The following is a 121,574-nucleotide window of genomic DNA, read 5'->3' on the forward strand; positions in this document are numbered from 1 at the left end:
AGTTTTCTCTCATTGAGGTACATCCCAGCCTCCTCCATCATCTTGAGGAGACATGCAAGGCAGCAGGCTAACTACAGGAATGACCTAAAGGTTAGCGGTATCATAGATTGGTTTCTGTTGTGATTTGAAGATGAAGTGCTGCCCCCAGGCTCGTGTGTTTGAACACTTGGTCCCCAGCTGGTAGTCCCGGCTTTGGAGGCTATGAGACCTTTGGAGAAGGAGGTATAATTGATAGAAGTGGATCACTAAGGGTGAGACTTTGCAGATTATGATCTGTGGTGGTTTGAAAAAAAATGCCCCCCAAAGGGAGTGGCACTATTAAGTGGTGTGACTTTATTGGGCTTGGAGGTCTCATATATGCTCAAGCCACACCTAATGTCTCAGTTCACTTCCTGTTTCCTGCAGACCAAAATGTAGGACTCTCTGCCCCTTCTCCAGCACCATGTCTGCCTGCACACATCCATATCCCACCATAATGATAGTGGACTGAACCTCTGAACTGTAAGCCACCCCCAATTAAATGTTTTCACTTATAAAAATTGCTGTGGTCATGGTCATGGTTTCTCTTCCCCAGTAACAGAAACCCTAAGACGTGATCCAACTTGTCCTCAGTTCAAATGCTCTGGTTCCTGGCCCATCAACAAGTGAGAGGCCTAAGTCACACATTCCCACTGTCACAGACTCTATCATGCCTTCCCCACCACAGTGGACTATCCCTCTTAAACCAGAAATCCAAATAAACCCTCCCTTCCTGCAGCCGCTCTGTCAGGCATTCGCTATCAGTTCTGAGAAAAGTGACTCTGCTCCCAAGAGCCCGGAAAGGAAGAAACTCTTGTTCCAATAAACCAACAAGGGACGCGAAGAGCTGAAGACCTGGATGAAGGGAGGAAAATGACAAGCACACAATGTTCATTATACTGATGGCAATCTGGCCATCTCCCAGCCCTATCCCCTTTCAGATGGAGGAAGTCTTGCAAACTCCAGAGGTCCAGGTATCCTAAAGGACATTCCTTGGCTATCACACCTTGATGTGCCAAGTCTGAGCCTTCCACGTCCACTCAGATCACACATCATTCTCATTTTCCTTGTGGCTACTCAGCGCCCTGGAGTACCTTAGCTAGTCCAGGTCCTCCGTAAAATTGCATAGGTGAGTACCATCACTGTCAATCATTGTCAAAACCCCAAAAGTAAGCGGGGCATCCTGGTGCACTTGGGAGGCAGAGTCAGGTAGTTTTAAGCGATTACTCTACCAACCAAGCTACATCCCAGCCCCCATATTGTCTCAGTGGTGGCTATTAGCCTCATAGGGAGACTTACAGTAAAGAATATGAGGGTCTGGAGAGATGGTGCTGCAGATGAATACTTTCTGTAAATTATGAGAACCAGAGTTTGATCCCAGCATCTGTGTAGCAAGCTTACATGCCTGGAACCTCAGCGACCAGAGGATCACCAGGGCTTGCTGGCTAGCTGAAAAAACCCAAATCCTAGTTCAGAGAGAGACCCTGCCTCAAAATGACAGGTGGAGAACTGCAGAGGAGGACACCCAACACAAGCTTCTACGTGTGGCATAGATTCACACAGACACACATGTGTTGTCTTAGTGACTGTTCTGTTGCTGTGAGGGGACAGCATGTCCAAGGAGACTCTTAGGAAAGAAAGCATTTAACTGGGGGCTTGCTTACAGCTTCAGAGAGTTAGTCTGTAGTTTGGTGGGGTTTGTTTGTTTACTCTTTGGGGGCTTACTATCCAGCTCCCAAATAAACACATGGAGACTTATTTTTGCTTATGAATGCCTAGGCTTAGCTTAGCTCATTTCTAGTCAGCTTTTCTTAGATTATCCCATCTACCTTTTGTCTCTGGGATTTTACCTTTCTCTATTTCCATTTACCTTTGCTTTCCTTCTTATTCCATGTTTGGCTGCATGGCTGGGTGGCTGGCCCCTGACATCCTCCTCTCCCTCCTGTCTTTCTCCTTCTGTTTATTCTCTCTACCTGGAAGCCCTGCCTATTCTTCTCCTGCCTATTATTGACCAGTCAGTTCTTTATTAGACTAATCAGGTCTTTTACCTAGGCAAAGTAACACAGCTTCACAGAGTTAAACAAATGCAACATAAAATAATACAACACATCTTTGCATCAATAAACAAATGTTCCACAGCATAAATGAATGTAACACATTTTAAAATAATATTCTACAACATTAGTCCATTAATATCATGGCAGGAAGTGTGGCAGTAGGCAAGAAGTCCTGATGCTGAAGAAGTAGCTGGGAGCTACATCCTGATCTAGAGGCAGTAGGCAGAGAGAGAGAGAGAGAGAGAGAGAGAGAGAGAGAGAGAGAGAGAGAGAGAAAGACTGGGACTGGCATGGGCTTTTGAAACCTCAAGGCCCACCCCTAGTGACACACTTCCTCCAACAAGTCCACACCCCCAAATCTAATCCTTCTCAAACAGTTCCATTCCCTGGTCACTAATCATTCAAATATATGAGCCTATGGGGGGCACTCTCATTCAAAGCACCACATGTATCATACATTCATACATACATCTTCTTTAAAAATGGGAACATGAAGCTGGGCAGTGGTGGCGCACGCCTTTAATCCCAGCACTCAGGAGGCAGAGACAGGCGGATCTCTGTGAGTTCGAGGCCAGCCTGGTCTACAAAGGGAGTTCCAGAACAGGAACCAAAAGCTACGGAGAAACCCTGTCTCGAAAAATCCAAAAAAAAAAAAAAATAAATAGATAAATAAATAAATAAATGGGAACATGAGGAGCTGGGGTGAGAGTGATGCTGCACAGTCATGAGAACATGAATTTGGATCTCCAACATCCATGCAGAAAGCTGAGCTTGGCTACCTGTGCCCTGGGCAAAGAGAAAAGGCAGCTACTGGAGGTCGCTGGGGCTAGTTGGCTGCCAGCTAGCTGAAAAATAGCTCCAAGTTTGGTGAGAGATCCTGTCTCAAGGGAGTGAATGGAGAGCCATAGAGGGAGACACATGATGTCTTCTGGTCTCGGCATACATGTGCAGCATGTGCCCCCCTCACATGCACGCACGCACGCATGCACACACACATGCACGCACGCATGCACACACACATGCACGCACACATGCACACACACATGCACGCACACATGCACACACACATGCGCACACACGCGCACACATGCACACACGCACACACATGCGCACACATGCACACATGTGCACACACACATGCGCACACACATGCACACACACGCACACACACGCACACACATGCACACACACACACACATGCACACATGCACACACGCACACACACGCACACACATGCACATACATGCACGCACATGCACACACGTGCACACACACGCACACATACACAGAAATATGAAAGTGGGAAGTAGTGGCACACGCCTCTCATCCCAGTACTCAGGCTAAGGCAGGAGGATCATGAATTCACAGCCAGCCTGAGTTGCAGAGTGAGACCCTGTGTCGTAAAATTCCCTGCTTACTGATTCTTCCATCCACACACACTCACCCACACACAAAAACACCTCTCCCCACAAACACACACATACACACAAATACTCCACACACAAACACCCACCAACACACACACACACACAAACACCCCATACACACACACAAACACCTCCAACACACACAAACACCACCCCTAAACACGCCCAACACACACACACAAACACCTACACACACACAAACACCCCCCATACACACACACACACCCCACAAACAGCCTCCCCAAAAAGCACCCCCCAACACACACACACAAGTAGACAATAAAAGGGGGTGGATTTAGCAGAGGACTCAGAACTCTGAAAAGTTAATACATCTCAATGTTCTTCCTTATTTATTTATTTATTTATTTATTTATTTATTTATTTACACAAGGTTTCACTATGTAGCCCTGGCTGGCCTAGAACTCATCATATAGACTAGGCTATCCTTGAAGACATCATTCTGTCTCTGAGATTAAAGATATTCCCCCATAACACTAAGCCTGTCCTCCTCATCATAAAGTGACACTCAAGGGGGAATGGGAGGGTCCTGGTGAAGAAGCTAGGGACGGGCACTGAGGTGGCGCAGAGGGGAGATGGAGGGTCCTGGGGAAGAAGCTAGGGACAGGCACTGAGGTGGCGCAGAGGGGAGATGGAGGGTCCTGGGGAAGAAGCTAGGGACAGGCACTGAGGTGGCACAGAGGCCAAAGTGTGCACATAGGCAGTGACTGAGTGTGAGACCCAGGCCCACAGTGGAAGAGAATGGACTCCAGCAGCGGTCCCTTGTGCACTCAAGGTGTCCAGATGGACACTTGGTTCTGCTGTCTTGCTCTCTTCTCACAATAATAATAGCAGCAATGTTATGCCCAAATCCATAAAGTCCCCGCAAAAGTCAACAAGGAGCCCTAGTCCCGTATGTAAAAGCCAAGAGCCTTTATTTTATACAAGTTTGCAAACTCGGTCTCTCCTCATGTCCAACGTATTGGAATAAGTGGAAAGTCCCGAGATCAGTTAGAACTGGGTTTTTATAGGAGTAAAGGTGGGGGTGAGGGGCTTCTGAGATTTAGGACCCCTGATTGGCTGACATTTGTCTAGGAGCGTCCTGGTGAGTGTGTGCTGGCAGGTGATCCTATCTACAGCAGTTGAAATGCTAGGCATTTCCTTTGGATGATCTGTTTTTGGGTGGTGCTCAGGTAATCTCAATTGTGGTTCTTCTTGCAGCCAGGTATTGCTTTAGGGTAAACTACTGAGACTCAGACCTCCATTTAAATTTATCGATGGCTGAGTCCTACTCTGGCAGGTGATAATGGTTGGAAATAAAGAACTTCCTTTGGGTGACCAGCCCATACTTAGCTTATCATGGCTGGCCTCCACATATCCCCCTTCACAAGCACCGATGACAGAACCCAGTCTTGGGTCCTGCTTGCCCCTGGTTTTTAGGAGGCATGGAACTACTTAAATTGATAAATCTATTAATTGACAACTCTGGACCTAATATATTAACAGGCATTATAGGTCCCCCATGCCAGAGAGTTCCCCCTTGTCTCAGCCTTTCAACTTATTTTGGGCAGGGGGCATGGGACAACACGGTCCTTTCCACAACTACTTCAAGCTGACATTGGGGCATTGTTATCAGGGCGCAAGCAGGTTGAAAGGCTAGCCAAAGTGGCAATGGGGCACTCATCAGACTTTGTTGAAGAGACAGGGGTGTCACGTTCATATTGGTGGGACTGGTCCAATCAGCTTTCAGGAAGTCCAGGGCTCGCCACCATTCAGAGCAGGTTGTAGTCAGCGACTAATGCTTAGATGCGTCTGCCAGCCAAGTGGAAGCCTACTGAGATAAGTTTAAACTGGGAACAGAAATTAAAATTTAGAGCAGATAACAGATGTCTGTAAACATTTGAGTCCTAGCTAACAAGTTGGCTATAACTTTGTGGAAGAATCTAGATACCTTTTGCTATTAAACTGACATTATAACTGCCCTAGCCGTTAATACTATCAGAGATCTCAGAATGAAAATTTGAGTGTTTAAAACATTTATCCTTCTTAGTCTTTCCTCAGAAAATGAAAAATCCTTTTTGTTTTATTATGTTCTTTTGAGACAGGGTTTCTCTGTGTAACAGCCCTAGCTGTCCTGGAAATAGTTCTTGCAGACCAGGCCGGCCTCGAACTCACAGAGATTCACCTGCCTCTGCCTCCTGAGTGCTGGGATCAAAGGCATGCATCACTAGGCTCAGCTTGCAATTAAAAAAAAAACAAACAAACAAAAAACAAAAAAAACATGTTATTACAAAAAAACCCTTGCAAACAAATGAAAATATAACAAACCAAAATTAACCAACTCCAACTTCTGTACAACTTAGTGAATTTGCACATAGCTAGTACTGGCATTTGAAACGGAAGCTGTGAAGCTTTAAATTAAATTTAATGATGTCAGTATTGGCAATATTTTATGCATTTATCCACCACCCAAACCAAAAAAGCCCATGACAGAATTAGGACTAGAAAAGCAATTAGCTTTATATAATTATTTGTTACTCTCAAGCACACTCAACATCAATAGTGAAGTGAAATACGCAGAGACGAATTAGGGGCACAGAGGATGAGGTCTGTGTCTGAGCGCAGTGGCTACAGGCACTAGGACTCAGAGGGGCAGGACCTTTACCCGAGGAGGGACATGCCACCCAAGGTTTCCAGCATCGTGGAGACCACCAGACTCGCCCTTTGAGAAGCTCACTCTGGCTGTCAGGTAAAAGAAAGCACTTTGAGCACTAGGAAGCTAGCTTGGTGGTTAAGAGCACTGACTCCAGGTTCAATTCCCAGCACCCATGTGACCAGCTTGCAACTGTCTGTAACTCCAGTGCCGGGGGATCTGACACCCTCGCACAGACATACATGTGGGCAAACACCAATGCACATAAAATAAATCATCAGAGAAGGAGAAGAAGCAGGAGGAGAAGCAGCCAGTGCAGAGGCTGCTGCAGAGTCCAGAGAGGGGGAACTGACCGTGGAAATGCAGACGGATGGGGAGCTGTGTGGGAAGAGGCCAAAGGGGGAGACCAGATAGGCCAAGGCTGATGTCCTTGCTCTTCAGGGATCCTGAGGGTGACACCAGTTCCTCATATAGACCAGAAATCTCCAGGGTGCTTTCCCCACCTTCCCCATCATCACGTAGGTGCCTGTTACTGTCAGAAAGCTGAGGGCTGAGGGCTGGGTTGATAAAGCACTTGTCCAGCACACATGAAGTCCTGGGTTTGATCTGTCACTAAATAGACAAAGCACTGTGGCACACATGTGTAATCCCAGGACTCGGGAGGTGAAGGCGGAAGAATCAGAAGTTCAAGGTCATTCCTTGGCTACCTAGGGTGCTTGAGTCTACAGGAGACTCTATCTTAAAACCAAAAGAGAAAGAAAGCTCTGTGAGCGCTTCCAGCCGTAATTGGAGCTGTAATTGTTGCACACTGCCTTGTCCGCTCAGTGCTGAGGAAACCATGGGGTGAGAGATGGGCTGGGGCCAAAGGCCTGAATGGCAGGCATGCCTCTTGCATGACCACTATCAAGGGAGCCAACCCCTGGTGCCCAACAGACTCAGACCCAGACAGCCTGTGCCAGGGTGCGTGGGCTGGAGAAGTCAGCGCGGAAGCTTCCTGCCCCAGGCACTTCAGGTCTGTACCGGCCCTTCATCCCACTTCTGGAGACTGCTCCTACATCAGAAGCCTCCCTCAGGTCCCCACCGTAGACTCCATAGGCTCTTCCTCTGATTCTTTCAGAGGTGGGAGGCAGAGAGCAGAAGCTCTGATCCTCATGCCAGACACAAACCCTGGGAAATTACTCGCCCCAGGGTGAAGTTTCAGAAATCCTGGCAAGGGACCCAAGCCCCAAGGACAGTAAGAATGGCTAGTCAGCGGGGCTGTGGTGCTGGGGGAGGGTAGGTTAGCGGGGGGGGGGGGGGAGCTGTGGTGCTGGGGGGGGTATGTTAGCGGGGGCTGTGGTGCTGGGGGTGGGGGTAGGCTAGCGGGGTCTGTGGTGCTGGGGGTGGCTGTAGGTCAGCGGGGACTGCAGTCCTGGGGGCGGGGGTGAGCAGGGCAGGGACTATGGTTCTGGGGGTGGAGGTAGATCATTGGGGGCCAATGTGCTGGAGGTGAGGATAGATCATGGGGGGGCTATGGTGTTGGGGTGGGAGTAGATAATTGGGGGCCATGGCGTTGGGGTGGGGGTAGTTCAGCGTGTTTAGGGGGTAGATCATTGGGGGATATGGTACTGGGGGTGCGAAGAACCCCCAGAGACTGAGACCTTGACTCTGTCTCCCTCTGGCCCCCTTGCCAAAGCCGTGCAGATTCCCACCCCTTTCAGGACCTCAGTTGCCACCTCTGTAGAAACGGTGTCGTGATTCCAAAAGTACTAAAGAAGTCAGTTTTATTCCCAAATATTTCTGCCCGCTACCTATCACTCATTCCAAAGCGCCACTTCTTTTGCAAGCTCAGCACCTCCCAGCTGTCACTCAGAAGGCAGCTAAGGATCTGGAGCTGGGGAGATGGCTCAGCAGGAAAGAGCACTGGCTGCTCTTGTAGAGGACCTAGGTTTAGTTCCCAGCGCCCACATGGCAACTCACAGCTATCTGCAACTGTGACACCTTCTGACTTCACAGGCCCGCATGTGGTGTGTCCACATACATGTAGGCAAAACGTGTATAAATGCAAATAAAGTAAATAAATGCAAAAATAAGGCAAGCAAATCTAAAAAAATTTACATATTCTAGTAGCCGTAAGTGGTACTTATTATCAACATTTTTTTTTTTTTGGTTTTTCGAGACAGGGTTTCTCTGTGGCTTTGGAGCCTGTCCTGGAACTAGCTCTGTACACCAGGCTGGTCTCGAACTCACAGAGATCCGCCTGCCTCTGCCTCCCGAGTGCTGAGATTAAAGGCGTGCGCCACCACCGCCCGGCCCTATCAACATATTTTAAGTAAATAAATAAGACAGCTGAGCACCCAGCCCACTGCCTATCTCTCAAGGAGGATTCTACAGATATTTCTATAGGAGGTTTTATAAGCAAAGACCTCCAGGCAGCTTCTTTACTGTGTTGTTCCCCGTGCTATTTCCAGATGGTTCTATTTCACTGGACCCCAAAGACATCAACACAAATGTTCCTTTGCTAACAGGAGGCTGAGCTGTCACTGGTCCAAGCAAGGACACTGCCACTCAGCCGCCATCCTGTGTTTCGTGTGACACCTGCTTTCTCTTCCTGCACACCAGAACTGTTGATTGGCTTGGTGGAAGGGGGAAAGCGGGAAGTGGGGGGTGGGCTAGCCAGGTCAAAGGCCACTAAGGATGTCCCTGGCTAGTGGCATTTCTACAGAAATGGTCTTGAGGTTCAACTCCAGCAAACCTCTCAAGGAGGGAACCCCCTCCAGGTCCAAGGAAGGCCCGGAAGATTCAGACAGGTCTCTAGGCCTTAAAGTGAGATGGAGACAGGCTGACCACAGGCTGAAGGCCTCTCACATATAAGGGAAACCAGGCCGTTGGATTTCCTATCAGACTCAGAAGCCAGGAGCTGGTAATAAATCAAGAACAGAAAAGCGATGTTAGTGCTTCCAACGAAATTTCCAAGCCCAGGAAACAATTGAGCATTAAAATCCATCGGAGGGGAAAAAAAATCTATTAAAACTTCAAGAGAAATGCTTTGCTATAAATTAGGTTTCTCTGCCAACTGGGATAATTCAATAATTTCCTCTTGACATTCTCAAGATTGCTCTTCGGGGGGAATTATGATTCGCTGAAGTCGAGAGCGATTTGTTCCCAAAGAAAGACAAAGGTGGTGTGTGCCTGTAATCCCAGTGCTAGGAGGCTAACAGAAGCTGGGGCTGCGGCTCAGCTGGTACACTCTTCCTCAGCCTGCGCAGAACCTTGGGTTCGATCCCCAGCATACGCCAGGCACATGCCTGAAATTGTAGCACTGAGGAGCTGGGAGCTAGAGGGTCAGAAGAACCCAGCCATTCTCAGCTATTAGTGGTTTGAGGCCAGGCTGAGGTACATGAAACTCTGCGCAAGATAATAACAACAACAATGATAGATGGACCGACAGACAGACAGAAAGACTCAAGTAGGAGTGGAGGTGACAGGTGACAACTCTTCTAACTTAGACTCCCGTGGGTAGATCTGTCCATTGAACTGTGAGGCTCCACAATGGAGAGACGTGTGTTGCCTCAGTGAGACGCTCGCTAAGGCCACATTTTGACAGCAGAGCAAGCGAGGGGCTTGGAGAAGTCCTTGAGGGTCCTCCAGAATCTTTGAACACTTAGCGCAGTCTCTTTCCCAACTCCAAAACCTTTTGGAATCAGATCTAGGCCCAGGTCACAGTATGCCTGGAATTTCTTCTTAACTTTAGTGGGGGTGGGGGCTGTGGACCCTCCCAATTTGCTTTTGCTGTGCAAAGCCCTTCCCACAATGCATTTTCCTATCATTAGGGGCCTCCATGCCATTACTTAGAGACTCTGGTCTCTCTGTACAAGGCCCAACAGAGTTGTGATGTCAGCCTGTTGGCTAGAGTCACCCTGGACAGGTAAGCTGAAGGAGGAGGGAAGGAAAGTATCCAGGAAAGGCGGAGCCCTTTGAGAACTGGACACAAAGAGTATGGCCATCTGGCACTAGCCTCCAAGAGGGGAGGGGAGGGATATAGAGCCTGGAGACTGAACTGGGATCTTCATTGTCAGGGCTCCAGAGACACCCAATGTGTATGGGAAGTCCCAGGACCATGCCCTGCACCCAGAGGGGGATTTTTTAGTGTTCTGAGCCTTTCCCCATACCGGAAACCCATCCCATACACTCCCTGCTCAGCTCCCCTCGGCTCTTCGGTCCTCTTCCTGGTCTTGGGAACTGGTTTCCTCCCGAAATGACTGGGAAGGATACGGTTTGCCCACAAAGCTAGGCCAAGTGAAAGGCACCAGCTCTCATCATGTTGGGTCACAAGAGTCACCCAGTGCTGCTACAAATGCCTTTCCAGGAAGGATATTTGGCATTTGAATTCTTTGGTTTTGCAGAGGCCCTGGAAGGTTAAGTGATTTTTGCACAAGGTCATGCTTTTCTGAGAAGTCCTTTGAACCCAGACTGCGGACCAGGTCAGACAAACTCAATCATAGTGTTGGGTCCCATCTCGAGATTTCCTCTTCCCTCCCCTCCTCAGATTTTCCCATGAGTCAGAGCCTCTGAGCTCTGCAAAGGCAGGTCACAGACCAAGGGACGCACTGAGGCAGGGCTGTGCAGCAGACACATGCAGTGTGCGCTCTTTCCGGTTATCCTGTGGGTCTCCAGAAGTTAAGATCACAGGCTCAGCAGAAAGAGGTCAAAGGGGAAGGAAGTGGGAGAGCCTGGGAAAGTTTCCATCCAGGCAGCTGTCACAGCCAGGCTTCACACACTGCTTGGCTAACACCACAGAGGGCGGGGGGGGAGGGGGCTGAGGGGCCATCTCATCCCTGTCCACTCCCTCACAACTCCCATTGGTGGCTTTGTTTAGTTTGTTGATTATCCAGACAGGGTATCTTAGGGTTTTTGGTTTTTTGTTTGGTTTTGGTTTTGGTTTTTCGAGGCAGGATTTCTCTGTGTAACAGCCCTGGCTGTCCTTGATTGGCTTTGTAGACCAGGTTGGCCTCCAACTCACAGAGATCCTCCTGCCTCTGCCTGCAGAATGCTGGGATTAAAGGTGTGCGCCACCACCTCTTTCTATACCATTGTTTTTTGCTTCTTGACATTTTGGATTTCAGCCTCTCTCTCTCTCTCTCTCTCTCTCTCTCTCTCTCTCTCTCTCTCTCTCTTCTCCTCTCAACTCACTATGTAGACCAGGCTAGCCTCAAACTCACAGCTATCCACCTACTTCTGCCTACTAAGTGCTGGGATGAAAGGCCTGGACTAGTTGTGGCACTGCCCTGGTCTTGACCCCACACCTGTAAGAGACAGCAAATGGTCACAGAGTGGCATGGGCCTATTGCTAATCAAGATCTGAGTTCTCAAAACCCAATCAATGGGCAATACAGAACTGGGCTCCAGGGTGGTTATTTCCCCACAGGAGACCCAACTTAGCACCCAGGAGTCTCCTTTAGAGAGAGGCGGTTACAAGGAAACTCAAGGCTAGGACACTTCTGACACCAAGCCAGACTGTCTGCAAATGCTTAACAATGCCACTGGACTTGGGAACTCTGTGTGTGTGTGTATGTGTGTGTGTGTGTGTGTGTGTGTGTGTGTGTGTGTGTGTGTAGTTTTGGGTTTGTTTCTGTTTTTCAAGACAGGGCTTCTCTGTGTAGCACTGGCTGTTCTGGAACTCACTCTGTAGACCAGGCTGGGCTCGAACTCAGAGATCAGCTTGCCTCTGCCTCCCAAGTGCTGGGATCAAAGTCATGGGCCACTACATTGGTGAAAAAGGATATATTTTTGTATAGAGTTCCTCTCCAGGCCCGAGGATCTCTAGATTCCTGGTTTTGCCTTAGGAAGATAACATTGGGAACACCCACTATCATATAGCTGAGTGTGACTTGGGACAGACAAAGTTGAAGAGGGGTTGCTTGCTTGGAAGCTGCAGACCAGCCACTCAGTAACTTGGCCTCTTTGTGCCTCAGTTTACTGCTCTAGGCAAATGCCAGCCTTACTCAGTAACTTGACACAGAGAAGGGAAAACCCTTGGGACTTGCAGGCTCCTCTGAGAAGCTGGGCGTGGTGGGCCGGTCTTCCCGGAGCGGCGGTAGGAAGGGGGGGGGACGGGGATTGGGTGTCTAACCCCCCTCCGCCCCGCCCCCTCCCTCCCCACGCAGAACTTCCTTACTGCTGGCGGCAGCTGAGTCACCGTGCGGGCTCGCCTGGTATCCTCATCTCTGGACTTCGTAGTCCTGGAAATCCGGAGTCTATCCTCCAGGCTACATCCAACTTGCGCCAGGTGCCTCCAGGAATTCTGGAAATGCTCCTGGGGGGCCACGGGTTAGGGATGTGGAGGAAGCCGAAAACCTCATTCTCGGCTGTCTGGCGAATTCCAGGAAGCCCTTGGGAATCTCCCTGGCACCGCTGGGCACCGAGCCTATCTCTGCGCCTCTTATCTCAGCTTCCCTCGGGGGCAAGAGCTCTCTCTACAGAACCCCCTTGAAATACACCTGCCCCGGGGTGGCCGTGCCACTCCAGGTTAGAGAAAGACGCCAGAAGAAAGGATGCTGGAGGCAGACGACTAACCGAACCTGGAAGGCGAGGCGGGCGGCTAGAACTCCCACTGGCCCCGCCTGTCCCCTCCCAGCCCCCAGGACTCCAGGGGAAGTGGTGGGTGGGGGAGGGGAACCAGGCTGACAGATTCTGTAAACAGAGCCGGTTTGGGCCTCAGCCAAGGACTGGGTGTCCTGGCCCAGCCTGGGTGTGAGGTCCATCCGCGGCTCTCCAGGACACCCCGCCCTGCCCAGCTGCCCTGGGGTGCCCGACCCACAGCCAGCTCCAGCCAGAATGTGTCTGAGTTTTGGGAAACAGCCAGCTCCCTTCTGGGGGGATGGGGTTGTGGGATGGGGTTGTGCAGAGCAGAGACTGAGCACGGCGGGAGGTGAGGTGGGAGAGGGCGTCGCTCTACGAACCGTCAGTCACCTTTCATTTACATAGTATGGAGTTCAGAATCCTAGGCAGACCCGGTTCTCCCCTCTCCCAAGACGCGGGTGCTGCTGCGTTGTCGCCCCACCCCTGTCCCCACCTCAGTCCCTCGGTCAGAGGGAGAGTCCTAGGTAGAGAAGCTGACCAATGGGTTTCGGGTTCTGAGAGCTCCCTTCAAGAAACAGTCCCGCCCCCATAGGTTCTTGCCAAATGTGGTCTGTGGTGCCCATGACCTCAGAGAGCAACTCAGAAGGCAGAGAAAGCCCTGGAGAGGGAGGCTGAGGGAAAGGCAAGCTTTTGGGGTGATTCAAGCTACCGTGTGAGGAGAAGCAGGGGAGGAGGTCCCCCGTGGTTATTTATAAAGATCTCTGTACCCCGCAGGTGGAGACTTGCAGAGCCTCCTTGTCAAACGAGGAGAGGAGTGTGTGTGTCCACCACCCACTCCACCCGGGTGGGAGGAGAGGAAAGGGTGGCCAGGGGCTCCAGTACTAGGTGCAGGACTTTACTGTGGGGAGAGCTGCCAGGGGATACTGCATTAAAGTGTGCTGGGCAAACAGTTCTACAGACCTATACCTGAGGATGCCCCTCATTTGGTAGGATGCTTACCTCAGGAGAACCCGGGTTCGATCCCAGCACTGCATGAGGGGGCCATGTGACCCAAACCAGCAGTCTCAGCATCGGGGAGGTAGAGTCTGAGGGTCAGAAGTTCAAAGTCATCCCTAAGCTACAGATCTGGCTATGTGAGGAGTTTGAGGCCAGCACCAGAGATTGAATCTGTCTCAGAAAACAAAACTGATCAGAGACTGGTGTGGGAGGCAGAGGCAGATGGACCTCTGTGAGTTCAAGGACAGCCTTGACTACTTAGAGGGCTCCAGACAAGCCAGGGATACAAGATGAGAGTGTCTTAAAAACAAACAAACAAACAAAAGTGACCCACCCCAGCAGACCTTTCCCTATGGGCTTTCTCAGAGCCTTCATTTTTGTCATTAAATAACATCTTTGCTCTCCAGGAGAGAACTGAGTGTAGAAGGCCCTGTGCTGGTTAGTTTCTGTCACCTGAACGCAACCTAGGCTACGTGGGCAAAGGGCATCTCAGTTGAGGAATTGCCTCCATCAAAGTGACTTGTGGACATGTCTGTGGGGCATGTTAGTGATTGCTAATGAATGTGGAAGGTCCGAGCCCACCGTAGGTGATGCCATCCCTAGGCAGGTGATCTAGGAGGTCCCAGCCCACCGTAGGTGATGCCATCCCTAGGCAGGTGATGTAGGAGGTCCCAGCCCACCGTAGGTGATGCCATCCCTAGGCAGGTGATGTAGGAGGTCCCAGCCCACCGTAGGTGATGCCATCCCTAGGCAGGTGATGTAGGAGGCCCCAGCCCACCGTAGGTGATGCCATCCCTAGGCAGGTGATGTAGGAGGTCCCAGCCCACCGTAGGTGATGCCATCCCTAGTCAGATGATGTAGGAGGTCCCAGCCCACTGTAGGTGATGCCATCCCTAGGCAGGTGATGTAGGAGGTCCCAGCCCACTGTGGGTGGTACCATCCCTAGGCAGGTGATGTAGGAGGTCCCAGCCCACTGTGGGTGGTACCATCCCTAGGCAGGTGATGTAGGAGGTCCCAGCCCACTGTGGGTGGTGCCATCCCTAGGCAGGTGATGTAGGAGGTCCCAGCCCACTGTGGGTGGTGCCATCCCTAGGCAGGTGATGTAGGAGGTCCCAGCCCACTGTGGGTGGTGCCATCCCTAGGCAGGTGATCTAGGAGGTCCCAGCCCACTGTGGTCATGGCAGGTGATGTAGGAGGTCCCAGGCCACTGCAGGTGGTGCCATCCTTAGGCAGTTGGGTCTGTGCTGTATAAGGAATGTAGCTGAACAAGCCATGTGGGAAGCAAGTTAGTAAGCAGTAGCCTCCGTGGTCTCTGCTTCTGTTCCCGCCTTCAGGTTCCTGCCTTGGTTTCCTTGGATAATGGGCTGTAAAGTGTAAAACGAAATAAACCCTTTCCTCTGCAAGTTTCTTTTGGTCACTGTTTTATCACAGAAACAGAGAAGCAAACTAGAATAGTCTCCCTCCACCCCAATCCTTAGAACTTGTTCAAGCCCCAGTTTGTAAGCATGTCTTACTTGCTGGCTCTGGCCCAGATGGAGTGAGTGGGTATATATGTAGGCACCTAGAAAGCCAGATTCAGTGGGTACCTCCTCCAAGGTGGGTGAGCCTGTGCAAAGCCGAGGGCTCTGACAGAATGCTGAGAGTGGGTTGGTAGATGGGTTGGGGATATGTGGCTATGATTCCAGCACATGAGAAGTACGGCGGGGGTGGGGGAGACCAGGAGTTGAAGGCCAGCTTTGGCGACTCAGAGAATTTGAGGCCAACTTGTGCTACATGAATCCCTGTCCTAAAAAAAAAAGGTTTGATAGACTCAGAAGAGTTCTAGGTGCTAGACCCCAGTCAGTTTCCTTCCCAGATCCAGTCCCAATGCAGCAGCTGAGCCCCTGAGTGTCCTGGTTGTTGGGGAACTGGTGGCCTGCACAGAGTACATACTAATCAGAGGTTGTAGATTGTGACAGGGGCCGTGGCTTGAAGCTGAATTCCGAGTTCGTCCTACCAAGATGTAGCCTAAGCTAGGCCCTACAAGGCTACACATCTAAATCCACAAGAAGCATGGGCTAAAGCTGACCTCTAGGAATGGGTTCTCTTCACTGCTTCAGTCAGGCAGCCTAGGCTGCACTGCCCAGGGGCCCCTTTGCCTAGATGGAGCAGCACTTCGGGGACCTGCATCCCTGCTGGGGGCAGAAGGTGGCAGGAGGAACTTCAGGTAAAAGAGAGTGAAGACGTTGAGTCTCCTCCAGCATCTCTGGGGCTCCCAGGAACCAGAGCACTAGGAAGGGCACCGCAGAATGGACACGTTGGCAGGTGGTGAGTAAGTGTGTCCATGGGGGCGGGGCAGTGGTCAGTCTTCACTGTCAACTTGACTGGATTTGGAATCGCCTAAGAGATATACCTCTGGGTGTATCTAGAAGTTTCCAGGAAGGTTTAACTGATGAGAAAAGCCCTACCGAGGTGGTTTGGATGAGAATGACACCCTCCCCTCCATAGGCGCATATATTTGAATGCTTGTCTCTCCCCCATCAACTGCAGTTGGTAAAACTGGGAAGGACCAGGAGGCGTGGCCTTTTTAGGGGAGGTGTGGCCTTGTTGGAGGAGGTGTGTCACTGGGAGTGGACTTTGAGGTTTCAAGAGTCCACACCATTCCTAAATAGACCTCTTGCTCTGTCTGATGCTTGTGAAAAAAGAAGCTTTGAGCTACTGCTCCAGCACCATGCCCGCCTGTCCGCTACCGGTCCTCACCACCATGGTCATGGGCTCTAACCCTCTGGAACTGTGAGCCGCCAAATTAAACATATTTATTTTGTTTTACATGCATTAGTGTTTTCCTGCATGCATGTCTGTGTGAGGGTGTTGGACCCACTGGAACTGGAGTTACAGACAGTTGTGAGCTGCCGTGTGGGTGCTGGGAACCGAACCCAGGTCCTCTGAAAGAGCAGCCAGTGCTTTTAACCCACTGACCCATCTCTCCAGCCCTAAATGCTTTCTTCTATAAGTTGCCTGGATTGTGTGGTTTTTGTCCTGGCGCTAGAAAAATAACTAGGCAGCCACCCACCTTGAATGCGGGCAGCCCTCTATCCTGGGTTGAATGAAGTGAAGATGTAGAAAACGAAGGAGGTACTGGGCATGCGTCTCTTTCTACCTCCTGACTGTGGATGCCATGTGACCAACTGCCTTGCACTATCGTCTGCCATCATGGACCACATCCCCGCAAACTGAGCCGCTGGAATAAACCCCTCCTTCCTTGGGTTGCTTTGACTCGGGATTCTGTCATAGCGACTAGAGGGAAGTAGTAAGGGACATGAGGCAAATGGGCTGTGCTCCTGCTGGGTCCCCTTCCCCTCACTGGCTTCAGAAGCAGTGAGAACTTCCCTTCACCCCCACCAAACTTGCAAGTTGCTCTTGGAATGCATAAACTTCCATCTGGCCGGGCTACCTTGCATTGAGGAGAAAGTGGTCAGTGAGAGTGGACATGGAAGGGAAGGTGTCCAAAGGCGGGCTGGGTGTGGTTTTTCCAGGTGGCTGCATTTCAGAAGCAGGGGACTGGCCTGGCCTGTCTGGTTAGTGTCAGGAAAAAGGGCTGGTGAGACAGGCTGTGGAATTCTCTGCTGTCTCTTTTGGCACAATAAACACCCCTGCTTCTACCCATCATCCCCATCTGCCTTTGTGGCTAGCACAGCCACCAGAGCTGTATCTGTGTCCCCTTGCTTGCCTGCCTGCCGCTTCCCACCAGCCCAGTGTAGCTTTGACTGAGGTCATGAGAGACCGACCTGACGCAATTGCCTTGTTGTGGTTTCTGGTTTCGTGAGTCAGGATATCACTATGTTACCTTGGCTGGCCTTGAACTCACTTTGTAGACTAGGCTGGCTTGAAACTTGCAAGGATCCTCTTGATCGGCCTCAAGTGCAAGGACTAAAGGCATGCGCCACCTCACCTGGCATAGCTGCTTTTCAAAAGAACAGCTTAGAGCGCTAGCTAGATGGATCAGTGGTGAGGAGCACACAGGAGCACACAACCATCGGTGGCCAGATGACCAGGATTGTGGATTCCCCGGAACTGGAGTTACAGGTGATTGTGAGCCACCATGTGGGTGCTGAGAACCAAGCGCAAGTCCTCTGGAAAAGCAGCAAGTACTCTCCACTGCTAAGCCATCTCTCCAGCCTCAAAATAAATGCATTTAAAATAAAAATGTGGGGTGGGCGGTGGTGGTGCAACACCTTTAATCCTAGCACTTGAGAGGCAGAGGTAAGTGATCTCTGTGAGTTCAAGGCCAGCCAAGGTAACATAGTCTACAAAGGGAATTCCAAGACAGTCAAGGATACACAAAGCAAACTCTACTACAAAATAAAAAAGTGAAGTAGAATTTTCAAGATTTATATTTATGAGTATGTTTGTCAGAATACCAACCTGGACTAGATAGTCAGATACTACCTCAGGAAACGGTTTTCAAAAGGAAAAGAAAACTATTCATCCCTTTTCATAGCCAAACGATATTTATATTCCGTTATGTAGATATACCACATTTCCTTTTCCCATTCGTCTGCTCATGGATGTTTGGAATGTTTCATACATTTTGGACGTTCTCGGTGCTGCTGCTATGAACACTCAAGGGTAAACTGTTGGGTGGACAGGATTTCACTGCCCTTTTGCCTGTGCCTGAGGAGAACGGCAGGACCATACAGGAACTCGTGATCACTATTTGTGGTTAACCTCTGTTAATTGCTTTCCAGTACAGCCGGGCCACTTTCCATTCCTGCAGCCGTAAACGAAGGTTCTAATTTCTCCACATCCTTGCCAGCACTTGTTACTGTTTGTCCTTTAGCGTATAGCACCGTAGTGTATGGAGTCATATCCCAGTATGGTTTGTGTTTTCCTGATAATTAATGATATTTGTGAGTTTACTCCCAACGTGTGCTGGGAGTTGAATTCAGACCTCCCATATTGCTAAGAACACTACCTCAAGGTGGAACAGGCTCACATCTGTGGGTCCCCACAACTCACCTAAGCTGTATCCCAAAGCCTCGTTAGCTAAATTAATATCTTCTTTGGAGAAATGTCAACATCTCTCTTTAGCCCAGGCTGGCCTCAAACTTGAGGCCACCCTCTTGCCTTAGCCTCTCAAGTTCTGGGAATATGAACACGAGCAACCACTACAACCTTAGATGTGACTCTTACCACACAGGCACTTTGTAAGCATTTTCTGGTTGTCTTATATTTTCATTTTTAATTTTTTGAATTGTTGTGTTAAGTGTATGAGTGTTTTGCTTGCATGTATGTGTGTTCCTGGTGTCCTCAGAGGCCAGAAAAAGGTGTCAGATCCTCTGGAACTGGAGTTATGGATGTCTGTGAGCTCTCGCATGGGTGCTGGGAATTGAACCTAGGTCTTTTCTGGAAGTGCAGACAGTGCTCTTAACCGCTGAACCTTCTCTCCAGCTCGGATTTCCTTTCTTTTTGTTGTTTGGTTTTTGGTTCTGTGTGTGTGAGAGAGAGGGGGAGTGGTCTTAGTTAGAGTTTCTATTGCTGTGAAGAGACACCATGACCACAGCAACTCTTACAAAGGAAAACATTTATTTGGGACTTGCTTACAGTTCAGTGGTTTAATCCATTATTGTCATGGTGAGAAGCATGGTGGCATGCAGGCAGATGTGGTACTGGAGAAGGTGTTGAGAGTTCTACATCTTGATCTGCAGACAACAGGAAAGAAAACACTGTAAGCCAGTAGGCCTGGTTTGAGCTCTGAGACCCTAAAGACACACACTCCCTCCAACAAAGTCTCCACCTACTCTAACAAGGTCACAGCTCCTGACTGTACCACTCCCTGTGAGCCTGGTGTTTTCTTTCTAACCACTACAGGGTAGCATGTGTATTTTCCTGGAGATGGGCACACAAGTGCGTGCAAGCGCACACGGAACACAAATTCCAATGCTAGAAGTTCAAAGTCTCTTAACTGTGTGCTATTATAAAATAAAACAACAGAGTTTATACTTCTTATTCCACAAAGCAAGAGTCAGAGCAGAGGAGTAATCAGATCCAACCCAGTATGGTTCATCTTGACTGTCAGTTTGACTGGCCCTGGAATCAAGTAAGAGACACCTCTAGGTGGGTTTGTGAGGGTAGTTCCTGGAAATATTAACCCTTTGGGGACGACCCTCCTAAGAGCAGGCAGCTTCGGCTGGCAGCACCCCAAATAAACAGAGGTCTGAGGGAAAATCAGAGTGGCTGTTGCCTGCCCACATCTGCTCTTTGCTGGGAGCGCATCTACACTCTTGGTGCCATGGCTGTCCCTCACTACCATCAGAACCCATCTTCTTCAGCCTTCCAAGATGGACTGAAGGCCAATTGCCCTCCAGGAATCCCACAGGCCTTCAGCACCAACTTTAGACAGCTGAGGCCTCCAGCCTCATATCCTATGCAGCTGACATGCAGGCGGCCATGGTTGTACTACGCAGTCAGGGCTGTGTAAGCCAACGGTGTGCATGACTGTCCTTGAACCGTGTAGCCTTCATCTTGTGAGTTCCATCCACCTTGTAAAAGGACTACCTACCTTAACTTTCCTAGTGGGCTGTTTATACTTCCTCAGGGAGGGCTGGAGAGCATCACAAGACTCTCACCTGAGTAGCTAACACTCCTTGCCAAGTGTTGTATGGATTTTGCTTTAACCATGTAGCCTCAGTGAGAGGCTAGAGTATATAGTCAGGAAAGACTAGGGAAGTGGACTCCATCTCTGTGGCAATGGGAAGCCCTCATGCCCACTGAGTAAAGGCTTACCAGGTGCAGACCGTTCCCATCTCTGAAAGTAACCCCTCACCTATACTGGGTAAGGAAGCACAAGAAACTCTTTGGTTCCCCAGAGTGAACTTTGATGGAATCACATCTCAGTTTGTCACTGGGCCCTGTCTCGGTTACTCTTTATTGCTGTGATAAGCTATCATGACCAGAGTAACTTACGGAAGAGTTTTTTTTTTTTGGAAGAGTTTTTCAGGGACGTAGAGCTCAGAGGGCGAGTCTGTGACCATCATGTGGGGTGCATTGCAGCATGCAGGCAGGCATGATGCTGGAGCAGTAGCCGAGAGCTCACATCTGATCCAAAGGTTGCAGATGGAGAGAGACAGGCAGGTAGACAACTGGGACAAACTTGGACTTTGAAACCTCAAAGCCTGTCCCATCCCCCACCCCATAACACACCTCTCCTCTAACAAGGCCACACTTCCTAATCTTCCCCAAACAGTTTCACCAACTGAGGATCAAGTATTCAAATGTCTGAACCTGTGGGGGCCGTTGTCATGCAAACCACCATCGGTCCTCCTGGAAGGTTCAAAGCCCATCCCCTTCTCTGATGCTCATCCCATCATCCTGTTCCTCCAGAGAACTTGAGTCCAACATTGTCAAGAACCTGGCAAGGGGTCCTTTCTTGTGTCTCTTTCATTGTTCTGTATGTCTAAGCCCTGTGCCAGGAGCTCACAGGCCTGAGTGTTGTAGCTTTGAGACAGTTTTGAAAATGAGAGGCATGAGTCCTAGATTTTTTTTCCACGTTATTTTGACAATCCTGCATGCACCATCATGCTGGGCATATTTCATGAGATTTTAAAGTAACAATATGTTCCTATTTCCTTGTGTGGTGAATTAAAATAATAGCTGATGTTTATATGCGCAATTCGGGATCACGTGGTGATTTCCCGATGGTTGTGGGGTATTTAATTAAATATAATGTCTTGTTTTACTGTATATCTAACTCACCTAAATTTTTTATTATTACATATTATGCTTTAATGACTATCCTTCCCATTGTTTCTTAGAAGTGACTCATTATTTCCCGAGAATCATTTCCTTAAGATTGATTCCTTGGAGTGAGTGGTTAGGTCAAAGGGGAGACATCAACACTGACAAGATTCTTCAGAGGCTGGTGAAGTGGCTCAGAGATAAAAGCTCACAACATGAGCACGAGGAGGCCCTGGGCTTGGCTCCCAGCACCCATGGAAGAGTCATATGTGGTCCTCTGCATGGCCCTGTGCGCCTGTAGCCACAGAGCTGGGCTTGGGGTGTCAGGGTAGAATCACTGACAATGGCACTGCTGGGGGTTTTCTGGCTGCCAGCCTAACTGAAAAAGAGAGTACCAGATTCAATGAGAGACTCTCTCCCAGGGGAGAAGGGTGAAGAGTGACAGAGGACACCCAGTCCTGCTCCGGCCTGTGCACGCATGCATCTCCACACTCTTAGACCCCCCCCACAAGCACATTCAAAAACAACACACACACACACATAAACATACATACATACATACACACACATGCACACACATGCATCTCCACACTCTTAGACCCCCCCACAAGCACATTCAAAAACAACACACACACACACATAAACATACATACATACATACACACACATGCACACACACATACACAAACATACATACATACATACACACACACACATGCATCTCCACACTCTTAGACCCCACACACAAACACATTCAAAAACAACACACACACACACATAAACATAAATACATACATACACACACATGCACACACACATACACAAACATACATACATACATACACATGCATCTTCACACTCTTAGACCCCACACACAAACACATTCAAAAACAACACACACACACATACACAAACATACATACACACACACATGCACACACACATGCACACACACACATACACAAACATACATACATACATACACACACATGCATCTCCACACTCTTAGACCCCCCACACAAGCACATTCAAAAACAACACACACATACACAAACATACATACATACACACACATGCACACACACACATACACAAACATACATACATACATACACACACATGCATCTCCACACTCTTAGACCCCCCACACAAGCACATTCAAAAACAACACACACACACACAAACATACATACATACACACACACATGCACACACACATACACAAACATACATACATACATACACACACATGCATCTCCACACTCTTAGACCCCCCCACAAGCACATTCAAAAACAACACATACACACAAACATACATACATACATACATACATACACACATGCACACACACACATACACAAACATACATACATACATACACACACACATGCATCTCCACACTCTTAGACCCCACACACAAGCACATTCAAAAACAACACACACACACATACACAAACATACATACATATATACACACATGCACACACAGCTTCATCAAGTACACTTCCAATTCCTCCCACAGTTTCAGCAACACTTGAATAATTATGTTGAAAAACAATTCTTATTCACATAGGCACACCAAAAAAAGTAAAGTTTTTAAGTTGGGTGGTGGTGGTGTACGCCTTTAATCCCAGCACTTGGGAGGCAGAGGCAAACAGATCTCTGAGTTCTAGGCTAGCCTGGTCTACAGAGCAAGTCCCATGATAGTCAGGGCTATGCAGAGAAATCCTGTCTCCAAAAAAAAAAAAGCAATAACAAAGATTTTGGAAAATACTATAGGAGACCTGGTTGTGTGAGTAGGTGGAAAAGCTTGCCTAGTGCACATGAGCATGAGGCCCTGGGCTGGTCCCGAGCACCTGAAACAAAACAGAAGAGAGGGACATTAAACTAAACACATGTCTCTCGTCTCTCTCTCTCTCTCTCTCTCTCTCTCTCTCTCTCTCTCTCTCTCTCTCTCTCACACACACACACACACACACACACACACACTCAAATGTATATATGTAAGTATGTAGGCTAGGCTAAGATTGCCGGCCCACTGTGTCAGGGACCCTCATTTGGAACCTTTGGACTAAAAAGAAAAAACTAATACACAAATTACGCTACAGTGAAATTAAGGACTTCAGTGTCAGCTTGGCGGTAGAGCACTGGCCCTGAATGGTCCTTAACGCTGAAGAATAAACTAACAGTGTCGTTAAAACATGGACATAAAGCCAAGTGAAGTGCCAGGCAGTGTTGGCGCACACCTTTAATCCCAGCACTCAGGAGGCAGAGGCAGGCAGATCTCTGTGAGTTCGAGGCCAGCCTGGTCTACAAGAGCTAGTTCCAGAACAGCTATGTCTATTACACAGAGAAACCACGTCTTGAACAAAAAACAAAACAAAAACAATAACAAACAAACAAAGTGAAGTGGTGTGCACCTGTAGACACAGAGGAGGCAGGAAGATTAGGTGCTTGAGGTCATCCTCAGACACAGTGAGTTTTAGGCTAGCCTGGGCTACATGAGACCCTCTCTCGGGTTTTTGTTTTGTTTTTTTTTTTTAAAAAGAAGGACATCAAAAGGAAATAGCTACAAAACAAAAAAATAATTAGTGAAGAACTCGTATTGCTTTATCAGATGACTAAATAATAGTAAAAATCCTACAAATTAAAGTGTATGCCTGGTATGGTGTCATACACATACAATACTAGCACTCTAGATGCTGAGACTGGAGGATTGCGGCAAGTTTAAGACTAGCTTGGGCTTCATAGAGAACATCAAGTCAGCCAGGATTATACAGTGAGATTCTATCTCAACATCCCCTATAGATAGAAGATAGATGGATAGATAGACAGACAGATAGACAGACAGACAGGCCAGGCGGTGGTGGCGCACGCCTTTAATCCCAGCACTCGGGAGGCAGAGGCAGGCAGATCTCTGAAAGTTCGAGGCCAGCCTGGTCTACAAGAGCTAGTTCCAGGACAGGAACCAAAAGCTAGGGAGAAACCCTGTCTCGAAAAATAAAAATAAAATAAAATAAAAAAAAAACAAAACAAAAAGACAGACAGACAGACAGATAGACAGACAGATAGATACACAGACAGATAAATGGATGAATGAATGCATAGATGCCTGTGGATTGAGCTAAGGTAAAATTGAAAGAAAGATCTACAGCATTACATGTGTAGTTAACATTGCTGAAAACTTACAAACCGAAGAGAATTTTACTCCAATAAACTAGAATAATAAAATAATATAAATGTGAGATGAATGGGTTCTGTTGTTGCTGTTGTTTTGAGTCTCGTGTAGCTCACCTAGTACAGGATGGCCTTGAACCTGCTAGATAGTCAAGAATGACTTTGAACTTCTGATCCTCCAAACTCCACAGGGAGAGTTCTGGGACTACAGGTGTTTATGCAGCACTAGGGATCGAACCCCAGGCTTTGTGCACTGGAGACAAGCCCTCTAATAACCGAGCTCCAGCGTTTTTCTTTTGGAGACAGGGTCTGTTGTAGCCTAGGCTACTCTCAAACTCGCTGCATGGCCCAGCATGCCTCTGCACTCCTCATCTTCCTGCTTCTGCCTCCCAAGTGCTGTGAATATGGGCATGAACCACCACGGCTGGCTGTAGAAGAGAAAAAAATATTAAATAAAAGCCAAGCGTACAATAGAGAGAATTTTTTTATTACTATACTTTGTTCTTCAATTTAAAAATAAATCACTGCTGAGAACTGAACCTACAACGCTGGGCGTACCGAATGCAGGATGCTCTTAGACTGAATGTGATAGCTCATGACTGTCCTCACAGCATGGTGGACCAAGGGAGAACTGTCATGAGTTTGGGAACAACCTGGGCTACAGCATGAGACTTCATTTCAAGAAAACAAAATAAAAAAATTGCTGGACCACAGAATTAACACACAGCAATACTTTAGACTGATAAAATTCTGATGAGAATATTAATTAAAAACAAATGACTATGAGGAATGAAGAAGGGGTTATCCCAAGAGCGCTCACATCAGACTAAAGATGCTGAGGTGGGGTGGGGAAAGGCAACTCTATGGGTAAAGTGCCCGCTGAGTGAACACTGAGCTCAGAGCTCCAGCACCCACAAGATGCTGAACCAGCAGGCACTGGGTTTAATGAGAGACTCTGTCACATATGATAAGGTAGGATGAAACAAAGACACCTAGTGTCCACCTCTCGCCTCCACATGCATGTGCACTCTCATAAATGTATGCATACACACATGCATGCCACACAGACTGTGTAAGTAAAAATAAAGCCAAGATACCAAGAGGATATTATGAGTAGCTTAATGTCAACACCTATGAGAGGCTCAGATGAAACAAAAAGTTCCTAGAAATAATGACCTTTCAAATGACTCACTGAAGACATGGAAAACCACAATATCCTATAAATCCTGTAGGTTCAAACAGCAATTATGACTCTGAAGCCGGGCATGGTGGCACACACATAATCCCAGCATGTAAGAACATGGGAGATGAACTCCAGGGGATAAAAGACTCAAGGTCAGAGCCTGCAAGGTGTCTCGATGGGCAAGGTTCTTGCCTGCAAGCCTAGATTTGATCCCTGAGACCGGCATGGTGGGAAGAGAGCCTAGGCTCTCGCGCGGGTTGTCTGTCTTCTACATGAGTGCTCTAGCATGTGCACTGAAGTGATGTGGGATGTCCTTCTGTATATGTGTTGCTTTATTGGTTGATGAATAAAGCTGCTTCAGCCAATGACTTAGCAGAGTAAAGACAGGCGAGAAATTTGAACAGAGATATAGAGAGAGGATAGGCGGAGTCAAAGAGATGCCATGTAGTTGCTGAAGAAGAAAGATGCCCGAATAGAACTAACCCTAACCTGGTAAATCATAGCCTTGTGGCGATACACAGTTAATAGAAATGGGTTAATTTAAGATGTAAGAGTTAGTTAATAAGAAGCCTGAGCTAATAGGCCAAACAGTATTGTAATTAATAGAGTTTCTGTGTGATTATTCGGGTCTGGGCAGACAGGAACGAATGAGCGGTCTCCTCTTACACTGTGGTATACATGTGTGCATACACACCAAATTATTACTTTTTTATATTCAAGGCTAGTGATAGCTACATAGGAAGTTTGAGACCAGCCCGGACTACATGAGAGTTTATCTCAGAAATAAAAGAAAGAAAGAGCCGGGCGATGGTGGCGCACGCCTTTAATCCCAGCACTCGGGAGGCAGAGGCAGGCGGATCTCTGTGAGTTCGAGACCGGCCTGGTCTACAAGAGCGAGTTCCAGGACAGGCTCCAAAGCCACAGAGAAACCCTGTCTCGAAAAACCAAAAATAAATAAATAAATAAATAAAAGAAAGAGAGAAAGAAAGAAGGGAGGGAGGGAGGGAGGGAGGGAGGGAGGGAGGAGGAAAGTGCTGGAGATAGATCTAAGTTGTTAGAATGCTTACCTAGCATATAAGGGGCCCTGAATTTGATGCCCAGCATAAAACAGGCGTGGTGGCACATGGCTGTGACCCTAGCCTCTGGAGCTGGAGGCTAGAGGACCAGAAGTTCATGGTTGTCATTGGCTATACGAAACCTTTTAAGTCAACTTGGTTACCTGAAACCTATTTTTAAAATAAAAAGTCTTCCCAGGAAGAAAACTATAAATTCAGATGCTTCACCTTTGGATTATATCGAACATTTGAGGGAAAGACATTCCATGATTGCACTTTTTCTGTAAATTTAGGCGATCTACCCAAGGGATGGGAATTATCCCTAACTCACCTTATGGAGTCAACATTGACCCTGACCTCCAAATCTGAAGATCAATAAGGGAGAATTAAAGGTCAGTCTGGTTTATGAGCACAGCTATGAGATCCCTAAGCAAGTTCAATGAACAGAATTTTCCATACATAAAAGGGATAAGATGAGGGACCACCAAGTTATATTCAAGTCTAGGAATGTGAAGTTTGGTTAAGGATCATAATACAGTCTATGTAATTGATCAGGACAGACTTCACAAGTCTCGGCTGGTTATCTTAATGGAGGCAGAAAAAGGGCCCCTACATACAGTCCAGCACTGATTGGATTAAGGGGGCAAGTAATTTTAAAAAGTTTCTTGCCAAACTAGAAATGGAAAGAACTTTCTTAATCTTATAAAGACTGTTTTTGGGGGCTGAAGAGATGGCTAAGCAGGAGAGAGAGAGAGAGAGAGAGAGAGAGAGAGAGAGAGAGAGAGAGAGAGAGAGAGATCATTAATTCTAGATTGCCATAACAGTTTTTGAAGCTTAAAAAAATGTGTTTATCCATTATTGATCTTGTTTTGTTTTGTTTCTTTGTTTGATTTTGAGACTGACTCTCCATATAGCCCTGACTGTCCTGGAACTCACTATGTAGATCAGGCTGGCTCCAGATTCACAGAGCTCTGCCTACCTATGCCCACTGAGGGCAGGAATCAAAGGTGTGCCCTGCCCTTCCTATCCATGCTTTCTGTGTATGTTTGTACCTGAGTGCACCATGTGCATGCCTGGTACCCAGGGAGGTCAGAAGAGGGCATCTGATCCTCTGGATAATTCTTAAAATGTTTACATTTCTTTACTCTCTGAGCAGGGTGAGGTGGTTACGTGTGCCACACCCCGAATGTGAAGGCCAGAGGACAATATGGAGGGCGTGGTTGCCTGGAATCAAACCCAGGTCACCAGGTCTGATGCAAAGTGTTTTGACCCTCTGTGCTATTGCACCAACCCAGTTTTTAATTTTTTTGTTTATTTTTTTCAAGACAGGGCTTCTCTGTCTGTGTAATAGTCCTGGCTGTCCGAGAACTCTGTAGACCAGGCTGGCCTCAAACTTACAGAAATCCACCTGCCGCCTGCCTCTGCCTCCCAAGTGCTGGGATTAAAGGCGTGCGCCACTACCTCTGGCTCCAGATTTTAATTTTGATGAAATTCAATCTATCGATTTTCATAGTTTGTGTTCTTAGAATACTATTTAGGAAATTGATAGTTTCAGTTTACAGATGCTCATGTGACGGAAGAGTGTGGGTCCATTCCCCTCCCAGAGCTGAGAAACTCCCCAGCATCGTTTGTTGGCAAGGCTAATCCATGGTTTAGCAGTTTTTCCTAAAGGCCAATGGGCTTCTTATTAATGGCTCTTTACAACAGTGGATTTTTGTTTATATGTATGTATGGGTGTTTTGCCAGCATGTATATACACCATGTGCATGCCTGGTGCTCACCGAACCAGAAGAGGGCAGAGGGCACAGATCCTCTGTGTGTGCTGCCCGTCTGAAACCCCGTCCCCGGAACTCATGTTCCAGTGCAGTGCTGCCCGTCTGAAACCCCGTCCCCGGAACCCATGTTCCAGTGCAGTGCTGCCCGTCTGAAACCCCGTCCCCGGAACTCATGTTTCAATGCCCCTTTAAAACCCCATCCCCGGAACCCAGATTCCAATGTCCTTCTGAAACCCCGTCCCCAGAACCAATGCAGCGCTGCCGGTCTGAAACCCCAGCCCTCGATTGGTGAGATGGGAGGCTGGAAGAGTCTCGAGAACTGTCAGAAGCTGAGAGGTCAGCCAGCCTGCTGTATCCAGTGCAGTGTCCAACACAAGGTGGAAGGTGAGAACCATATTCAGAAAGCTGTCCTCTTACCTCCGTGCCTATGCAGCGGCACGGGAGCACCTGAGCGCATGCACGTACACAATTCATTTTAAAAAGTAATGTCCAGGACCAGGGCTTTAAAACAGCTCATTGGTAAAGTGGTTAAATTGGTAAAGAGCTTGACTTGTATGCAAAAAAACAAAACAAAACAAAAAACCTGAGTTTGGTCCTCAGCAAAGTGAGAAAGGTCAATGGTTAAATGGCAATTGAACAATGGGTCTCTTGTAGCCCAGGCTAGACTCAAATTTACTTTGTAGCAGAGGCTAGCCTTAACACCCTGATCCTCCTGCTCCCCACTCCAGCCCCCAGAGCTGGGATTACAGATGTGTGAGACTGCCCTGCGGTAGAGTTTGTTGTTGTTTGCTTGTTGTTTTTGAAACCGGATCTTAATGTTAGTCCTGGCTGGCCCAGAACTCACTGTATAGATCGCACTTGTTTGTAACTCACAGAGATCTGCCTGTCTCTGCCTTCTGGGTGCTGGGATTAAAGGTATATGCCACCACACCTGGTTAGAGTAACTTTTGATTCCAGCATTTAAGTACATAAACAGTTCTCTCTCTTTCTCTCTTTCTCCGTCTCCTCCTCTCCTTTCCTCTCCCCACCCCCCATCTCTGCCCTTGTCTCCTCTTCAGTCTTCTATAATAGCTCAGCCTCCCCTCCTCCAGCCAGGCTTCTACCTCTCAGCTTCATGAATCCCACTGTCCCGTGGACACTGCCCTTCTCTGCAGCCTACCCTCTTCGCCCCCACCCTTGGAACCCCAACCCAACACCTCATCTGAAACCCACTGATCTGAGCAAATATCTGGGACCCTCACCAGCCTAGGGTCCCACTTTCCTCCTGCCCCCACCTGGAAGCTATGTCCTAATGTCTTCTACTGATCTTACAGTACGGTCCTCTGGCAAAGACACCCAGCCCTAGTAAACTCAGCTCTTTATCCCCACCTGGTCCCACAGGCAACCAGACCTGAAGGTAAACCTCTAACTCACCCACTCATACCAGAGCTGGAGGCCTCGTGTGCCGCCTCCCGCCCCCCTAAGCTGCAGGCTCAGCCCCCAGCCCCACTCCCAGGGCCACAACTGCTCAGCCACCACACTCTGTCCCTCAAGTCTATTCACACCCATTCTCCTAGACGACTGCTTCACACCTCCTCCTCCACCTCACTCTCAGCTGACAACCTCTTCCGATTTTGCTAAGAAAATAGAAGCCCTTGGCACAGGAGTTGTGCTGGCTCCACGGCTCCCCGCCCACCTGCATCTGTGCCCATCCGCTCTGCCTTTCCTCCCACTGAGGCAGCACCCGCCCTTGTCCCATGGCGGGGCAGCCCCGTTTCTTGTTTCCTTTTTTTTTCCTTTATTTTTTTTCCCTTTTTGCTGTTTTTAGACAGGGTCTTATGTAGCCCAGGCTAGCCTTGAGGTTGCTATGAAGCCAAGGTTAGCCATGAACTCCTGATTCTTTTCCTGCCTTCACCTTCTGAGTTCTGGGATTACAGGCATGTGCCACTCCACCCGGCTGTGCACCAGATGCCAACCCCACCTGCCTCTCCAGGGCTCCATGCCAACGTTCACCCTCTCCTCACCCATACTTCCCTGTCTCTGTGGTTATTTCCACCAACACACAAAAAGCCTCTGAATTTTCTTTCTGAGAGGAAAAAAAAATCCCTCATGACCTTGTGCTCTCAAATATCTTCCTTCTCTCTTGCCGCCCCTCCCTGCCTCGTGATGTGACTCCTAGAAAGAATGGGCCCATTGGACCCCCTTCAAGCCCTCCCCCTCCTTCCTTCCTGTACCGAACTCCTCACATCCATCCGACCTCCACCCCTATCCGACCTCCACCCCTCACCAGCCTAAAGGTGTCATCAAAGTGTTCTCTCTCCACAGCCTTAAGTTCAGTGGTCAATCATTGAACCTCACCTTCCTCTGTCTCTGTAGCATACAAGAGTTCATCTTGGAGCTGGAAGGTGGTGGTGCAGGCCTTTAATCCCAGCACTCTGGAGGCCGAGGCAGGCAGATCTCTGTGAGTTCAAGATCAGGCTCGTCTACAGAAAGAGTTTCAGGCCAGCCAAGGCAACACTGAGAGACCCTGTCTCAGGATTTAAAAAAAGTTCATCTGGGGCCATCAAGGTGGCTCACTGAGTAAAAGGTGCTTGCAGCCAAGCTTGATGATCCGAGTTCAATCCCTGGAGCCCATGTAGTGGCTGGAGAGAAGCAACTCTATAAGCTGTCCTCTGACCTCCACATGCACCCACCCCCACACACACAAACAAATGCTTTTTAAAAAGAAAGGAGTTCATCTTCCATCTGGGCGCTGCGGGAGGTAGACCCACGAGGATCTTGAGTTCAAGGGCATTCTGACCCTAACGTGAGTTCCAAGCCTGCCTGTACCACAGAGTGAGACTCTGTCTCAAGATAAATAAAAGAGGAAGCAGGGAGAGCATAAACTAGGGACCGCCCTTCTCCGTCCCCTTGACCCATCTCTGCTCACCTCCAAGGCAAACGGAGACCTTGCCTCCACCTGCTGTCCCCACCCTGAGAGCCTCCTCCAGTATCCTGGCTTTAAACATCATTTAGCGGCTGGTAACTTCCAAATATATATCCCAGCCTGCACCTTTTTCTGAATTCCATTGCTATTGTCTCCTAAGGCTGACTCACAGCCACCCCTAACAATCAGGCTCCGCTTGCCAACTCTCCCAGTCCAGAGCTGGCCCATTTTCCTGTAGACATTCTGGTTTGGACTCTCAAACTCTCTGTCCTGCATCCGGAGCGCAGTGGCGGCTCACCCAACATGGCCGCCAGTGGGCCCTCTCCTCCCGGAGCTGGCCCAGCAGGCTCAGTGTGCGCGCGTGCGCGTGGCACTCGGGGACTAGGGGGCCACAGTGTCTGCACCTCTCATCCCACGAGTCTCACAGATGCAGGCCTCTGCTTCTTGACACTTGCATGCCCACCTTGCCTCTCCAGATGTGGGGGTGTAATGGCACATTCCAGGAGGGTCTGGCTGAAGGCTCAAGTCCCGGAGACAACTGCGATCCATCGTGCTAATATGAACCCTCCTCTGGGCTTGATTGTTCTTAGGACCCATGAAAGTCCTGGTGGGGACCTCTGTAAAAAGCATCCCGGCTCCTGACCTACATGGCTCTTATTTGTTTTTCTGATTGGCTTGTTTTATTTAAAAAATTTTTAATATATTTATTTATTTAATGTATTCATTTTTGAGAGAGGGCCTCACTATATAGCTCTGGATAGCCTGGAACTCTATATAGACCAGGCTGACCTGAAACTCTCTCTATAGACCAGGCTGGCCCGGAACTCACAGAAATCCTCCTGCCTCTGTCACTGGAGTGCTGGAATTAAAGACATATGCCACCACACCCAACATTTTTTTTTTAAGACAAGGACTCATGCATCCCAGGCTAGCCCCAGATTTCATATATAGCCAAGGATAACCTGGAACTCCTGGTCTTCCTGCCTCTACGTCCCAAGTGCTAACTATAGGCATATGCACCCCCATTTTATGACGTGTTGGAGATCAAACCCAGAGCTCTGTGCACACTAGACAAACATTCCAAGTGAACCACACCCCCCAATCCACAACCTGGCTTTCAAGGTGGGTTGGATCCCCCTGACCCAAGAATCAATCAGGAATGGGGAGTGGACTTCTCAGCAGCACGTGGCAACACCAGGCTGACCCCTCCCAACACTGCTCATAGTTACAATTTACAAACCAAGAATTAAAGCCTGGAATCCTCAACGCCGACCGCTGTGTGGTCTCCCAGAGTGGGAGGGAGGATCCTGCAGCGGGCTCAGCTGCCCTGGCAAGCCAGGCACACTGGCAGCGGCTCCCCGGGTGAAGAAGCATTCTCTGGGTCATGCTAATCTGCTGTTTCCTCTTCTTCAGAGTGTCTGGCTGAGGCTAAATTGAATTATTTATCTAGTCCTGTGTGCCCATGTCACTTATCCAGACAACCGGTTTATTCATGGCTCTACCCTATCAATTTCAGCATGCAATTTGCAATGAAATTTGACTGATCAGCAATACCGTAATTAGTTGCAAATGTCTGCGCTTGTGTTTGTTGGGTGTAGGGGCTATCTCATTAAAGTGACGGAAGCCAATGTACGCTGTGTCTTTGCCCTGGGACACAGGATGAGCAACACTTGTGTCGCAGGGCAGGGCCGGGCCAGGCCCAGGCAGGCTGTAAGGGGAAATCAAAAGGATTCGAAGCTGGCCCCAGAGCTGGGTTTTTGCCTCCTGGGTTTTCATAGTTGTTGTATTTGTATAGACATTTATTTGTCTACGTTTGGTTACACTCATTTATTTACTTATTGTGTGTATAAGTGTGCACATGTGTGGGCCATTGCACATGTGTGGAGATCAGAGGTCAGCCTGAAGAAGCAGGTTTGCTGCCTACCATGTGGGTGCCATGGATTGAGCTCTGGTCACCATGCTTCGCCTCAGACACCTTTGCCCACTGAGCTGTTTTTGTTACAAGGCTCCTGTAGCCCAGGCTGGCCCCAGACTTGCCTTGTAGTTGAGGTTGCCTTGGACCTCTGACCTGCCTACTGAAGCCCACCAAGTGCTGGAATTACAGGTGTGCACCTCATACCATACCCAGAGTGCCTGGGGCTGAACAGGTAATGCCACGTGTAACCCACAAGGGGGAATTGGAGCCACCCTGAAGGCCTCGCCTGCTCTCAAATGTGCTTGCACACCTCCAGAGAACCTCCAGTGACAGAGGCTTTGAGTCTGAAGTGGCTCTGCTTTCCAGAACATTGTTTTCCTCATCGAGAGGAACCTCTCCCAGTTGGGGGTTCTCCCCACCTTGCTCCCCTCTCAATCCAGAAAATATGATATTGCGTAGGCGTGGAGCCAGCTGCTAGGCCTCATCTAGGGACAAAACAGGGACCACTCAGCTATCCGTCCTGGAGATTGTTATAGTCAGCACTCCTAGCTCCGTGTAACCTGACCCAGGGCCTTGAGAAGGCCAGGCAGGTGCTCTGCCACTGACCTCTGCGTCCTGAAAAATGACTGTTGATTAAGTAGACTGACATTAGGTCAAGCGCTAATATAATAAACAGTCAAGTAACGCGGAGACTCTCTGGGAAAAGCTGATCACGGCCCCAGGTCACACTGCAGATCAGGCTCTGTCAGGCGCTTGATGTCACTATTGTCTCTGATGCCACTATCTACCAGACACTGTGGCTGTGCCCTAGCCCTGAGGTGCAAATATCTCATTGTCCTGACCGTGTCATGGCTACTCACGGTGCCTTCCACGGAGAACTTTATGTAGTCCTGGCTTTTCTGGACTGCCAGCCCATGGGTTTGATTGGCAGAGCCTACGTCTTGTGCCCTTTTCAGTGACGAGAGGACAGGACACAGGACTTCTGGTCTCCTGGTGGGGGGAACTTCCCATCACAGGAAGAAGGCTTCGATTCTGAACAGCCCAAAGGAAAACTTAAGAATCAAACCAAGCATCAATAGTTAAGTGGTCTGAGAGGTAGCAATCTCTACACACGCGCCAACACGGATTCACATCCACTCAGCAAGAGTTTCTGTAGTTCTGCGTGGGAGGAAGTTGTGGACCCTGCCCTCACAGACAGTACATTCAGAGGCCAATAACCTTAGCCCAGACAGTTGACTCTAAGTGAATCAGGGGGCCCAGATTACACGGTAATAATAAGATAACAGGTCCTAGAGGGGTGAGCTGAGGGCAGGGGCTGCCAAGGAAACCCCATACTTCCTTGGAGTTGGACAACATCCTAAAAGTTCATTGCTCCCAAGATGTGTATCAGCACACGGATATCTTAAGCCAGACTTAGATCAGAGGAATCAGTTCACACTCACCTGCCCCCTGCTGAGAACATAGTTTCCCTGCTTAGTCTCCATTCCCCCGCGTCTGGTAAGAGCAATCCAAGTTTTAAAAAGAGATTTACTTTTATTACTTTTTAATTGTGTGTGTGAATACATGCACGCGCGCACACACACACACACACACACACACATTCTCTCTCTCTCTCTCCCACACACACACACTCAGCATCATGGTAATACTCAAATACTCAAACTAAGGGCCCTGGCCCAAGTCTATCCAAGGTCTGGCTGCATGCAGTGGATACAGGCAGCAGGCAGTAACAAACCCAGCAGCTCCACAGGCTAGGACTGAAGGCTCACTTGAGTCCAGGACATAGAAGCCAGAGGCTCAGCGCAGCACGTCTGCAAACAGACCAGCAAACAGCAAAAATGAACAAAGAAGGTAAAAAGACAGTCTCCTTAGGGCTGGAGAGATGACTCATCGGTTAAGAGCACTGGCTGTTCTTTCTGAGGACCGGGGTTTAATTCCAAACACCCACATGGAGGCTCACGACAACTATCTGTGACTCCAGTCCCAGGGGACCTGTGTCCTCTTCTGGCCTCCACTGCCACCAAGCATGCCCGTGGTGCACTGACATACATACATAGACAAAACACTCACACACATAAAATTAATATACTAATTAACTGAAAAACTCAGGTAGTTTCTAGAGAGCCCAGCCCCTCTCACCAACGATGCAGAACCCGAAGAGGCCAAGGTAACTATCTGGCCTTTGTCCCCACAACAGTAAGCTAACCATGGTGCCAGCCTTCAAACCCAGCCCCACACACAGAGGGACAGACAACTCTCCTTAGATCTTTAGAGAATCCTTTCCCAAGAAAGATTCCTGAGACCCTTGCTGGGTGTAGCAGTGCACGACTTTAATCCCAGGCAGAGGCGTGCAGAGCTCTGTGAGTTCAAGGTCAGCCTGGTCTACAAAGTAAGATCCAGGACAGCCAGAGCTACATAGTAAGACTCTTGTCTCAAAAAAACAGAAATAAACCAACCGAACAGAAGAGATTCTCGAGGTCCACTCTCCCGCTCTTTCCAGGAAGATGAACAGGACAGACCCCAGTGTTGAGAAGCCCTGCTTGTAGTGTTGACAATGGCCAAGAAATTGGAGTTCCCTGAGTTGGAGGTGAAGCAGGCACAGAAGTACCTGCTTATAGGCCAAGCCCTGGCTTAAGCCCACAGGGCAATGATGAAAGCCTGGCGTCTGCAGCATTCTGTCTGGTTAGAGTCACGTGAGAAGTAGTACTGAACCTTGCTTTGAGTCATCCTGAATTCCAGAAAGATAGCGCACAACGCTGAGTACACTCGGAGTCCCCACCCCACCCCCAGATGAGGACAGCCATCCAGGACGGGAAGTAAGGATGCTCTCTCTGCAGCTGGTGAGTTAACAGCTGTACTTGGGGCCACCTTGCAAGGCAGACTTGAGCTGAGACGCTGATGGCCAGTGATGGGCGGGGCTACACTTGACCAGCGCTGCTTACTTAGACACACTTCTTGCTCCCTATGCAAACCGAAAGGGATGGATTGATTTGGAGTCCCTGGACCCCTTAATCTTCTCTTCCCACTGTAACCACATTGAACAACTCCCTTCCTCAGCCTTTCATCTCTACTTATCTCTCCAAGTGGCACACTAGGGACAGGGGACCCAGCCTGGCTTGCTGAGACTGCCAGGACCCTAGACTTTGATCCTAAAAAGTGCTAACTAAAGCCAGCTCAGAAAGGGACCAGATGAAGAGAAGACCTTCCCCTCCTGGCTCAGGGAACAGCCTACCAATCCCAGTCCTAGCCCCTACCTATATCAGTCCCTCAGAACAACAGCCTTGAAATAAGTAGGGGAACTTGTAGGAGCACATGGGACCCCTCTTTTCCTAACAGCATTATGTGACAACATTGGGGTGCCCGACACTGCATGTTCTTATCCACAGTCAGAAAACTATGCTCTCTGGGAGGGTCTAACCTCAATGTTCTAACCTGAGTGGGGCCTCCACGTCACCTGAGTGGGCTCAGTGGCTTCCAGCGATAAGGGCCTCCCAGTGCGTGCTTCCTGTAGGTTGCTGGCACCCAGCTGGCCTGGGTTCTACAGCTTATTTAGCCCACTCCCATTCCATAGGGCATCATCTCAGAACCCTTTTTGGGAGCTGGCACATACAGATGCTCCGTGAGGCACACCGTGACCGCCCCTTTACCATCACAGAGCACAGATATCATTGGCCCTGGAGTCAAGGCAAGAGAAAAAAAATACAGGTAACTGCTATTTCTGGTCTCCAGAAGGAGAGGAGATACCTCCCACCACTCTCTTCTGCCCCTCAGCTGCTCTTGATCGTGGGGAGAACATAAGAAGTAGAAAGTTAACAGAGGCAGATGTAGCTTTGAAGTCGTTACTCATGCTTGGATGGGACATTTTTTGCGACTGTTTTTGAATCAGCCATGCTCCTGTAACTCCTCACCAAGGTTCCTATATATAAACCAAGTGGGGCTTGAGTGGACTGACTGATTTATTCGGTTTGTTTGCGATGCCCCTATCTAGGATGAAAAGACAATAGTCCACATCTTCAGAATAAAATAAAAAAACTCACATTCACCTTGGAAGGTATTTTCCAGAAATGAAAGGTTGAAAAGGGTCTGTGGAGAACTGGTCCCAGTGGCGCACACCTTTAATCCCAGTCCTTAGAAGACAGAGGCAGAAGGATCTCCATGAGTTCGAGGCCAGTCTGGTCTGTTAGTGAGTTCCAGCATAGCCATAGCTACACAGCATAACCCTGTCCCAATAAAAAAATAAATAAGGGTCTGTGAATGTGGGTGCCCGGTGTGCACACAGCCCTGGGTTTGATCCTCAACACACACACACACACACACACACACACACACAAAAACCAAACCAGGTATCGTGGCAATAAAAAGATCAGGAGTTCAAGGTCATCATCAGCTATATAGAGAATTCAGAACCAACAAGCCTTGTCTTTAAAGGAGGGAGGACAGAAGAAAGAATTAGCATGGGAAGTTGCCTCTCTAATAATATAACTAGATCTAATGATATCCCCTGAAGTTTCAGTCTATCGTAAAAGCAATGAGCTCCCCATGTAAAACCAGTCAAAAATGTTCAGCAGTCACCTCCACTGTTAAACACGGCACCCCTTTTCCCCCAACAATTCATTCCTAACTACGTGTGTCCGGTAAAGAGGTACACAGCCACAACCCAGAAAACCACACGCAATATGTAATGGCCCAACGGAGATACAATCATAAAACACAATATAGCAGGAGACTGGCCAAGTGTTTTATCCTCCACAGCACGAGTGAGTAGAAGCCAGACATAAAAATAGCCCACACTATAAGATCCCATTGACAAAGTTCAAAAATAGATGAAACTCATGTGTGGTGGCAGAGGTCTAAACAGCGATTGCCCTTGGGATGTGACTGGGAAGGAGCACAGGGAGCCTGGGCCGCAGGTGTCGCTTCTGTCCCACAGGGGAGATGGCGGACTGGAGCACTGCACTCTCTCTATGTGTTTGTACTTCAATAAAAAGAGCATTCAGGGGGCCTGGAGAGATGGCTCCGAGGTTAAGAGCACTTGTGCTTTGCAGAGAACCTGAGTTCAATTCCCAGCACTTACGTGGCACTCACAACCATCCATTACTCCAGTTCCCGGGGCTCCCACACCCTCTTCTGACCTCTGAGGGCACCAGGCACCTACATGGTTCTATTATGAGGCAAGGTTTCACTAGATAGCTCTGGCTGTCCTGGGACTCACTATGTAGGCCAGGCTGGCCTCAAACTCATAAAGATCTGCCTGTCTCTGCCTCCCCAGTGTTGGGACTATAGGTGTATGCTATGTAATATTTGCTATCTCAACAAATTATTTTATTTTATTGCATTTATTTATTTTGGTTTTCAAGACAGGTGTATGTGTGTGCACACGTGCGTGCTTGCGCGTGTAACTTTGGCTGTCCTAGAATTAGCTCAGTAGACCAAGCTGGTCTCAGACTCACAGCGATCTGACTACTTCTCCCTCCCAAGTGCTGAGATTAAAGGCATGTGCCACTGCTGCCTGGCTCTTTTTTTAAGTTTATTTAAGCTGGGTATGAGGGCACACACATGTAGTATCAACATGAGACCCTGTTTTAAAACATATACACACCATATTTATTTATATGTTAGGAGTACTGATTTCTCTTCCTGATGACATGGGTCCAATTTACAGAATCTACATGGTAGCTTACAACCATCTGTAACTCCAATCTCAAGGGATTGAATGCCCTCTTCTGACCTCCTCTGGCATACATGCATGTAGGTACTACAGACATACATGCCAGCAAAACACCCTCCCTGCCCCGCCCCCAGAGCCCCTGTGGCCCAAGCCACTTCCTGCAGGAATGCCAGTGGCAGCCCAGAAACAGTGCAGGGCAGCTCATCCTCTGTCAACCTCTGCTGATCCTTGGTTTTCCTAAGCACTCAAACCTGAGGTCAGCAAGCAGTTCTGGGGACACGGGAAGAGAGAGGTGACTGACTGGGGTTGACATCCCTAGGACAGTAATGGAGGTATCAGTGGCTCCGTGGGCAGCCTAATGGGGCTTGTCCTGGCCTTGTCTAGTAAACTATGTGGGTCACTGTGGAGACTCCGCAGAGGTTGGTTTCACACAAGCCTTTCAAGATAGAATTCTTCCTTGGCTCTCTGGAAAAGCGTTTCAGAGGCCAAAGGAGCATATGTTCAAAGTTGTACCGGGCTATTTAGTGAGTTCCAGGGCCGCTTGGGCTGCGTAGTAAGACTGTCTAAAAAAAAAAAGAAAAGGAGGAAGAGGCGGGAGAGAGACGGGGGTGGGGTAAAGAGCGAGTGCACCTGTGGTAGAACGAAGGCAGGATGGGCGGATGGGCGGATGGGCGGATGGGCGGAGGGGTTGGCCTTGGCCCAGAGCCCAGTCGCTCTCTTGGCTGTTTGAACTCTCAAAGCTTGTCTATCTACTTCCTGCTGGCTCAGCTCAGCTTGGGGCAAGCAGTCTGGGCACCTGACAGGTTTCCAGTGATAGGGGAGGAGGTGCTGGACTATGGCCCATCCTGCACCTGCTTTCAGGGTGAATAGCTCCCATCCCCCTGGCTGGATGCAACAGAAAGAGGGACCTTGGAACCTTCCAACGGCAAGAGGTGCTAGGGTATCAAGCGTGCCATGGGCTCCGCGGGCGGGACCCCTGTGGGAAGTCTGAAGAGGATGAAGAAGCTTCTGTTCTCAAGCGGTGTAGGCACCCACCCAATAGGCTGAGGAGCTCTCGGTTTGGATCCTGCATGCAGCAGTCTCTGTAGGTGTGTGGCTCATTGGAGAGGAGAGATGTATTTGCCTGCAAGTCTAGACCATGAGACCAGGCTTCCTACTGGTCTCCCTTCACCCCGTTGTACAGACAGGCAAACTAAGTCACAGAGGGAGCTGTTGCCTTGTCCCGGCCTTGTAGCTCATCTGCTGCTGACCTTGGTTTTGCTTGGGGCCAGCGCACCTCCACTCTAGCGGCGCGCCTGCACCACCTTGGAGTTTCTTTGCTGTTACTGCTGCCGCTGCCCTCTCTCACGCACACCCTCCTGTCCTGTTCTAGAATCAGGCAGGCCATCTGCTTCCAGGAAGGGTCATCTGGGGAGTCTCACTGGGTCTGGGGTCCCTCAGTTCCACCCATGTGGGTGTAGGCAGCAGAGACCATATGCAAATGACTAGCATGGCTAGGTCCTTTATTCATGTCTGCTGAAATCTGAAATTTTAATTTCATGTAGCTAAAAGAAATTATATTGCATGAGTGTTTTGCTTGCATACATGTCTGTGTACCACACACATGCCTGGTGCCTGAGGAAGCCAGAAGGTGGCACTGAGTCCCATGGAATTGTAGTTACAGATGGTTGTAAACCACCGTGGGTGCCGGGAACCAAACCTGGGTCCTCTACAAGAGCAGCCAGTACTCTTTTGGGTTTTGTTTTGAGATAGAGTCTTACTGTGTAGCCCTAGCTGACCTGGAATTTGCTTGGTAGCCTACGTTAGCCTCAGACTCACAACGAAGGTCTGCCTGCTTCAGCCTCTCAGTGCTGGAATTAAAAGTGAGTGCCACCACACCCAGGGGCAGTAAGCATTCTTATTCTTATTTGATTTATTTAGATTTTTTTTTGAGACAGGGTTTCTCTGTGTAGCTATGGCTATCCTGGAACTAGCTGTCTAAACCAGGCTGGCCCCAAACTCACAGATATCTGCTTGCCTTTGCCTCCGAGGGCATGTACCACCATCACCCTGCCTTATTCTTATTTTGTGTGTGTTTGTGGGGGAGGGGTGTTTTGCCTTCATGCATAGTCATCTGTGTACCTTGTATGTGCCTGTTACCACCGGACAGTAGAATAGACCATCAGATCCGTTGGGACTGGAGTTACAGGTGGGTGCGAGGAACTGAACCAGGGTCTTCTGGAAGAACAGTCAGTGCAGCTAACCACTGGGCCATCTCTCCAACTCTGACAGTAAGAACTCCTAAATGCTGAGCGACCTTTCCAGCCCCTCGTGTAACTTTCAATGCCTGGTATTACTCTCAAGTTTGTTTTCAGCTACTTAAAACATGAAAACTCTGGAGCTGGTAGTCTAGGTGGTAGAGTTCTTGCCTAACACACTCAAGGTGCTAGGTTCAACCCCTAGCACCCATATAAACCAGGTTTACACACCTGCAATCCTAGCACTTGGGAGGCAGTGGTAGTATTGTCCCAGTTTACCTCTCTGTTAGTGTGGTAAAAACACTGGCCTAAAGCAACGTGTGGGGGAAAGGGTATATTTCATCTGGAGGGTATATTTCAGTCCATCCAACAGAGGAGCCAAGGTAGGAACCCAAGGCAGAAACTAAAGCAGACACTGTAGAGAAACATTAACTACGAGCTTGCTCTCCATGACTTACTACAATCCAGGACCACCTGTTCGGGGTCCACACAGCCCACAGCAGATGGGGTCTATCCAGCAGACATGCTCACAGGCCAATCTGAACCTGAGTTTTCTTCTTCCGCACTCTAGTTTGTGTCAAGTAAACAAGAAGCTAAAGCAGCGTAGGCAGAAAGACCAAGCAAGGTCATGCTAGTCTTTATGAGTTCCAGTTCGGCCTGGGTTGTGTGGGATCTGGCCTTAAACACAAAACAAAAAAGTATAAACTGTTGTGAGCTTATAGGCTATAAAAAATGCATACATGCAAGCATGCATATATACATACAAGCCCTGTGGGTCAAATGTGGCCGTTGGGACATAGTTCATCAGTTCTCTCTTCTAGAATGCTCTGCCCTGAGGTTTAGAGTGCCACTCACCACAGCCATAAGTCACAGGTGGTGATACACGGGTCAGTAGCTGCGGTTGACCTCGAATGGATGATTTCCTGGGATTTGGGATTTTAGGTGTTAAAGCCAGGGGAGTCCCCAGCAAAGCAGATCAGCTCATCACCCCTGTTGGCAACTGTTAACCCAGTGGGACCAGGCTTCAGGAGACAAGTCAGCCAGGGCTCCAGTATGGCCCTCTGGGGTCTGCCTACACCCTGCCTGGTCCTTGGTCCTGGAAGTGTATGGTGGGGCCTTTGTCCCGAGGCAGCTGGCCTCCTGCAGGGAGCTGCCCTGTCCTTCCCAGCAAGGAAACCTCTGTGGTCAGGGAGCTCTTTCAATAGGCAGGAAGTTGAATCATCAGCTCCAGTAAGGTTTCTGTGGTGTGTGGGTCGGTCCCAGAGTCCAGGCTTCGGGCCCAGTGGCTGGCTCCAAACTTTGTTTTCTGCTTTCTCCAGAAAGAAAAGCTCCAGAGCGAGAGAGTCTGATGAAAGGAGAGCCCCTGTGTCATGCGCCTGTGAAGAGCAGGTTCGAACGGGCTCTGTCCCCAGCTGGGTAGCCTTCTGTGACTCCCTCACCCTTTCTGCTCCTTAGCTTTGGCTTCTAACACAGAATTCTGATTCTTGATGTTTTGTGGAGAGTGACTGTGTGACGGAAGTGAGAGGACACTGGGTTCCAGGAGACGCGTGGCTTTAGCAGGGACAAAGGATGCTTCCGTGTACAGCCTTGTCCTCAGATTGCTTGGGGACAGACGCTGTCCAGGCAACCCAATGCAAGTTGAGGAGGCTCAGGGAAGATTTTTGTCAGGAGGTGGGGGGAGCAGCGCAGGAGGGGCTAGCTTAAAGGACTTCCGCCCAGTCGGAACAATAATCATAACATCTATTGCCTTTACTGTCTTATTATCTTATTCATTTATTTAATTTATGCAACACATGTGGAGATCAGAAGACAACTTGCAGGAGTCGGTTTTCTCCTTCACCGTGTGGGTCCCAGGAATCAAACTCAGGTCCTCGGGCTTGGCTGCAAGTAACTTTTCTGACTGAGCCCGCCCTTATCAGCAGCAAGCTGTTTTGGACTGAGGACAGAGTGTGAGCATAGCATGGGTAAGGCCCTGAACTCCAGGCCCTGTACGGTGTTGGAGGTGGGGGGCACTTGCGATGTTCCCAGCCCCTAGGCTATCTCCTTTGATCTTCACCGAAATGTTTAAGATAAGAGTGATCATTGTTTCATTGTTTCCATTGTGCAAGTAATGTCAAGGGGGCCCAGAGAGTTAGAGACCCACACAGGGTCACTAACACAGCTACCCAGGAGGCGTGGTCTTAACTCCACTGTTAGAACGATATTTTAGGGAAGGATTAAGGGAAGACATGAGCTTTTGAGGGAAGTCAGGCATAGGGATGTGGAAAGATGTTCCCTTCCTGATGCTGCTCAGGGACATGGGAGAACATCGAAGTCGGAAAAGGAGCTCACAGGTGAGATTGAGAGCTGGCTCAGTGTGTAGGAGCACTTTCTGCTCTTGCAGAGGACCCAGGTTCAGTTCCCAGCACCCACGGTCGTCTGTAACTCCAGTTTCAGGGTATCCAATGCCCTCTTCTGGTCAAATCCTACATGAAGGTGGTGTCCATAGGTACATACACATAAGTTAATTATCAATCAATCAAATTAAAAAAGTAGTTTGAGGGGCTGAGGCTGTAGGTTGGTGGGTAAAACATTCCTACACAAGTGTGAGGCCCTGAGCTCAGGTCCCCAGAACCTGACCGAAGCTGAATGTGGTGGCACAAACCTGTCGTTGTGGTACTCCTCCAGGGAGGCGGGAGGTGTACCCACACCCCTGTAAGTATAACCTCTCTCCTGTGATCTCAATAAGGAAGCCCCAAAATCTCATTGGTTCCACAATGTGAACTTTGGCTCTCTGTCATTGGGACCTTAAAGGGAAGGGTAGACTTAGTTGACATTTTCCCAAGAGAAGGAATTGTTACAACAGAGATAGACACACAGAGACAGGCGAATCCCTGGAAGCTGATAGACCAGACAGCCCAGGAGAACCGCTACCCGCAATTGTCCTTTGATAATTACACAGACACACATCCCCCCCATAGCATGACACACTCACACCTGCATTCAACACACATCAACATGCACACACATCACACACACAAGGGATAAGTAAGTAAAAATGGTTTAATGTCTGAGAGACTGGGGTCATAGATCGATTGGTAGACTGCTTGCTTGGCTTCAATCCTCAGTCCATAAACCAAGCATGCAGATGTGCCCCCGTCATTCCAGCACTCAAGGTGTGGAATTCAAAGCCATCCTCAGCTACATAATGAGTTAAGAAGAAGTAGCATTTACTGGGTTGGGGTAATGCACCCCTAGATACGCATCCTGTTGAGCAGGTTGTCCCCACAGTCTCTGCAACCATGATGAGGAGCTGGCACACAGCAAGATCTTACTGCATACAAAGCTATCTGAACAGCACTGAGCAAGATGTCCCAGCTTTCCCAAGGGTGTGACTTGGGGGGGTCCCTGTATGTCTCATCCCTCTTAGCATGGATGTCATACTTAAGATGAACCACAAATTCCAGATTTGGGGGAGGAGACAGTGAAGGTACAGCGAGTTTATCACCTTTCGTAGAGGACCAAGGCCATGAAGGGCTAGTGAGTCCACTCCATGCCCCATTTGGGATGTGCAAACTCAGCCAAGGTTGATGCTGTCTGATTGGCTCAATTCAAGGCCTCAGAAGTCATGCTGGGCAAAAGGCCAGGAGAAGGATGCAAGAAACGGATCAAAAGATGTCCCTCTGGGAATTGTGTGAAAGAGTAAAAGGCCCTAACCCAGAGTGCTTCCTGGGAGAAGGACAAGATAGACCATTCTAGAGAAAGAAGTCAATCCGACTGCCTCAACCTGACCTTCTGCCCAGGCTCACACCAGCTGCAGAGATGGCGTCTCCCCTGAGCAGTAGATTCAAAGCCCCGGGAACTCATGAAGTCTCCCATGAAGTCACTCATCTAAGAAGTATTTTGCTCGTGGCAGCTGTGTGATTGCTGTCTAGAAGCTGTTAGGGCCAGAGTTCCAGAAGTATCAATACCTCGGGACATTTAGGGATCAGAACAACCTTCTCTGACGTTGGAGAAGGGGAAGAAGTGGGAAACAGGGACTGAGATTAACCTCTGACATCCCACTTGGGACTGAATGGAACAATAGGAGCCTCAGGACCCTAACCACTCCTTCAGATACTGACTTCCATTAACTGGCTATTTTTGGGCAGCCCCAGACTAGACTAGTGGTTCAGAAACCTGAAATAGTTCTGTATTAGACGTGGCTGGCTCACCCCCCCCAGGGGGGGGTCTGGTGGTGAGTACACCTCACTGTGTTCCACTCCACAGATGAAGGAGTAGCCAGGGCCTCCACCCAGAGGCCAAACTCCATAGCACCACACATGTGGGCTGAGAGCAAGTGGCCCCATGGTGCCCGCAGCCAGGTCTGTCCCGTATTCTACCTGGACCTCCTCCAGGGCCAGCTCTGAGCTCCACCTCTAATCAGAAGGTAGAACAGGACTGGCTGGTTGAGAGCCCCATGGGACTGCCCTGTGGGCACTACAGAGTGACAGTTCTGAACCTCTCCCTGATTGCTGTGAGTGCCAGCTTGGCACGGGGCCCCAGAAGCTCTGCTTCCCCAGTCCAAAGGCCACTAACAGCCAGCGGCTGGAAGTGCATGAGGGCTGTGCTCTAGCCAAGATGGTGCAGATGTGGAGAGAAGGCCAGAGGGAGAGGAAGCCCAGAGCTTCGGGGCATACACAGGAAGGCCTGAGACCTCTCCAGCTGCCAGCCAGGGCTGCCTGGCTTCCCTCGTCTCGTCTCATAGCCAGCTGACTCTGGACAAAGCCCATGCCAAGCTCAGGTGGCAGTTCTCCTGGAGAACTTGAACCTGCTGTGAGGCTCCTGCAGGGGAAATGCCCAGTTCCTCCCAGAGCATAGGCCTTTGTGAGGTAACACTGACAGGCAGGGAAAGGAGATGGCTGGGCCGGGGTCTTTTATCTGGGTTATAATTCACTGCAGGCCTGGTCTAGGTGGGCCAAGGGGACTCTGTGGGGGCTCTGAGGGGCTGAAGGGAGATCCTAGGAAGGATACAGTGGGGTCCAGAGCAAGAAAGCCTACCCAAAAGTCAGGAGATTGGCCTCTGTGTGCACGCTGTGGTGAAGACATCCAAGTCCAAGTAGGAAGTGTAGCAGGGACAGCGGACCTGAATCTGCCCGAGGGACCAGATTCAAGGCTTCAAAGGCTAGGCTTGACAAGGGTCTCAAGAGAGACGGCAAGGGTCAGAAGATGCCCACCTGAGCATTGTGCTGTAAACTAAGTAGGGCTACACCAGAGGCAGGTACCCACACAGCAAGGTCAATGGTAGAGGTGTTCCCTGAAGAGACAGGTTGCCAACTGAGAAAGGAATGCTGCCAAGTCAGATAAGATGGTGAGTGCCAGGACTAAGGCTGAGGCAGGAGGATGGTGAATGTGAGGCCAGCCTGGGATACATATTTTTTTTAAGTTGTGGATGAATTGAAAATAGCCAGCCATCTTGCCCTGAGCTCTCGTCTTCCAAGTCTTTGCTCAGTTGTGTCCTAGTACCCCAGCTTGCAAGAAGAGGTGCTGAAGTCCTGTCTACTAGTGCATGCAAGGTGACCTTAGGTGGAGCAGAGTCCTTGCCAATTTAATACAGTTAAATTAGATCATTCGAGTAGAGTGGGTCACTATCTAGTATCTTTATAAAAAAAGATAAGGCTAGTTTCTCTTTAAAAACAGGAATATTTGAAGCTGGGTGTAGTGGTACAGTACACCTGTTATCCCAGCTCTCAGAAGTCTGAGGCAGGAGGATTATGAGTTTAAGAGCAACCTGAGCTATACAATACACATAGTAAGTCCAAGTCTAGCTTGGGTTACAGAGTGGAATCCAGTTTACAGGAAAACAACAAAAACCAAGAAGTAGTGGAGAGGAGAGAGAAGGGGAGAAGAGGAAAGGAGGAGGGGGAAAGATGGAAGGGATGAAGTTTCGGGTATATACACAAGAAGAAGGAGAAGAAGAAGACATTTGAAGACTCAGAGGCACACAAGCAAGCACAGAGGAAAGATAGTCATGTGGTGATGAAGGCAGAAACCACAGAGATGTGGCCCCAAGCCAAAGAATGCTTGAAGCAACCAGAAGCTGGAAGAGGCAGAAGCAGCCTCCCCTGAGTCAGGCATTTGAAGGAAGAGGTCTTGTCAACACTGATTTCTGGCTTCCAGATTCCAGAGGAGGAGAGTAAATTTCTGTATCTAAGTCATCCTCTCCGTGGTACTTTGTTATATCATCCTTGAGAAGGATGCTATCGTGGCTTCCCCCAGAGCACTCCCACGCTGCCGCTTCAGCAGGTCCTCTTTCTGCCCATCCTCACCTGCCCCACAACCCTGCCCCCGTGCACCCAACTCGGAGCCCTTCCCTCCTCAGTAAAGCTGTAGACTTGGTAGGTCAGTTGATCTCCCAGCACAGGCTGCAGGCACTTGGAGTGCAGGGTCTGACCTACAGTTAATCATGTGATGCCCAGCACATAGTGGGGGACTAAATGGACAGTCAGCCATATAAGTGCCATCTACAGCTGCACAGCCTGCTTAAGCTTCGGATAGGGACACAACAGTCCTCAGAGAGCTTCCAGCCTCGTCTACACAAGGCATCCTCAGCTACTCCACCCTCCAGTTCCCTCCTGGACCTGGATAATTCTGAGGAACTTGGGGAAATTCCTAACCTCCCCTTTCAACCGAGCCCTTGGCTCTTGGAGTTAGCCACAACATAACTACTCAGGTCCCTTCAACAAGGGGACTGTGTCTGTGGCTGATGACTCATGCACGCTGCTCCATCCCGCAACCTTGGGCGGGACTTGGGCTGGGGAGGATGCCAGCCAGCTCAGGCTAGGAGCTTGCATCCTGTTGCCCCAACCCAGTCCTTCAGAACAGAGTGTACTCAAAGCTCCAGGACAAAAATCTGGAAGCGGAGACCCGGCTCGCGTTTGGACTGAGTCTGAGTGATGAAAAGAGCAGACAGGGGAAAGAGCAAGTTCAAAGTTCCCGAGGTGGGAATGCACTTGGCACGACCAAGAATTGAAAAGAACACAGGGAGGCAGGAGCAGTGTTTCAGGAGAGGTCAGGATAGGCATGGGACCAGAAGGGACTTCACCTGGACAAGCCAGAGTAATTGCCCACGCCAAGCTCCTTATTCTTGCTTGTTAGTTTTTTGAGACAGTGTTTCTCCATGTAGCCCTGTCTGTCCTGGAACTCACTCTGTAGACCAGGCTGGCCTCAAACTCACAGAGATCTACCTGCCTCTGCCTCCCGAGTTCTGGGATTAAAGGCGTGCACTATCACTACCCAGACTAGGCTCCTTAACTTTTTTAGAGTTATATTTCATTTTCATTCATATGTATGTGTGGATGCACAAGAGCGTGTGAGTACCTGCAGAAGCCTGAAGAGGGCGCCAGATCCCTGGGAGCTGAAGTTACAGACAGTTGTGAGACACACAACCTGGGTGCTGGGAACTGAACTTGAGTCCTCTGTAACAGCTCCAGTGATCTTAACTGCTGAGCCATCTGTCCAGACACCATGTCCTTAATTTGATGATCTCTGCAGAGTCTCTTTTGCCCCATAAATAAGAGAACATACTTCGCAGGTTCTGTGAAGTCCATTGAAGACGATGGGGTGGGCATTGTGTCTCTCCCGTCCCCTTTATCTATTCCCGATCTATTTAGATGTATAATCTATCAGTTTATCACCAAGCTTTCCTTCCCTTTATCTCACATCCACAGTCAATCATACCCTTTGATCTTTCTTCTTATCAGACACATATCCTACCCTTCAGTGATCTCATAAGCAGACCTTTAAAAAGCCAGCTGAGGGGGTGGAGAGATGGCGCAGTAGTTAGGAACCCCAGCTGCTCTTGCAGAGAAGCTGGGTTCAGTTCCCAGCACCCGTGTGGTGGCTCACACTCATTCGTAGCTCCAGTTCAGGGGATCCAATGTTATCTTCTGGCCTCTTGAGAAGGACAGACTGTACACACACAGTCAGAGCACTCACGCATGCCAAGGAAAGTTAAATCTTTAAAAAAGTGCCTTTTCCAAAGGACACAGTCAATAGGACAAATAGCAGCCTGTAGAATGGAAAAAGATCTTCACCAACCCAGTATCTGACAGAGGGCTTAGCTCCAAAACACATAAATCAACAAACCAAATAATCCAGTTAAAAAGTGTGATACAGCTATAAACAGAGAATTCTCATTGGAAGAATCTCTAATGGCCGAGAAACAGTTAAGATGTTCAACATCCTTAGCCATCAGAGAAATGCAAACCAACCTTACACCTCTCAGAATGGCTAAGATCAAAAACACAAGGGACAGCTCATACTGGAAAGGATATGGAGCAAGGGGAACACGCCTCACTGTTGGTGGGAATGCAAGCTTGTACAGCCACTTTGGAAATCAGTGTGGTGGTTCCTCAGAAATTTGGGAATCAACCTACCACAAGACCCATCTATATTGCTCTTAGCCATATACCCGAAGGATGCTTGATCACAATACAAGGACACTTGCTCTACTATGTACAAAGCAGTCTTATTTGTCATAGCCAGAACCTGGAAACAACCTAGATGTCCCTCAACCAAGGAATGGATAAAGAAAATGTGGTACATTTACACAATGGAGTATTACTCAGCTGTTAAAAACAAGAACACAGGGAAATTTGAAGGCAAATTGGAACTAGTGGAACTCATCCTAAGTGAGGCAACCCAGACTGAAAAAGACAAACATGGTGCGTACTCACTCATAAGTGAATATTAGCTATAAGATGAAGGATAACTATGCTACAGTCCACAGACCCAGAGAGATTAGGTAGCAAGGAGGGCTCATGCGGGGACACCCAGATCTCCATGGGAAGAGGAAATGGAAGAGATTTGGTGAGTGAACTGAGGGAGATTGAGGATGAGTGACCGGGTTGGGGGTGATATGGAGGAGGAGAGTGCTGAGAGAGACAGATGCAGGGTGCATTTTGGGTCGGGTAGAAGCCTGGCGCAGGGTAATCTCCCAGGAGTCTACAAGGAGAACCCCAGTTTAGACTTCTTTTTTTTAATATTTATTTGTTTATTATATATACAATATTCTGTCTGTGTGCATGTGTGCAGGCCAGAAGAGGGCACCAGACCTCTTTACAGATGGTTGTGAGCCACCATGTGGTTGCTGGGAATTGAACTCAGGACCTTTGGAAGAGCAGGCAATGCTCTTAACCACTGAGCCATCTCTCCAGCCCCCCAGTTTAGACTTCTAACAATAGCAGAGAAGCTGCCTGAACTGGCCCAGCCATCCCCTATGACCAGATCGGTACCTGGACCGATTGTCATCAGAGAGGTGCCATCCAGCAGCTGATGGAGGCAGATACAGGGACCCCCAGTCAAACACTGGGTGGAATTTGGGAATCCAACTGACCAGAACTCACAGGGGCTCACAGAGACTGAACCAGCAACCAGGGAGCCTGCATGGGACTGACCTAGGCCCTCTGCACATTTGTGACAGTTGTGTAGCTTGGTCCTCTTGTGGGACTCCTAACAGCAGGAACAGGGGCTGTCTCTCACTCTTTTACTGGCTTTGGGACCCTATCCCTCATACTGGGTTGCCTTGCCCAGCCTTAATACATGGAGAAGTGCTTAGTCTTATTGCAACTTGATATGTCGTGTTTTATTGATATTCATGGGAGACCTGCCCTCTCCTGGATGGAGACAGAAGGGGAGAGGATTGGGAATGGGAATGGAGTGGGCAGTAGGGGGAGGGTCTTGGAGGGGAGGTTGTGGAGGAGGCTGCAGACAGGATGTAAAATGAATTTTTTAAAAAAGTGCCTTCTCCTGCTGAACTTTTTGCTGACCTCAGGACCCTCTTTGATGCTGTCACCATCAATCCATACGCTCTGTCTAATCTTGTCATATTCATGAGGACTTTTTTGACACGGGGTTCTTGCTATGTAAGCCATGCTGACCTCAGCCTTACAGCAGCCATCCTGCCTCAAGCTCCCAAGCACTGGGATCACAGAGCTGCCCCCACCAACCCTGGCAGGACCATTCCTCTCTCTAGACTTACTCCAGGCTGCTCTGGGCTGCCTCCTGCTCACTATGCATAAATAATGCAGACTCACTTGCACTGGATGTTGGTCTTAGATAAGTGCGGGTTGCGAAGTGTCTACGCTAGGCAAGCATCCTGCGCATCAAATCACAGATCCCGAAGCTGGATGGAAATTATTTTTAGGTTGTCTGGGGGAAAAAGCACAAAAGATGGGGACTCCAGAGACAGGGCTGTAGGCTCGTGTGGGCATGTGCAGACGACGGGCAGCCACAATGGCATACATATCCGAGTACCCGTTCCCTCCTTCAGCCCCCACACGAGGATCTCCTGTCTGGAGTCCCTTCTCTTCTCCTCCCCTCCCTGCCCCTCACACAAACAGAGCAAACATATATGAGCAGCAACTTATGTCTTACTTCATCTTGTACTTGGTTTCTTTTAAGTAAATAGGGGAGAGGAGGCACCAGACACACATGCCAAGCAAGACATTTATGTGGAGCTCAGAGGACAACCTGAGTGAATTAATTCTCTCCTATCCCATAGCTCTCTCCTTTACACCCCTTGCTGCCAGCCCAAGGTTCTTTTTTTTTTTATCTTACTTTATTTTTTTTAAGATAGTGTCTCAGGTAGCCTAGGCTAGACTTGAACTCTCTCTGTGGCCCAGGACAACCTTGAACTCAGTCCATTAGACTTGGCAGCGAGTTCCTCTACCCGCTCAGCCATCCCTCGGGTTCCTGGTCTCTGCTTCCTTAAGAAATACCTGTCCATTAGGGACTGCACACCAATACCTACTGGCCTTTGTTTAAGCTCCAAGAGCAGTTGGGGATCAGGGACGACATAAGGAGTGGAGTGTGTAGAGACAGACACCGTGCAGCCTGCTCTGTCTCGCCTGCAATGTGCCTTTCCTGCGCAGTCTGGATGTCAAAGTACTTTCTACAACTTGCCCTGAGGTAGGTAGATAATCTGCCTAGAGCTAGCCTAGATGAGGGTCAGCTCAAGCAAAAACTCTCGTTCTCATTGTCTTCCTGATGTATATACCCAGTGTGACTCCATTCCAAGTCTCTCTGAGGCCCTGGCTGGACCTCCGTCACCTCCTGCTACAACCACAGGTCCTGGATGTCCAGTAGGCAATGTCCAAAGCCCAGAAGGAAGAACATTTGCTCCTTTGTTCCCTAAGAGTGCTGGATTGGTCAGAACCAGGACTGAAGGCCAGGGAGCCATTTATGGTTGGTGTGAGACGGCCCAGGGCATGGCTGCTTTCGGTCCCACACCGAGCCTCCGCTCTGTCCATGCACCTCTATGGTTTTCCCTTCCCTCCTGTAGTATACTACAACCTGAGTACAGCTCACACCAGGATACACCAGCCCAGAGCCAAAGCCCACACCAAACTTGAACTTGCTCTGTGGTCCAGGATGACCTTGAACTTTTTTTTTCTTTTTTAATTTCTTCTATTTTGTTCTCATGGAACCCAGGCTAGCCTCAGACTCACTCCTCAGCTGAGAATGACCTTGAACTTCTCTGATCCTCCTGCTTCTGTCTGCAGGGATTTCAAGTGTGTTCCATTGGGACTGGAGAGATGGCTCAGGGGTTAAGAATGTTTCTCTGAGGACCCAGGTGTGGTTCCCAGCACCCACATAGTGACTCACAATTGCTTGTAATTCCAGTTCCAAGGGATCTGATGCCTTCTCCGGCCTATTGGGCTCCTGCACATACCCTCATACACAGAAACTCATTCAAACACACACACACATTCACATAAATAAAACAATGAGACTTGGAAGGTTTTAAAAGACACAAAACAGGGCTGGAGAGATGGCTCAGTGGTTAAGAGCATTGTCTGCTCTTCCAAAGGTCCTGAGTTCAATTCCCAGCAACCACATGGTGGCTCACAACCATCTGTAATGAGGTCTGGTGCCGTCTTCTGACCTGCAGACATACACACAGAATATTGTATCCTTAATGAATAAATAAATGTAAGAAAAAAAAGACACAAAACAAAGCCAGGTGTAGAGGCACACACCTTTAATCCCAGCACTCAAAAAGCAGAGGCAGGCGGATCTCTGTGAGTTCGAAGTCAGCCTAGTCTACATAGAGTTCCAGAAGAGCCAGCTGGGGATGACAAGGGACTCCTAATCCTTATGCTTTTATTTCCCACGTTTGATTCCAGATGCGCACTCCCATGACCTGGCTTTCAGACTGGAGTTCAGCTTGGTAGCAGAGATTCCCTGGGACTCAGCATGCTCCAGGCCCTCATCACCCAGCTGACACTAACCAAAAGGGGCACCGGTCCTGCAGGCATCTGGTTCTCCTGTGAAAGGGATGACATGCACCTTGTAGCCGAAGGCCTACTTATCACTTGAGGCTTTTCTTTTATGTGATGGGTGTTTTGCCTGCGTGTGTTTGTGTACCACGTGTATCTGGTGTCCATGCAGGTGAGCAGAAGACATTCCAAAGCTCTGAAACTGGAGTAAGAGACAGCTGTGAGCCACCATGTGGGTGCTGGGTCCTCTGTGAAAGCAGCCAGTGCTCTTAACCACTGAGCCACCACTCCAGTCCCAGGTACCACAATTTTAGGTCTTTCTCCACACTGGAAGTACATAAGGCTGCTCCTTCCTTGGCACTTTGTTCAGTTGGCACTGTGCTCTGTTTTCTTTGCCCTCCTAGGCAGGTCTCCTGTGCTCCGGTCAGAGGGTCTCCTTGGAAGAGCTGCTGGGAGTAAAACTGCATATTCTCACCTGCACCTCCCAAGTTGAAGACCCATGGCTCCCAACCCCACCTCAGAAGGCTCCTGAATGAACGGCACTTCCTTGATCAAGAGACTCCTCTCAGACGATTCTGACTTATGTCCTGCTGCACTGCAGTGTCCCCGGCAAACCCCTGGCCTCTCGGGGACACCTTTCCCCCTCCCTATACCATCTGACTTGACATTTGCTGAGGTTTACAAGTGGTCCATCCCCCAAGCATTCATGGGTCGGGAACTTATTCCCCGGAATGCTGATGTGGGAGGTGATGGAACCTGCCAGAGATTGGGCCTGGTGGGAGGTGTGTAGGCCACTGAAAAGCCTGTCCTCCCAGCAGGTTCTCCAAATGGTGAGTGGCCATACAGCCCTGAGCTTGGTCTGAACTCCTTCCCTGTTTCTGGCCTTGTAATCTCTCCACTTCCCAGAATTCCTGCCACTATGATGCCATCAGACATGAGGTTCCCACCAGAGCCACACCAAGGCTGGCACCATGCCCTTGAGCCTCCAAAACTATGACTATTTAAACTTTTTTCTTTGCAGTGTTAGGGCAAACACCTAGGGTCTTGTGTACACTAAGCAAGCAGTTCCCCAACTGAGCGACTTCCCCAAGCCTGGCGTACTTTGTTACAGAAATGAAGGGAGGACTACTACACCTGTATGATCCCTTTAGGAAACTCTCATAAGTTTGGTGTGGTGTCTCACACCTTTATCCCTGCACCCCAAAGGGGGCAGCAAGGATCTCTGTGAGTTGAAGGCTAGACAAGTCTTCACAGTGAATTCCAGGACAGCAAGTCCCAAATAGTGAGACCTGTCTCACAAAAAGAAAAGAAAGGAATTATTTTGACCATTTAAACTCACGTTTACCAAGACAACTTTTTCTCATTTGTGTTGTTGTTTGTTGGAGACAGGGTGACAACCTTGAACTCACTATGTAGCCGAGGATATCCTTGAACTCACTATGTAGCCGAGGATATCCTTGAACTCACTATGTAGCCGAGGATATCCTTGAACTCACTATGTAGCCGAGGATATCCTTGAACTCACTATGTAGCTAAGGATATCCTTGAACTCACTATGTAGCTAAGGATATCCTTGAACTCACTATGTAGCCGAGGATATCCTTGAACTCACTATGTAGCCGAGGATATCCTTGAACTCACTATGTAGCCGAGGATATCCTTGAACTCACTATGTAGCCAAGGATATCCTTGAACTCACTATGTAGCTAAGGATATCCTTGAACTCACTATGTAGCTGAGGATATCCCTGAACTCTTTAAGCTTCCACATCCCAAGTGCAGGGATTATAGGTGCTCATCACCAGGCCTGGTGTATGGAGTGCTGCGGATCAAAGTCAGGGGCGCCCTGACTTTGTAACTACGGTCCTACTATGTAACTACCACCGTATGTGCTATGTAACTACTGCACACGCCACGCAACCACTGTGCACGCCACGCGACCACTGTGCACGCCACGCGACCACTGTGCACGCTATGCGACTACTGTACACGCCAGGCGACTACTGTACACGCTATGTAACTACTGTACACGCTATGTGACTACTGTACATGCCAGGTGACTACTGTACACGCTATGTAACTACTGTACACGCTATGTGACTACTGTACACGCTAGGTGACTACTGTACATGCTATGTGACTACTGTACACATTATGTAACTACTGTACATGCTAGGTGACTACTGTACACGCTATGTGACTACTGTATTGCTATGTAGCTACTGTACCAACCAGCTGCATCCCGAGCCTGTGAGTCTACAGTTGAGCTGTTTCTAAGTCACTGCCCTGTGACTGAGGACGGGAGCCTGGAGGTCTGGCGATGGGAGGGGTTTGTTTCACCCAGGAGAAGTGAAGGGCTTTTGCTTACAGTACCCAGCTTGACTTAGAATCAGTACCTTGGGTTCTTGGTGGCTCTTGGATGGGGGCTGATCCCCTCAGCTCAGAGTGGGGCATCTCACACCTGGACTCTGGGTGGGTAGGCACTGATCTGCCAGGAGTGACTGGCGGCTGCCAGGTTCTGGAGAGGCATCTGGAAGCCCCAGGGATCTCCACTGCCCTCTGCCATCTGTGGCCAATGGGCTGGGTCTGAGAAGATGAGAAGGGACAGGTGGCCCGGCTGGCACATTACCCAGACATCTCTTGGGACTGGTCAGAACCATGTCTGAACTGACTGACGGTAGCTGCAGAGGGGCACCTCTCCCAGCCATACACTGTAGTATACCCAGGCATGGCCAAGTTCAGATCTTGCCAAGGTAGTAGAATCCTTAGCCACAAGCAGCCCTGAGTGGCTTTTCACTCTGTTCCAAGACCCAGCTGGAGTTTCTTTGTTAGTGTACAGGAGGCTTAAACTGTTGGCTTTGTTATCTTCTGAAGGTCTGTTTGGCACACAGTAGGTGGTATCAGCAGATATCCACTGAATAAGCAAGCGACTGAATGATAGCCATCCTTAAGATAAAGCCACCTAATACTACTGTCCCTAGATAGAAGAGGGAGAATTCTAGAAATGTTGATAAAAGCAAATCTGAGGGCAGGGAATGTTGCTCAGTCGGCAAGGCACCAGCCTCCCATGCACAAGGCTCTGGGTTTGATCCCCAGCACATAAAACCAGGCATAGTGACGCATATCTATAGTTCCAGCACTTGGGAACTTGGAAAGTAAAAGCAGGAGGATCAGAAGTTCAAAGTTATCATCAAATATATAGAGAGTTCAGGGCTAGCCTAGGCTACATGAGATCCTGCCTCAAGAAAAAAAAAGAGTCAGAGGTGATGGACTGTGCCTTTAATTCCAGGAGTTGGGAAGCAGGGGGAGGCTGTATCCAACTCGGAGGCCAGACAGGGCTACATAGTGAGACTATCTTAAAGCTGAGAGAGAGAGAGAGAGAGAGAGAGACACGGACGGAGGGAGGGAGGGAGGGAGGGAGGGAGGGAGGGAGGGAGAGCAAAGCTTACTGGTATCTGTGCAACAAGCATCTTCACAGACTCACTCCCCACAGGGGAGACTCCTTTCCCCCACAGGACTCCCACAAATGCTTCAGGAGCCCTAAGGTAAGAGCAGGGTTCTGACCTGGCTTCCTAACCTCTATTCAGTTTCAAGGGCTCCCTGTGCTGCTGCTGCTGCTGCTGCTGCTGCTGCTGCTGCTGCTGCTGCTGCTGCTGCTGCTGCTGCTGCTGCTGCTGCTGCTGCAGGGAGGTGCTGGAGGCTTGTGAGAAACAGAGACTCTCAAGCCTTATCCCAGCCTCATGAATCAGAACCTCCCCTTGAAGAAGCTCCTGGCCACCTTGTCATCTGTGTGCCTGCTATCTTTGAACAGACACTGAGCCCATATGAGTGACTGTCAGCCTGGAGCCTGCAGAAGGACTTCCCACCCCACCTGGTTCTCTGGAGGCAGACTGCTGGCAGCTGTGGCAGGCACATCTGGGGCTTCTGCCTACCTTGATGACTCAGACAAACGTCTGAGTCAGATAGTTTGTCTCTCCAGCCCTTGAACATTGCCTGGAACATAGCAGGCACTCAATAAATATTCAGGGCATGAATGCTGAACAAATCTTACGCTTTTTTTTTTTTTCAATTAAAGCACTTATGGTAGAGGAGACCTCAGCTTCTGGATACAAATTGCAAGTTATTTTAAAGGATTTTTGTGCTCTCTGTAAAGACTCCTGGAAGAACATTTATCATCTAATGAGCAATTACTGAGTGCCAAGCCAGTGTTTGACACCATGCGCACAAACTCCCTGTTTCATAAAGGATGCTTCACAGGCAAGGGCATCAAGAATGACCAGGTAAGGAAGTTGGAGAGACAGCTCAGGGGTTAAGAACACCCACTGTTCATGCAGAGGACCTGGGTTCAGTTCCCAGTACCCACATGGTGGTTTACAACCATCTGAAACTCCGGTTCCAAGGAATTTGATACCTTCTCCTGGCTTCAGTGGGCAGGCACATGGTGTACATAAATACATGCTTGAAAAATACTCAAACATAAAATAAGAGAATCTTGGAGAAAAATCTAGGTAAGGGTGGGGGATGGGTGGGGGCATATAATGCAGTTGTTAGGGTGTTTGCCTAGTATGTATGCTACCCTGGGTTCAGTTTCCAGCCCTGTGTGATGCCCCCTATCTGCAATCCCAGGCACTCCAAAGGTAGAAGCAGGAGGATCAGAAATTAAAGGTCAAGTCATATAAAAATTGCTTTAAAAATGATAAATAAATATAAAGTTCAGGGTCATCCTCAGCCACATAGCAAGTTCAAGGTCAGCATGGGCTACGTAAGGCCCTGTATCGAAATAATAATAATAATAATAATAAATTAAAAAAAGAAAATAATGACCAAGTAAGGCAAGTGTAGTTTATAATCACTGCACATGAGAGACTGAGGCAGGAGGATTGCTGCAAGTTTAAGGATATCTTGGGCTACATAGTGGATTCTGGGCCAACTTGGGCCAGTGTAAGACTCTAGCCCAAAAAACCAGAAAGAACAACTAAGTGATTGCTGAAAATGCAGAGCTATAGATCCCTGGGCCCTGTTTTAACCTGCCTATTGAAAACCTGTGGCTATCAGGCCAAAAAAAAATACACTGGCCAGAAATACGCCGGTCTGTCTCTTTCTCTCTGTGTATGTGTGTGTGCCAGAAATCAAGCCCAAATCTGCACTTCTTTTTTTTTTTTTTTTGAGACAGTTGTTTAACCCAGGCTGCCCTTGAACTTTTTATATAACTGAGGCTGACCTTGAACTTCTGATCCTTTTGCTTCTCATTAAGCCATGCTCCCAGCCCCTGCCACTCTCTCATGACAACCTAGTCAAGTTTTTGCTTGACTTTTGCTCTACTGTTGTCAAGGTCACCAGTGAACTCCATGGTTCTGAACCTTAAGATTTTTATGTTTTGTTTTTTGACACAGGGTCTCTGTGTAGCCCTGGCTGTCCTGGAACTCTGAATAGACCGGGCTGCCCTCAAAGTCAGAGATCTGCCTGCCTCTGTCTCTCCAGTGCTGGGATTAAAGGCATGCATAACTACTCATGGATTTTTTTTTAAACACAGGTCTCCCTAGGTAGATCAGGCTGGCCTCAGACATGTAAAGTGTGTTGTTAGAATTGAAGACCTGCATGACCGTGCCCAGGCTCCTGACCAAATGCCATCCGATCCTTCAGCAGCTCGGTTCATGGAGCTTTTACAACTTCCTCCTAGCTCTCTGGATGTTTCGTTTACTTTGCTATTTGATTTATTTTATTTATGAGTAGGGGTCTCACGTAGCCCAGGCGGTCCTCAAACTCAATATGTAGCTGAAGTTTACTCAGAACGTCTGGTTCTCGACCTCCATCTCTCAAGTGCTGGTATTACAGACACTCACCACCACAATGGTTTATATGAGGCGAGGGATCGAACCCAGGGCTTTGTGTGTGCCCGGCAAGCACTCTATCACCTGAGCTATGGCCTCCGTCCTCTCTCTCTCTCTCTCTCTCTCTCTCTCTCTCTCTCTCTCTCTCTTTCTCGATTTTTTTGAGACAGGGTTTCTCTGTAGCTTTGGAGTCTATCCTGGAGCTAGCTCTTGTAGACCAGGCTGGCCTTAAACTCACAGAGCTCCTCCTGTCTCTGCCTCCCAAGTGCTCGGGTCAAAGGTGTGCGCTGCCACCCCTTTCTCTTAATGATACCTCTGTTGCGTCCTCCTCTTCCAGATCTCAGCTTTAGAGTACCCAGTGCATCATCCTTATGCCCCTCTTCCTATGCTTCTTCATGATCTTAGAGAACAAACCCTACAGCTTTAAAAAGCACACATCAGCCCTCACTTTGCTCAAGCTGAAACTGCCACATCCAGCTCCCTATGAGAACCCTAAAGCTGGACCTGCAACAGGCACCTCAGGCTTAGGATGTCCAGAAAGGAGTCCCCTTTCCTCCTCAAACCTCCTTCTTCCATTTTCTCCATCCTAGAATATGGCAACTCCTCCCATTGACTTTTATAGCTGTTCCTTTATCTAAAACAAAATTTCAATTATATTTTATTTATTTGTATGTCTATGGGCATGTGTGGTTATGCATGGGCATGCATGTGCCACAAACTGGGTGTGGAAGTCAGAGGACAACATGTAGGAGTTGATTCTCTCCCGCCACCAAGTGACGACATTCAGGAAATTGACTTTGGGTGGTGAGGGGTGGCTGGAAGTGCCTCTCCCCACTAAGCCTCTCCCATCAGCCCTTCTCTCTTGTTCCATCAGCAAACTCTGTTAAAATATATGCAGAACCCATCCACTTCATGAATTATCGCTGCTACTACTCTGGTCCAAGGTAGCATCCGCCATCCTAAATGCTCTTCCTGCTTCAGCCTTGAGTTTAGTCTGCTCGCCACGTGACACCAGGTGACTTGTAAAATCCAGTGTCAGAGGCCAAGTCCCTTAATAAGGTTGCACAATGCCCTATAAAGTCTCATCCTTTAAAGGCAGCAGACTCTTGTCCAAGAGCATCCACATGCCAGACCCTTAACCTTGTTTGAGCCATGGATTCAAGTACTCTGAGGCCTTTGGATTCCTCTGGAGTATAAGACCTTATTATTTTTGCAATTCTGAGAGTTGAGTCTAGGACCTTAGACAGCACAGGCTGACCTCACATTTGCGATGTAGTCAAAGATGAGCCTGAACTCCTGATCCTCCTCCATCAACCCCCTAGGTAGTAGGGTAGGAGGTGTGAACCACCATCCTGCAGCCCTTGCAACAAGTCCTATGAATTATGGAGGAACCTGATCATCTTAAAATGTAACTCTAAAGACATTTTCAAAATGTGTACCATACCAATATGTGCTTTATTAAATGACGAGTAGCATAATTTGAAGTACTGATGTGCAATGGTATTTTAGGGTATTAGTAACAACTGTAAAGGAGCATGAAAATACCTGTGATTTTCACCAGCAACGATGTCACTGGTGTAGCTAACAGCAAGGATTTGTTGTCCCTATTCATAACTGAAGAACTTGCTACGTTTTATTGGTGAAAATGAAGATGTGATTTTTTTTCTCATCAAAATTTAAGACCCCTAATTTGTATCCACCGACCTTTGTAGGGGGATGTCCCTAAACTCCAGAATGTTCCACCCTCAAATACACACAACACACACACACATGCACTACAGCTCACTCTTCACCAGCCATATTCTCAGATCATCCAGTTTAAAACAGTACCCCTTGATCTGATGACTTCTTGCCTCTACAGGGAATGCACACACATGAAACATAGACATACATGCAGGCAAGACATATATACACATAAAATAAAAATGAATCTCAAAAATTACAATTATAGTTCTATAATGTTTTGCTTTCCAATTGAATTTTTGTTTTTGTTTTTAAATATTTATTTATTTATTATGTATACAATATTCTGTCTGTGTGTATGCCTGCAGGCCAGATAAGGGCACCAGACCTCATTACAGATGGTTGTGAGCTACCATGTGGTTGCTGGGAATTGAACTCAGGACCTTTGGAAGAGCAGGCAATGCTCTTAACCTCTGAGCCATCTCTCCAGCCCCTTGAATTTTTCACTATAGAAAATACCTACGAACATATCACCACACACCTGCAACCCAAGCATTTGGGAGTCTGAGACACAAAGACTACAGAGAATTTGCGTCCAGCCTGGGCTTCACAGTGGATTTGAGGCTAGTCTGGGCTCACACTTGATTATTCAGTGAGATCTTACCTTAAACTTATTTGTTTGTTTGTTTATTTTCATGACTGGAGAGATGACTCTGCAGTTAACTCTCATATTCTTGCAGAGGACCAGAGTTTTGTCCCCAGCATTCAGGTCAAGTGGCTGACAAAGCCTGTAACTCCAGCTCAAAGGCATCTCACACCCTCTTCCGGCCTTCACAAGCATCTGCATACACACACACACACACACACACACACACACACAATTAAAACTAGAATGTAATGTAAACGTTTTCTCCTTTTCCATGTGTTTGGGCGAGAGCTACTCTGTGCCATTCAATCGGCTGTCTCATTTTACTGTGCAGGCCAGGCTAGCTTTGAACTCTTGGCAATCCTCCTGCCTCAGTTTTCCAAGGGCTGAGATTACAAGTGTGAGTCATGAGGTTTGGCTATACCAATTTCACATTTGTTTAATTAAGCCGGGTGTCTCTGTCCACCAGGAAGAAGGTACCAAGAGACCAGGCATCTATGGTCCTTTCACTTAAGCCTGTGCCCAACAGGTACCTAGCAAACAAGGCTCCACAAGCCTTCTCTTCTCACTTTTTTCAAAAAAGTTAATGAGTGATGAGTGGCTTGTGAAACTTTTTATAACGAATATGGAATTAAAATTAGCTTTGTTGTTATCATTTTGTTGACACTTCCAAGGCTCACCTTAGACAATAGCACAGAGCTGTGGGAAAGTCAAAGACCAGAGGGGATTTTGGCCCTAAACCAGCAGTGTCTCCTAAGGACTTCCTTTCTTCCTTTCTCTCTTTCTTTCTTTTTTCAAGGCAGGGTTTCTCTGTGTAACAACCCTGGCTGTCCTGGAACTCGCTGTATAGACCAGGACTGGCGTCGAACTCACTGAGATTCACCTGTCTCTGCCTCTCAAGTGCTGGCATTAAAGACATTTGCCACCACTGCCTGACCTCCTAAGGACTCTTTAGGGGGGCCAGGTAGGGTCTCAAGTTAAAGAACTATTTCAAGGACTAAATAGAGCAGTTGTTCTTGCTAAGATCAATCACAAACTATATAATAATGCTACTTTTTATTTCTAGACTGCAGCGAAGGGCAGCCACACTGTGGTCAAGGTCATCTGGACTTAGGTGTCCACTCACTACCGGCAGTTATATGATTACTGTTGAGTTACTGAAGTCTTTCTGAATGGAGCTGATGGGCTTCTGCGAGGGGGAAATGGAATAGCTTCTGCACAGGGCACAGCAAGAAGCACACACTCATGAAATGCTCATTCAATGCCTCTACCATCTCTCTAGGTCATTCTATAACTCCTTGCCAAGACATTTTCCCATTCCAGTTCATGGGTTCCTGCTGACCAGGGAAAACAACCTGCCCTGTTCTATCCTGTCCTATACAGAAGCTCCAAGCAGCAGACCAAACCTGTGGATCCCTTTAGACTGTCTCTATGCAGCGTGCCTCTACTTACATCCCGGATTCACGGCTGGCACTGTTGTCAGGACCTTGACCAGGTAGCCCATTATTTCCCACAGTTTCCTCCTCTAGTCCTTTCTGCCCACACTGGGAATTCTTGTCTGTATCCTCAGGAAAGAGAGACAGTAGTATCCTCTTGTTCTTACCCTGAATGGGCAAAGCCCTGGTTTCAATCAGCAGCAGCAACAGCAAACACAAAAAGCAGGGGCTGGAGAGATGGCTCAGTGGTCAGGAATACTTGCTGCTCTTCCAAAGGACCTGAGTTCAGGGCTCAGCACACACACCAGGTGGCTCACAACCATCTGTAACTCCAGCTACAGGGCTCCCACGCCTCTGGCCTGTCTCACCTGGCACTCATGTGCACCCGCACACATGCTGACACACAATTAAAAGGAGGTATGCAGGGGCTGGAGAGATGGCTCCGTCCGTTAAGAGCACTGACTGCTCTTTCAGGGGACCCAGGTTCAATTCCCAGCACCCACATGGCAGCTCATAACTGTCTATAACTCCAGAGTCAACCCCCCTCATACACACATACACACAGGCAAAACGCCAATAAAATGAACATAAATTTTAAAAAAGTAGGTGCACATACACCTATACCTAATTAAGAATAACTTTTTTAAAAAATAAATAGAGTTTATAAGAAAGAAAACAGTTGCAAAGCCCTCGGGTACCACCGTGCACTCTGAACCCGGTCCTGCTTTACTTATCCAGGATGTCAATTTACATATTTATACACATGCACGTGCGCGTGCGCTCTCTGGAACCTTCAGCTCACCAAAGGTGAAAAACAGATCCAGAGAGAGGTACTCGGTGGCTGCTTCACGTGGCCTTCTGAAAAGGAAAGCCAGGATTAGTAGCCATTAACCGTGCTGCGAGGCACGCCCAGCCTGCAACACCTGTTAGCAGACAGTGACCTTGGCCTGGGAAAATCTTCTCAGTGGACCATGGAGAGCCAGTGCCTAGCCAGGGCTAACTGTGAGGTGATAATGAGCCCCCCTCGTCTTGCCAAACAAGCCTCTTCAAACTTTGTGAATGAAGGCCAAAGAAGTGAAATTCTTCTGGTGGCTCTCTTCTGAGTTCATATTTCTTTCTTCTTGCAGAAAGCGCTTCTTTCCGCATTCATCATGCCCCTCTTTGTTGCACAGACACCCTCCCTTTCAGAGGATTTGAGCTGTTATGAGTTTGTTTATTATTAGATTTATTTCTCCTATAAGCAAATGTGTTCACAACATTCCACGGGGAATCTTCTTAATTGTCACATAAATGTCATCTTATGTAAATTGAATATTTATCTTTCCATGCAAGGGGGGGGGTAGTGGAGGGGAAAGGAAAAATAAACAACCTTAAGTCTTGGAGAGGGAAAGGGATTTAAAACTCATCCACCTGCTTTCAAAAACAAAGGTGAAGGAAGGAAAAAAAAATCATTGGATTATCTTGGAGGGGGCAGAAAACCTTGGCAAGGAGGAGATGGTTTGGGGATGCTGGGCCAGGCTTCTCCAAACCTCAGCCCAAAGCCAACCAACCTCCCCAGCTGGAGCATTCCCAGGAGGCAGAAGGTTGCCCCCCACGTGCCTACCCATCCAGGAGGCCTGCCCTTTTCCTTCCTAGAGAGAAGGTGAGCTCCTCGGGCGCAGCGGGTTGGGTGGGTGTGGCTCGCAGCTCAGGGAACCGACCCAAGGCTCCGCCACTGCCGGCTAGCCGCCCGACAGCCCGCCCGCCTGGCGAGCGCAGGCTCTTCTTCCAGAAACTGCGCGGATTGGAGAGCACTGTTTGTGCACCACAAGGTCAAGTCGGGAAGTGGAGTCGGAGGAGGAGGGGCGAGGAGGAGAGGGTGGGGAGAGGGGCGCCCCGCTTCACCGCCAAGTACCAGCCCTGGGAAGTTGCCCCTCGGTTTTTAACCCTTTGCGGTTATAAGAGGCACGAGGCAGAAGGAAGGGGGTGTCCGGGGGCAAACTCCGCCTGAGGCTAGGACGCGCTGCCACCCTCCTAGCCACCCACCCATCACAGCGCGCCTCACTCCCCCCCCCCCCGGAAATGCAGGGCAGCACCAGGCGCCAGGAGGCACCCGCGAGGGGGAGGGGGCAACGAGCCCAAGAAGGGACCCCCCCCCAGCAGCCCCTTTTTACCGGAGGTCGCCCACAATTTCAAGTTTCCCTGCCTGGGATGCTAGTTTGCATTTGGTGTGGGTGGGGGAGGAGGACCGCGCCCCCTCCCCCCAGCCCCATGCGCGCCCCTCCCCTGCACTCCTGCCAGCACTTTCTGCTCACTTCTGGCGGTGCAAAAAACGCCACGCGATTTATTCGATTCCGGTTTTAAAACCAGTGATTCCTAAACCTGGCGAAGGGCTAGGGTCTTCCAGCTCCGGAGTCCCGGGGGGGTGGGGCGGGCGGGCGGGGTACTCCGTGCAAGCCTCGTTTCCTCCGCGAGTGTCGCCTCCAGGCTGTTATTTGCAAAGAAACGTCTTTTTGACGCAGGGAGAAATGGCAAATTTTAAGTACGTCATTAATATGGCGCCAAAAGATTTTTTTAAGTATAAGCTTGCTTTTTTTTTTTAAGGTTGTGGGGGGCTCCGCCTGGGTCTGGGGCGCGAAGGGGGCGGGGTGTGAGCAGAAAGTGTGAGTGAGCGAGTGGAGGGGCGGGGTATGTGTGTGAGTGTGTGAAGTGTGAGCCGACCTGATGGGACTTGCACGGGCTCAGCCGGCGCTCGGGCCCGGCCCTGGGGACAGGGCGGGCTGGGGGCGCCCCGGAGTCCACGAGGAGTCCGGGCCCGCGTGCAAGCGGGCGGGGGACCATGCAGGGCACCCCTCCCCACGGGGGGGGCCCGCAACGCTACCTGGGACTGTCGCCGGAGCCAAACAACTGGGCGAGAAGGGGGGGGGGGGACACGGCGAGGGGGTGCCGGGAGCGGAGATCCGAGTGAATTAGAAAAAAGTGGCTACTCCCCCTCCCTCTCCTCCTGCCCGCCCCCACCCCACCCCCACCCCAACACATTTTTTTTCTCCTCTAAAGAGATCACAAGGAAGTCTTGGTTTAAAAAGAAACAGAAACATACACAGGGGGTTGGTGAATGGTGCCGACCGCGGCCATCGCAGTTGGAGGCTATTTTTTGGGGGGGTGAGTAGCGTCCATGGAGTTACTTTGCGCCCACTCCTAGAGGCACCAGCTCAGGGATGGAGGGCTGACCGTATTCCCAGCAGGGGTGCGGGGCTTGGGGACGCTGCGGCCCGGTCGCCTCCCTCGCCACGACCCCGGATGGATGCGCGCCCCCCGCCCTCCCGCGCCGGCCCCAGGAGCTCCTGGCTTCGGGAGCATCCTTCCCGCGCCGGCCCCCGCCGCGGCGCGTAGCTGAGGGCAGCGCCCCTCGGGAGGGCACCGCGGAGCAAGGTAAGAGCCAGCCCCCAGCGAATGGGCCCTGCGCATCTCAACGGCATTATTTTGTGGGCTTTTTTTTTTTTTGCAACAGATCTGCCAGTGCTCCTCGCTCCCTCTCTCTCTCTTGCTCACTCGCTCCCTCTCTCTCTTGCTGGCTGCCTGTTCTAGGAAGCCAGCGCGGGGGGTGGGGGGGGGACGCACAGCACTGGGGAGAGAGATTGCGCATGTTGGTCAGCCGTGTTTTAAAGAGTACAGTGCGGGGAGGCTGAGAGGGGCACATGCAACAACTTTTGGAAGGGTGAGCCTGGCGACCTTCTTTATTAATGACTGCGGCAAAGCGCCCCTGGGCCGGCGAGGGGGCGCGGGCGGGTGGGGGTGCTGGCGCTGCAAGTTGCCTCGCGGGCTCCGGCCGGCCCGAAGGGCTGCGGCGCTACCGGGGTGCGGGGTGGGGAGGCCGAGCGGTTGGGAAGCAGGGCACGGAAACCCGGAGCTATCTGCCCTTCTGTCTCCCCGAGTTTCATTTTGTTGATACGCAGCACGTCCGGGTGCCGAACCGGACTGAGCCGATGCACATGACCCCGCGCTGGGCTCACGTGCAGCCGGTCCAGTCCTAGACACCTTCCGGGGGCCACCGCCTCCGCCCTGCGCCCCCTTTCCAGGCTGGGTGCACGCGGGCGCTGCACGCGGGGGCAGCATGCTCGGTTTCTGGGCTCAGAGGCATTGCACAAATTAGTTGTTTTTTTTTCTTTTTGAGGGGCGGGGGACAACCTTTCCAGGTGAGTGCAAGATACGCAGCCCAGGTAGCTAGGGTGCGTACTGGGGGTAGGGGGCAGAAGCCGTTCGGGGTTGCGCGGGAGTCCGGTGGGGGAAGAGGCGCTGCTGCTAGAGTGGAAATGTACCGGCGACGGCCGGAGCGGCGGGTGCGCGCTCGCGGGGCGACGGCAGGGGGCGTGGCCCTTGTTTACCTTCTCCCAACTCTGCCGGTTCGCGTCCCGCTTTGGGGAGTACTCTGCAGCTCCCTGCCCTCCGCCCTTACACTCTGGGTGGTACCTAGGAGCAGTGGGCAAGTGGCGAGCCCTGCCTAGGACACACGCACCTGACCCCAAAATGAGTGACATTGCAGCCCCCGCCCCCACCAAGCACTGCTGCAGTCCCTCCGGCGGATCCCCGGCCCCGCCCCGCCCCCGGCAGTGGCATCTTCCCGGCTCACCTCCTTCCTCCCTCTCCCTCCCTCCTTCCCACCCACTTGCCTGCGCCTGCGGAGCGGCTCTCGCACGCCCACTCCCAGCCAGGGTGCAGACTTGTAGCTCCCCACGGTCCCTTCCCGCCCATCCCTGGGTCCCGAGACACCCCTTCTCCCGGCAAGAGCTTATCCTGGGTCAGCTTGGCGACTCCTAGCTGTTCTGCCGGAGGGTGAGGACATTTGCAAAACCGGCTTGGAGGCTTCTCTTTACCTTACAGAGAGGCCCAGCCAACCTACCCGGTACCCCTACTGCACACCCCTACCCCACTCAGCACCCCTGCCCCCACCCGGGGCTCAGTTGCCCTTCCCAGAGTCCCCCTAGAGCCCTCCCCCGCCTCGGGCGCCAAGCCCACCCACCTCCTGGCACCGCCCCCGGCCCGAACCGCCTCTTGCCCTTCCTACGCCTGGGCCGGAGCCCCCCGCAGCCACCTCCGGCTCCTCCTCCCAGCTCCCGCGGTCGGAATCACGCCGGCGCGCCTTCAACCTGCGTGCCCATCGCCCGCCACCAGGGGCAGGCTGGAGGCGCGCAACCTTCTTCTAATCCCCTTAGCGACTGCAGCCGGCCTGGGCACTTTTTTTTTTAAACCAGCTTGGCCTCAGGCCTCCTGCTGGGGGGCGGGGGAGGGGCGCCGGGTTTCTTTATGTCCGACAGTACATTGCACTGGCCATCTCAGGTCTCTGAAGATTTCCAAACTTCACCCTTGCCCCTAGCACCCCCCCCCATCTGCAGAATTCCGAGGTACAAAGTTTTACCCAGAGGTAGTTTGCAAGAGGTCAGTGGGAGGGATTATAATTGTTTTCAGAGAAGTGCAGGAGGGGATAGGGAGCCCCTTTTTGAAATGAAGAGTTTTGAGCCAGAAAGAACAGTTAGGGTGTACCCTTAAACATTTATATTTGCAAACAGGCCCGAGTTTGGGAGGTGGGTTCACCTCCCAAAGTGGCACTGTCTCATCTCACTGGTAAAATTCCCAGTAGGACATTTGGCAGGAGGGCCAGGCAGCGGGTTGCCAACCGGGCCTGGCCCTGCTTCCTGGGTTCCCAGGGTACTGACTTCTTTTTCCCTAGCCTGATTTCTTTTTTCCCCTTAGTGCCCCAAGCGAACACACCAACCCTCCTGGACCAATTGTCCCATTTTCCTTGGGCGGGTTGGGACTCGCAGAGCAATCCACTAAAGCAGAGGAGGAAAATAACAGAATAAACTGTAAGGGGGGTTGGATGAGTAATAAAACTGACCCAGTCAAGGAGGAAGGCTTTCATGTTTAGGCTATGCTATTTGCTTTTTAGGTCACAGGCTGCAAAAACAGGCTTTGATCCGAAGCGGGCGAATAATTTATTGAGAAAGTTTGCGTGGTGGTGGTGGGGGAGGATGTTTGTTTGATCTGGAGCCCTCTCCTCCGTAGTTCCAAGTGCTGTTGGCTGTTGTTTGGAGTGGAAAAGCATTTGGTTCCACAGCAAATGCTTGGTAGAGGGAAGTCCTCACCCTGCGCAGCAGGACTTACCAGTGAATGTTGGTTTTGAAACTGTTTGGCCAAGGGTCTTCCCAGCACTCTTCACAGATGAAGTGTTTAAGGACAGGGTTATTTGGACTCTGGATACAGCAAATGTTTTACCATCCAACAAGCTTTTCCATTTCCCAAATTGCTGGGCTAGATGGCCGGTGACTCTTACCCAAGAGTCTATGGTATTTCAGCACTTAGCTCACGCTGACAGTTTGGATATGTGATTTCCACAGCTCCCTAGAGTTCCTTACTATCCAAGTTAAGCCTTTGACACCGACTCCTCTATTTTTGAGGTGGTGGGCAGCGTGTTCTGGTATTTACAGCCAGTGTTTTTGTTAGACTAGAAGGTGGCTGGTTGTCTTCTGCACCCATCAGGTACTTCACTGAGTGTGCAACAGGCCCTCTGGAAATTCCGTGGATGTTTAAGTTGGATGAGAGGAGGCCAGATAACTTTGGGACATAACTTTGACTTGTTCCAATATGAGACCTGTGTCATGTGACTTAAACTCTGAAGTGGTGGGTCTAAGCTCAAAGTTTAGGCACTAAGGGAGGTTGGTTCTGGGGCCTCAGGCAGTCCTCTCCGCTTCCCCTCAGCCATCCCATTGGAGTTTGGAAAACTTCCATTCATGCTAGGAACTGAAGGTCTCCCTACAGACCTGAGCCCCTTGACGGGGCAGCCAGCTGGCCTAGGTTTGAATGGAGTTTCCAGCAATGGCAAAGGCACTGTGAATCTCAGTTTATCAGCCAGTGGGATTGATGATAATTCCTGTCTAAGTAAGCATAGGAAATGAATGACTGTCTTAAAGACTCACCCTGAGACTGAGGATGTAGTTGGTCTAGCGAGTGCAAGGCCTTGGGTTCAGTCTATCGCCTCAATGAAAAGGGAAGGGGGAAAAGCCCGAAGTGAGGTGTGTGGTAGCACCCGCACCATAGCAGCCAGTCTTGCTCTTAATGAACTGAGGGTGGCCAGTTCATTATCTACACCCTGGTCTTTGCTGTCAGCTCCAGGCTAGGCCAGCAAGACAGCTGTCTTCTGTGCAGAAGAGATGAGAAGCATCCAACAGGTGTCCTTGGGCAGCTAGACTTAGAACAGTCCACTGAGTTTTGCCCTGGGTGTTGGGGGGGGGTAGATAAGGTTGAGGAAGTACCAAATGACAGATTAGACAGAACCCATCACATTCGTGGGATCTCCTTGGTTGAGTCCCTAGAGCTGTCCTGCACAGTGCATATAGGCGCTGGAAGCTGGAGCCTGGTGGGGACTCTTATAATTGCAGGTAGGCAGTGATGTGGTAGGAGAGGGTTCAGGTTCCCCTAGGGCTTGGAGAAGTAGAGTTGACAGTCACAGACAGCAGCCCTCTGCCCTGTGCGCACAAAAGCACGTTCTGTATCTGCAATTATTGTCCCCAAGAAGGCATTAAAGTTAATGAGAGATGGGAAAGAGTGGGGCTGTGACCCCCGTTTGAAGCGGTTAAGGAGTGCGCGAGCTCTTGTTTTCTGAATGTCTGGCCTTCCTTGCACAAGGAGGCTCTGAGGACAGGTTTTCCAGCCGAAATATCATTAAATTGTATTAGCATCTTATTACACACACGCCTTCGCGGTCTGCCTCAGACAGGGAGAGTTTTTGTTTCTCTCTGAGAGATTGTGTCTGGAATGGTAAACTGCCTACTTGAAGGTCCCCCACCCCCACTTTTTTTTCAGGAGGACGGAATCCTGCTGTGTGTGTGAGGGCAGCCTAGTGGCCTCTGGAGAGGAGAGGCCGGAGGCCAGGTTGGGGTGTTTTAACTGCCCCAGGGAGTGGCTGCAGTAGCTAGCCTGAAAGACCCACTGTTCCCAGGGTCAACTGGGAGGGCGTTAATGGAGGCCCAGGGTGTTTATTTGAATTTATTTGCAGAGACATCTTTAAAAGAGACTGGCATTGGGCAGTGGTGTTCCAGGGCCAGAACTTTAGTGGGGACTAAAGACGATGGCCTGTGCTGCCAAGAAAACATCTGCCACCAAATTGCTGCCCTATTACTGAGTTGACATTGGTTATTAGCCAGGAGCCCAACCAAATAAAGCTGCCTGGAAAATGTGTAGGGTCAAGACTGGGAAAGAGGACTGTGGAAACAGGAGGGAATCTTGGGCTGGGGTGTTGGTGTCTGCCAGCAGCAGGCCGGCCAGCTGGGCTGTGTGGTCCTGACACTCCAGGGGGGAGGGACCAGAGTTTGCTCAGTACTCCCCATGATCCTGGGTCCAATTCTGCTAAGAGAAGCAGAGGAGGTAGGAGCCCGCGCTGGGCTTAACCCTTGAGAGGGTTCCTGGCGTTCTAGCCAGACAGCTCTTTACGCAGTCCCGAGGAGGATGTTTGGCGGTAGCTCCACACACTGACGGGTTCTCCGAAGACAGAAACAGGGCAGCTAACTTCTCTAAGCAGGGTAATGGGCAGTAACTGACATGGGCAGCCGACCCAGCTTGTGCCCGGGTCTGGAAGCATGGAGAACCTTTGACTTGGAAGAGAAAACAAAAAGAGGCAGGGGCTGCGGCTGTGGTTGAGTGGTAGCGTTCTTGTCTTTCGTGAAGGAGGTCCTAGGTTCAGTCCCCAGTCTTACGAAAGGGAGGTCACTGTGTTGGGAACGTAGTGAGGAAGGAAGGGGGTAGTCACTGTCAACCTTGAGGTAGGCAGGGTCCAAATTGCTGTAGGCTCTGGAGAGGATATGAGAATTTGGCCTTGGATCAGCTGGAAGCCTGTGAAAGAGTTTGGGGGTGGGGGGCAGGAGTTGGCGGTGTGATAGGCTTTATGCTTTAAAGATTTCTTTGATTGCCGTGTGGAGTTATGAGTCCGAGGCGAACGCGGTAGCGAGAGCAAGGAAATGAATGGACCAGGTGGGAGGTGAGATGGGCGTGACCCGGTGGGATGATCGTGGAGTTGGATTGGGTGTGCACGGGACTGGCCAGAGGTTGACGGGTGCAGAGGAGACACGGAGGCCATGGGCCACTACTGCTCTGTTGAGGGCCCTTTGGTCACCCACAGTCCAGAGAGCTCCCCGTGTGTGGTGCTATCCTGGGCTGGCAGTGGACCCAGAAGATCCTTCTTGCTCAGACTCTCCTCTGCAGACAGGATTTCAGGACTAACTACTTCCTTCAAAAGCAAGTGCCTAGCGCCACTGGAGTCATCTGCCGCAACAGACCGTGCCTGGGGAGAGCTGGGAAAACCCGAGGCCAGGCTGATGGCAGCTCCGTCACTCCTGCCTGTTAACTGTCCCCATTCTTGCCAGTGCGCCATGTGGTTTATAACACGAAGGGGCTGCCTCATTGAGGAGGCCGGGTGTAGGTCTGCAAGCTGACAGGGTCACCTGTTGGTCTCTGGACAAGGACCCAGCACTATGAGAAGGGCCTGGGCAGCCATGGTCCCTGCCTGTTCTTTCCAAAGGGCTGGCCCTGGTAGGGCTCCCCATTCTGGCTCAAGGCCGCCTGTGCGCGTTTACTAGCTAGTTAGTAACCGTGCAGCGCTCCAGCCGCTGTGCTTAGAGTGCTTCTCACTGAGTCTGGCCAGCTGATTCTAGCCAACAAATGTGTTTCGTTTGGCCCTCTCAGGGTGTTCTTCAAATCCTGACTCAGTCGCCAGCTTTTTAAAATTCAAATGTATGGGGAAATCAGATCCAGTTTACCTCCTGGGGGAAGTATGTCTTTGCCAAGACCTCTGGCCTTGTGAGCTACCGGTAGGGCTAGGATCTGAACCCAACACTCCTAAGTCCATAGCTCCTGCTCCTCTTCCTCCTGGATTGGAGGTCACACCCAGGGACTTGTGCCTAAGCACACCGCAGGTGGCTACTGAGCTCTGCCCTCAGCCCCCAGCCAACTCTTAGTGCTGCAGGAGCTCCCAGTTTAGAAATACTGTTGCCCTCCTTGGAAATGAGAGCAGTTCCTGGACAGGGTTGATGGAGGAGCTGGAGGGGTGAATTTACTGCCACACCAGCGACAGGGCTAAGTGGGCCCATATGTGGGCCAAGGCCAGAGTTCTTTAGAAAGCCAGCCTTCCTCAGATCCTGGAGGTCACAAAAGGCGAAGTCTGGTACAAACATTGTCACCTTGGGTAACTTCTGAGCCTCGGTTTCCTCATCTCTTAGGTTCTAAGAGTGAGGGGAAGGCAGTTGCCATATACACTATTAACCAAGGGCTAGCCTGAGATTCCCCATGGTGTTCTTGTGTGCTAGGTGACACACCCCCCACCACCCCGTCTGCCATAAAGAACAGGTCTTTAGTGTTCCTTGCTCTTGGGTTGCTTGCTCTGGCAGGTGTCTTTCACTCTCTTGGCCTTTAGGAAACACTGGACATCAAACAAGCAGCCCCATTGGGCTCCTCTCATTCTCTTGGGGGACAGTGGGGAGGACGCTTACCCAGATCTCTGGGCCAACCACAATGATCTTCCTGCTTTACCCTTGACCTCAAGTAGGTGCCTCTCTTACCCACTGTCTCTGCAGCACTGCAGGAAGGTAGGCAGGGGCACCCCATAGTTTGACAAGGACTGTCTAGAGAGAGGACAGGATGGGGGGTCACTGGCTGTTGTGAGGCCATTCTAGGATTGAGCGGGAACGTGGTGGGAGTCCCTTAATGTGACTTGGTATTAACCAAGCGGGCTCCACCATTCAGATTTTTCAAGACCTGGGGAAGAAATGGAAAAGCACAGCTTTCCAGGTTGAAGCTGATTCTTTGCACAAAAGGAGCTCAGGGTAACCTTGGGGATCAGGCCTTAGACTCTGGGGTTCGATGCTCATCTCCATCCAGACAGTTAGGAGTGGGATGAGGCAAGCATCATCTGTAAATGGGGCTGGATCTTACATCAGCTGTCCGGCGCTCGGTCCTGTGGATGAGGTTCTGAGGGTCATGTGAGGGAGCCACCCTTAGTGTCTGAGAAGTTAGATGGTGCGGTTGAGATAAAGTAGGATTACATTTTATCTGAGAAAGGACCTGCTACCCTGTTTCCACAGCCCATAGCCACTATGCTCAGGATTTGGCCTCAATCATGGTTTGTGCCTTACCTTGAGAGCATGGTCCTGGCAGAATCATCCTTATTCCCTCTTCTCCCTCCTCCCTCTAGGGATGCTCAGGAGGTACCTGCAGTAGGTGATATTTTCTGGTCAGCTCATTTCATTGACTGGGAACCGGGACTTGAGTGGTCATTGTCACATTTCGGTTTGTGCCTTCTGGTCTCTCTGCAGTCCTGTCCACTGGACAGACTTCTTGTCAGAACCTTTAACAAATGTTGGCCCTGTGAGTGGGTCGGGGAAGGATGAGGCTGGAAGAGAGGCGTGCCCTTATCCTTCTCTGCGTGGACGTGTGGGTCGAGGATGCAGCTGTTGAGGTGTTTTCCAGAAAGACTGAGGATTTCCTTGGGTGTCTGTGAAGGTAATGATCCTTCTTGCCTTTTGTTGCAGATGGAAGAGAAGAGGCGAAAATACTCCATCAGCAGTGAGAACTCCGATACCACTGACAGTAAGGCCCTCCCACCTGGGGCTCCGATACCACTGATAGTAAGGCCCTGCCACCTAAGGCTCTAGAGGGGCAGCCTATAAGGAATACTGGCAGGCCCAAAGACTTGGTAGGAGGAGGCTGACCCTCCATTCAGTTCAGCCCAGGGCTGTCACACGGGTGAGACCAATTCAAGTCAGGTTCCTCTGCCCCTGAGGTAGCCAGTCCCTGCCCTAACCAGAGCCTCACCATCCCCTTTGGGGACCCCACCCTCTAGGTACGCCTTCCTTCTGATCAGAATAGACCAACTCTGATCCTCAGGGTATTTGCTATTGCCTAATAAAGGAGAAAAAAATTAATTCTTTGGCTTTCTGTTGAGTGAGGACCCTTTTAGGAGTCTCTCCAAAACAGACGCTTTGTAGCCTTTTATTATAGTTAGTTAATTATTAAAATAGAACAAGTAACTTCGTAACCAGTGGCAAACTCTGATCAGAGGATTCCTATCGTGTTCACTATGGCACATAGTAGGTATTTTATAAATGTTGGCTGAAGAAATTAATGAAGAAGCACATCCTTCATGGAATCTTGGCAGTAGATTCTCAGAGGTAGGTTAGATAAGGGCTGGGTGTGTCGGTTGGATGTCTAGAAGTGGAGAGAAGGGTTCCTGTTGTAGGTTCCAGCTCCGCTAGGGCTGGTTAGTGAGACTGTCTAAAACAAAAGTAGAAAAAGCCTTGAGTCTTCGTGACCCTTCTTGTTGAGGCCATTGCCCTGTAGTCTAGCAAAAGCTTCGGACCCTACAGTCGTGGCCAACTGAGGAATCCCTTGGCACCATTCTAAGGCTATAGATAACAGTATCCTTCAATCAGCCTTTCGAGGACCCTTCGTTCCATATCTCGTTAATCAGCTTCTTGTTACTGTCATGAAATATGTGAAATTATTAGCCTATGAAAGGAAAGGTTTACTTAGCTCACCATGCCTGAGTGATTGTCTTCAGTGGCAATCCCTGTGAGGTTCCAGGCTCTAAAAAGTCACGCTGCTTCTCACCTTAGCCAGAGGACTAAGTCTTTGACACACGGACCTTTGAGGATCTCCTAAATTATCACTCGTGTTACAGAAGAGCGAACAGATAGCTAGCTACTCTCCACACTGAGGAGGCTGAAGAAGAAGCATGAGTTCGAGGCCAGCCTGTCTTGGTGTCATTTCCTGTTGCTGGGATAAAATCCCTGACAAAGCAGCTTAAGGAAGGGTTTATTCTGGCTCACAGTTCAGGGTCCAGTCTACCACAGTGGGGTGACAAGAGCTCGGAGCGCAGGGTCACAAGTTGTTTCTGCAGTTGAGAAGAGAGAGAGATGAGTGCTGAGGTTCAACTTGCTTTCTCCTTTTTATACAGTTCAGGACCCAAGCCTGTGTGTGATCTCTTTAGTGTGGGTCTTCCCTCTTTAACGCAGAATAGTCAAATAGTTCTGGGCTCTTGGCCAGAAGTTAACCAGTCCCTCACAGGTCTGCTGGAGGCTTACCTGCCTCCTAGGTGATTCTGGCTCCTGTCGCCGTGGTAGTTAACACTTACCCATCACCCATTCACCCCTTCCAGGCTTACAGGGATCAAGTCATTTATTTGTCTGTGGTGACCAGTGCCACTTGGGTCTGCCCAGATTGCTACTTTCACATGCCGTAACCGGCCTCTGTATCTTACTGGGACCTACAGAAATACCTTGGTACACTTAACCTGGGGCAGACGAGAGACAAGGCGTTCCTTGACCAAGTAGGAAGCAGAGCCTCAGAGGTCCAGGGACTTTTCTTGGAGCTACAAAACCAGCTGATAACTGCCTTTGATTTCTTCAGCCCCTTTTCAGTGGTGAGTGAAGGGGGCTTTATAGTTAGTTTCATTGGTCTGTGGAAAGGCTGGGGCCCAGAACAGGGACAGTGCTTCCCACCTCCTGACCTTTCAAGCTGGGGCTCTTCTCGAGACTTGCCATCCTCTGATGTGGTTGGGTGCTGATTCTGACCCTCCAGGACCCTTCATGGCCTGTGGTCTATCTGCAGGTCACGTGACATCCACATCAGCATCAAGATGTTCCAAACTGCCCAGCAGTACCAAGTCGGGCTGGCCCCGGCAGAACGAAAAGAAGCCCTCCGAGGTAGGTAATGATGGTGGTAAGGTTCCCGGAAGGGTGAAGCTGAGCCGGGGAGGTGACTAGACCAGACACCTGTTGGGAGTGAGAGAGCAGGCTGAGAAGATGTATGAAGGCCACGTGTTCTTGGCAGAGGGTCAGAGGTAACCAGTGTGGCAGGATGGAATGATTGGGGGACAGTTTGTCTAAGCTGTTCTTCTTGACCTGAGAGAAGCCTTTGAATGTTCATAACAAGATAGTGATACAATCTGATGTGTTTGTTGTCATGATACAGGGTCTCTCTGTGTAGACCAGGCTGACCTGGAATATGCTCTGTAGACCAGGCTGGCCTTACACTCACAGGGGTCCACATACCTCTGCCTCCCGAGTGCTGAAGGTGTGTGCCACCACATCGGGCATCATAGTTTAAAAAAGATTCCACTGGCTGCTGAGGAAGAAAGTAGCTCACTTACAGCTTGTAATTTAGAGCAGGTGGCAGCAGATTAAAGAGTAAAGGGATTTCGGGTGCTTCGATACAGAACCGAGGATGACAAGGTTTGCTGGTGCTGGACAGAAAGGTAGAAGTGTTCAGAACCATTAGATGCTTCTGACAACACTTGGTGTGTACCTACATGTTAAGCCTTCCTTGTTTTGACCCGGGGTAATGCTTTCATGTCCTGACCGTAGAAGTGTTTATGGCTTCTGTGGAGGGAGTCCTTGGGTTCATGAACTGGCATTAAGACCTTGCTTCCTGTGGCCTATGAAAAATTGCATGCAGGAGCCCTACTGTTCCTTCTGAGGACTTCACTGGCAATGCTATTGGGCAGAGAAGAGGCCCTTGGTTTAAGTGTGGCTACAATAGCCAGCCAGACGTAGTGGTGATGTAGGAGGATCTTCTATCTATCTGTTGCTTTCATTGGTTAATTAATAAAGAAAACTGCTTGGCCTGATAGGTCAGAACATAGGTAGGCGTGGAAGACAGAGCAGAATTGTAGGAGGAAGAAAGCAGAGAGAGACAGGCAGACTCCATGATTCTCCGACACGAGATGGACGTAGGTTAGGATCTTTCCCGGTAAGTCACCACCTCGTGGTGATACACAGATTATTAGAAATGGGATAATTAAGATGTGAAGTTAGCCAAGAAGAGGCTAGATATAATGGGCCAGGCAGTGTTTAAATGAATACAGTTTCTGTGTTATTGTTTCCGGGGCTAAGCTAGCCGTGCCGGAGCTGGGCAGGACAAAAAGCAGGCCTGCCCACCTCACCACTACATAGTGGTACACTCCTTTAATCCCAGCACTCTGGAGGCAGAGGCAGGCGAGTCTACAAATCGAGTTCCGGGGCAGCTAAGGCTGTTTCGAAAATAAATTTATAACAAATAAATAAAGTGGCTGGGAGAACTTTGGGGCTCTGCATTTCCAACCTGGTCTTCATGCATGCAGCTGCTTTGCAGTTGATATGGGGTGAAGGACCATGTCTTTTCTCAAGCCACGTCCCTTTTCCTGTCGCTCTCCACTAGGGACATGTGCTGTCCGATTTTACCAGCCCCTGGATGTGAATTTGGGGTGGTCATCCTATATGCTTTTAGCTGGTCTTCCCCAGAGCTTTGTACTTAAAAAAAGACTCGATGCCTTCCAAGATGTCCTGCGCTAGGACCCTTCCCTTGGGAGGTGGGATTGGGACCCTGTGAGAGTGGTTTTTCATCTCCCTTTTAAGTTACAGTGATTTGTTTAGTGCATGCATGTAACCCATAGGTACACATGAGTCCATGTCTATGTCATGGCATGCATGTGGAGGGCAGGGAACAATTCGAAGGAGTCGAATCTTTCTGCCATTTGGGTTACCAGGGTCAAGTTCAGGCCCTTAGACTTGGCAGCAAGCACCCGCTGGGCCATCGCCCCAGCCTTCATACCTTCCAAACGTGGGTTGGGTGGAAGCGAGAGGGAGGTGTTTCTGGGGTTGTAGTGAAGGAGGGAATTGGATGTTGGCTCTGAAGGGTAAGAGCACACTTTGGCTCTTCTATACCCTCTTCTTAGCTGGCTACTTGGGAGGACAGAGTGTACCAAACACAGTTTGGGAAGCAAAAAAAGCGGGGGGTGGACTCTTGGAAGGTTCTGCCTCTTCATGGAATGAGTAACTTTGTAGTCACCTTTCCTTGGCCCTCCTGGTCCTGGGAGGCAGGAACTACCATGCACTTTTGGGACCTGAGAATGTTGCCTCTGATCATCTTGCCTGTCTCCAGCTTCCCTGTGGTTCTGTGTATTTGCATGAAATGTATTGCCATGAAATGGGAAACTCCTGCGGGAGCCATCTCGTCCCCTGCCTCCCTCCCCAGCTCGTGGGGGATGGGATGCTTTCTACACTGGCTGGGATCAACCTTAGGAGGAAACAGGTGTCAGCAAAGGCTGAGAAGAAAGAGCAATTTGCATGGGGGCATAAAATTCCCCTGCCTCTTGGGTTTTCCAGCCCAGAGGCTTTGTACCCAAAAATAGACTTGAACCTCTCAAAAGGCCCTTTCTGGGAACTAGCTGTGCACAGCCCAGGCCCAGACCAGGAGCCCCTGCAGGTGGCTGTGATGTCCACCCAGAAGGGCTGAAGAGTCTTCCCTTCCTTGAACTGCAGCCAAGCCTTTCCTCCCACAGCAGGCTGGAGAACAGCCTGAGAGGTTTTCCTTGTCCTCTTGAGTGAGAGGGTTGAGCCGTGGCCGGTATAAATTCTGAGTTATGGTGGGGCAGAGAAGAAAGCATCAATGAAAGCTTCCAAATGATTTGGCTCGTGAGAGGGCGGAGAGAGGAGCTAGGACTTGGCTGCAAGAATGTTCGCATGCTCTGGTGAATGAACTGGAAGCAAGGGCCTTGCCCGTGAGCCTGGCTTAAGAGGCAAAGGTTCCAGGCACCCTAACAAAACAGGTTCTTGGGGGCCCCAACTGCCCTGCGCCTTGTGGGATAACTGCCAGGCTGGTCACACTCAGGACTCTCACTGTGGCAGAGAGGTACAGGAAACACCTCCCCCCCACTCCACCCCCCCCCCACTGCCCGTGGCTGCAGAGCTGAGGAAGCTGTGGTTCCCTCCGTTTTTATTCCTGTGTGTCCAGTAGTAGAGTTGGGAGCTTGAGGAAGCATGGTGCTTAGCATCGCACAAATCCTGGAAATGGAGTGAGCTGTAAGATGTCTGCGGGCTAGGATTAGAAAAAACAGATACGCTTTCTTGTTTGTCTGGGGGTGCTCTTCACACCAACGTGGTCCAGGGCCAAAGAGCACAGACCAACAGTCAGGACCCTGGACAGGGCTGAAGCGAACTTTCCCTTAGGGCTTTTTACCCAGGCCTCTCCCCGAAGCGAAAGGGGAGTTCCAGGCTGAGATAAAATCTGCTTTTGGGCCATGGAAGGGGAAAGTGGGGACTGGGCCAGGGTCTCAGCCTTCTCATAGACCTGTCTGTGGGATGGATGCCCGCAAAGCTGAAGTCTGTCCCTTGGGCCTTAAATTCAGAGAGAGGGGAACCCCAGTGTGAGAAGCTGGTACTGTGTAAATTCTGCTAGAGTCTCGGAGTTCCGGCTCATGCTCTTACACCTGATAATGTTGGCATCTTACTGCTTCTCCTTTGTGCATAGCGACTTTGTAGAATCAGGTACGAGCTACAGCCCAAGATCATCTGATATTCCAACACCAGCGATGTGCCCCAGCTAGAGGCCAGTACGTTGGCAGTTAAGAACCTTCCTGCTGGGGAACAAGCTGAGAGCTGGACCTAAATTTTCCCCAGGATAAGGGGTCCAGGCTTCTTGCTCCCAGCAAGCTTCTTAGTGGCAGACAGCATCTAATTGAGAGCCAGTAAAGTGGCCTTCCTGCACATTCCCCCCCTGGCTAGTTTCATGTTGTTCCCAATCCCCCCTACACACACACACGCAAACACACACACATGCACACACGCACACGCTTGCAATGGACAGGGGCTACCTAAGTGCTAAGGATGGTTCTGGGAGACCTGGAGGCCTGACCTGTGGTTGGTATCTTCCTCATGCCCTGTGGCTGAAAGGCAGCCCAAGCAGTGGGGATGTCCCCTGGAGGTGTGAAGTAGTATCTCAGGAAGTCAGCAGCTACACAAGTCAGTCAGTGAGTCCCCGCCGCAGAGAAAGCTGAGCAGGCACTGAGGGGCCCAGAGAAACCTGGCTAGATACGGATACTGCAGAGCTTGTCTGTTGGGGGGAAGTACAGGCTGCTTTGCCTCTTGAGGAGCTTTGGAACCCTTGGCAAGTGACTCTTCTCTCTGAGTCTCAAGATCAGCATCTGTAGAGACCCCTGCCTGGATCTTTTTCTGGGGATGTCTTTTCCTAGTACCCGTGTCCCCTGTGGGACGGTGTCTTAGTTACTCTTCTACCACTGTGAAGACACGCTATGACCTAGGCAATTTACAAAAGGAAGTGTTTAATTAGGGCCTTATGGTTTCAGAGGGTTAGTTCATGATCATCGTGGTGGGAAGCCTGGTGGCGGGCAGACCACACTAGAGTGTAGGTAAGCACTCTGATCTGCAATCGTGGCAGAGAGACTGGGCCTCCTATGGGCTTTTGAAACTTCCAAGTCCACCCCTAGTGACACGCCCCCTCCGGCAAGGCCACACCTCCTAATCCTTCCTAAACAATCCACCAACTAGGGACCGAGCATCCAATTACAAGCCTGTGGGGACCATTTTCATCCAAACCATCACAGAGAGGAAGGTTCCAGAAGAGAGTGGGATGGATGGATGTCAGGAGAAGTTAGCCATTTGGAATGGTCCAGGTTGGGATCCTACAGTCCACTCCTCTGTAGGCTCTGCTGAGAAGTGAGTGTTTCTAGAAGAGAGAATGGGAGTGAAGAGGGGACTTCACACATTCTACAGAGGTCTTCCCCCTCCCCCGTGTCCTGCTTCATGTCCACACATGGTCTGGCCGAGAAAGTGAAAACAACCTCTATCATCAGCAGTAGGATGTCCCCAGATGTGTCCTAAAAAGCTACATGAGGATTCCCCCTGTCCCAGAACTGCAGCTTTGCTTAAAACAAAACAACATAAAAGATTAGATCTACCCTGAAAGAAAGACAGTAAAAGTTTGTTGGGTGAAAACGAGAAAATAATCCTGGAGGTGCAGAGATGATGCCCAGATGTTTGGAATAAGATAGTCTGTATGAAAACAGCAGTGGGGGCTGGGGAATATAGCTCAGCTGGTAGAGCATCTGCCTGGCATACGTGAGGTCCCAAGTTTCACCCCAGCACCTCATACAGGTTACAATGGCAGGAAGTTTAGAAGTTCAATGGCTCATCAGGTTCAAGTGGCTGCCAGGCAAACCTGCCCACCTGAGTCACAGCAGGAGCAAATCAAGTGCAAAATGCTATCCTCTGGCCTCCACACAAGTGCCACAGCACACTCACACCCCTTCCACGCACAGCACATATACAAACATACGCGAAATTCAGTTATTCTTGACCATACACGAGTTCCAAGCTGGTCTGGGGCTGCATGAGACCCTGTCTGAAAACATCCAGACAAACAGACTGGGGTAGAGTTAGTGGAATGACCACACAGTATGCACTGAGCCCTAGGTTTAATCCCCAGCACTGAATCTCCTGGGCGTGGTGGTACCTTCAGGAGATGGAGGCAGGAGGATGAGATATCCAAAGTCATCTACTCCATAATGAAGTGAGAGGCCAGCCTGGTCCTGAGACCCTGATTCAACAAACAAAGCCAGCACAGTGTCACGTGCCGTCGCATGCTGAGTGGCCCACACATTTCAGTAAAACAGGAGAACCCTAAAGAAGCCCCCTGCTTATCCCTATTAGATCCAGTTCTCCAGACAGTCAGGTGGAGGCGGCTGCAGGTGCGCTTCCTCCAGGGCCAGGCGTTTGCTCTCTGAGACTCTGGGGTGGCGGTTAAGGCCAGACCCACTTCTCGTACAGGCAGAAATGGAGCTCTTGCCGCCAGCTGGAAAAGCCTCCCGGCCTCTGGGACTTGTCTTGCGAGCGAAATGTGTGTCATAAATTCTCTTTAAGAGCAGGAAGCGCAGTTATCCTCATGAAAATAAGAGAAAGAGATGTTGAGTGGTTTTTTTTTTCCCCAATGTTTTTGAGCACCTGACCGGCTTGGCTCCGTGGTAGCTTGAAGCTGGAGCTGGGTAGAGGTGACTAGTATTCCCTGAACCCTTGTCTGGGATTCCATGCCTAATAAGCAGTGTATAAATTTGTTCTTGACTGAGAAACCGTCTCAGGTCCAACCCAGAAAAGATTACTAAAAAGATGAAGTATCTGGCTGGCTCGGGGGTGGTAAATACGTACTAGTGTGGTTGAAGACAGAGCTGAAACAAGCGGTTTGTTAACTCCTGGGTCTTAGCCTCCACAGCTGTGAAATCGGGGAGCAGAAACCAGAGCGGACTGTGTAGGGAGAGCGTTTGGCACGTGAACTGTGCCTTAGCTTTACAAGTGTTACTTCCGAGAAGATAGGAGTCTCAGGAAACAACTGATTAAAATAAGGTTCCTGGGGTTGGTGAGATGGCTCAGCAAATAGGAGCACTGGGTGCTTTTCCGAGTTTGGTGCCTTGCACTCAGTGGGTGGCTCACGCCCCTGGAACTCCAGTTCCAGAGCAACTAACTTGGGCCTCTACGGGCCCCTGCTCAGTGTGTGTGTGCGTGTGTGTGTGTGTGTGTGTGTGTGTGTGTATTCGTCTTTTAAAATACAAGTTTCAGAGAATAAAACTCAGTTGATAGAATCCTTACCTAGCATGCCCCGGGCTTGATTCCTGACACCCCATAAAAATGTGGTACATACTTATAATCCCAGGACCCAAGGGGTAGAGGGAAGAGGATGGACAGTTGATGATCATCCTCAGCTGCAAAGAAAGTTTGAGGCCAGCCTGGGCTACATAAGATCCTATCTCAAAAAAAAAAAAAGTAAATAAAATGAGGTTCAGGACAGATGTCAAAGCTTTTTTAGGCAGACAGGATAGAAGCAGAAAGAATTAATCCTGGCCAGACCCATTTACGCTGGCTTTGAGGCGGTGCTCAGGACCCATTTCCAAGTTCTCGCTGCCACCCCTACACGTATACAAAAGCTCTCTACCTGATGGGAACTTTTCCACAGTTAGCCAAACTTCAGGGAAGTCTTGGGGGTTTTCGTTGTTTTGTTTTGCTTTTTACTTATTTACCTACCCATTCCACAAGCATTTCTTCGAAGTTGCGAGATATGGAGGAGGATGCTACAGAATAGACACAAGAAAGACTAGACATACAGGATACACACGATACCTGTCTTATGTGGCTTGTCACATGAGATAGACATTAAATCTCTGTGTGTAGTTTAGTTTAGTTTTTTGAAATGGTCTCACGTAGCCTAGGATGGCCTCAGACTTAACTACATAGCCAAGGGCAGTCTTGAACTTAGGTTTGTGCCTCTGCCTCTCCAATGCTGGGGTACAGGCACGTAGTGCTGGGGATCAAACCCAGAGCTTCCTGTGTGCTAAGGAAGTGCTCCATCTGCTGAGCTACACCCCCAGCCCCTTTGTGATTATGTTACGTGCTGAGTCTTTAAGTAACCGGACTTCCTCAGCCATCCAGCCCCGAAGGAAAGGAAGCAGAGAAGTGAGTTTCCAGGGTGAGATGTTTCAAGCAACAGAACACACGTTGTGCCTCCTGGCCTGGTGTCTGTGTACTTTGAAAGTTGTCCGTTGTCATTATTGGATTTTGGAAACACTCCAACTACATAGATACCCCTGGGAACCTGTTTTCAACCTTTCCTGGGCAGAAGGTACAGAAAATAAGTAACCTATGGTCTCATGAAAAGGAACTGTGCGGCAGAATCACGTCACAAGCCCCAGGTTGACGTCCTTAAGTGTGGGAAGAGCAAGGTCTTTCGTTCCCTCTAGGGTAGCCTTTGAACCCCTGGCCCTTGGACTGGTTGATAGTCTGAAGGCTTTAGCATCCTTTGTATGGTTACAGGAAGCTATAGTCGATGTCCCTTGGCAGCTCGGCAGAACTTGGTTGCTAGGCAGCAGACCTTTAAAGACAACCAAAAGAGAGACAAGTAGTAAACATTCATATTCTAAGAAAATTGCTTGTTTTCCAGCCCCTCAGCTTTCTTGCCACAGCAAGACTTCTGTTCATCGGTGTCTGTTTTATTCTATATTTAGTTTTCATAAATTATTCAAAGGTGTTTTAGGAAAATCATTAAGCTTTTTCCAAGCCTAACCTCTGGTGGTTCAAAGAGAAAATATGTAGGTTAGGGAACAGGCTGCCATATTGGTGGTCAGGGGTCACCTTACTTGGGAAGGCCACTGAGTACTCAGCTGGAGCCTGGATCCCTTCAAACATCTGGAGTCAGCACCTAGCATGTGCCAGGCCCTATGGGCACCACTGACCAGCAGCATCTTTTGGTCCAGCCTGACCTCTCTGAGCTCATCTGGCAAGGAAGATGTACCAAAAAGCCAGGTGATTCCAACATCAGGGGCTTTGGCAATGTAGACAAAGCTCAAGAACCAGGCTGGTTCAAAGCAAAGCTTCCTAGAACCTCGGAGGGACAGTTTGAGGGAGGGAATATGAAGCATGCTAGCCCTAATATGACAAGGGAGATGAAAGACCTAAAAAGTGCTTGGAGCCAGGCGGTGGTGGCGCACGCCTTTAATCCCAGCACTCGGGAGGCAGAGGCAGGCGGATCTCTGGGAGTTCGAGGCCAGCCTGGTCTACAAGAGCTAGTTCCGGGATGGGCACCAAAGCTACAAAGAAACCCTGTCTCAAAAAACAAAAAAAAAACAAAACAAAAGAAAACGTGCTTGGGTGACAAGAACATTCGTGCAGCCACAGGGCCTGGGTCACTTTGATAATCACCACACCTGTTGCTGTAAGCTGATAAAGCAGCTTCAAGGAGAAAGAATATTTGTGGTGGGGATGTCCTCGCCATAGGTGCTGGAAGTGGCTGTCACCTTGCATCTGTAGTAAGGTAGCAAAGACAGACGGATGCTACTGCTTAGCCCCTTCAACTTTTTTTTTCACTTTCCAGATGCTTTTTCCTTATTCAGCCCTGGCTGTCCTGGAGCTTGCTCTGTAGACCAGGCCGGCCTCGAAGTCAGAGATCACCTGCCTCTGCCTCCCGAGTGCTGTGTGTGCCGCTCTACATCTAACTCACTTTCAATTCTCATTCAGTCTGGTGTAAGCGGAGACTGCTCGTTTGTTTCCTGGCTGCTCAGACCCAGATAATCACACAGAAACTCTATTAATGACAACACTGTTTGGCCTGTTAGCTCAGGCTTCTTATTAACTAACTCTTAATCTTAAATTAACCCATTTCTATTCATCTGCGTATCACATGATACCGGTAGGCCACAGCCTAAAGGTTCTGGGCGTCTGTCTCCTTTGTCAGCTACATAGCATCTCCCTGACTCCGCCTCCTTTCTCTCTAGATCTCTGTTTGGATTTCCCACCTGGCTTTGCTCTGCTAAGCCATTGGCTCAAACAACTTTATTCATTAACCAATAAAAGCATCACATATACAGAAGGACATCCCACATCAGCTTGGGACCCCAGCCTGTTGAATAGTGGCCCCGAGAATTTACATGGGTAAATTCTGCCACTTGAATAAATCTAATTAGATAATCCTTCACAGGCATCCCCAATGTGCTCTAGGTGACTGTGGAGCCTGTGAGGTGGACAGTATTCCCACAGAGGCCCTCCTGTGGGCAGTCACTGCAGGACTTGGCCCTGGTAAAGGCCTCCATCAGATCTGCATGTTCTTCCTTGGTAATCCACCTGATTTGGCTCCACGCTGATTTAGAGGCACTGAGCAGTCATCTCCATCCTGAGGAGGTCGGGAGGTGTGGTGTGTGGTGCCACCACCTACCACTCACACTTCGTTAGGACTGATGAGTATAGGAACAGCGCTTCCTGAGCATGACAGCGCACATCCATCAGTCAGGAGTCTAGGAGGCTAGAGCAGGAGGCTTTGGAAGCTGGAACCAATTTCACCCGTGTGAGATGTGTCTGGCTCCAAACCCAGAAGCTTTTCATGCAGCCTACTGTAGCTGAGGAAGATCTTGAAGTGTGGGTTGTGGGTGTAAGTGTGTACAGGTGTGTGTACACCAGGCCCGTAATGGCCACCCCATGCATGTGGAGGTCAGAGAATAGCTTCTGTGAGTCACTCACCTCGTTCCCCTGTGCACTGAAGGCAGGTCATCAGGCCCGTGTGGGAAAGTGCTTTTACTCACTGGGCTACCTTTTATGCCCGACCTTGAACTTCTAATCTTCCTGCCTCCAACTCCCGAGTGCTTAGTTTACAGGTGTTAGTGGTGCTGGGAATTGACCCCAAGCCTGTACGTGTACGAGGTGCACATGCCACCTACTGAGTTATATCGCCGGCTGAAACATGCATACAAGCACAACTCTTAGACTGTCATTGTACCTATTGTGGGGTGACTGATAACAGGCGGGGTTATTTTTTGGAGTTCTCCTGAGTCCTGCCTAACAGGGCCACTGGTGTCCCATCACCTCTTCCCTAGTGACAGGGGAAAAACTTAGAGTTGTCTTAGAACCTGGCCCACAGTGCTAAAGGACCCCAAGTTGAGCCCCAGATTCCCTTCCTGCTCTGAGGACTGTAGAGTCTGAAGCCAGGGCTGCCTCTCTGCCAGTGGGACCTGGCACACTGGTCACTCCAAATGCAGCAATGGGTCCTTACTGACCAAAAGACATCAGGCCCTGAAGGAATGCATGGAGTGGAGGGGGGGCACAGCTTCACTCGCAGAAGCCTCACGCAGGGCCGTGTGGTTGAGGGTCTCTCTCTTTTGCCTCTCTTATCTGTAAAGTCCTTGTGCCCAGCACCAGGCACTGAGAACACCTGACATCAGGACACCGTGTGACAGGGGAGAAGGAAAGAAACATTGCACAAGAAGAGCAAACAGCTCCTGTGTGTGGAAATGGTCAGACGCTGACTGGGGGCGGGGCGGGGAGGTCCGGGAAAGGCGTCCTGTCCTGCAGTCCCAGGGCTGATCCTGAGTAAAGGTCTCAGGGGCGGGAACAGTTAAGGTAGAGGCTTAAGGTAGAGGCCAGAATGAGGAAACCAACCGCAGGGTGGCTTTATTTTTGAGACAAGGTCTCCTATAGTCCATGCTGGCCTTGAACCTTGTAGAGGGAGGCGGCCTTGAATGGACTCACCTGCCTCCGTCCCCACCCTGCAATGCTGGGTTCTAAGCACCTTCCACCACACCCTTTTTTAACGTGGTGCACCTTCCCTTACATCCCCAGCCCGTTGGTTGATGCTGAGGTAGGCTCCCCGTGTAGATCTGGCCGGCCTGGACCTCACTCTGGAAATCAGGCAGTCCTTCTGCCTCTGTCTCCTGATGACTGGGACCTCAGCCATGTTCCAGCGGGACGTTTCTAACCACCTGGTCTCTTCAGAGGTTGATTCTGGATGGGGTGGTTCAGAGCTGCGGGGTCTGAGGAGTTTGAGGGGGCTCTGTATCAGCCCAGACCCTGGTTGTACTAGATCCTGGTTGAAGCCCCAAGGGAAATCACCCAGTCACAACACTGTTGTAGCACGCAGTCTGCAGAAGCCCCAGTGGGGAAAACCTCAACTAGCGCAAAGCAGGCTGCCGAGGCCTCTCGAAAGTGCCGAAAGTGCAGGCGCCTGGGTTTGCACTCTTGTCTTAGCTCTCTTGCTGCTTGCTAATAAGATATGCAAATGATCAGGGCTGTGAAATCCTAGACCCATTCCATCTTATGTTTAATTAGCATTTAATCTAATCTGGTTTTAATTTTTTTTCACACTGGCACCCTAATTAAATGTTAGGGTGTTAGTCTTAACAATTAAATTATATTGGCAAATAGAGTCTTCAGGAAACTTGACCTTTTTTGAAGTCAGAGCCCTCTCCAGCTAGATGCAGATATTAATTAGATTCTGCGAGATGCAGCTTCTAGGTCCATTGATGAACCCATTCAGCTCTTTTCCCGTGGTTATGGTCCTCGATTCCGCGAGGCACACACAGCCAGTGAACTGGCCCTGGCAGGCAGTGGGTCACAGCTGAAGGGGTTTGTCAAGAGCCTCCAGAGGGCCAAGTGAACTGACTGAGCCCCAGGACTTACACTTCAACAGGGGTGTTAACTTCGCGAAAGGGCTGGGGTGGGAGGCGGGGCTTAGGTCTCAAGTGCCCTTGAAGTGGCTTCTCCTCTCATTGACTCGAGCTAGTCCTTAGCTTGTGATTCTCAAGTGATGACCGCTGGGAAAGTTGGGACTTGAGTAAGTCACGTGGTGTCTAGATGTACCACTGTATTCCGTAGCCACATTTTGTGGGTGGGGTACAGAAACAGGAGGCGTTGCCAGCTGGGAGGGGGTTCAGAAGTTATTCCGGGTAAGGTTGAGAGGCCACAGACAGAACAATGCAGAGAACAGTTTTCCTAGTGAGGGAGCAGATTGGTGGCAGAAGAAACCCCAAAACATGACTTCGTGGCAGTTCCCAGACAGGCTTAAGGATGACCGAAGACAAAAGTCTTCTCCCCGCCACGTACCAGTGAAGGGCGGCACTTGAGCTCTGGGGTGGGACACAGAGTGTTTCTGAGAGAACTTGGAAGTCACAGCTCATGGAAGTTTCTCATTGGGCTGTGCCAGGCCCCAGCTTTACCCTTCGTTAGAAGGCCCACGTCTTCCTTCCTGGGACCAGTACCTCATATTATACATACGCTTGTGCCACTGGGTGCAAGTCTGTAGCACAGTTTTAAACCTCCACAGGCAAGCCCCGGAACGTTCACATAGCGGGGAGTGTGTTGTGTTTGCAGGCAGCCGTTCTACTCTTGGAGTCTCTGTGTGTGTCTGTCTGTCTGTCCGTGTCTGGCTGGCTACAGGAGCCAGGAGGCCAGGTCAAGACCATCAGACCTGGGGATGAAGGGGCGCCGCGTTTTGGTGAGGGACCTGCCAGGCATGTCTTTCTTTCTCTGTTCTCTAGATCTCTGTTGTCTGTTTCCATTCTTTAAGACAGAGGATAATTTGCAGGAATCTCTCCTTTTCCATGTGGGCATCAGTTCAGTTCACCAGGCTTGGCGGCAAGGTCCGATACCTGCCTGGCCGTTTCACTGCCCCCACTCTCTGCTGCCGTATCTGCTCGCTGCCCTAACCTGTGAAACCGGCCTCTCTGAGGCAGCATGAAGACTTCACCCTCTCACCTCTGCCAGGTTTTCCGGACAGACTTGATCACAGCCATGAAGATCCCAGATTCGTACCAGCTCAGCCCGGATGACTACTATATTCTGGCGGACCCGTGGCGACAAGAATGGGAGAAAGGTGTGCAGGTACCTGCTGGAGCGGAGGCCATTCCAGAGCCTGTGGTGAGGTGAGCCAGGTAGCCAGGCTAGGACCATCGGGGCAGGGCAGGAAGGGGAGGCTGGTTTAGGTAAGAGACATACCTGTTCTGGGATTCCTTCTCAGCCTGTCTCTTAGTGGTTAATTTTCTTGCCAGATAAAAATAACAACAGCATATACACTGGTTCAGAAATACTGGTAGGGTTACCTTTGAGGCTTTGGGCTTGAAGTCACCTCTGAAGCCAGATTACCTTGGTCCAAATTGCCTTTTACCTTCAGTAGGACCTTGAACCAGAAATATAATCTTTCTGGGCCTCGTTTTTCTTGCTTCTGAATAAGGGTGAAGGCTGCTTTCCTTGTGGTTGGAGGAGGTGTGGTAAACAGTGCATTGCAGATGTTACAGATACGGCTAGGATTCGAACGTCACCATTCTACACAGCAGGCAGAGCGGGCCAGGCAAATCTCCAGACTTTGACCATCCCTTACATGAGAATAGGCCATGCCTAAAATTGTTCTAAGTCATTACCCGTTAAAACAGCTCTTACAGGGAGGAGCCTGGTGCCCATTACCCAGTAGGGGCCTAGGAAGCACTCGCTGGTGTCACCTGCTGAGAAGTCTGTCCTGTAGGGCTGGGTTAGAGTTCTCTAGGGCTTCATAACCTGCTGGTCTTGTGGGCAGAGACTGTTGCCCGGGTGTAACCACAAATGGTTTTGCCTTAAACTACAGACTATGCTGCAGAGCTTCATTCTGAACCTGAGGGGACTGGTGGCCTGGCCTCCTTGTCCCACCAGCTAACCTGAGTTGGGCGGTTTCTGTGAGTGCCCCTTCCTGGTGTTGGCAGCTTCCTGGCTTTTGAGAGATGAAGCTGGGGGCACAGGTCACAGCTGTCCGTTCCTTTGACGTTGACACCATTGCTTCCTGGCAACCACATCTATGAAGAGCTTGCTTCATGCAAGCCCTGTGCTAGGACTGCAGGCAGTGGAGAAGCAGACCAACTCTAAAGGAATGGATGTGGGAAGGCCTTTCCTCCAGTGACGTGAACTAGTCTAGGGCTCTCCAGTGTCGGGAAGCTTGGGCCCATCTGGAGTGCCTGGGAGTATACAATGGGTGGTTGGGTGGGTTCGTGGAGAGGTGGGCGGGCGGACAGATGGACAGACAGATGGATGGATGGATGAGTAGGTGAGTGGACGGATGGATGGACGGACAGGTGGGTGGGTGGGCGGGTGGGTGGATGATGAATCAATCCATTATTACTATCTTCATCCCTTCTGGGGCCTGCAACACGGGCCAAGAGTGTAGTAAATTTCATGCCCTGACCTTTTCAGTCAGGAGAACCATGGCCCGACTTCTCGGGGGCAGTCTGCTCCTCCGTGAAACTGGGATGATATCAATACCAGTGGCCACCTAATGATGTGGGACTCAGGATTGCATGAGAATTCTCACACCAGCTTGTCATCTTATGTGCCAAGGCCAGGGGAATGAAGAGGGACAGGCTAGCTGCTCAAACAGAGAAGCAAGTCCTGATTGGAGTCACCCGGGAGTGTGACCTCTGCACCTGATGTCAATGACAGGTGCTTCTGGGAATGTCTGCTGGCATCACTGTTTATTATGGTTGCTTCTCCCCCCTCCCCCCCTTGGCTTGGCTTCATTCGGTCTCTGTGTGGGAAATTTTATCTGATGCCATGGAGGGGGGCCTTGCTGTCCTGATCTCCTGGTGTCCGGTCCTAGCTTCCTTCATCTGATTTGGTTGGTGTAGCCCGCTTTTTTTTTCATGATACGTGGTCTCATATGCCCAGGCCAGTCTTGAACTTAGTATATATCCAAGGATATAGTACACCCACAGCATTCTGTTTGGGGGGCGTGGGGGGGAAGAAAGATTTATTTATTTTTGTTTTATGGGTATGTGTGTATGCCCTCAGAGGCCAGAAGAAGATGTTGGATCCTCTTGGAATTAAGAGTTACAGATGGGGGTCTGGAAAGATGGCTCTGTGGTTAGAGCACCTCCTGTTCTTCCACCCACCTGGCAGCTCACAACTGTCCGAAGATCCAGTTGCAGGGGATCTGACACCTTTACAACAATGCACATAAAATAAAGTTAAATAAAAATATTTTTTAAAAAAAGAGTTACAGATGGTATAGCCACCATGTGGGTGCTGTGAATTGAACCTGGGTCCCTTGAAAGAGTGGTCACTGCTCTTAACCCCTGAGCCGTCTCTCCAGCCCCGATTCTCACAGCCGTGCTGGGCTGACAGGAGTGATATTCACAGCCTCCCCATACTCAGGGAAGATGTACTGAGGTAGGCAAATGTGTCCTCAGGTGAACCAGTCTCCCCACGATCAGTGCTACCACCTGCCTGGGTGCCTCCCTGCTCACTGCACAGCCCCCTGCAAGCCTTTGTGACAACTCCCTTGGGGGACACTGAGAGCCTCCCAAGTCAAGCCTCTCCCCATCATTTGGTGATCACATTTATAGGGTAGATACAGTACTGTCCCCATTTTATAGATGAGGAAGTTGGGAAATTCTGGGGAATTTCCTATGGGGCCTAGTAGGCCACCGGGCCAGGAAATGACAGACCACAGTGACAAACCCTGGGCTGTCCCTTGTCCCTGCGAGGCCTAGAGTGAGAGCGAGAAGCATAGCCTGGTGGCTCTCGCCCATATACGTCCCAGCCGACTCTCCGCCCCTTCTAAACAGTCCATTGGGCAGTTCTGCCCACCTCGTGGACTAAAATCTGCCGCTGAGGGTTTGCGCTGGCCCTTTAGACTTGGTCCAGGGCAAACGTGACCTCTAGTGTCTGTCTGATTCTCTGGGCTAGAGTCTTTGCTCTCCCCTGTGGCTCTTAGCACTTTCTTCCATCCCGTCCAGCCCATGTCTACCGGCTGTGTCTGAGGGTGAGGCCTTGGCTTAGGGTCAGGTCAGTCCATGACTGGTAGGAGATGCTCTTTCTCGTGTGTGTCCCTCAGCCCTGGCTCCCCAGGTGGCACCGGTGAAGCAGGCAGGTGTGATTGGTGTGTGTTATGCAGTAGGTGGCTATTTGGATAAAGATGCTGAGATGCTTGATTAAGCGTGTGCTTCAGGCACACACAAAGCTGGAGTGTGACCGAATGCTAGACTGTGTTTTTAAGAGACGTTCATTTGGAGCGACAGTTTCTTGGGAAAGGCAGCATTTGGTTAGACTGAGGGCATAGTGTTGGCTTCTATTTGGAATCATCTACTTGGTGTAGGAGGAGGGTCCTGCCGTCATTGGTACTTAAGCCTCTCATGAGGGCTTCTGAAGTGGGATGGTGGTGCTGACTCTTAACTTTTGGCCCCTTCCCTGTCCCTGGTCCTAATGACCTCTAAGCCTGCAGTCTTCCCCCTGCTTGCACCCCTGCCTCTCTGTGCCTAGCATCCTTCCTGTCCCCTTGCTGACACTAGGGCATTTCCTGAAGCCAGGGGCCCTCCCTGAAACTCAGTCCTGTCCCCATGCCATCTTACCCAGCCTGAGCTGAGTCACAGCCCTTGGCAAGCCCTGCCTCCGACCCCAGGAGGCCTCCTGGGCAAGTGTGAGGCCTCTCAGGCCTGGCAGGGCTGGCCAGATGGAGGCCAGGCTCCAGACAATAACCATGGCAACCAGTGGGGTATGGGAAGGGCTGGCATCTTGAACTGGCCTCAAAATCTGATGGGTAGCACACAGATGCGTGAAGAGGACCCCACCCATCTGAGGCGAAATGCCCTTTCCCATTTCGGGAGGAGAGGGATGGTTGACATCTAGAGATCTTAACACATTCATTCTCTCTCTCTCTCTCTCTCTCTCTCTCTCTCTCTCTCTCTCTCTCACTCACTCACACACACACACACACACACACATACCAGCCCACCTCCCTTGCTGCCCAGCACTTTGCCAAGTGCTTTCTTTTTTTTACCAAGTACCTAAGGTAGATTGTGTTAGTGGGATTCTGTTTGGGGACCCAGTCAGATGGAGCTTTGGTGCCTGTAACAGGTCCCTGACCCGGAGGCAAAGCTGATCTGGGGTGGGATCTGAAACGGTGTTGCGAGTTTGGTTGTTTAGGGAGGCAGGCTGAAGCAGTAAGAAGCAGGATGCCTATGTGGTCCCTGGGGAGGGTCAAGGTGTGTGGCTAGCATTTCACTGTGACCTTCAATCCAGAAAGCCCTTTCCTGGGCTGTACAGTGGAACCGTACAGAGATTCAACTTCTCAGAAAAGCAGACAAACTCATTTTAACTTAAGACCATGACACCTCCAGGCTGTTGGTGAGGAGGGGCTGGGCGTTATGAAGATATGGAGACAGTCTTTGGTCCTAGCCTGGAAAAGTATGCCAAAATGTCTAGAGTCCAGTTGGCTCTATCTCACTTGTCCCCAAGTAGTTGGCACAAGGCATTGCCCAGGATGGCACTTGGGAGGCCCGGAGCCCCAGGCAGGGACTGGTCCAGGGTGGGATTAGCCCTGACTTGGCAGGGCAGATGTCATTCCCACATGGACCTCACTCTGCTTTATGGCCCTTAGGGTCTGCTATTCCTGTAGATGCATAGTTAATGGAGTCTATAAGGCAGACTGGCAACATAGAAAGAAATGGAAAGAGGGGATGGATACAAGGGGCGGGCCTCGTGGGGCATCAACATCTCATGTCTTCCCTGGGGTCCCCAGTTCCTCAGCCAGGTTGACTGAGGAGAACCAGCTAAGGCCCTTCCCTTTACCGCTCCCTCTCTTGGCTTCACAGGCTCCTCCCACCACTGAAAGGTCCCCCTACACAGGTGTCCCCAGACAACCCCACACTTGGTGAGGGTACCCATCCTGACTGGCCAGGAGGCAGCCGCTACGACCTGGATGAGATCGATGCTTACTGGTTGGAACTCCTCAACTCAGAACTCAAGGAGATGGGTAGGTGATCCTTCCGCACCGGGTGTATGACTGCAGCCGGCAGGGATCGTCTTCTTCCCAGCCCTGGATAGCGTCTACACCTCCAGAGAGGCAGTGGCTGTGACTGGGGGACATCCTTACAGCTTTACTGTGTGGTGTGTCTTTTGTTGTCTCTGTCTCCCAGGTATCTACAGTTGTCAGGCAGGGGTAAGAGTAAGAAGTAATTCACAGGGCTCAATGACACATGAAGTTAGCGTGCTGGTAGAAACAGTGTTAATGGGCGTGAAGCTTCCTGGATGATGCCCGTTGACATGTCCCCGGGGAAGATCAGCCTGGCCACAGATAATATACACACAGTGTAAGGAGTGGATCTCTCATGAAGCCAGCTGCATCCCACAGACACCCTTTATTGTTCCCATACAGTGGGAGGGAGTGGTCACGGGCCCTCCGAGTAGACAGTGAAGCAGCCGTGATGGGCAGGAACCTTTGGGATTGGATGGTCCATTTGTCCTTGATAGAGCTGAGGCCCCGGTCATACTGTAGGTGGCTGGACGGAGCCTTCTCCCTAACACCACGGATACCTTTGCCCTGATTGCCGCAAAGCCTGCTAAACTGCTAATGGTGTCCTCTGCTGTCCCGCCTGCAGAGAGGCCCGAGCTGGATGAGCTCACACTAGAGCGCGTCCTTGAGGAGCTGGAGACATTGTGCCACCAGAATATGGCCCAGGCCATTGAGACACAGGAGGGGCTGGGCATCGAGTACGATGAGGACGTTGTCTGTGACGTGTGCCGCTCCCCTGAAGGCGAGGACGGCAACGAGATGGTCTTCTGTGACAAGTGCAACGTCTGTGTGCACCAGGTGGGTGGACCCTATCGCCCTCTCCCTTACCATACGCACGCACACTGCCTAAGCCCTGATGACACTGGTTGAGTTGGTTATAGGAGCATGCGCAGTGTGGACCAAGAGCCCTAAGGAGGACTAGAGACAGAGAAGTTAGTAATACAAATGCCTGGCAGTACCTGGGACATCCGGGGCCTCCTTGGCTCAGTCCTGCTAGCCAGACCTAAGCAAGTGTCCTTTGGGGAGTCTGTCTTCTCTGTGTCTTTCTCGGGTCTTCCCCTCAGAAAACTGTCCCCAGCTCCTCACATCCTGACCTTGCAGAGGGGCAGTGGCATCAGGTAGTGATGGAGAGAGCGCCAAGCTGCCTGATTTCTGCATGGTTCTGCCTCACAGCTCAGGAGGCTCAGGGGAAAGTTCCTGGCTTCTCTGGGGGCTCTGTTTCGTAAACTGTAAACAAATGGGAACAGTCAGAGCAGAGTTGCAAGTATGACCTTCTGGAAGGGTGTTTGCCTGATACTCATCCCCAGCACTACCCCAGGCGCCCCCCAAAAAAGCAAATTGTTTGTGGTACGTTATTTGCTTAGTGAAAGATAATAGGGCTAAGCTTGTGAGGTGGCTCAGTGGGTAAAGAGACTTGTTTGGAAGCTTGGTGACATGAATTCAGTACCCATGTAAGGTGGAAGGATTGAACCGACTCACAAAACTGTCCTTCGGCCGTCACATGTAGCCTGTGGCCTGCCATATTCTGTCCCCTATAAATTAGGAAATACATACAGTACAACCATACTAGAGTGTTTCTTACCGTTGTAACAGAGCAAGCCTTTCTTTTCCTTTAAAACTTTTCTTTTCTCTTTAAAACTTTTCCTTTTCTTTTCTTTTTTTTGGGAGGGTGGGTGGGTAGGTGTGTGTGTGTGTGTGTGTGTTTTGTATCGGTGGGTCCCTGTGGAGGCCAGAGGCAGCCAGTCTCTCTGGAGCTAGAGTTAAAGGTGGTTGTGAGCTATCTGATGTGGGTATTGGGAACTGAACTCAGGGCCACTGAAAGAGCCGCAAATGCTCTTAACTGCCAAGCCATCTCCCCAGTCCACAGTTACCCTTTCTTTATTTCTTAAAAATCGTTTTATTATTGTATGTATAGGGTGTTTTGCTTCATATATGTGAGTGAATTAGGTGTGTGCCTCTTGTGGGATGTTTTACTCTTTTGGTTTTTTTGGGGCACCCGTCACCCAACTCCCAAGTAAATCACACACATGGAGGCTTATTATTACTTATAAATGTCCGGCCTTAGCTTGGCTTGTTCCTTGCCAGCTGTTCTTAAATTATCCCGCCGACCTTTTGCCTCTGGGCTTTGACCTTTCTCTATTCTGTATTCCTTTCTTTACTTCTTGCTCCATGGCTTGCTGTGTAGCTGGGTGGCTGCCCCCGGTGTCTTTGTTTCCTTGTGTTTTTGTTTTTCTCTCTTTATACTCTCTGCCTGCCAGCCCCGCCTGACCTTGCTCCTGCCTTGCTATTGGCCGTTCATCTCTTTATTAGGACTATCAGGTGTTTTAGATAGACACAGCAACACAAATTCACAGAGTTAAACAAATGCAGAGAAAGTTAGTCACACACCTCAAAATAATATTCCCCAACGTGTACCTTAGTCCCAGGGAAGCCAGAGGAGGACATTGAACCCCTGGAATTGGAGTTAAATGTGCTTGTCAGTCACAATGTGGGTGCTAGAAACTGAATTTGGATCCTCTGCAAGAGCAGCAAACCCTCTTAACTGCTGAGCCATCTCTCCAACCTGTAGATCCCCTTTCTCAATCTCAGGTCCTGAGGTCTAGGTCCTTTGTATCTGTAGCCTTGTTCCCAGATTTGTAGCCAGGGGACTCACTCTGGCCCCAACTTTGAGGTACATGTACCCACTACAGCTGAACTAGACAGATCCTGGGGAGCAGGGACTTGAGCTACGCAGCAGCTCCTGGGTCCATGTGTCTCTCCTACACTGTGGCATAACAGGAGAAGTGGGGAGTGGTCAATTTAGGAAGCAGTTGAGGTTTTCCCTATAGCCCATGCTGGCTAGGAACTTGTGGCTACACGGGTCTTCAGCAGAGAGCAGCCCCCATCTTTTTACCAGAGCATGAGTACACCCTCAGGTACGCTCTGCTACCCATTGTTGCCTGGAGACAGAGCTGGCACCACTGGCAAGTTACTGACCAGACATAGCCAGTTTGCCAATGCCCCTGACCCATGACCACCTGCTCTCTTCCCAGGCATGCTACGGGATCCTCAAGGTGCCTACGGGCAGCTGGCTGTGCCGGACATGTGCCCTGGGAGTCCAGCCCAAGTGCCTGCTCTGCCCCAAGCGAGGAGGAGCCTTGAAGCCCACCAGAAGTGGGACCAAGTGGGTGCACGTTAGCTGTGCCCTGTGGATTCCTGAGGTGTGTAAGCATGGGAGCTAGAAGATTTCAGCAAATAGAACATGGGGAAGGGGTGTGGAGAGCTCGGGATGGACCTGGCAGAATTTAGGTGAGCGTATAGGAAAAGAAAGGGCTGCTGGGCTCCCGTGAAGACTCAGTGACAGGTTTGGGAATAACCAGGAATACTGTCTGTGGACCTGGTCATAGGTTAGGTGCAATGTCTACTGGGAAGTCAAGTGACTAGCTACTGGACATTCAGGAGGGATGATTTGAGGTCCAGACTCCAGTCAAACAGGAAGGACTCAGATTATGAGATCCATCGAAAGAAGGCTTTGGTTAAAATCAGAGTGAACCCAGACTTGTTGGCATATGCCTGCAAATCCAGCACTTGGAAGATGGAGGTGGAAGGTGATGGGCTCAAGATTATCAGCTAGCTGCATCTTGAGTTTGATGCTCACCTGGGTTATATGACGTCCTGTCTCAAAACCAAGCAGGGGTACACAAATAATCTCCTGGCCTAGAGGGTAACAGCCGGGAGTCAGGTAGTGGGTGGGCCTGCCCTCTGACTGGGATTGGGGTGCAGAGGCTGGGGTCACGTGGGAGGGCCTTGGACATCAGTCCGGGTCCACAGTAACCATCCATTTCTTTAACACGAGAGATGCTAAAATCCACAAGGATTTTGGTCAGCTCTTTTGTATTGCAACACCTGTCCATTGCTGACGGTACCTAGTAGCAAGCTAGGAGACCCTGTTAGCACGTGGTTCTTCCTTTCCTGGTTCTCAGTCCAGAGGTTCCAAACCACTGAGGTCCACCTTGCCATTCTTGGGGTAGTGGTTGTTTGTGTCAGATTTGCATCTGGAAGCCAGGACTGCTGCTCAGTGCCCTCTCTCCTGGTTATAACAGAGACAGACTGACCTATTAAGAACCCCATCATCGGGGGCTTGTGAGAGGGCTTAGCAGGTGCTTGTTGCCAAGCCTGACGGCCTGAGTTCAATCCCCGGGACCTACATGGGGAAGGAGAGGACTGACTCCTGCAAGTTGTCCACTGACCTCCACACCTGTGCTGGGTCATGAACATACACAGACACGCATGTACCTGTCTCAGAGCCTGCTCTCCCAGGGACATACTTCTAGCCAGCTACACTCTTACACATACACACTCTGGGGCTAGATCCAAGTGAGCCAGCGTAGGGAACCCAGACCTCAAACTCTGCCCGTGTCGACTAAGGGAGGACTTGGGACCTGGGAGCTCAACCACGGCTCTGTCTGCACACTATCTGGCTACAGCAGACAGCTTCCCACGAGGCACTGATGCAGCTCCATGTATTCTGCCCAGGTCAGCATTGGCTGTCCAGAGAAGATGGAGCCCATTACCAAGATCTCACATATTCCAGCCAGCCGCTGGGCCCTGTCCTGCAGCCTCTGCAAAGAGTGCACGGGCACCTGCATCCAGGTATGTGGTCTTCTTCCTGCTACCCCAAGCCAACGTCTTACATCAGACAGATGTGCCTAGGGGAACTAAGGCCCCAGTTGTTACCACCGCTTGTCCCCTGTGGCTGCACCACTGATGGGCCTGAGAGGCTCGGTGCTGGGGCCATGCTTGGTTCTTCGCCCATCAGGAAAGGACATCTCCTATGTCCCCAGGCTTCCAAGGAATAGGGACAGACCCCACCTGTGGAATGCTAAGAACTTTGCTTTCCCTGCGAGAGCAAGTGTCTCTGGACTTGAAGAATACATTGGCCTTTCAGACTGCAGCCCTGACGTATGAGAGGAGTGGAAATCTAGATTTCTCTCCAGCTCAGCAAATGGGCCTTCCTGACAAAAGACAGGCTTACTGGTCTACCTGTGATGATGGCTCTCTTCTTGGTGATCATTAGGATAACCCAAGGTTTTCAAAACACAAAGGCAAGCCTCACAGTTCTGATCCAGATGTGGAGGGAGCTGTGGATTTGCTTTTCTCACAAAGCAGGGGTTGCGGTGCTTCTGGTCTCTGCTGTGGGGGTGGAAGGCCTCCTTTATCCCTCTCATCTCCCCCAGGAACCCTGAAAATAGGCCTCCACCCCATTTATCAGCCCTCCAGAAGGACTCTGGACACTGTGACAGTGGTACCTACGTTGGGTATACTCTTGAAGAACTGGTTCCAGTGGTCCAGTCTCCATCCAAGGCTGGGAGGCGTGGTCCATCCACCCTTTGACTGTTTGGACAAGAGAAGGGAGGGATCCAGCTGCTCCCAGAGAGCAGAACTGGGGCAGACTCCTGACTTTGATGGCAATGTAATAAAGAAGGCCTCACCCTCTTCAGCATACATAAAGTAATTTTTCCCACAGCACACGGCATCTTGTCCCCAGGAGAGTCATCACCTTCTGGTTGTTGGCTCCCTCGGGGGTACCTGGGATTTGTTCCATTACCTTTCCAGCTGCCCCAGGGCTCCTGGGTTTTTCCTGCCAAAGCTCCTTCCACATTGAGATGTCGGAGCCCATGCCATTTTATGTAGGCTCTCCCCAGCACCCACCGTTGTTCCTGGGGCTCCTTTGATGCCTGACCCTGTTCTTCCCCCCTCTCCAGTGTTCCATGCCTTCCTGCATCACGGCGTTCCACGTCACGTGCGCCTTTGACCGAGGCCTGGAAATGCGGACTATATTAGCTGACAACGATGAGGTCAAGTTCAAGTCACTCTGCCAGGAGCACAGTGACGGGGGCCCTCGGAATGAGCCTACTCCTGAGCCCGTGGAACCCAGCCAGGCCGTCGAGGACCTGGAAAAGGTGACCCTACGCAAGCAGCGGCTGCAGCAGCTAGAAGAAAACTTCTATGAGCTGGTAGAGCCGGCAGAGGTGGCCGAACGGCTGGACCTGGCCGAAGCGCTGGTGGACTTCATCTACCAGTACTGGAAGCTGAAGAGGAGAGCCAATGCCAACCAACCACTGCTCACACCCAAGACCGACGAGGTGGACAACCTGGCCCAGCAGGAGCAGGATGTCCTCTATCGCCGCCTGAAGCTTTTTACCCATCTGAGGCAGGACCTGGAGAGGGTAAGTGGCCCCGGTGGGTCAGAGGCTTTGCCTAAGACCTTGGCTAAGATTCCATGTGCCCTGCCTGGAGCAGCCAGGGCTCGGGCAGGAAGGCTGCCAGGATTAGAAGACAATATGGGATGAGGGTGTTTCACAGACCGATTCTGCAGACTCTTGGTCTTTGACTCTGTCTGTCTGTCTGTCTGTCTGTCTGTCTGTCTGTCTCTCTCTCTCTCTCTCTCTCTCTCTCTCTCTCTCTCTCTCTCTCTCTCGGAGCAGGGGTTTGAGACAGGGCTGTGTAACAGCCCTGGCTGTCCTGGAACATGCTCTGTAGACCAGGCTGGCCTTGATCCCTGCCTCCTGAGTGCTGAGATTAAAGGCGTGTGCCACCACCACCCGGCTTCTGAGTCTCTCTTGTTCCAGCCTTTTCCCAGGCCTTGGTGAAGGTGGCCTATGGGGACAGGAGGGAAGGATTCTAGTAACCACTGCCTGTAGTCCCACTTCTGACTTCTGTGAAAGGTGACTAGGACCAGAGGAGTCAGTATTACCCGGGAAGTCTCTGTCTTGAGGCATTGAGAACTGGAATTGTCCAGTTACCAGGCAAGCTTGTCCTGGCTGGACCTGGGCGGGCAGGGACCTGGTGGCTGTGACTCCATGGACTGCCGGACAGAGAACAGGGAACAAGGTGACCCCCTAACATCAGACATTCCCCCACAGAGGTATTCCAGGCCTCGCCTGAGTGAGAGAGAGAGAGAGAGCTACAAACACGTCCGTCTTCATTCTAGGATACAGGATAGAGGTGTGGCTTGGGCCCTGGTGGTACCTGTGGGTCTGAGGGAGGTGAATACTCTGGATCCGTAGACGGGTCCTCTGAATTCCAGGAGCTGCTCTGGCGTTTCTTTTCTGAACGTTAAATTCTAGGGTTCAGAGAGCTGTAGAATCGTATCACGGTGTCCTTCATGGGCCCAGGTAACATGTCATCTCTTCCTGGGCTGTGTTAGGAGACAGTCCTGATTGGAAGCCTCAGAGGGACTCTGTTATTGACTGCTTTTCCTGTCTGTGCCTCAGTGAGCCGGTCTGTCAGATCTGTGCTGTGCTGTGCTGTGTGGAGTGGCTTTTCCTGTCTGTGCCTCAGTGAGCCTGTCTGTCAGATGGGTGCTGAGCTGTGTGGAGTGGCTTTTCCTGTCTGTGTCTCAGTGAGCTGGTCTGTCAGATGGGTGCTGAGCTGTGTGGAGTGACTTTTTCTGTCTGTGTCTCAGTGAGCCTGTCTGTCAGATGGGTGCTGAACTGTGTGGAGTGACTTTTTCTGTCTGTGTCTCAGTGAGCCGGTCTGTCAGATGGGTGCTGAGCTGTGTGGAGTGACTTTTTCTGTCTGTGTCTCAGTGAGCCTGTCTGTCAGATGGGTGCTGAGCTGTGTGGAGTGACTTTTCCTGTCTGTGCCTCAGTGAGCCTGTCTGTCAGATGGGTGCTGAGCTGTGTGGAGTGACTTTTCCTGTCTGTGCCTCAGTGAGCCTGTCTGTCAGATGGGTGCTGAGCTGTGTGGAGTGACTTTTCCTGTCTGTGTCTCAGTGAGCCCGTCTGTCAGATGGGTGCTGAGCTGTGTGGAGTGACTTTTCCTGTCTGTGCCTCAGTGAGCCCGTCTGTCAGATGGGTGCTGAGCTGTGTGGAGTGACTTTTCCTGTCTGTGTCTCAGTGAGCCCGTCTGTCAGATGGGTGCTGAGCTGTGTGGAGTAACAGTGATTGTCCTCGGCTTCCCCATTCGGCACATCTGCCCTGCCCTGGTGGCCGGAGAGGAACCTCACTGCCTGACAGCCACTAAGTCTGCCACCAGGTCAGGAGGCCGTGTGGTAAGAATCACATGTCCCTGGTTCAGCCAGGCCAGAGGGGAAAGCTGGTTGCATTGCAGCCTCTGTTTCCCAGGCAGTTCAGCCTGCTGTCACGAGGAGATCACAGCTCCTATGGAAGTTGTCCTGAGGCCTCTCCAAAGCCCCACCCCCAGGTCTCCAGGGTCATCACTGTCCCAGAGGACCTAGCAGATTTTACCTCATGGTCTGCGCTGGTCAGCCTGGGTATGGCCCCCACCTGACTTGACTTCCTGAGGAAGACCTTCCCTGCCCAGAAGGCAGGCTCAGCCGCTGGGGCTCAGGGGGGTGGGTGAACTGATAGGAAGCCTCAGTCTCCTTGGGCTGGAGCTTGACCTTGGATTTGGACTTCGAAAATGGGAATGGGAGTTGAGAAAAGCAATATTGGCTGTTAACAGTTGTGTAGATTTTCCTGAGCAAGTGTGTCCTCTTATCCCTTCAGCCTCCCACCCCGGTGTCAGCTGATACAGGGGCTACTGTCTGAGGCTGGCGAGGCCTACTATGCCGGCAAGCCTGACCAGTCAGGATCTAAAGGCTCAGGGCAGGTAGGGCGACCACAGATCGCTCCAAGGGCAGAGTGACACCTATCTGAGCATCTAAAGAAGAGGTGTGAGAACTTGGAAATACTTGGAACACTATGACAGCTCTTGGGGGCTTGTAACAGAAGCCCCTTTTCTAAACTGCTTCCCAGGGTCCTCAGAGCTGAACACAGCTATCAGATAGCGTTGACACCCAACCTTGGGCCCTCCCAGGACCACACGTTGGTGATTTAGACCAATGAAAATCAAGCAGGGGAGGGTGGTCTCTGCAGAGCCCCATGGTGGCAGTGGCCTGGCCAACAGGCCCAGTCTCCAAACATGGCCTAGAGCCAATAGCAGAGAGTGCCCCGCCTTTGCCTGGGCACCAGGCCAGCTCGGGCCTGCTTCTGGAGTGAGTTGGAGTTGGAGGTCTTGGGTGGCCTGGCCGTTTACTGACTCTAGTCTCCCCCGCCCATCCCCCAGCTCTATGACTGTTTCTGTTTCCTTTTCCGAGAAATGGAAGCAAGGATCCAGTTGGGCATGGGGTCACACAAGGACAGTGGCCTGTGTGGTTTATTCTGTTTGAGGCTAGGTCTCACCCTGTAGCCCAGGCTAGCCTCAGACCCATGGCAATCCTCCTGCCTCACCCTCCCTAGTGCTAGAATTAGAGGGATATGAGGCCCCTTACTTAGCCCATTGCAGGTTCATTGTCACCTTTGTCCCCAGAAGCAGTTCAGCTCTGTGTCCCCAGAGTGGGTTCCCAAGAGGAGCGAGACCTGGAGCTCCGGCATGGGTGTCTTTACTGGCTGTTCAGCCGCAGGCCTGGACGTTGGCAGGTGCTGTGTGGATGGGCACGGCCGCTGCTTCCTCCGGAGTTACTCATGGCTGACAGAAAAATTGCAGTAGTGGACATCAGCCCTGCAAATGCCAGCTCATGTCCCCTAGCAACCACACTGGCTGTCAGGCCCTGCAGGGGTGCGATTGTGGTTCTGGCTACACGAGTTCTTCCAGAGGCTGAACGGACCTTGTGTGGGAGCCAGGAGGGTGGCAGGGGCCCTCAGGAGCCTGTGGGAGCCCCTCCCCTGTTGCCCTCTGAGGGATGGAGAGGACCAGTGGGAGGTGGATCCTGCCATTTTTGGACCCTGCCATTTTCCTCCTTGTCAGTCCCTAGATTGGGGTCTCTTGCCAAAATCCTGAGCAGCACTTGGCTGGTGGACAGTCACTCCATTCTCTACCTCTGTCACCACTCCATCCTCTGGCCCTTTGTCTTCATTCAGCCTTCTCTAAGGACACCAGTCAATTGACGAAAGGGCCCACCCTGACCCCGGATGACTTCATTTTAGCTAATTTTATCTTCTCAGCCCTCACGTCCCATTCTGAGGTTCCCAGCAGGAAATCTTGGTGAAGTCAACCCATATAGAGGCCCTGGAAGGTGTAAGTCCGCCAGGAAGTGGTCTGATTTGCATTTCAAGAGCATTGCTGAGGGATGGCTTTACTGTCCCTGTGAAAGGCTGGGGGATGGGCAGGACCAGGCTGTGAAGGGAGATGGTGTCAGTCACCAGGACAGACTGATGTAAACATACTGATGGGTCAGTTGTGGGTGGAGGCGAGACCGAGTCATGGGCCCAATAGAGTACCCCCAGAGCCTGCTCCCCACCCCTACCCCCTGCTGGTTGGCTTTGCCCCCCCCCATGACACTGTCACCACAAGGCCTAGCTAGGCCTCCTGCTGAGGTTAGCTGTCCCTTTATCCAGGAAGCCTTGCCACCCTCTAGTCCTGGGTCAGGGAGCTCCTCTGCTCTGGAAAGAGAGAACCTGACCTTGTTGCTTTCTACAAATTCCTCCCAAACAATAGGCACAGAACCAGGCTGGTGTGCAGAATTCTGGAGAGGAGGCTGGTTGGAAGGTGGGCCATGGTAGGAGGGTCCAAGGCTGGCACCAAGTGGTCAAAGTCGAGGGCTGTCCCTTGAGGAAGGGACTGAACATGGGAATTGGTAAAACTGGGGTCAGTGATGGGTGTACCGTGGTGGCCTGGTGTTCACAGTGCAGATTGGGAGTACACACATGGAAAATCCCAGGAGAGTCTGTACTGAATCCATCCTATTGATGCTTGTAGGCTGATATTTGATCTTCTAGAATCTTTTTCACAACTAGTCTCAGAAAAGAAAGGGGGGAAGCCGTACCCAACAGAGATCTGGCCATGCTCCCTTGAACTAGGAGGAGTTCATGCTAAGAAGGAGGAGTTTGAATTAAAGGCCACCTCAGGCAGCTTAAGGACAGAGAGACTTAACTAAGTCAGACCTGAAGACCAACGTGGGACTAGATGGAGGAAGACCTCGGTGGAAATAGGATTCAGGCTGAACAGCTGTGATCAAAAACAGCTGTCCCTGTTTCTGGAAAGCTCCATATGAACCCAAAGGAAATGCCAGACCAAGGGAGTGTCTCAAGGGCTGATTCCTGGCCTCAGCACCTGAAAAGTGTGTGAGAAAACAGGGGGGGGGGCACTGACAGGTTGACCTTAGATGCTTCCAGATAGCCTGAAGAATGTGTCCCTGTCCTGTCGACTTCAGAGCCTGCTGTAGGGACTCTCTCGGCCGGCCTGAGAAAGTTAAGAGGTTGTAAGAGGTTGCTGTCCTTTATAAAGTAAAACATCGTGTCTCTGTGGATACATGAGCATTGGTGGAAGTGGCAGGGGCCTGGCTCAGGTCCTGGTGTAGCAAGTAGACTTGGGAAAGCTATTCTGCCAGATTATGCTCATTTGAAAGTACAGTGCCTCTGGTACCTTGGGGCGGGTGCTGGGATTTACAGTGATGCTTGTCTCTGAGGAGTTGCTTTGCTGGGAAAGGTATGTGATGGAGAGACCAGATACTCCCTGCACACTCAGGGTGTGGTAGTGAATTCTCAAATGTCTTGGGCAGACGGGAAGTAGCAGCCGTGGCCCACATCCGGAAACACTGCTTTCTCCAGCAACGAGGCTCCTTGGGATGGCCTGTCTGAGATGGTGAGAAACCTCTCTTCCGTCTCCTCAGGTTAGGAACCTGTGCTACATGGTGACAAGGCGCGAGAGAACAAAGCATACCATCTGCAAGCTCCAGGAGCAGATATTCCACCTGCAGATGAAGCTTATGGAGCAAGACCTGTGTCGAGGTAGGTGCTGCACCTTCCCTCCTCCATTGCAGTCATCAGACCCATAGGGAACCTGTCAAGGCCCTGGTTGTGTGAGTAGGCAAGGAGCCAGAGTTGGAGCTGTGACTTTCAAGCTTCCCTCCGGCACCACTGGCTCCCTGGGACAGCCCAGTTCTATCAACAGTGGCTTTGCTTGCATAAGGACAGGTGCAGATCCACAGTTTTCCTGGCTCTGCTGGACTCAAGATAGGCAGGAGCTGGCCAACTTCCCTGAATCCTGGCGTGCCTGGGGGGGTCAGTCCACAGGGAGGCAGCTGCGCAGAGATGAGGCCGTGCATTTCTTCTCTCTGGTTTTGCGTGATGAGATTGCGGCTCCAATCAGCTGTATTTTCTTTGTCCTCTTTCGTTCTCTGGGTATAACATTCATTTATCCAAATCTAGAAATCGGGGGCAAAGGTCTTGATGTTGATTGCATTGGTTAGTTATGGACTCTGGACACGTTAAGGAAGACATGCTTAGCACCCCACGTACACATGCCATCACACGCAAATGTTGAACATGTGCAGCAGAAATGACCGGGTAGACAGCTTTGGAGACGTGGACTGCCCCTGCCCACTCAGCCTGTGGGTCATTCTGGGACTTGAGTGGAAGAGGAGGAGAGCTGCTGGGTGCCATTAGAGGGAATGCTGCCCCCTTCTCTGCCAGTAGCTGAGTTGTTCCCTTTAGCCTTTGGGGCTACCAGCATTCGTGGAAGCCAGGTAGGTGATGGAACATACCTGTGAACCCAGTGCGCAAGAGGTTGAAACCAGAGGATTTTGAGTTCAGGGTTAGCCTGGGCTACATACTGAGCTCCTTTCTTAGAAAGAAAGAAAGAAAGAAAGAAAGAAAGAAAGAAAGAAAGAAAGAAAGAAAGAAAGAAAGAAAGAAAATTCAAATTACAAAGAAAAAAAAGTTGGAGAGATAGATGACTCAGGGATTAAGAGCACTGGCTGTTCTTCCAGAAGATGTGGACTCAATTGCTGGCTCACAACTGTCTGTACCTCCAGTTCCAGGGCATCCAGCACCCTCTTCTGGTCTCTGAGTGGCTGGGCGCATAGCTTACTTGATAGGGCCCTTGCCTAACATGCATGAAGTCCTGGGTTTGATCCTCAGCACTGCATAGAACCAGATGTTTGTTCTGGCGCACATCTGTAATCCTAGCACTAGGGAAGTAGAGGCCAAAGGATCAGGAGTTTCAGGTCATCCACAACCACGTAGTAAGTTCAAGACCATCCCTGACTATATAAGAACCATTTTCTTTGTTGCTTGTTTTATGAGACAGGGTTTCTCTGTATAGCCCTGGCTATCTGTCGACCAGGCAGGCGTTGAATTCAAGAGATTCTTCTGCCTCTGCCTCCTGAGGGCTGGAGGCATGCGCAGCTGCCTGGCTAAGAACCATTTTCTTACCTATATTTATTATGTGTGTGAATGTTTTGGCTGCATATCTGTACATGCCCTGCCTGTATCCCTGGTGCCTATGGATGTTAAAGGGGGTGTCAGATCTCCTGGGACTAGAGCTAAAGATGGTCATGAGCCACCTATGAGTGCTGGGAATTAAACCCAGCATAATCAAAGGAAAAAAGGAAGGAAATTACTGTGGCGTTTTACAGAGGTCAGAGCAGGTCATGGGCTTGCAGAATCGTCTGCTCTGTAGCCTCCAGACCTTTCTAGCCTGCTTACAGTTTGCTCTCTGGAGCGAGAAAGTAAAGTGTCCTAGGATGCGCGGTCAGTGGCGATTTGGGGACGGAGGTATTGAGGGACACACTAGTGTCCCAGGATGCGCGGTCAGTGGCGGTTTGGGGACGGAGGTATTGAGGGGGACACTAGTGTCCCAGGATGTGCGGTCAGTGGCGGTTCGGGGACAGGTATTGAGGAGGACACCACAGCACTTGGAGGAGGCCACACATGTCTTCCTGAGAACTCCCAAAGCCCGTACAAAGTCCTTGTGTTCAAGGAAGTTAAGATTAGCAAGGAGTAGCGCCTTGGAGCACAGAATCCTACACGCCGGAGTGTCTGCACCCCAACCTAAGGTCTAGAGATGCTGTAGCTCCTTGTCCTGGGTAGGAGAAAGCACCATTGTTCGGTGCAGTGCCTCTTCAAAGGAGACTGCTTTACCCCTGATTGAAATGGATGAACCTAGGGGAGGGATGATGCCTAGAGGAGGCTGTGGGGACCAGGGTGAAACATGGGAGGTCTCATGCCTGGGGACCGTGTAACAGGCAAGGAAACTGGGGTCCAGCTAAAGGCTTTCAGGGTGAGAACATCTCAGGACACGACTTGCACCCATTTAAAACAGTGTTCAGGAAATGCTTCTGCTGAGGAACTGGGGACCTTCTTTTGTAGACCAAGGGGACGCGAGTGCCAGATACAAAACTGGAACCTCCGTGTCACCACAGAAGCAGGTTAAGAGGCGTTTGGCTGTGGTGTCAGCCCCGAAACTAAGCCTCTTAGCCCCAGGTGATGCTCTTCTGCCCTGTGTCCAGCTCCTGGTCCTACCCTGTCCATAGAACATCCAGTCACTGTTGTCACCCACAGGACTCAGCAAGGACTGTCCATTTCGTAGATCATACTAAAGTCCAAGCCAAGGCCTTCCTAGAGCCGTGGGCAGTTCTCCTCCAGCTCTGCCTGTGTCTGACACCCTGACTGTAACCTTGGTGTCCAGGAGGATAGACACAATTGATGGAGGGCCACTGGGCTGCCTCTCAAGTTTAACTCTCTTTCTCTAACCTAGAGCCTCCTGGGAGGCGAACAAAGGGCAAGAGGAGTGACTCGAAGAGGAAAGGCCGCGAGGGTCCCAAGGGCAGCAGCCCCGAGAAGAAAGAGAAAATAAAGGCTGGGCCTGAATCTGTCCTGGGGCAGCTGGGTAAGTGAGGGGCCCTTGTGAGCTGGCATGCACCGGCTCTTTCAGCTTCACCCCATAGGAGGCCAGCGGCGTGAAGCAGAGTTGGCCGCCTCAGAAGAGCCACTTAGACCGGTGCCCACACCATTGCAGCCTCCCTTCACCTGAGATCCCAAGACTTCTAGCTGGATGGAGACAGTTCTGTCAGCTCAGGAGCTGCCCTGGCCAGAATGCTGGATCCTCCCAGAGGTCCCTAGAAATCAGCCCAGTGGTGGGAGGGGAAGACCCCAAGAAGTCTGTCCCTCCCTGTTCCACCCTTCCGGAGTTTCCACCTCCACCCCCCCCCCACACACACACGGGCTGTTTGCTCAACCCCAGTCAACCCTTCTTGAGCCACCCAGAGACCAAGAGAAGTGACAGCAGACCCCCTAGTCCCTGTCACAATAGACCAAAGCTGAAACTGCTCCTGGCCACCCTGTCTCAGGGAGACATCTCTGACAGGTGCTTTCCTCCAAGCAGCTGGAGGAACAGCCTATAAAGACGCAGTGCCCCCTGGTGGCCTCTCTGTTCTTCCCACTTTGAAATTCTTAGCCATTGAGCAAGGAACTCACTATTTCCCTTCCTCTCCGCTCTGCTACACAATTTGCAAAGCCAGTCCTCGGGTTGGTCACCCTGGCGTTCAGGGACAGTGTCTGGCCCCGCTCTTCGGTGGCCTTGGTGGGAGGGATAGACAGAACCAGGTGTCTTGCCTGGGTGGGTTGGTTGTCTTGGGCTACCCGAAAGCGTGATACACACCTGCTTTTGTTCTCACACCCGTCAGGTCTTTCCACCTCGTTCCCCATCGACGGCACTTTCTTCAATAGCTGGTTGGCACAGTCGGTGCACATCACGGCGGAAGACATGGCCATGAGCGAGTGGTCTTTGAACAGTGGGCACCGGGAGGATCCCGCTCCGGGTCTGCTCTCCGAGGAATTGCTGCAGGATGAGGAGACGCTACTCAGCTTCATGAGGGACCCCTCACTGCGGCCTGGTGACCCTGCCAGGAAGGCCCGAGGCCGCACTCGCCTGCCTGCCAAAAAGAAACCACCCCCGCTTCAGGATGGGCCCAGCGCACGGACCACTCCAGACAAGCCACCCAAGAAGCCCTGGGCGCAGGATGCTGGCAGTGGCAAGGGCACGCAAGGACCACCCGCCAGAAAGCCACCACGGAGGACCTCTTCTCATTTGCCGTCCAGCCCTCCAGCTGGGGACTGTCCTGTCCCAGCAGCACTGGAAAGCCCCCCACCGCTGGCCTCCGAGACCCTGGACGAGACAGCCCTCGTGGCTTCCGACTTGAATGTCCAAGTGCCTGGCCCTACAGTGAGCCCCAAGCCCTTGGGCAGGCTCCGGCCACCCCGAGAGATCAAGGTCAGTCGGAAACCTCCAAGCACTAGGTCTGACGCTGGGACGGGACTGTCATCTGCTGTGACCGAGAGGCCAAAGGTCAGCCTGCACTTCGACACCGAGGCTGACGGCTACTTCTCTGACGAGGAGATGAGCGACTCTGATTTAGAGGCAGGAGCAGAGGAGGTGGTTCGCATGGGGGTACTGGCCTCCTAACTCACCGGGGCCCTGCCCTGGTCCCCCCACAGGGTCTCAGCCCAATCACAACTGCCATTTCCAACTGCTGAGTGTCCCAGACCCACCACTCTGTCGTGGTTTTATTTTTAATATAGAGAGAGTTCTGAATTCCACTCCGTTGTCTTTCCTCTGTGCTGGCCTAGGACATTAGGATTCCTCCCGTGGCCCTGGCCAGGGGCTATGCCAGGTTCTATGTGCCACCCTGTCCCAGCCCATGCAACATCGCTGGGCTTCTGGCTTGATGTAGACAAGGTGAGGGAGAGCTCAGGGCTCCTGCCCACTGCCACTGGGTGACACAGACTGTCGTTTGGGCATTATTTCATGGCAGATGGGCCATTCCAGGGCCTGCCCCACCTTGTCCCCCCTGCAGATTGCACTGGGGTCTGTTTTGGGTGTGGGGGAGGTGTCCTGCTGCACTCCACTGATCCCTAAGGAAGAATAAGGGGTGACACCCAGTCTCTTCACTGTCACAAGCACAACGAGTTTCTATGAGAAAGCACTGAAGGGGTGCAGGGGGCCCGCTGGCTCCCAAATAGCCCACAACATCTGAGGCCCGCCCGCCCACCCGCAACCCCCCTCCCCTCCCTTGCTGCTCTGTCCCTGCCAGTGCCCAGCCCAAGCAGCTCTGGGAAGTGGTTCCCAGAATCCTTCCTGAGCTGTGCTTTTACTCAGGGGACTCCCCAAACAGCCAACCACCCGTCCAAGGGTGGAAGGCTCCAAGGGAGGGCCAGTGCCCAGCCTGGGGCTTGGGGCTCAGATCAGCCCACTGCAGAGAATCACTCTGGGGCTTCAACTTCCTTTCTTCCTTTGGGGCCAGTCTCGGCCACCGTCTGCCCTCTCCACATGGAGCTGGCCAGACCAGACCGTTTGCCTTTTGAAGTTTCCTAGTCCTGCTAAGAGATGAGCTTCCTCTTCGGTTTCCTTCTGGAAACATCCTTCCAACAAGTGTAGTGGGATCCCGGGGCCCAGGGCAGGCCACTGTTGGCCTGCTGGGGCTGGTTGAAGTATTGCTGGATCTTCCTGTGTCCCTTTGTCCCTTGGCGCCTTAACCCCCTTTTCCCTCCCTGACGTACCCTCTTCCCTACCCCTCTTCAATCCCTCCTCCTCCAAGTCCCCAGGTAGTTCTGAAGAGTTTTGATGGAGTGGCCCCAGGGTGATAGCTCAGGGAACAAAGGAATTCCGTGAAAACATTTGAATTTTTTTCTTTTACGAATTACTCTTGGGTCACTTCCACCACTGGTAAAGCCAGAACTTCTCCAACCAGAACCTTGCAAAAGTCCAGTGAACCAGTCGAATCATCCTGAGAATGCCAAAGAATATTTTGACCATAATACACAGCACAGCCCGGACCTGACAACTGTCGACTTGAACTTCCGTTTCAAAGGAGTTGGTTAGCAACAGAGTTCTGAGACTTGGTTATTGCACACACCTACAGAAAAGGGCCCAAGGCCTCGGAGGAGGAGACTGCTGCCTGCCACCGCTGCTGCTGTTGATTTATGGTCCCTGGGCTGGGCCGCTGTGAGTGTGGTCCTAAACTCTGAGGACTCCCCCCTTTGGGGAGGGAGAACCCTGACTGCGAATCCAGCGTGGTTCCCCCATCGCCACCGCACAGATACACAAAGAGCAAATACACGGGACCTTCACCCACCTCGACTCCAAAACTATCAAGGTACGACGGTGAGTTTGAGCAAAATCAGAAACAAAGATAATGACTTCAGTTTGGTGGATTGGACAAACATGTCTGATTCCAATGGACTCCGAGGGCATGGGGTGGACTCCAAGGATACTGGGCCTCGGGATGGCATCGGCTACCACCTAGACTTAGTCTGCCTGCCCATCTTGGTAGTAGTGACTATGCAGTGTTGGCGTCAGCACCCCACCCCAGTCTCTTGTTTACTGCCTTTGAACAGACCTTCCTTAACCCTGTGCTTTGAGTCACTTTGGGTCGCAACCTCGTCTGCTGGATTGCCTGGTGGTCTGACCTTTGGGACGCAAAGGGCATGGGGTCTTAAAGAACAACCAAACACTGTAGGGCGAGGGAGGGCACAGCCCTGACCACTCTGTTCCACCCCAGGGCAGGGGCTGGGCGCTGCTGGTAGACATTAGTGATGAGTGGGGTAAATCTGACCCCTTTTCCTGGGCCTCTGGCACTCTTTCCCCGGGGCCAGGGCTGAGCAGGCAAGAGAGGCGCTTCAGAGAGCCTCTTTATTTTGACCTCTGGGTTCTGGGCCTCTTGGCAGTTGGCACCTGCTTTGGACATGATCCTTCCACTAGGTCCTGCCTGCCACGAAGCCCAGTTGTCTGTTACTATGGCTGGCGAGAGGGCCCCTTCACTAGACCAAGCCCTAAGGCAGTCTTCCTCAGGCAGCTGTCTCCACCTTTGAGATAAGGTTTTTGAGACAGGGAGGTAAGAATGCCCCATTAGCCTCTCTCTCCCCTTAGCTCTTCCCAGGCCACTGTCCATGGTGTAGATGGCTTTGCCACACTACGACCAAGGCACCATTTTCAGGCCAGAGGCAGTTCCCTTGCCCGCATCCACTACCCCTCCTTAGGGAGGCAGAAAAGGCTCTTTAACTCATTCTGGCTATTGTCCCCTTCCCACCAGCCCTGGCTGCCTTTCACCTCATTCCCTCTCGCCACAGGACACAGGCTAACATGTAAGGAAAGTATTTTTTATGTATCATTAGGTGTGTTTTGAAACAAGTAAAGAAAAAGACAGGATGCTCATTTACTTTATTAAATGGGCTCTGACTTTGTACATGGTGTGAGAATCTGCAATGGAAGGGCCACAGGTTCATTGGAGAAACCAGCCACCCAGGTTCCTGGGCATCAGTGTTGGACTCTGAGTGAGTGAGTAAGTGTGCGAGCGTGCGTGCGTGTGTGTGTGTGTGTGTGTGTGTGTGTGTGAACAGCAGAGCACTGTGCACATACGTGAGCATGCGCGGACACCCTGTGGGACTTGCTAGGGTTTCTAAAGAGTCAACTGTCTGATTCTACAGGAACCTCGGCAGCAGGTTAGACAGGGTTTCCCCGCCATTGCCACATATGGCCAACCTGTGCTCCCGCCTGAAGCTCCGCAGAACAATATGTGATCTCTGTAGTAAGGTCCTTGAGGCTACTCTCCTGCGCCCTTGGCCTAGCTGGCCACATTGGCCAAAGAGCCAGAGGTGTTGGAGTCGGGGACTTTTGGTTGTTCTTTAAGGCCCTTCCTGCCGCCTTCCCTCGCGGACACAGACTTGTGCTCCATCCAAATCATTTGGGGGTGGCGGTGGGGAGGGTGATATGAATGTCACAGGAGGAGACACCTTCTGTCTTTGTTTCAAAGAAAGTGATGTGCCATTTGTTAATATACAAGAGAAATATTGAAAATATATTGAAAAGAGCAATTTTAAATTATTTTTGGCTTATGTTGCAATATTTATTTTCTTGTATTAGAGAAGATTCCTTTGTAGAGAAAAATGTATTTTTCATTACCGCAAAGACCTATTTCTCCTTTTTGTACATTGTCCTTGTTCGCAACCCTTAACGAGCAATAGAATGTCCGGTCACCCGCGCGTGGCCAGTGCCCACTGTGCCCTGCATGATTGTGCTGCTGCTGCTGCTCCTGCTGCTGCTGCATAGTTTCCGGCCCTGTCCTGTCCTGCTCACTCACTGGGGCTTCTGGATTGCGGCCCCCACCAGGGTCTATGTCTAAGGAGCCCACTGCACTCCTTGTGTGTTGGCGAATTCAGTTAATAAAGCAATGTTTTCTGTGCTGGCTGCTGTGAGGTTCTGTTGCGTTGGGCGGGCAGGAGACCTGGGAATCCCACCGCATGCCTCCAACAGTGGCCGGGCTGTGTCTTCATGGGGTGTCTTTGATCTTCAGTGTTAGCCCCTGGCATTCAGGGTCAAGGATGAAGGGGCAACCCAAAATCACAACTCTGGTGAGAGGTAAAGGGCCCCATGAAAGGCTGCTGTGCTCCACACCCCCTACTGGAAAGTGTGGGAAGATCTTCTCAGAAATCAGTGGCGAATTCTGCCTCGGTTTGTTTTATTATTGCTCGGCCCCTACTCTGGCCTCACACTGGGGTCTAGGGAATGGCTTCCAGTACCAGCTGAGGATGCCCAGTCTAGTGGGGACAGACACAGCACAGGGAAGGTGCCTCCGAGGAAGGGCATCACTCCTTCCTTTGGTGGTTAGTATATTGACTGTGTACTACTAAGGTGTTGTGCCCACTCAACCTCCCATTGGAGTCCCGAAGAATCGTTAGAAACTGGTGTAGCACATGGTTGTGGTCCCAGTACTTAGGTGGAGGTGGGCGGATGGGAAGTTCAAGGTCATCCTGAGACTTAGCAAGTTTAGGGCAGATGCTGGGAGGTACTTGTCTGAGATCAGACTACAGAAACTGCTTTTTTAAAAAAAGAGAGGGGAGAAGGGCGGGAGGAGGGGGAGGGAAATGGGAGGCTGGGGGGAGGCGGAAACTTTTGTTTTTCTCAATAAAAAATTTTAAAAAATATATAAATAAATAAAGACCTGGTGTGCTTGTAATTCTGAGTACAGTTGTTTGCTAATCTCCACATGGGCACTGTTAGATGCACAACTTTAGAAAACTGAAAATCCAGCCAGGTGGTGGTGGTGTGGGAAGCAGAGGCAGGTGGATCTCTGAGTTAGAAGCCAGCCTGGTCTACAGACTGAATTCCAGGACACTCGGGGCTACACAGAGAAATGATGTTTTGAAAAACCAAAAAGAAAAAATCTGGACAACAAAATAGCATCAATTCAATGATTCCACATTTTTTTTGAGACTGGTTTTTACTATACCTGGCTGTCCCAGGGTTACAAAAAAAAAGGAAGAAAAAAATTAAAAATCCAAAACTTATTGTATCATAGCCACCAGTATTCTTGAGATGATGTGAAGTAATGCTATAATAGTGAAACAAAGTGAATTGTTTATTTCTAGAGTTTTCCATTTAGTACTTTTGGGTAATGTTGAACCGAAGGTGACATAAGACAGCAGAAGTGGTGTGGACTGGGCAGAGGGCGTGCACAGATTCCTAGCCCTGCCTAAGTCATGGGATATAGGGAGACACTGGAGATTGAAACTATGACATCATATAAATGGTACCGTGCAGCAATTGTCTGTGTCTGGCTCCACGTCACTTAGCATAGTACCCTTGAGGTTAGGATTCCCTTTGTACCACCTTCTTTCCCTCTGAGATGGTATCGTGCAGCCCGGCTGCCCTGGAACACTCTATAGTTGAAGAAGACTTTGAACACAGCCCTCCAGTGCTGGGATTAGTGTGACCAGTACACCCAGTGCTGGAATTAGTGTGACCAGTACACCCAGGCCCGGCAGTGCTGACTCATGCTATAGTCACGTGGCCCTACTGGAAGGTGGCCGGCCTAGAGGAAGAAAATCGGGTCCCTGGAAGGGAGCAGTGAGACCTCAGCCTTTCCCATTTTCCTTTGCTTCCTTGGTTGTAAGCTGAGGCTTTGCTGTGCGCTCTCTCCAAGATGCCCTCCCTGCTTCTCCACAGACCCTAGAGAAACAGAGTCATCCGGCCAGACTGAAACTTCACGAGGCAAATAAGTTGTCCGTCTCCGTGTGTCCTCACAGTGATGGGAAGGCTGAATGACATACGACGTAGATTTTTTTCTTCTTTGGAGACCAGGTCTAGCTTGTATCTGGGAACACAAGCACAAGCCATTATATCCGGATCTTATGAAGGATCATCAAAATGAATAGAGACAGAAGCAGGCTGGTGGTTGCCCGGGACTGGGAGGAGAGAGTGTGTAGTGGGCATAGCAGCAGGAAGTAGCTGATGCCCATCGGTGTGTATGGATAATACTGTGCTGTACTCGGGAACCGCGAGTTTCTGCTCTATTATTTCACACATAATGTTAGCCAAAACACAAAGAAGTGATTATTTTATATTATTTGTCTCACAGTTTTGTAAAAATAGCAGTTGTAGGGGCTGGAGAGATGGCTCAGCAGTTAAGAGCACTGACAATTCTTCCAAGGGATCCGATGCCCTCTTCTGGCCTTGGTGGGTCCTGCATGCAAAAGGTGTACAGATACACATAAAATAAAAAGAAAAACTGGGGCTAGACAGATGGTTCAGAGGTTAAGAGCACTGACTCCTCTTCCAGAGGATCCAGGTTCAATTCCCAACACCCACATGGCATCTCATAACTACCAGTAGCTCCAGTTTCAGAAGATCTGACACAGACATACATACAAGCAAAACTCTAATGTACATGAAATAAATTATTATTGTTATTACTGTTTTTTTGAGACAGGGTTTCTCTGTAGCTTTGGAGCCTGTCCTGGAACTAGCTCTTGTAGACCAGGCTGGCCTTGAATTCACAGAGATCCACCTGCCTCTGCCTCCCGAGTGCTGGCTGAGATTAAAGGCATGTGCCACCACAGCCAGCTGAAATAAATTATTTTTTTTAAATATTTATTTATTTATTATGTATACAATATTCTGTCTGTGTCTGTGTATATGTTTGCAGGCCAGAAGAGGGCACCAGACCTCATTACAGATGGTTGTGAGCCACCATGTGGTTGCCGGGAATTGAACTCAGGACCTTTGGAAGAGCAGGCAATGCTCTTAACCACTGAGCCATCTCTCCAGCCCAATAAATTATTTTTTAAAAGGCAAAAATAGGGCTGGAGAGATGGCTCAGAGGTTAAGAGCACTGACTGCTCTTCCAGGGGTCCTGAGTTCAATTCCCAGCAACCACATGGTGGCCCACAACCATCTACAATAAGATCTGGTGTTCTCTTCTGGCATGCTGGAAGAACACTATATATGTAATAAATAAATAAAATTTTTAAAAAGGCAAAAATATAGCATTATACAAAAAAAGTACTCTGCTACATATAATGACACACAGCGGCTTTGCTGCAATGACAAATACATGTTGGACAAAGGAAACAATCCTGAAACATGAAAGAGTTCATTCTGGAGACTGGGGTGTAGCCAAAAGGTAGAGGAATCACGTAGCATGTATGAGGCCCTGGTTCTGCTCCCAGCACCTCACAGACAATGAGAATTCTCAGAGGGATGAAGGCAGCTGCTGTCGACCCTGGCACGTGGAGGAGGAAAAGAGCTGACTTCTGCAAGCTGCCCTTCCACCTCCACACGTGTGCCTTGGTGCACACATACAGCTTGTGTGCACACTCACAATAATAAATAGAATGCAAATGTTTGAAAAAAACCTAACTATTGGGCTGGAGAGATGGCTCATCGGTTAAGTGTGTTTGCTGTGCTTGCAGAGGACCCAAGTTCAGTCCCCATCCCCCATGTCAGACAGCTCACAACCATCTGCCACTTTGGCTCCAAGGGATACGACACCCTCCTCTGACCTCCACAGCCATGTACAAATAGACATATAAATAAAAAATCTCCCTCTCTCCCTTCCTAGCTGTCCTAGAACTCACTATGTAGACCAAGTTAGCCTCAAACTCAGAGAAATCTGATTGTCTCTGTTTCTTGAGTGCCAGGCTTGAAGGTTTGAGACTCCATGCCCAGCCAAAAAGAAATTTTAAAATTAATTAGTCAATTGATTAACTGGATCTTGCCTAGCACACTGGCAACTCCCTTACAGTCTCTCAACTTCAACTCAAGGCTCCCTTTTCTTTTTGACCCCATATCCACCTACCTGGCTTTCTGAGCAGTGGTTTACAAAAATCCTCTGCCCCAGGTGTGAGAAGCTCTCCAAAGTCCAGCCCCTGAGGCAGAGCCCATGCTCAGGGAGACTTCGTTACTGTCCTATTGCTATGAAAAGACACCATGACTATGACAACTTATAAAAAGGAAGCATTTAATGTGTGTCTTGCTTACAGTTTCAGAGGATTAACCCATGATCATCACTAACTGGGCACCAGGCATTCAAATACATGAGCCTATGGGGGTGGGGGCATTCTTATTCAAATCCCCATATCAGAAGAGAACGTTATAGGTATTTTTAGGTGTGTGTGTGTGTGTGTGTGTGTGTGTGTGAGATGTGTATGGGTGTTTTGCCTGCCCGTAAATACGTTCACATCCCTGGTGCCCACAGAGGCCAGAAGAGGGAGTCAGAACTCCTGGAACTGGAGTTGTGAGCCACCATGTTCTCTGGGAGAACAGGGCTCTTCTAGCTCAAGTCTGTCCTCCAGGCCCCGTGAAGGGTTTTTAACCTAGACCAGCGGGGTGAGGGCTGGCTAACAGGTGGAGCTAAGCGAACCTCCAAACTAGACGTGGGCAGAAAAAAAAAGATAGGGAAATTTTAATCCATCATGCAGCCTGGGTCTTTGCCCAATCAAAACACTGCATGGGTCGTGACTCATCTGTTGCTGGGTGAAAGGGCCATTGAAAGCATAGGCTTAGTTGGGGGCGTGACCGTGTAGTAAAATGCTTGCCTGATCATAGAGTACTTGCCTAGCATGCTTGAGGCCCTAGGTTCCGTCCTCAGCATTGCTGGGGGTGAGGATGGGGGCAAACAAAGGGGAGTGAAGCCATCTGAGCAGCTGGGGACAGGACTTAGGACAGTATAGAAAGCCCCGCGTTCCAGCCCCAGGACTGGGGTGGGGTGGGGGAGTGGAGGTGGCTCGAGGATCGCAAATGTTCAAGGTCATCCTCTATATGTGTTGAATTTAAGGCCAGCCTGGACTACAATAAAATAAAACCATGTAAGACTGTCTGAGGAATGAGGGAAATCAGGGAACAGGGCCTAGGGCGCTGGAAGGCTGACATCCGTGAGGCCTGGGTCACTCTGGCAGGTCTTGACCCTAGTGTTCTGAGACGCGTCCATTCCAAGGTACGCTGGTGCTGGTATTCAGTAGGAAGCCCCACCCATCCTTCCCTCCCTCGTTCGCTTCCTTCAAACACTACGTGGTCGTCTGAGCATAGAGCATGTATTTGGGTGCACGGTGGATTTCTAGTGGGAATACACTAGAAATAGACTCCCGTGGGCCCTGAGCTTCCGGAGAAACAGCCTGCATGCTGGTTTCTTCATTTGCTAGATGCCTGCTTGGGTCATTTGCACAGGGTGACCAAGAGGCCACCTAGATGTGGATTTAAGGACAGTGAGATGGGTTGTTGGGGTCAAAGTTATTAAAAGAGTTAATGCAACTTGCAGACAGCGTGCTCTGAAGATGGGACTCAGGTCTGCTTAGCTCTAGTGAGGTGGGGGTCTCTTCTCTCATTGTTCTGAGAGTGGGAGTGGTTTCCTAGTGAGACTCAGGCAGGGAAGGGGAGGAGAGCAGGATGTGTGGTCAGCAACATCCCCTTCGATGGAAACTCACTTCACCAGGTGGGAAATCCGGGTACCCGAAGTCTGTTAGCTAGAAGTGGTATGGGGGGAGAGGGGGAAATGGTTGTTTCAGTCATGTGATCTGAGCAGCAGTCTGGGCTCAAATTCTTTTTTAAAAATACATATTTGTTTCATTTTTAACCATAACGTATGCATCAGTGTGGGTTTGTGCACCTAGACCCTGGATTCCCAGGGTTTTAGACCATCTAAAGCTGGAGTGAGAAGCAGCTGTAAACTGCCCAAAGTGCATGCTGGGAACCAAGGTGTCCTCTGCACGAGCAGAGTACATCCTTAACTGCTGAGCCATCTTTCCAGCCCCTTTAACATTCCATTCTTACAAAGGAGACAAAATGATGGTGTTCAAAGGCACTGAGGGAGAGCAAGCTCCAAAGGTATGGCGTGCTGGCAGCTTGGCCACTGGCCCAGAGGCAAGGTGGCCAGCTGGGATTGTTTACTGACTTGCACTTCCTGGAATCAGAGCTGGTAGCCAGCCCTATTTGTTTATGAGTTCTCAGGGGCCTCTCCAAGCTGGGGTCAAGGCAGGTACTAGCCTTGGGCAGTTCCCTGATAGGGGCTTGTTGGAAACAGCTGGTGGGGACCAGAGATGAAGTCCAAGGGGTGTGTGTGACAGTTGCTGCTGGAGCCAAAGAGACACAGCTGCCAGCTTCCTGAGTGTCTCGGGCTCTCCTTAGCTGTGGTCACCCAGCGCACCTGAAACCTTGTAACCCTAGAGCAGGGCTGGCAGGGGAATCTGGGTTGGCCCTTCTCCCCACTCCCCTTTCCCCCCCCCCAGGAATGTTCCATTGCTTCGGATTGACTGTTGTGATCAATGCGAGACTCAGAAGGTCAGCTAGAGACTTGCAGGGGAAAGCAAGGGAGAAAAGCAGCTTGCCAAAAACCTCCCTTCACCCGTGGGCACTGGCTGATGCTATTTCCGGGATCCGAGAGGCTAACTGGTTCTGGTATCAGTTGTTTGGCTGCAAAGACTGTAGCTCCTGCCTCCAGTCACAACAT

The 121,574-nt window shown here is 50.4% G+C and overlaps 1 protein-coding gene across 3 annotated transcripts; it reads left to right on the forward strand.

Annotated features, from left to right (window-relative positions):
• The first annotated feature begins 64,878 nt into the window (after positions 1–64,878).
• Positions 64,879–115,039, forward strand: Jade2 (jade family PHD finger 2). 3 transcript variants are annotated; one of them, XM_075992703.1, is made up of 12 exons: positions 64,879–64,986; positions 74,731–74,788; positions 76,808–76,902; positions 90,043–90,200; positions 94,890–95,050; positions 95,676–95,887; positions 98,122–98,289; positions 99,605–99,721; positions 100,834–101,298; positions 106,686–106,803; positions 109,553–109,684; positions 110,481–115,039. In XM_075992703.1, exons 2-12 carry the CDS (start codon positions 74,731–74,733, stop codon positions 111,257–111,259), a joined length of 2,463 nt encoding a protein of 820 aa, XP_075848818.1. In that variant the 5' UTR covers positions 64,879–64,986; the 3' UTR covers positions 111,260–115,039. The 3 variants fall into 3 exon arrangements, with proteins under 3 accessions (XP_075848818.1, XP_075848817.1, XP_075848819.1); XM_075992702.1 differs by lacking the exon at positions 64,879–64,986 and adding an exon at positions 66,450–66,586; XM_075992704.1 differs by lacking the exon at positions 64,879–64,986 and adding an exon at positions 66,795–66,872.
• The last annotated feature ends 6,535 nt before the right edge of the window (positions 115,040–121,574 follow it).

Source organism: Microtus pennsylvanicus, chromosome 11 (genome assembly GCF_037038515.1).
Source record: "Microtus pennsylvanicus isolate mMicPen1 chromosome 11, mMicPen1.hap1, whole genome shotgun sequence".
Lineage (NCBI taxonomy): Eukaryota > Metazoa > Chordata > Mammalia > Rodentia > Cricetidae > Microtus > Microtus pennsylvanicus.

Bases quoted from the DNA above. Each gene is read 5' to 3' on its own strand.
- Jade2 (XM_075992703.1), top strand. From the start codon at position 74,731: ATGGAAGAGAAGAGGCGAAAATACTCCATCAGCAGTGAGAACTCCGAT. The intron at 76,903-90,042 runs GTAGGTAATGAT...CACCTCTGCCAG, and splicing joins ACGAAAAGAAGCCCTCCGAG to GTTTTCCGGACAGACTTGAT. The intron at 109,685-110,480 runs GTAAGTGAGGGG...CACACCCGTCAG, and splicing joins ATCTGTCCTGGGGCAGCTGG to GTCTTTCCACCTCGTTCCCC.